At 44.8% G+C, this 135,055-nt stretch overlaps 1 protein-coding gene across 1 annotated transcript; it reads left to right on the forward strand.

The window, feature by feature from the left end:
- Positions 1–6,870: 6,870 nt before the first annotated feature.
- ETF1 (eukaryotic translation termination factor 1) lies at positions 6,871–93,236 on the forward strand. Its single transcript, XM_077473581.1, has 11 exons — positions 6,871–7,048; positions 7,145–7,263; positions 44,468–44,643; positions 48,006–48,145; positions 69,204–69,342; positions 77,309–77,499; positions 80,134–80,263; positions 84,920–85,075; positions 85,164–85,228; positions 86,971–87,118; positions 90,011–93,236. Exons 2-11 carry the CDS (start codon positions 7,178–7,180, stop codon positions 90,091–90,093), a joined length of 1,314 nt encoding a protein of 437 aa, XP_077329707.1. The 5' UTR covers positions 6,871–7,048; positions 7,145–7,177; the 3' UTR covers positions 90,094–93,236.
- Positions 93,237–135,055: the final 41,819 nt, after the last annotated feature.

Here is a 135,055-nt window from a genome sequence, read left to right on the forward strand (position 1 = left end):
CCTCCTCCAGATCTCTGCCCTTTAATTGTTCCAACAGAAATCCCTGAAGGTCTCTCTGGTGGAACCTGGCCCATTGTACGGCTGGAATGGCTGCCGTCATAAGACCTAAGACAGACATTACTTCCCTCACCATACATTTGGGGCTGCATTGAAGAAAAGATATTCTCTGCCACAGATTCAAAATCTTTTCTTCTGGCAGTATAATTTTCTGATCTACAGACTTGATCCAGTAACCCAGATACAGGATCTCCTGTGTTGGGGTTGTCTTGGATTTCTCCTGACTGACAATCCACCCTAATCGACTCAGGTTGAGTTGAGTCAATTCCAGATCCTGAGAAAGACTGAGTGTGCTGTTAGGAGCAGATCGTCTAGATAGGGGATAATTGAGACTGATTGAAGCCTCAGTGGAACTAAGGCCTCTCCGAGAACCTTGGTAAAGATTCTTGGGGAGGATGACAGACCGAAGGGGAGCGCTCTGCACTGAAAGTGGTAAACCTTTGTGTCTATCTGCACTGCCATCCGAAGGAATTTCTGGCATTCCTCCCTTATTGGAATATGCAGATAAGCATCCCTTAGATCCAGGGTCGCCATAAATATCTCTTTCTGCAGGAGATTCTTTATGGAATAAATGGACTCCATCCGGAATCTCTTGTAACGGATGGAGCGATTCAATGGTCGGAGGTTCATAATTAGCCTGAATCTCCCTGACGGCTTTTTTACCACAAAAATGTGCGAGTAAAAACCGTCTCCTTGTTCCTGAATAGGGACTGGTGTCAATACCTCTTGATCCACCATTTCCCCTATCAGTAAAGGTAAGGCCCTGGCCTTTTCTGAGTGACTTGGAAGCTTTGTCACCAGAAATTTGGAAGGAGGGCTGCTGTGGAATTCCAGCGCATGACCCCTTTTTATTATGTTTAAGACAAACTCGTTCGAGGTTGTCTCTTCCCATTGTGGAAGAAATTTGCTTAATCTTCCTCCCACAGGAACCCTGACGTCACTGGGGTTTGGGATCCTGATTGGGGCGGCTAAACAATATGCCCCCTTTTCCTTTCCCTTTATGTCCCGACCAATGTTTTTTGGGGGTTGAACTCTTCTCTGATTTAGAGGGTTCCTTAAAGGGACGAAAAATTTTTCTTTGAAAATTTTTCTTTTTTGCGGGAAAGGTTTTCTTTTTATCCGCCGTCCTTTCTAAGGCGGAGTCTAATTCAGGCCCAAAAACTAAGTCTCCTGTAAAAGGGACGCTGCACAGGCGGGTTTTAGACGCCGTGTCTCCCCCCCAAGTTTTCATCCATATTGACCTCCTAGCTGCCACTGAAAGTGCTGCTGACTTGGCCGTAAATTTTACGGAGTCCGTGGAGGCGTCAGAGATGAAACTGGTGGCCTTAAAAAGCATAGGGAAGGATTTCAGAAGCTCCCCCCTAGGAGTGCCTGCTTTTAAATGTTCCTGTAGTTGTGATAACCAGAACTCCAGGTTTCTAGCTACACAAGAAGTGGCTAGAGCTGGTTTTAAGCCTGCCATAGAGGCATCCCAGGCCCTCTTTAAGACAATGTCTGTTCTCCTGTCCATGGGATCTTTCAGATGGCCCATATCCTCAAAGGCCAGATCAGCTTGTTTTGAGATTTTGGACAGAGGGGCGTCTAGTTTAGGATTTTTATTCCAGACCGCCTCTGGGCTCTCATCAAAAGGGAACCTTCTCTTAAGGGATTTAGGAAAGAAAACCTTTTTATCTGGTTCTGACCACTCCTTAAGGACAAGGTCAGAAAGCACCTTATGTATAGGGAAAACCCTTGCTTTCTTTTTTCCCAGAGCCTCATACATCATATCATGTCTGGATAACTGAGTTTCTTCCTCCTCAATTTCCAGCGTGTCATAGATAGCCCCCATTAGCTCATCTACTTCCTCAAGAGACAATCTATACTTTGAGGCTTTGGATGTTGCTTGATCCTCTTCCTGATCGGAATCAGTGTCAGAGGAATCGGGGCTAATCAACGTGGGGCTAGGCTCCCTGAACATACGGGGCTCCCCTGAGCTGGGTGTTGTAAAGCATGGTGAGGAGGAGACTGCAGTTGTTTTACTCGTGGAGGCAGCCGCAGCTGACCCCACGTCAGTGATTAACTCTCGGAGGGACTTAAAGGTCGACGCCATTTCCTCTTTAAAGGAGCCCAAAAATTTTGCCAAAGGGGAATCTGTCTCAGATTTAAGCAGGTTTGTAATGCATTGCTTGCATAGGGCTTTGTTAGAGCCAGAGGACAACCTATTCCCACAATTAGGGCACTTTTTGCGGCCTGCCTTGTCTTCCTTTGGCATCTCTTTAACCTGAAAATAAGAAGACAAAGGATTTTTAGCGCCAGCCCCCTGTCCCTCCTTAGAATCACCACTAACTGCACACAACCTAGACTGAGTAACCACCACCGTGGGGCACTACAGAACCCATCCTACAAACACCACCGCTCCACCAGAGTAATAGCATGCCCGGCAGCCTACCTGGGATTGGCTGGTGCCTGTCTCCGCCAGAGTGTCCTGGGGAATAGTCTCCATAGTCCCCCTCTGGTGCTCCGGATCCCGCCGCTAGTCCGGTATTGCTGGACGCTGGTCGGGCTTTACAGGCACAGCGCTGGCTCTCCCTCTCCCCCTTGTACCCTAGAGACCCGGAACCGGAAGTCTCGGCACACAGAGATGACGCGGTTCCGCCGGAAGTGAACGCTCGGCGTCTCCGACCCCCTGCAACGAGGAGGGAAGATGGAAGGTTCCACTCACCACTCCTGGGGGAAACCGGCGTCATTCTGCCCCTGGCCACCTCGGCACTGGAAGGAGGAGGGTAACGGGTCTGCTCCGGTTCAGCTGGACGGTACCCGAGCCAAAGAAAAAAGGTATGGACCCAAACTGCAGCCATAAACCAGGACCCGGTCCCTTAGGCTTGCAGGTTCTCAGGCAGCCCCTGAGAGGGGCCTCCAGGTTCCTGGCAACATGTTCCTCCGACGGAGGAAACACAAATGACTGACCAGGGACCTGAGGGACCGCCTTTTGAACTGTGGCAATGTGTTTCCTGTGTCGATGGGAGGAGCTCCATCTCTCAAGGGCTGTCCTGGAAGAACACTTGGGAAATGGCCATTTTCGGCCGATATGTTTCGCTGGCCGAAATATTGCGCATCCCTAGTAAAAACCGGTTTCAACCTCCCCAGTTGATCAGCCCTGGCTCCCAGCGATGTCCCCCCATCAGAGGAAACATTGAAACTGAAGGCTCAGTGGGGCAGGAGAGACTTAAATCTTGAAGCTAAGGCAGTGTTTCCTGTGAAGGGAGGAGCCAAGGTCTCTCAAAGGTGGCTGTCCTGAAAGTTTAGGGAAAAATCTGTATACATACTAAAAAGGTCACGTGATCTCCCGTGTCTGCCAGAGCCGGCTGCAGGGGAGAGTAGAGAGAGCGCAACAATGGCTGGCAACATCACCCATAGGCTTACAATGGCCCATCCTTTGTTAGCGCTCCCTTCTCTTCCGAGGCTGCTGCTGGCTGACAGAGGGGAGCCGGATCATGCAACTGGATCATAGTGGCCTGAAAATAGGTAATACTCAACATAGGGCAGGGCTCGACAAAACCCGGGCGCCAGGTCGCATTGGCGACTAGAAATAGCGACCTCGCGCCTGGGGCAGCACAGCTGGGGGTATCCTGTCTCTGTGGACCCCCCCAGCGTGATCGCGTCGGGCCGTTCCGCCGGCGGCCGAAAATTTAGGCCGCGGCTTTGAGGCCTTCTGCGGTCCTATGATTCCTTATGGAATCTGGCGCCCTCTTGTGGTCGCCGTTGGTATGACAAACCAGCAATGCCTCTGCCTGTTTTATATTACCTGCCTCTTCTTCCCTTTATTTAGAACCCCCTAAACATTATATATATTTTTTATTCCAACACCCTAGAGAATAAAATGGTGGTTGTTGCAATACTGTCTGTCACACCGTATTTGTGCAGCGGATTTACAAGCGCACTTTTGTTGGGAAAAATAATTTAGTTAATAAAAAAATAAGACAACAGTAAAGTTAGCCCAATTATTTTTTATATTGTGAAAGATAATGTTAAGCCGAGTAAATTGATACCCAACATGTCACGCTTCAAAATTGCACCCGCTCATGGAATGGCGACAAACTTTTACCCTTTAAAATCTCCATAGGCGACGTTTAAAAAAATTCTACAGGTTGCATGTTTTGAGTTACAGAGGAGGTCTGGGGCTAGAATTATTGCTCTCGCTCTACCGATCACGGCGCTACCTCCTATGTGTGGTTCGAACACCGATTTTATATGCGGGCAGGACAGGGCGCGTTTAAAAATTATTATTTTTTCTGCTTATTTTAACTTTTTTTTTCCCACTGTTCTTTTAAAAAAAATGTTGTGTCACTTTTATTCTTATTACAAGGAATGTAAAAATCCCTTGTAATAGAAAAAGCATGACAGGTCCTCTTAAATATGAGATCTGGGGTCAGAGAGACCTCACATCTCATATTTACACTAAAATGCAATTGAAAAAAAAATTGTCATTTGAAAAAAATTAATAAAATGTCCCTCTAAGAGCTACGGCGGCGCTGCTATCTTCCCCTCACTCGTCTCCATGTCAGGCCAGGGACAGGTCCGGATCGCCGTCACGGACCTGGCTCCTAACTTTTTAAGCTGGCTCCTAGATTCCAAGCAAATTTGTCAACCCCTGACATAGGGGTTAATTTATTCAAGGCAAATAAAGTCTGCACTTTGGAAGTGCAATTGCACCCATTTTCCCCAGAGATTAGTGAATGTAGTGCAGCTCTGCCGATTTCCATCATCCAATCATGTGCATGCAATTGGGCATTCTTTACATAGTGAAGCTTCACCACATTCACCAAGCTCTGGGTAAAAATAATACAACTGAACTTTCAAAATGCATAGGTGTGGATGTACTAAAGGCAAGTAGACTGTGCTCTTTGCATGTGCAGTTGTGCCAGAACTTAGTAAATGAGGGGAAACTCTGCTGACTTCCTTTCTCCAATTCTATGCAAGCAAAATGCTGTTTTTTTTTCCTTGCATGTGATTGGGTAGTCTTTGCAAAGTGAAGCTTTATCTTATTTACCAAGATCTGGAGCAACTGCACTCGCAAAGTGAATTTTGTTTCACCACATGACATCTCAAAACTTGTTATAGGCAAACTTTTAAGTATAAAAAAAAAAAGAAGAAAAAAAACTGACTACCTCGCAAATAGTAGGGAGCAAATAACTAAGCTACCTCAATATAGATTCAGAGTACAATCTGTAGATAGAAAACAAAGTTTCTGTGACATTAAGTGTAGGTTATATATTTACATAGCTCCCAAGTGTTGCTCATTTAGAGGGACTTTACCTCTTTTGAGACCAAATCCCTCTGTCCCTGGTGCAGCTTCTGATCTCCATAAAAAAAATATACTATTTTAGGTGTAGATCTCTATAAAAAAAAAAATATACTACCAAAAGTGCACTAAACATTTTATGCAACCTCTCTAGCTCATGGTTTCTCAACTCCAGTTCTCAAGTACCCTCAACAGGTCATGTTTTTCAGGATTTCCCTCAGATGAAACCGCTGTGGTAATTACTAAGGAAACTGATCAGATCCCCTGTGCAAAATAATGGAAAACCTGAAAATATGACCTGTTGGGGATACTTGAGGACTGGAGTTAAGAAACATTGCTCTAGATGACTGTATTTGCTATTTTGAAAAGCCAATACTAGGCCTAGTTCACGCTAGTGAGTGTTGAGTTGCAGAGAATCACATTGTTTCAATGGTATCTGTTCACATCAATGCAACTCTGCATGGATCGATTTTGGAAACGTTTCCTGCGCAACATTGGCCTCATAGAATATACAACCCTTATCAAGGTTGCAACCAGGCAGGCATAGAACACTGAGCCGTGGTTCACATTGATGCAATTTCAAATGTGAATCGAATCGCACTAAAGAAAAATAACATTGGTTCCTATAGCCTGTTCACATTAATGCAACACAGCTGCAATCTGACTTTGGAAAAGGGTCTTGTGCTTCTTTGGTGTGATGTTACTGTCCATAGATTTCAATGAGAATGCTTTCAAATCATGAGGCTGTCCTATCATTCCAGCAGCTGTTGTTCCCCAGCACAAAAATCGGAGCTATATCTAATGCTCCTTTCACACTTGTAAGACTTGAAAGTCACGCATCTTGAAGCAATGCATGTTTATCCTTCAGATCTATGGACCTCAAGTCGCATCAAAGTCAGACTAAACTAGAGCAGAGACACAGGGGGGAAATCGCACAGATATGAACAGTACTGGAAATCGTGGGGTATGACTTGTCATGCGACTTTGTAATCCCAAAACATGTCACACAAGTGTGAAAGGAGCCCAAAACAAAATCGCATCAAGTTGCACTACAACGTGAAAATCAGATAAAAATTGCATTGCATCAGTGCACATGCCAAGTTGGATGGAAATCTTATTATAGCGGTGTAAACGTAGCCTAAAGGAAAAATAGAGGTCAAAAAGCGTTTATGTGGTTTATCCAATCATTTTCTGTCTCGCTGTAGCCAGGACGTGTCCTTTGCCTACATGCTGTGCGCAAAAATGAGTCCCTCAGAAAGTTGGGAGGTGTCTCTCTCTCTCTATAGATATATATCTCCCATATATCTAGGCAGCGGCTCTTTCCCTACAACAACCAAACACATCAAACCGGGTAAACCTCTTGAGCTCCGTAGGCATTACGCAGACACGGCGACATTCCCGGGGAACACCACACTTCCCACACCCCAAGCAGCCATGAGGCATTATAGGCGTGTCCGCTGCACCGACCAATGAAAGTTTGCCTTATTTCCAGCTGGCGGGCCAATGCGATGGTGAGGTGCTGGCGGCAGGAAGTGAGCTCATGGACCCATGTGAACAAGCTTGGATTGCAACACATGCACCAGCAGCCGCGGCGAAGAAAGAAGCCGGTTTCTACGTCACATCTGGGAGCTGGGGCTGCTTCCTTTGAAAGCGGGCGTTGAGCTCCACACGGAGGGCCGAGGATAAGGGGGGGGAAAAAAAATAAAGCAGGTGAGGGTCGCGTCTCGCGGTAAGGCTGACATAGAATGAAGAGGCGCCTGTGACTGGCGCCGTGTAAGCTAACCGTGTGGTTTTGTGTTGGAACAGCTCTCTCGGCTTTAGACAGCAGGAGGAGAGAAGATGGCGGACGATCCGAGTGCGGCAGACAGAAACGTGGAGATCTGGAAAATCAAGAAGCTGATTAAGAGCTTGGAAGCGGCCAGAGGGTGAGTGTGGCTCGCTGAGTGCAATGACGAGCGGAGACGTGGAGGAGGTGAGAGGGAGAGCAGGCCGCAGGAGGGCGAGCACGCCGCTGTCCAGCCATCTCCACTGCGCCGGCCTCACCCACCTGTGTACCTGAGGGTTCACCACAACCATGTACCTACCTGAGGGCTCATCGCCTTCTCCTCTACGGCACGACCACTCCGATCAGCTGTGGTGCCTATGGAGGAGGATGTCCACGTATTCCTCTCATCTAACCCACGATGGGCACACCTGTTGTAATCAGTTATGTTTTCATTTTCAAACCGGGGGGGAGAGAGGGTAGACTTACATTCCAAGTACACATCTAAGAAATGGGGAAAAAAATCTAGGAGGACCGAGTATATGGCTGGCCAGCATGCAGGAAGGACAAGCGTGTTTCTTTTCTCTAGTAGCATGTACACAGGTTTGGAAACAAAAGTCGGTATATGGTTGCTGTGAGCAACAAATCCATTTATTTATTTTTTCCTCATTAACATTGTTTGTTACGCTTGGTGAAGGCCCGTTCACAGTGGCAGCTGTGCTAGATCACAGATGCTAATGTGGGGAAAGAGGACAGTGGTTCAGATCCCGGTACATAGCACAGGTTTTTTGATAGAGCTATATAATTAATTTTTGTGTGTAGTAGTTTGGTATCGGAGTGTCATTAAAGGTTTTTTACTAGAGATATATAATTTTTTTTTTTTTTTTTGGTGTGTAGTAGTTTGGTATCTGAGTGTCATTAAAGTGGAGTTTCTTGCAAAAATGGAACTTGACCTTTTAAGGGGAGGTGACCCCCCTGGCATGCCACTTTTGGCATCAGTTTTTTTTGGGGGGGGGCATGGAAACCCTCTTTTTAGATGGTTCCAGCTCCCACTTCCTCTTGGGGTGCTGGAAGCAAGTTCACTTCTTAACCCCCCCCCCCACAGCAATAATCCTGGACAGGTCCCAGATAATTGCCCGGTCAGTCAAAGCGTGCAGAATGCCGCTTTTAAGGCCCCTTTCACACTTGTGTGACTTGGGACTGCTAAGTCGCATGACAAGTAATTCCTCATGATAACCATTCATACATGTGCAACTTCAACATAGTCCCTGTACTACTTTGGTCTGACTTTCATGCAAGTTGAGGTCCATAGACCTCAAGTTTATATAGGAATTCCCTGAAATTGCGTGACTTTTAAGTCGCGGCAGTGTGAAAGGGGCCTAAGGCCTCTTCTTTAAAGCATGGCACTTTTGAGGAGGGGGGGAGTGGGTACCTGATTTTGACAGGTACCCACTCCTACTTATATTCCGACCACCCAGGCCAGGGGTCTCCAAACTAAGGTCCTCCAGTTCAGGAACTATAATTCCCATCATGCCTAGTCACGTCTGTGAATGTCAGTTTTACAATGCCTCATGGGCTGTGTAGTTTGCGCAACAGCCGGGGGGCCATAGTTTAAACGTCCCTGGGATATGCAATTGAAACACAAGTCCCCCCCCCCCCACACTCCTTCCTTGCATTCTTCTGGGACACATCACAGGTCCCAGAAGACTGCTGGGCCAATCACAATGCCCGGCTCGCATGCCCTGTTGGCAACCAGCTGTGAAGCCACAAGCGGTCACAGCCCAATGTCCACAGTTGGGATTCCGGATCCAGGACCCCAAAGACTAGTGAAAAATTAGCCAGAGTGAGGACGACGCTGGATCATGGGACAGGCGAATGGCTGTTTATTGAAAGTCTGCAGCTACAGTTTTTGTAGCTGCTGATTTACTTTTTACACATGGAATTATCCCTGAATTACAATCCATACCTGGAAATCTGCATTATATTGCATAATGCAGCTTGTAAGTATACGTAGGCCATAGCTGTGTGTGCAGAGAATCGTTGATCGCCGTGGTCTTCTTGTTCCTCCAATAAGCAGCTGCCCTGCTACATGATGGACTCAAGGCTTGGCATTCATAGAATCGCTTTTAATTTTAATGCAAGGCATTCCATGATTAAATGAGGTGAAAAGGCAGGACAGCATTGTGCCTGGTGTGTTTGTTTTTTTTTGTTTTTTTTCTCTCATTTGGGGAACACGTTGGTGTTCATTGAGGGGAAAAATGGTGTTGTGAATGGTGCCCATGCAGCTGCTTGGCACAGGATCCTGAAGACAGCACTGGCTACTACAGTGATTGCGTTCTTCCACAGCGGTTTAACAAGTATTTCAAATGCATACTTGCATTTGGTCCAGGCTGGACCATTGTAACTATGCATTAAAACCCATATCTGGAATTCGGCTTTAAAGCTTAACCCTGGTTTTGATTTCGCTTTAAATGGTTTGTTTTTGAGTCATCTATTTTCATTACTGATACATGTGCCTACTGTCAGCACTGTATTAAAACGGAGCTCTATTTAATAAAAAAAAAAAGTCAGCAGCTACAAATCCTGCAGCTACTGACTTAATAATCACTCACATGTCCCAAGGTCCAGCGATGTGGGGGAACAAAGCTTCGCTAGTCTCCCCCCTCCTCTGTGGCGCCGGCATTGTTACTGTGTGTGCCCGGCTGTGGCTTCACAGCCAGCCACGCACTGCGCAAGCCGTGACTGGCCAGGCAATCATCTGGGATCTGTGACATGTCCCAGATTGCCGGGGGGGTGGGGGGGATTTGATCTTCACTTCTCTAAAAAGAGGGTAGAGGAGGGTATTATGGCGCTCGCTGGGGATCCCAAAAAATATATTGTAATATGATCACAAAATGTATTGGTCGTCTTTATATAGCCAAAGTATATCGATTTTTTTTTTTTTGTGTGAGTTTTGGGTATATCCACACACCAGTATCCTCAAAGAGAAGTTCAGGGTCTTTGTAGATCATCAAAGTGGTCCATAAGAGGAGGATCAGCAGTACAGGCTGTACCTTAAAGGGCTGCCAGTCTCTAAGCAAGAAGTAGCTCTAGGAAACAATGGAATAGAGAGAGACGGCGCCCTCTAAGTGCAGCAATAAAGTTGCTAAAATTTATTAAAAATGGTTAAAAAACACTCACATTAAATTAGTGGTGTACAGGCACATCAGGGATGTAATGTTTCATCCGTATGTCCATGGGGGCGACTCGCAGGGCTGTAAGGCAGGGTTTCAGGCATCTGACTTTATGACCGATGGTTGGTGTTTTGGTCTATTCCTTGTGTTTCCTCGGAATGGTCAGAGCAGACAGGGTAGTGCTGGTAGCTGTAGTGCCTTTAGTCCGATGTTCAAGGAGTCGGTGTCCTCAGGAGACGGGCTGGGCAAAGCGGCGCTTCGGAGCATGCATGCTCCTTCATCAGGCTTTAGGTGATGTGTGTGTGATGGAGGCGAATTTGAAGAATAAGTGGGAGGGGCAAAAAAAGGGCGGTTAGTAACAGAGCTAATATATATCGGATAAGTGGGATCATACAGAGAATCAGTGTAATAACAGTGTAATTTATAAAACAGCAGAGCGTGCAGGGAGGTATGCCAGACATGCCGAGATGCGGCGTGTCTATAGCAGTGGCGCGCCGAGTGAAGGGGGGTTGTCATGGTGACGCGTTGTGCGCACCGGCTGGCGGGGATTCCCTGTGCGGCGTGCGCGTCATTGGGTGACGTAGGAGAGAGGGTTGTCATGGGAGCGGAGCATGCGCAGTAGCGGGAGAACCAGTGAGACTGACAGAGAGGGGACGGGGAAAAGTCCGTCCGTGCGGGACATGCGCAGTAGCGGCGGAAGAGGTAGAAGATGTGACAGGGAAAAGAAAAATGGAGAAAAAGAAAAAAAGGGGGATAAATAAAAGATAAATGATGAACGGAACTAAAAGTAAAGATGGAAAAGTAATAAAACATAATAAATAATGAGGAATTAAATAATAAGCAAAATAATAGAAAAGAAGAATTAAAAATTATAAAAATATATAAAAGTATATAAACGTAATAAATAATAAAATATAATAAGATGATTAAACAATAAAAAAAAAAAAATATATATAATATATATATATATATATATATATATATATATATATATATATATATATATATATATATATATATATATATATATATATATATATATATATATATATATATATATATATATATATATATAGTGGTAGATAATAAATAAGTAACAAAAAATAATAAATAAGTGATAGAATAATGCGTAATAGGGGGGGAGGGGAAGAAAAGTAGGGGCATGAGGTATCGGGGTGAGAGTGCGCATGTGACGCCATAGAAAAGTGGGAGGAGATATCAATACAATGGACATTAAAAGGATACTGCTCAAAAAAAGAGAACACCTTATAACAACACCTTATAAAAATGCACTCGACCTCGTAAAATTACAAAGGTAAGACTCCATATTAGTATAAACATATGCATATCGGGATAATGAGTTGTATGTAAAAATATATGAAATATATATTCATATAAGAAGTATAAAGAGAATTTGAGGAAAAAATAATAAAAAAATAAAAATAATAATAAAAATAAAAATAACACATATATATGTATAATATAAACATATATAAAAAAAGATGCATATAAGAACAAAAGGAAGGCAATGAATATAGATAATTTAATTAGGTACATGATTTTCATAGGAGGATGTTGATTTCAATTCCTTCGTTAAGCCCCCCAGGGGTTAATGTGTCTAATTTATAAATCCAATAATTTTCTCTTTCGCATAAGCGTTTATATCGTTCAGCGGTTGGAAATGATGAGGGAATAGATTCTATTACCCAAACCCGTAGACCCATGGTGGATTGCTCATGATATTCTTTGAAGTGTCTGGGGACACTATGTTTATCTTTTCCTTTCTCAATTAAGTTGCGATGTTCACCGAATCTTCTCCGAAGTGCACGTATAGTGCGGCCTACGTATAGTAGGCCGCAGGGACAGGTGAGGCAATATATTACGTACTCAGAACCACAATTGAAGAAGTCGGGGATGGGGTATTGTTTCCCTTTATGAACAAAATGTTTTTGTTTATGGTTGACGTGGGCACAGGTAAGGCATAAGGGTTTTTTACATTGGTACATCCCTTTAATATCGAAGAAGGTAGTAAGGGTGTTAGCTGGGGGACCGGGATTTCTTATTTTACTGGGTGCTATTTGTGATTTGATGTCTTTGGCCCGTCTGTAGGTGATGATTGGTTTTTCACTTAAACTGTGTTTGAGATGGGGGTCTTCCTGTAGGATGGACCAATGTCTTTTGATGATTTTTTCCATGGTCTTAAATCTGTTATGGAATTTGGTGACGATTCTTGTCGACTGAACGGTGTTATTGTTTGGAGTATTAGCAGAGGGTAGTATATGAGGACTTGTCTCGGGGGTAAAACTGTCGAGATAGTATGAATAGGCATCATTGACTGTCTGGTCAGGGTAACCTTTATCTTTAAATTTTTTTTATCAGAGTTTGACTATGAGAAATGTAATCTTGTTTTAGTGTGCAGTTGTTTTTGAGGCGACAGAATTGGCTTTTAGGGATATTTTTTAGCCATCTTGGGTGGTGGCAACTGTCAAAATGTAGGTAGGGATTTCCAGAAGTGGGTTTCGTATAGTTTTGGGCACAAATAATGTTGCTTTTATGGAACAGTTCTAGATCTAAGTTACTGTGGGTGCCCGGCTGTGGCTTCACAGCCAGCCATGCACTGCGCAAGCCGTGACTGGCCAGGCAATCATCTGGGATCTGTGACATGTCCCAGATTGCCGGGGGGGGGGGGGGGGGGGATTTGATCTTCACTTCTCTAAAAAGAGGGTATCCGCTTCCCACCCCTCCAAATTTAAATGCCAAATGTGGCATGTCAGGGGTTCACCTTCCCTTAAAGCAGAAGTTCAATTTTTGGGTGGATCTCTGCATTGTATAATTGCATGTAGTATCTGCTTACAGGCTGTGTTCTGGTAGCGGGACAGGGATTTCCTGTCCCGTTCCTGGAACAAGGTTGAGTCAGGCTGAGTGCTGCACAGCCATTTATAGGCTGCTTTGTATTTTATAAATACAAGACTTCCTCTGGCGGAGGTGCAGGCAAATTACATCTTGATCCCCACCTCAGCCAATCTGTGGAAGCCTTTGTAGTCATAAAAAAATACAAAGCTTCCTGTTAATGGCTGAGCATCGCTCAGCTTGATTTTATTTGTTCTGGGGAAAAGGGTGGGATGTTCATGTACTGCAGCTGGAACACAGTTCTCTAAATTGTGTGTAGCTAATGCTTCATACAGTTTTTATACAGGACTGACAGCATACACATGTATTAGTAATGGTCCATACAAACTATTTCAAATAAGACCTGTAAGACAGTCATAGTGAGCTAGTATGCCGGCGACACTTCTCCCCAGAGTTACTTCCTGGTTTTGCTGCTCTGGTGCTGTGATTGGCTGGAGCCGTGATGGCGTTACTCATGCGCGCGGGAGCCGCCGGTAACGGCACACTGATGCACATGTGTGCCATTGCTTCAGTGCGCATGTGCCAATGACGTTGGCGCGTGCAGATACAGGGGATATGGTTTAGGGAATATCCGGGATAGCTACAGGTAAGCCTTAATCTAGCAAAAAGTGGATTGTAATAGTTTACAGACACTTTAAGTGAATCTCCACTAGAGATACACCCATATATTGGCATCCGAAAATGTCAGTTTTTTTTCCAAAAGAAAAGGATGCGCCACCGAAAAAGTGAGTAATTATTTTAGCTGCAATTTTAGAGTTTGCGGTGCATTTTTCATAGGTCGTGACTCAAGTGCAAAACAGGCACATTTTTGCCACATTTTCAATGCATTTCAATGGGGAGGTTAATTTTTTGGTGCATTTTTATTTTTTTCTGACAAAATATGCACCAAAAATGCAGCAGGCAGATTTTTAACACCACAAGGGACCAGTGTGAAGACATAAAAGGGATGCATTCTTGTGTGGTCTAATTGCTATACACAAATTTTTGTCCAGAGTTGTGCCAAATTTAGTTTTTTTTTTGGTTCACCGCTGATAGTTAAACTGCATAGTCTGTGTGGAGATGGCCATCTTGGCATAGTGAGATGGGGTTGTTAACTCGTGTTAGCGCCACCAGCAAGGATAATGGTGAGCCGCACAGTAGTGACAATCTCAAATCTCCCCACACCAGCAGCCAAAGGCAGCAGTGCCATAGATCTCAGACAGCACATATACAGCTATGAGACTAAAGACACAGGAGTTCATATTTACCCTCACATACCAGGAAGTTCACAGCTGGTTTTCAGGAGGAATTCCATGTAGTGAACGTGGAATGGGAAAGATTAAAAGTATGGGGATTTAAAAAAAAAAAAAAACACACTTTGCCTAGGTCGGTGCTGCCTCTGCAGTAAGAACTAAGTGATCAAACAATGTTGATCATTCAGTTCTTCGCTCTGAGCAGTGAGATGTGACTGTGAGTCACAGGCTTTATGCTGGGCTGTAGAGGAAGTGGCTGGCTGAGTGTCCTAGCTGCGCTGAGCCAGTTGCAGATCCAGGCATGTGGGTGGATCCAGACTGTAAAGTTGGGGTCTTTCCCCCCCAGCCAGGACCTGCTGAGTGACTTCAGCCAACCACAAGCTTTAGCCTCCTGCCAGCTGAAAACTGGTCACAGAACAAAGTGGACTCCTGTGATCCATAGAAATGATGTGGCCAATGACTATGTTGGCCATACTTCTCCTTTTAGGCCCCTTTCACATGGGTGCTCCGATCAGGTCTTCCTGTCAGTTTTTCAGTGGGACCTGATCGGATGCTCCACGCAACTCTATGAAGCGGCAGAGGTTAGCGGTGACATGTCTGCTGACATCCGCCGGGTATCCGATCCTGTCTGTGCAATCCAGATAGATGGAAAACAGGGTTTTCATCCATCTGGAGGATCGGATAAAAACAGACAGACGGTCCGTTTTCATCCGATCTCCCATAGAGGAGAGCGGGGCTCTGACAGGTCCATCTCCACACAGTGAGCGGAGACGGACTTGTCATCCATTTGCTCAGCAAACATCTCAATCCCCCCACTGAGCAAGCGGAATCCATATAAAGGACAAGCCCGTGTGAAAGGACCCTAAGGTTTGGGTGTAAGATGAGTGTAATTGGAAACCTAGCGAGGGGAATCTATACAAAGTTGAAGCTGCCACAATAACCTGGAGCAGTTGTGCATGTCAACCAATTGGCTTCAATCTTTCATTTTCACAGTTTTTAACTTAATCTGAATAAGGCTGGGTTCACACTGCTGCGGGGGGAGATCCGGATGTGATTCGCACCGCAAATCACATCCGATCTCCGTAGCGAGGCGAGTTCAGCCATACAGATAGTATGGCTGAATTCGCATCGCTCCCGCAGCAAACTCGCACGGGACCCTTTTTTTGGTCCGCAACAGAATCGGATCGCATGGCGGTTCACACCATGCGATCCGATTCCTGTGCGAGTCGGCAGATCGCACTGCGATATGCGGACGGATCTGGGGGTGTCATTAACATATCATTGACACTCCCAGCCGTCCGCATAGGGCAGTGTGAACTGCCGGCGGGAGTAATGCGATGCGGGAAAACGCTGCGGATTCGCGGCGTTCCCGCATCGCAGCGGTGTGAACCCGGCCTAAAGAAACTGGTTGCTATCCACAGCAATGTGCTTCAGTTTTGAGTAGTTTCTCCCAGTGTTTGAGGCTCTGCCTGTGCTTTCAGACTAGACCATTGGGTCCTCCTAGCAGATTGTTTTTCAGATAATTATTATTATTTTTTTAAATCAACAGTGTGGCAGATACATAAATGTTCGAAAAATGAATCTGTTACCTGTTAAAGCATTCATCTATGGTGTGAAGATGAGACCAATTTAATATCTTAAGCTGCCTATAAGCTGCAAATTTCACCCAGTTCCTGGTCAGCTGGCTGAAATTCACCATAGATCCAACTGACCCAGGATTTTTAGTGTTAAAGTGGGATACCGAAATGGACATACGTATTCACCTATATGGCTTGCATGATTGGTCCAATGCTGCAGCCGTCCCCCCACACCAAGAAATGAGCAATCATATGACCGCTGATTGTTAGTTCTCAGTCTTTAACCACTTAAGGACTGCTGCATGTAAAAATATGTCGGCAGAATGGCATGTACGGCCACAAGCACGTACCCGTACGCGCTTGCCTTCCAGCTGGTGGGGAGTCCGTTCGGACCCCCTCCTGCTGGCTGCGGCGGTCCGTTTCGCTTCAGGAGCGATCCGGGATGAGGGGATGGCTGTTGGTTTCTGGCCATCCCCTCTCGATCGCTCCTGGCGAATGAGAAGCTTCCCCTGCCTGTGTAGTGTAAGCACAGGCAGGGAGGAAGTGATGTCACTCTCCTTGGGCGGTCTTTTTGACCGGACTGCGAGGAGAGCAGAGATGGTAAGTGCACCAACACTACTGACACGTAGGTACACATAGGCACACAAATCCCCCGTCACACTGTCACTGATTGCAGTGATCATTTATTTACTGATCACTGCATTTCAGTTGTGACAGTATACAGTGTCAGGGCAGTTAGTGTTAGGTCCAGGGTAGCCCCCTACCCCCCCCCCCCATAAAGGTTTAACCCCCTGATTGCCCCTAGAGTTAACCCTTTCACCCCCTTTTGCCAGTGCCACTGAGCGATTGTTTTTCTGATTGCTGCATTAGTGTCACTGGTGCTGCTAGGTAGCTAGTTATTTTTTTTAGGTTCACCGCCAGGTTTTTATAGTGTTGGGTACCCCCATATATTACCCAATAAAGGTTTTAACCCCCTGATTGCCCCTAGAGTTAACCCTTTCACCAGAAATCACCGTATAAGTGTCACTGGTGATGCTGGATAGCCAGTTATTTAGGTTCCCCGTCAGGTTTTTATATAGCGTCAGGGACCCCCATATACTACCTAATAAAGATTTTAACCCCCTGATTGCCCCTAGTTAACCCTTTCACCAGTGATCACCGTATAAGTGTTACGGGTGACTCTGGTTAGTTTGCTTTTTATAGCATCAGGGCACCCACCATTTATTACCCAATAAAGGTTTAACCCCCTGATCATCCGTCGGGTGATATCAATTAGCTTTTAGGGTTTAGGTAAAGCATACACCTCCCGTAGTGGTATAGTATCTGAACAGATCAATATCTGATCTATACTAGCGTCCCCAGCAGTTTAGGGTTCCAGGAAACGCATTGTTAGCGGGATCAGCCCAGATACCTGCTAGCTCCTGCGTTTTGCCCCTCCGCCCAGCCCACCCAAGTGCAGTATCGATCGGTCGCTGTCACTTAAAAAACACTAAACGCATAACTGCAGCGTTCGCAGAGTCAGGCCTGATCCCTGCGATCGCTAACAGTTTTTTTGGTAGCGTTTTTATATTTAAATCCTGAAGGCGGTGCTTGGTTTTTGGGGTCCCGTACGCGGCTAGGCTCCCAAAAAGTCCCCCACATGTGGTATCACTTTACTCGGGAGAAGCAGAAGAATTTATTTTGGGGTGTAATTTCACTTATGCCCATAGGATGTGTGAGCAATATATCATTTAGTGACAACTTTGTGCAAAAAAAAAAAAAAAAAAGTTTGTAATATTCCCCCAACTTGTGGCAAAATATAAAATATTTCATGGACTCAACATGCCTCTCAGTAAATAGCTTGGGCTGTCTACTTTCCAAAATGTGGTCATTTAGGGGGGTTTTGTGTTATATTGACATTTTATGGCCTTCGAAACTGATGGGTAGTGAGGAGTGAAATCAAACATTTGCACCCTTAGAAATCCTGAAGGCAGTGATTGGTTTTCGGGGTGCCGTACACGGATAGGCTCCCAAAAAGTCCCACATATGTGGTATCCCCGTACTCAGGAGAAGCAGCAGAATATATTTTGGGGTGCAATTCCACATATAACTATGGCATGTGTGAGCAATATATCATTTAGTGACAAATTTTTGTAAACTTTTTTTTTTTTTTTTTTTTTTTTTTTGTAATTATTCAATCACATCAAAAAAAAAATATTCAATGGGCTCAACATGCCCCTCAGCAATTTCCTTAGGGTGTCTACTTTCCAAAATGGGATCATTTTGGGGGGGGGGGGGGGTTGTACTGCCCTGCCATTTTAGCACCTCAAGAAATGAGATAGGCAGTCATAAATTAAAAGCTGTGTAAATTCCAGAAAATGTACTCTAGTAAAAAAAAATGTCAATAAGCGTATATATTTATTGGTTTGCGCAAAAGTTATAGCGTTTTCAGTCTTTTTCCTTTTTATATTGTAAAAAATAAAAATCACAGAGGCAATCAAATACCATCAAAAGATTTGTGGGAAGAAAAGGACGCAAATTTCGTTTGGGTACAACATTGTATGACCGTGCAATTACCAGTTAAAGCAGTGCAGTGCGAAATTGTAAAAAGACCTCTGGTCCTTAGGCTGACAATTGGTCCGGGGCTCAAGTGGTTAAGCGACAGTCTTGGTCCCCACGTTTTTCAACACACTTTCTGAGCCCAGGTCATCCTGGACCCACTCCTGTCTGTGACTACATTGAAATTAGCAAAAAAAAAGTTCTGTGGGGGAAATCTGTGGATTAAAACTGAAAATTGCAATGGACTTTGCTTTTATTTATTTATTTATTTTTTTTTCTCCAATGGGCTATTTATATAATTTTGGTACTAACGCCTCTCTGCCTTTTTTTTTTTTTTTTATTTTTTTTTTTTCCCCTCCCATTTATTTATAGACATTAGATAATTTGGGCTACTTATGCTGAGTGGACACTGCTCTGAGCAGTTGGATGCAAACAGACCGAATGTATGTTTTATCCTAAACTGCCATCCAATCTGATTGGGTGGAGGGAAATGGATCCCCCTTGCGTTTTTTTGTTTTTGCCAGATTGGATTGGAGATGGGGCAGGTGCTTCCACAGTTCAGATTCTCTTTAACCAGCCAGTGAAGCAAAATAAAGTATTTCCTTATCAACCCCCTGCCCAGTCTAAGTTGTGTGTGTGTGTGTGTGTGTGTGTGTGTGTGTGTTTTTTTTTTTTTTTTTAACCTCCCCACCCCCTCATGAGTTTCCAGTTATGGAAAATACCATATGGAGAAGTTTTTTCCTGACCTTGCTCTATATCAGTTCTGTGTACTTCATGTTTTTTTGTTTTATAGCTTGTTTAAAAAAAGTGAATATTTCCCTGGGTTTCAAAAACAAAAAAAACTGCTGAACCCTCTTACTTTTAAGTTTATATAGTGCTCATAAAATCCAATTGTCGTTTCTCCATAATTGTATTTGAGTTTTTTTTTTTTTTTTGTTCAGTCCAAGCGGGAAACTCTCTTATGGCAGTTTGCAGATAAAGATCACTGTGCTCAGAAACAGCTGTGGTCTCTTTACAGTAGTCAGAAACATCTCTTGCCTTGTCACCACTACAGTTCTGCAATCAGCAAAGTTCCTTGCTGATTGCAGCACTGTAGTAGTGACAAGGCAGTGAACTGTCAGACTATGATATTAAGACGGTTGCCCTCACAGGGCATAGTGGTCTTTGGGTACATGTGGCTGCCCCAGCCATAGGAGTTTTCAGCTTTCTGCTGTGACACATTAAAGAAATTAAGAGGGTTTTTTTTTTTTTTTTTTACAAACTTTTATAGGTTTTAAAACACATTTGTCCTCCCTGGTAAACTACAGGGCAGTTGAACAAGCAAACATCCAACTACCTTTTGACATACAAACATGTTGTCAGATTTATGGAGTTAATAGGAGGTGGGGTGCTGTGGATGCAAGTTCTGTATGTGGAAGTGAAAACCGTGAATAATGGGCAAGGGTCCTGTCTCTGCAGCTTGAGTGCTTGTGTGTACTCTAGATATTGGATAAATTACCCATTTGAACTGTATTGTAACCTCTGTCGGTACCTAGAGAGAAAGTAGTAGTTCAGTTTTTTTTTTTGTTTTGTTTTTGTTTTTTTAATATAGATTATACAGGGGATAGTCAGTCTGTCTCTCAGTCGATGTGGTACGGGAGATGGCCAGAGACTGGGGACATGCAACAGGAGATCAATGCAACCTGCCTTAGTATGTCAGACAGGATCAGGACAGTGTTGGAGCACTTTCCTTGGTTTTGCCTTGCTATCTATGGAGAAAAGCTGTCAGCATACTGCATTAAGGAGCAGCTTGTTGGTATATTCGGCAGGAGGAGCATGTTAAGTGTGCAGGACATGTTTTTCTTTTAGTACATTGGATTGGACATAGGCAGGTGTAAACACACAAGTCCACCATAGAGCTGAATGAAGGGTCTGATTGGGTCCGCCTGAAAAATTAACAGGTGGACCCGATCGGACCGATCTGTTGAAATGGGCCTAAGGATGCTTTCACACTGGTGTACTGCATTTTACCTGCACCTCAAGTACAGCGTAGTGCATCTGTGGATTTCCTGCCTTTCTGAAAGTGCACCAAAACTCCTGCATTCAAGCATTATGATGCCCTTTCAGAAAATGCACCAAACCTGCAGATAACAGTAGTCTACGACTCAGTGCAGATAACCCACCGGTGCACTGCGATGCACCTGCAGATCAGTTTAATAGTAGCCCAAAGTAACCAGTGTAGCACTAGAACAGAGGTGGCCATTGCTTATGTGATTTTAATTAAAACAATGACCTTCAAACACAATTTCCCTTCAGGAATTGCCCTGCAGGTATCGCTGGCTGTTGCATTTGGTATCCCCGTGACAGAAACTGGCGATATACAGGAAGCACAGACTCTGCTCTCTACTGCAGCCTCATGCTTCCTCTTCCACCGGCTCTATTCTCAACACTGATGCTCTGGGATGGGGGGTTTGAAACTTGTATTCTGGGCTTGCTGACCTGCCATCCCAGAGCAGAAGGTTGTCAGAAACATCCCCTGCGTTGGAGCCACCTTTAGGTTGCAGTAGAGCTGCAAGATTAATTGTTAAAAAATTGCAATCTCGTGTTCTATCAAGAAATGCCCCATGTCGAAAATCTGCTAAGCGCTGAGGGAGAATGTAATTGTCAGATTCTTTCTTGCTATTATGGAGAGGGTTTTGTGTGTTTTAACCTGCCCTTATATACCGCCAAAACACGCCGTTTATCACACTGAACCCGCTGTGCAACAGACAGAAAACACGGCCTTCAATAGAGGCAAAACCCACCCCACAACAGCGAGGCAAAATCTTGACAAGTATGTTCTCCCTCCACTGTTTGCATAGTGTCTGATAGGGCCTCCTACGATCTGCACATGTGTCTTCACTCCGTCACATCAGCTGATGAGGAAATCGGCTGGAGTGCCGTTCTGTACTGCGGATGTGCAGAATGGCAGAGACATTTTTCGATGTAGGCCACTATTCGATAGAACACTGGCATTTCCTTGATTCAGTGTAGAGCCATTCTTTCCTCACAGCTGTCAAACGAAAAAAAAAACATTGCTCAACGCTGAGATAAAAAGAAACCCAGTATCATTTGGTTTTTTTACATCAAAGGGATGAACTTCGGTCTGCAAATGAGGGCAATTTAACCACTTAGGCTTCATTCACATCTGAGAGTAGCATTTGGGCATTTTTATGGGAGTTTATTTGTACTTTTTTTTTTTTTTTTTTTTATGCAGGGTTTTTGAGCTTTGGCATTCATTTTCTCTATTGGCTAATAAAAAAAAAATTCTGTTGTATCATTTGTTGCTAGGTATTTCAGCTTTTTTTTTTTTTTTTTTTTTTTTTTTTTGCTTTTCCTTAGCTCTTATTTCTTTTATGATCATTATTTATTTTTTCCGTTAAGGTTAGGAGTTGGAGTTCGGATTAGGGCTTGGGGTGTTGCCTATCTTGGTGGCCGAGTCAACGAGAGGGCTTCCCTTGCGGCTCTGGTCCGAGTACCCCTAAATGTGGTGACCAAGGTACTGCAAGAAGCAGGAGTGCCAGTAGCTTGATAGCAGGTGACTGCCGCAGTCAGACGTAGCCAAGGTGAGCTGGTGTCATACACAAGACAACAAGGTAGTCAGAGGGTGCCTACGTGTCAGTTCACACTGGGTATTAGCTTAAGCATTGCAGTAACTGCATGGGAATTGGTAGCTAAACTAGCTTCCTGACAGGGGGTTATTTTGTTTGATAATGCACACCTAAATAAAAATGAATTCAATAATTGAATGCTAAATAATAGTACCCCTTACCTTAACCCAAACACAAAATAAATTTGATAATAAAATAACAGAATAAAATGGCAATGGTTGAAATATTTTGTCGCACTATATTTGTGCAGTGGTCTTTCAGAAGCAGTTTTGGGGGGGAGGGGGGGGGGGGTTTCCTGTCTGTACATCCAAAACAACTTGTGTATAGCACTGATAACTTTACAGGGCCAGTAAAACTTAAGCCGGCCATAGACTGTTTGCCAAGTTGATCAACTTGGGTACAACCAGCCTACTGGATTTACTTCCGATTATCACTATTGGCTACTAGTCTTCTCCTGGTGGGGATGGCTTCCTCCATGGTTGCAGGAGCCTGTGGTTGCGGGAAAGAAATTCACATGATCTATGGCTTGCCTTGCAGAGCTGTTTCGGGCTTCTTGGCCAATAGAACAGGAACAGCCATAGATCAACATTTGGCTGGTCCCTTCTGAACTGGCCGATTTTCAATCGGTCTGTGGCCAGCTTAAGACAGTGTTCAAATGCAATATAACTGAGGAGATATCTGCCTCTGGACTGATTTATTTATGGTAAACATTTTTTAATCCCCTCCTGTTCTCAAAAAGAATGAAGTAGAATTTTTTTTTTTTTCAAATGCTTACCATAATTTTCTTTTCCTGATGCCAATACATAGCGGCATACATACAATATAGTTCTGCCCTTATATCCACCCACAAGACCTGTTTAGTTCTATAAAAGTCTGACTGAGAGCTACTTCCCCCATTCTCCATATAAAGCATAAAGATCAGAGGGCGTGTTTGTATGCTGCCATGTATTGGCGTCAGGAAAGGAAAATTTACGGTAAGCATTTGATGCACTTTTCCTGACGCCAACATGGCAGCATACATATGATGCATAATGAGCTTTTGAGAGGGAGGGTTTAATGTTGCAAACTTAGTCTTTGACAATAGGCACAGAAGCTTGGATAGTTTTTCTCTCACTCTACTGTAGTAAGTGCGGCTGGATCCACCCGGTAGTGTTTAAGAAAGTATGATGTAATGACCAGCTAGCTGCTTTACAGACTATCTCCAGAGACACTGATGCCCAAGACATCGCCCTGGTTGCGTGAGCTCTACCACCAGAGGATCCTTAACGGCCGCTCTATATGCCCAGTGAATAGTTTTTACTATGCAGGCTGAGATTGTTCTGACGGAGGCCGCTTTCCCTTTAAATTTTCCGGTAGGTATAAAAGTCTTGTCAGAACGTCTGAATGTAGAAGTAGCCTGCAGATAGGCTTTGAGGACTTTTAGAATGTCGGACACATGCATATCAGCATCTGATTCCACTGTGAAGGCTGGAGGCACCCATTTGGAGAGATGAAATTTCAACGCCACCTGTGGGACAAAGTGATCCAATGGTCTCGGCACAGCCCTGTTTGGGAAGAACATGGAATAAGGTTTGGCTGCCCTCAATTCTTGGCGTTCTGTAAATATTCCACCCGACGTTATGGCTATTAGGATAGTCCTTTTTAAAGCGGGAGTTCCGCCGGTCTTTGTTTTTAAAAGTCAGCAGCTTCAAATACTGCAGCTGATGACTTTTAAAATAAGGACACTTACCCGCATAGCGCGCCCGCGATGTCGGCACCCGAAGCCGATCTCTCGATCGGCTCTCAGGTGCTGCCGTCGCTATCTTCGGTATGGGAATCGGGAAGTGAAGCCTTGCGGCTTCATTTCCCAGTTCCCTACTGCGCGTGCACGCGTCACGCTGCGCAATAAGGATGGTCCCCGCTGTCTCTGGGATCCGTGTGTTTCCCAGCAGACAGCGGGGGACCCACAGGAAGTGGCGTAAATACCCGCAGAATCTGCGGCTATCTATGCCAGAAGTGGGTGCAAATACCTGTACTATACAGGTATCTGCACCCCCCTCCGCCCTGAAAAGTGCCAAATGTGGCACTGGAGGGGGGGAGGGTTCCAATGAGCGGAAGTTCCACTTTAGGGTGGAGCTCCGCTTTAAGGTGATATCCCATAATGAACAGTTTCTTGTCAGAGCACAAGGAGGGTTTCCTAGAAAATTGAGGACTACTGCCAAATCCTATTGAGGGAACCTATTTCTCTTGGGAGGGTGTAGTCGAAGTGCTCCACCAGCAAGTTTGCTGCCAATTTCTTTTGGGTAAAAGCCGAGATTGCTGAAATTTTTCATTTAAAGCAAACTTGGGCTGAACCCCAAATCCAATCTGGATTGCAGGAAAAACGGGATTTGAGATGCATTTGGGTCACTAGGGTCAAACTGACATCTGGCTGCAAAACTTATGAGCCTATCCCATATTCTGGAGTAGATGGCATTGGTTGACCCCCTTACTGGAACTCTGTAAAGTTCTAATAACCTCTGGAGAACATCCTAACTCTTGTAACCCCCTGCCTTACAATCTCCAGGACACTAAGGCCAGTCGTGATGGTTACGGCCGGATGTAGTTTATCTCCTATAAACAGTAGATGAGGAGTCGCTGGCAGAGTGATTAGTGGGCACACACTGAGATCTATTGCCAGGGAGAACCAATGTCTGCGAGGCTAGTAAAGTAATACTGCGATGACTGTCATATTCTCTTCAAGAATTTCTGGATTAAAGAAATTGGAGGGAAGGCATAGGCCAGTTGCTCAAACCAAGGATTCAGGTGCTTATTGCTGGAAAACTTCGTTTCCAGTGAGCCCAGGGGATCATCAGGATACATTAGTAACATATAGTAGGTGAAGTTGAAAAGACACAAGTCCATTAAGTCCAACTTGTGTGCGATTATATGTCAGTATTTGTATAGCCCTGTATGTTGTGGTCGTTCGGGGGCTTATTTAAAGCGGTTCTCCACCCAAAAGTGGAAGTTCCGCTCATCTGATCCCTCCCCCCTCCGGTGCCACAATCGGCACCTTTCAGGGGGGAGGGGGGGTGCCGTTACCTGGATAATCCAAGTATCGTCACCCACTTCTGGGACAGACCCCCCGCAGATGCCCCGCACCCCTGTTGTTGTGTTCTGGGAAACGCACAGTTCCCAGGACACAGTGGGGACCAGCAGAGACACGCAGTAGGGAACCGGGCAGTGAAGCCGCAGCGCTTTACTTCCCGATTCCCTGACAGAGGATGGCGGCGGGGGCAGCAGAGAGATGAGCGATCGCTCGTCATCTGCCGCCAACATCGCTGGACCCTGGGACAGGTAAGTGTGATTTTATAAAGTCAGCAGCTGCAATATTTGTAGCTGCTGGCTTTTAATGTTTTTTTTTTTTTTTTTTTTTTTAAAGGTGCAGAACCGCTTTAATAGTTACTCGAAACGATCAATGCCCCCCACTGAGACCACTGCCTGTGGAAGGGAGTTCCACATCCTTGCCGCTTTTACAGTAAAGAACCCTCTATGTAGTTTATGGTTAAACCTCTTTTCTTATTTTAATGAGTGATCACGAGTCTTGTTAAACTGCCTTCCGTGAAAAACGTTTACCCCTATTGTGGGGTCACCAGTACGGTATTTATAAACTGAAATCATATCCCCTCTCAAGCGTCTCTTCTCCAGAGAGAATAAGTTCAGTCCTTGCAACCTTTCCTCATAACTAATATCCTCCTGACCCTTTATTAGCTTTGTCCTTCTTTGTACTCACTCCATTTCCAGCACATCCTTCCTGGGGACTGGTGCCCAGTACTGGACAGCATACTATAGGTGTGGCTGGGCCAGATATTTTTTATTTTTTAGAGCGGGAGAATTGTTTTAGCTCTGGAATTCCCTTTTTTAATGCATGCCAATATTCTGTTTGCTATATTAGCAGCAGCTTGGCATTGCATGCCATTGCTGAGCCAATCATCTACTACAGGAATATGCAATTAGCGGACCTCCAGATGTTGGAAAAACTACAAGTCCCATCATGCCTCTACCTCTGGGTGTCATGCTTGTGGCTGTCATGGAGTCTTCCTATGCCTCATGGGAATAGTAGTTCTGCAACAGCTGGAGGTCCGCTAATTGCATATCTCTGATCTACTAGAACCCCCAGGTCCTTTTCCATCCTAGATTCCCCCAGAGGTTCTCCCTCCAGTGTATAGATTGCATTCATGAAATCATCGTCCCGAGAAGACTTGTGCACTAGGATACTGACATCACTGGTGCAGCCAATGCCTGATGGAACTACTCCCTGATTTTTGGGGGGTTTCTTAAAGGGGTTGTAAAGGTAAATGTTTTTTCACCTTAATGCATTCTATGCATTAAGGTGAAAAAACATCTGTGCCGGAGCCCCCCCCCCCGTTTTACTTACCTCACCCCTCGAAAGTCCCGCGCTCGCTCCCGACTTCCTCTTCACCACTCAGCCTGGCCGCTGATTGGCTGGAGTGGATGGCTTGAAGGCAGCGCAGCCATTGGCTCGTGCTGCTGTCAATCACATCCAATGACGCGGCGCGCCGGGGGCGGGGCCGTGTGATACAGCGAGCGGCTATAGCCGCCGGCTGTATCACGGGAGCGTGCCCGCAGGTGCTTCTCACCATGCGAGGGAGCTCGCGTGAACGTGGGAAGAAGCCGAGACAGCCACCGAGGGACCTCAGAAGACCAGGTTCGGGGCCACTCTGTGCAAAACGAGCTGCACAGTGGAGGTAAGTATAACATGTTTGTTATAAAAGAGAAAAAAAAATACCTTTTACAATCCCTTTAAGCAGCAAAGAAACTGTGGCTGCCTGAGTATTGAATTGGCCTCTAGGTTGATCATATTGTTTCTAGGCTCCAGCTGGCTCTGGTTAATGGGCCCCCCCCCCCCAAAAAAAAAATCTGAGTAACTACTGGTATGATGAAGGATCAAGACATGTTGGGCATCCTGCAAGTTGATTGAAATTGTCCAGTCTCCTGGATTATGGTATGGTGAGATTCCATCTCGAGTTTCTCTATCAGGATAAATTGATTTGGCCTCTTGAGGTTGTTCTGGATGCTGCCGTTTAAACAGCCAATAATGGCCTTGCACCACTGTGGACTGAATCCAATTATTTTGGCAGTGGTCTTGGCAGAACTGGGGCACTTTGAGCAGCATGGCTCTAACTGCCTCCTGGGAGGGCCTGGCGTTTAAAAGGGCTTCTGGGTATCTGAGGGAGCCGATGGGGCCTTTGCTTTCTGCGATCTTACGAAGGTTGACTGTGTACCCCTCCAACCCCTTATAGAGTCCTCTGGACGGTTGTCCCCACTGGCGTCTTGGCCTTCAGTCTTGGGGCAGAAGATCTGATTTTTCTCCTCTAAACCTGGCAGTCTCCAGTTTTTGGCCAAACAGCCCCTTCCCATCAAAAGTTTACAGCAATTCTGCTTTTGAAGATGGGTCAGCTACCCAGGGTTTTGGACAACGCTGAGCATTGGCTTTGACTGAGCTGAGCATGGATTTGGAAGACTATCGAATGATGTCTATAGCTACCTCACCTATGGAGTCCGCTGGGAAGTTTCTCATCAAGGTCTCATGCTTTCCTTTTTTCCTTTTCTTTGGTTTTTGATCGCTTACTCCAAGTTCTGTGCTCACACTTGCTACGGATGTTAAAGCAACGGTGGTCTTGCAAGCCCCACGTGCTGCTATGTAAGACTTTAAGTCCATGTCAATGTGTCTATCAAGGATATTGCAAAAGGAGGGAAGAGTCTTCCATCGGAAGTGTCACATGGCCAGTCTGGTGACTGGGTTAAAGGAGCCGCATGCTCTGAGTGGATACAACTTCTGCAACCTATTGTTTCAGGAGGAATGGGAGAAAATCCTCCTCAACCAAGGAGGCCTGTTTCTGTCATATAAAAAGAGGGTTGAATGGCTTGGTTTAGACCTGGTGCAGGGCCCACCCTCTGTTCATCCGCTGCTGTCCCTGGTTGTCCTATCTGAAGATTCTGCCAGGGAGTAGCGGACTACTTCCTTGAGCAAGGTTGACACCTGCACATGCTGACTCTTGTACTCCTGGTCTGTAGCAAGCTGCCTGCAGCAGTTGCTGCAAAGTAGCTTTCCTAGCATAGGGTCATCTCCACATGACCAACATTTGCCTTTTGGGCACGAGCCCTCAGAAGAAGCTATGCGCTTTCTCTTAAGAGTACGCGTGCACCCTGTTGCACTGGGGTCTGCCCCCCCCCCTCCTCTATCCCCATTGCTAGAATAGAAATACTTGCCTGTCATTGACTTCCTCAGAATGAGATTCTCTGGATGCCTGAATCACAAGGCATCAATTACCTGCCCATTTGTGCCCCTTTTAAATGGAGCACCTGAGAGAGGGCGAGATACTCGGCCCTCCCCCGCCTCTGTCCTAATAAAAAAATAAAATAAAAACATACAATTGGAGGGAAGCCAACGCCTATCTACAAAAGGACACTTTTAAGCTGGCTACACATCATACAATCCTCTGCAGATTTTTGTCCTTCATATTTACCAAAACCACACAATACGAGCCTCAATTTGTATGCAATCAGGCAGGCCCCTGTACTACATGGTCCTGGCAAATCTAAAGGAAATCTGACAAAAGCTGCTCAGCTGTGAATGGGGTCTTAAAGACATGAGAGCAGGAAAAATAATAAAAACGTTTTATATAAAACCGAAAGACCTGGAAAGAGTTCCATGGGAGAGAAGACATGCAGTCCCAGCTGCTGGATCCAGACCCCCACAGAAGGCATGCCACGAGTGGTATATCATCTGATTGGAGAACCTCACCCCCCAAAAAAACACCAGGAGGGGCTACCCACCTTGTTGGTGCATTTAGTAGTCTAAAATATGGGACTGCGTTCTGGGAGAGGCTTGAACCCAGACGGATGCCGACTTAGTCGACAGGTAAGGGCTTATCCTGGGTGTAACGGTCTGTAAATGTTGAGCTTTGAGGACAAAAGGGAGAATGTGGGAGCTAGCTTTGCCAGAGCTAAACAGGTCCTGTGGGTGGATATAGCGGTGGAGCTATAGCATAAGTATGCTGCCATGTTGGAGTCAGGAAAGGCAATTTTTGTGCAATGTGTAAACAATATTTTAAGCTCTGCTATGTCGAAGGAGAGATGTAGCTAATATAAAGTAGTTATTATTCCAGTTTGGCTGCAAAGTGGAACTACCCTTTAAATGCCTAGTTTACTTGGTACTGCTAAATGCAAATTTTTGATGCCAATATACAGGAACCTGAGCCCTACAGACCCAGGATTATGTGATGGAACAACCACTCAAGTTGTGAGTATGCCAACACAGAAACCCTGCACTTCATGGCTGGACTGGGGTGACTACTAGGACCTAGGATAGCCAGCCTGTCATCCCGTCTTGGGACTGAACTCTAGGTATGGTATGATCTTATTGGCTCCTGTCTAAATTGGCCCTAGTATGTATATGTCTGAATATTGAGTTAGAAACCTTAGATTATAAGCACATGGAGGTCAGGGACCATGTGTGTGTATATGTATAATAATTATATTTTTCTTGTAAATCACGGGACACAGGGCCATAGTTACTGTATGGGTTATATCGCACTTTCTGGGGATGGACACTGGCACACCCTAGACAGGAATTTTATTTCCCCATATAACCCCCTCCCCTTACTGGGAGTACCAGTTTTTTTTTTTTTTTTTTTTTTGCCATGGTCTTAGGTGTTGGTCATGAGTAAAGATGTGCTGTGCTGAGCTGGAATATTCCTTACTCGGGCAAGCCATGCAACTGGATCCATTCAAAATGTCTTTTCCAGACCGAATTGCATGGTACCCGGGCCTCGTGTTTGAAGAAACAAGGTGTTGCCTGTAATGCTTCTCTTATTAGAGAGCTGAACCATGGGATCCAGTATTGTTTTTTTTTTTCAGCCATATTCCTGGTGGGGTGCTTTACAGGCCCAGGGCTGTGTCTCCCCTGATAAAAAGGGGGCCCCAGTCCCTGATGGTTTAACAGCCCACCGTGAGAGGTGAAGATTGGGTCTGTTACCACAGAACCCTGCAGCTGGATAAGTTAAGGGAGATTCCTAAGGAATTTTCCTAATTCTTGTGGGTATTTATCTCCTTTTTTTTAAAGTAAATTTTGTTATGCCTATAGTAATCATCGGGGGGGGCTGTCAAGAGCACATACCTGATTGCATGCTTGTCAGTCTCGCCTCTGTGTCAAGCTGCATGCTTCCTCCAGCCCAAGCCCCAGGTAAGACTCGGGATGGTCCCCCCCCTTCCACCTGGACAGGACGAGGATGGCTTGCATCTGAATGTAGGTTGATGCAGGCATTCCCAGGGTGCATTTACTTTGCATCAGGCTGAGCTTAACCACTTGGGATCCGCGCTATTGCCAAATGACGGCATTAGCGCGGACCTACATTTCCGGGACGACGTCTATTGACGTCGTCCCGTGTACGAGCGGCCTGCGCGCCCCCTGAGGGGCGCGCGCGGCGCGCTCTGTGATCGGCGAGTCCATGAGACTCGCCTGATCACCGATCCGTGCAAGGGGTCGATCCCGACCCCTTATCACGTGATCAGCTGTCAGCCAATGACAGCTGATCATGTGATAGAACGGAGCCGGTAATCGGCTATTATTCCTCCTCGCGCTGACAGCGCGAGGAGAAAAAAAAAAAGCCGATCACCGGCGGCCGTGATCGGGACATCAGTCCCGATCACGGCCATCAATACAAGGGACCACCTGCCACCTGCCAGTGCCCACCTGCCTCCCGCAGTGCCATCCTGAAGTAAAATAAAAAGCAAAAGTCAGTGCCACCCCACAGTGCCACCCCATCTGCCTCAAAGGTGCTGCACCCCAGTGCCGCCCATCAGTGCACCCCAGTGCCGCCCATCAGTGCACAGCAGTGCCACCTATCAGAGCCACCTATCTGTGCCCATCAGTCCCATCTATCTGTGCCACCCATCCGTGCCATCTTATCTGTGCCCATCTTTGCCCATCAGTGCCGCCTTATCTGTGCCCATCGGTGCCGCCTTAACTATGCCCATCAGTGCCCACCAGTGCAGCCCATCAGTGCCCACCAGTGCAGCCCATCAGTGCCCACCAGTGCAGCCCATCAGTGCCGCCTAATCAGCGCACTTCAATGAAGGAGAAAAATGACCCGTTTGCAAAATTTTATAACAAACTATTAAAACATGATTTTATTTTTTTTATTTTTTGCATCTTTTTTTGTTTGTTTAGCAAAAAATAAAACTCCGAGCTGTAACTAAATACCACCAAAAGAAAGCTCTATTTGTGGGAAAAAAAATGATAAAAATTTCATTTGGGTACAGTGTTGTATGCCCGCGCAATTGTCATTCAAAGTGCATCAGTGCTGAAAGCTGAAAATTGGTCTGGGACTGAGGGGGGTTTAAGTGCCCAGTAAGCAAGTGGTTAATAGCAGTGCCAGTTGCTGGACTATTGCTGAGCAGTAGGTGCATTTTCTTGGCTGCACCTCTGCGTTTGTGCTCGGCACTAACCAGAGGGAATGGTACAAATACCGCAAAAAATGAGGGCACAAAAGGGTCACCCTTGGAGCCTAAGGACAGCCCCTCTACAAGACATTCTCTACGGAGGCTGGTCAGTGAGCCATTGGAGTCATCAGGGGCTGCAATTGCTTCCGACACTTCAGCATCTGCGTGTGTAACTGAGGTTTTTTTCCTTAACAGTGGATTAGAGGAAAGGTTAGTGACTTTAATCGCATCTTCAGAGTGGCAGAAAGCGCATTAGGTCCCCTTCTACCACCCAGGATCCTCAGGAACAGTGGGAGGGGGAAATGAATCCCCCCTCAGGGAAGCATGATGATACTGACTCCTCTTCTGAGGGATAAAGTGGGGAAAGGACCACCTTCACATGCTGAGAAGTTGCTGGTACATTCTCTTGGGCCCCTTTCACATGGGGTGAATCAGTAATGATCCGCCCCGTGATGATCCGCTCGCTCAGCGGGGATCGCTCCGTTGTCCCCGCTGAGCCGGCGGCGGACAGGGCGGTCTCCACACACTGTGCAGGGACCGCCCTGTCAGCTCTCCGCTCTCCTCTATGGGGATCGGACGAGCACGGACCGTCTGTCCGTGTTCATCCGATCCGCTCTGCAGACAGATAGAAAAATAGGATTTTCCTCCGTCTGCAGAATCGGACAGTAGCGGAGGCGGATGATATCGGGTGTCTGCGGATGTTCATCCGCAGACACCCGCTATCCCATAGGGATGAATGTATGCCCGTATTTCATCCGCAAACAGATGGATGAAATACAGACATATCGTCCGCATGTGTGAAAGGGGCCTTACTGAAATGGTCCGCTCCACATTTTAAGCTACCCAAAACTGTTTGGGTTCACTAAAGGCTCCTCAAGCTTTGTGTGCATTTCCTGTACTTTCATTGCTGGAAAAGCTTATATTATGCGTGGGGTCACCCAGATGAGCTCGCAAACAGTTTTAAACACTTTATCCTATGGAGGTAACCTTTCATTAAGATGTGAATATATATAATTTTTCCCCTTGGCAAGTTCAGTGGCTCAACCTGCAGGGGTTATGTCAATCCTTGAGAGACCATTTGATTATAGATACAGCCTAGAAGAGGGTGTTCTTACCCCAGGCAAAAATCGGCACCATAAAGGAGCTGGTTCAGGTGGTCAGGGCAGAGAAGGGTCCTTCTAATCCACCTTTTGAGGTTGTTGGGAAAGATAGTGGCTTCATTCAAATCAGTTCCCTATGCTCAGTTTCATTCGAGACTGCTGCAAAACAGTATCCTGTCGATTTGGAACAAGAAGATCCAAGCACTAGATTTTCCAATGTGTTTTGTTACCAAAAGTGCACCAGACTCCGTGGATACCCAAGAATTTGCAGAAGGGGAAATCCTCCTTACCAGTTACCTGGAAGGTGGTAACCAATGCCAGCCTTTCAGATTGGGAAGCAGTCCTGGAAGAGACATCGCTATCGCAGGGACCAGTGTTCCATCCTGCTTTACAAACGCTAAATTTAACAGTTAGGATATTGAAATCCACATTCTGAAGAATCGTGGGCTTTCAGGCTCAGTGATATCTACTTTGATTAATACAAGGAGGCCCGCTTCCAGAATCAGAGTCTGGAAGGCATATGTTTCTTGGTGTGGATCCAGGGGTTGGCATCCTAGAAAGTATGTCATGGATAGAATCCTTGCCTTTCTGCAGCTGGGGTAAGAGAGGAAACTGGCCTTGAGTACTATCAGAGCCAAGTCTCAGCCTTATTGGTATTGTTTCAATGTCTGTTTTATTCACAATGAATGAAATACTTGTATAGCGCACAATGCGAACTGAATCGCCTCTAGGCGCTGTGGCGAGATTTGATCTGCTAAAAGAGGAAGGTATTGAGTTTTTTCCTAAAAGCCAGGTGATTTTCTTCTAGGCGGATGTTGATTGGTAGAGCATTCCATAGCCGAGGCCCTTGGAGAGGGAATCTCCGATCCCCCTTGGATTTATACCGGGCTTTGGGCACGAGGAGGAGGTTTTTGTTGGCTGATCAAAGACTGTGGTTTGGTGTGTAATGATTTATTTTCTCAATTGGGTACTGCGGAGCTTCTCTATGCACACATTTGTGGGTGAGGCAAAGGGTCTTGAACGTGATCCTTTTTACGGTTAGCCAAGGTAAGCTCCTCAGCGAAGGAGAGATGGATTCCCAGGGTTTTTTCCTGTTATCAGCCCTGCCGCCGTGTTTTGGATCAGTTGTTATCACACAAGTTGATATTGTGGTCATCCTATGTAAAGCGAGTTTGCGTAGTCCAGTCGGGAATTAGTGATTGTTCCAACTGCCACTTCTTTGGTCCAAAGCTTTATACAGGGGGTAACGTGGCTTAATCCACCGGTTAGAGCACCTCTGAACCCTTGGGACTCGCATTTTTAGTTCTGTTACAGAAACAACCTTTGAGCCGATACGACATATTCCACGGCTCTAATCAGTATGCCTATTGGAGATGACAGCTCTAATCGGGGGCTTACAAAAACACCCCCGCCGCTGTAATTCAGATGCCCGGGGCCGGACATCTGTATAGGGGGTGGCAGTGGCGACAATAGATTCGTGCATTGCTTGAATCTACCTATCTATTGGTGATAGAGCGGACGGCGCTCCTGTGCTCTCCATATACGCACCTCCACTGGTCTTGAGCAACACTATATACAAGACGTCAAACTGCTTATTAAAGTGTTACTAAACCCAGAACCCTGTGTTCATTAAATCTGGTTTCCCACAGTACACAGGACATGGAAATGCAAACGTTTTAGTAAATCTAAACTTCTAAATACATTTTTCATCAGCAGTATATATATCAGTCTTGTGACTTCTATTAGTGCCTGTTTAACCACTTCCCGACCAGCGCACAACGATGTACGTCGACAGAATGGCACGGGCAGGCATATTGGCGTACATGTACGTCCAATATTCGATGCCGCCGCGCTGGTCGGGACCCCCGTGAGTCCGGTCGCGGGACCCGCGGACTCGATCGCTGCGGGCATCCCCGCGATCGTCTCACGGAGCGGCCGAATGGAGGAAATGCTGTGTAAACAACATTTTTCCATTCTGCCTAGCAACTAGTGACGCTGATCTCTGCTCCATGTGATTGGAGCAGAGATCAGTGTACACTAAATGAAAGCCCAACCCCCCCACAGTAACACACCCCTAGGAACACTTAACCCCTACACTGCCACCCACTGGTTAACCCTTTCACTGCCAGTGTCATTTACACAGGAATCACTGCATTTATATAGCAGTGATTACTGTATAAATGACAATGGTCCCAAAAATGTCCGATGGGTCCCCCACAATGTCGCAGTCACAATAAAAATCGCAGATCGCCGCCATTACTAGTAAAAAAAAAAAAATAATAAAAAATGATTAATAAAAATGCTATAAAACTATCCCTATTTTGTAAACGCTATAACTTTTGCGCAAACCAATCAATACTCGCTTATTGCGATTTTTTTTTTATTTTTTTTTTTTTACCAAAAATATGTAGAAGAATACGTATCGGCCTAAACTGAGGGAAAAAAATGTTTTTTTAGATATTTTTGGGGGATATTTATTACAAAAAGTAAAAAATAATGCGTTTTTTTTTTCAAAATTATCGCTCTATTTCTGTTTATAGCGCAAAAAATAAAACCGCAGGGGTGATCAAATACCACCAAAAGAAAGCTCTATTTGTGGGAAAAAAAGGACGTCAATTTTGTTTGGGAGCCACGTCGCACGACCGCGCAATTGTCAGTTAAAGCGACGCAGTGCCGAATCGCAAAAAGTGGTCTGGTCTTTGACCAGCAAATTGGTCCGGTCTGAAAGTGGTTAAAGCTTGTAGTTTTCATTCTGCTCGGATTGTCCTATCAGGCTTCAGGACCCCTGTCCCTCTCGATAGACCTGATTAGCCCTGTTAATCACATGCACTCTCCCAAGAAAAAAAAAAAAACACTCTAGCTATGCTCACCAGACTGAGCATGTGCAGCTGGTCCCCTATCCTATGTTCTATCAGATGGCTTAGAGACAGTAAACGGTGGGGAGGAACAGAGGAGACAGAATCAAACAGCCTTTTTACACAATGCAGATATTCACTGGAACTTAGGGGTTTAAACAAGCATGCTTAAAGAGGAAGTAAACCCTGATGAGTTTACTTCCTCTTTTTTTTTCCCTGCAAAGGTAAAGCATAATGGACTACTATGCATCGCATAGTAGCCCATTATGTGTCACTTACCTGACAAAGGAGCCAGCGAAGTCGCCGCTGTCCCCTGTAGTCCACCGCATCCATCTTGCTGGTGGCGTCTCGCAGCTCCGCCGCTGTCATTCGGCGAAGCCGCGATGACGTCACTCCCGCGCATGCGCACGGGAGTCGACAAATGCGGCAGCTCCATTCTAGGAACTGCCGCGCTAAGTGCGCCTGTGCGCCGCTGTCTACGGCGCATGCGCCATAGACAGCGGTGCCCGTTTTCGGGCAAATATCTCCTAAACCATATAGGTTTAGGAGATATTGCTTGGACCTACAGGTAAGCCTTAATCTAGGCTTACCTGTAGGTCAAAGTGGTTTGTAAGGGTTTACAACCACTTTAACATCTTATAAAGACTGATTTCATTGGTTTAGTAACACTTTAATGGAAACACAAATTATGGGTTCTAAAATGGTAATAGCCTGTTGTGCTACATCACACACTGCCATATTGCTGAGGAATGTTAGAGCAAAACTGGCAAATGAGATGCATATGTAATTTATAATCAACTGTAGTTAACTTGAAAATTAGGGGCTCCAGGTTGGAATAAGATTGAATACATTCCACATTATAGTATATTGAATGCTAGCCCCAGTAAACAGTTTTTATGTAATAAAGGTCATACAGTCCCACCTAGGTAATGGTGTATAGGGCAGCAGTTTGTGTTTGTATATAATTTTTAATTTGAGAACAAAATGGGGGATGTTCTAATTTTTTCGTGCCACGTTAGAATTTGCGCCTTGGTTTTGCTAACTCAATTTTGGTGCTCAGATACGATACGTGTGTGTGTGTGTGTGTGTAAGATGTTACACCGAGCAGACTCTCCTCCAAAACTGCTGCCCTCCATGTCCATTCACACACAGCTGTGGCTTAGCCCCCACCCCCTCTGTCCTTGTTGGCGTTGAGAGACAGCAGCGGGAGTCGATGGCTCCTGCTGCTGTCCCATCTAGTCAGGGGAGTCCCCGGAGAGCTGAGGTTCTCGTGCACATGGATGGTGCTCGGGTACGTGTTAGCGGTGGGGTTGGGTGGGACTAGTGCACTAGTCCCTTCGTGCATAGAATGTGCATAGACCATGAGCTTTTTATAACCAGTTTAACAAAAACCTGAAGATCAGTTTTAAAGTGATTCTGTAGCACTCTTTTAGATGTCTGGTTGTATTACAGCATTTCCTTTAGGAAGATTCATTCTTATACCAGAAGGTCCTGTGTTGGTAGCTTCCACTTCAATTTCAGAGTGGATTAATTGGCCTCTTGGTTACCGAACAGTTGGTACTAGCTGATGTGAGGGATCTGCAGCTGCTAGTAAAACTATTTTGTGGCTTAGCATTGACTGATTTTAAGCTAGTTTTGTTAATGAAGCTGACCCTTTCCTCGGTGGCCTCAGTAATGGCACTTGTCAATGTGTTCCTGCTTCCAGAGACTAGTGTGGTCAGTCATCCCTCATTCACAAATTCCTGGATAGCAGTATGGTAAAGGGTCACGCTTTCTGACTACTATGCCCAGCAGCATAGGATGGATCGGAATAGGACCAAGTGCTAGTGTTGTACCGAAATTAAAGTTCCAGTGCCGAAACCACCCCAATAATTCAGAATGCACTTTTGTGTTGCAGTCCATGGGACACAGCAAGCTATTAGCACCTCTTTTTTTTTTTTTTGTATTACATGCTGTTTATACCCAGATGCTGAGATATTTGTTTTCTGTAGTCTGCAAAAAAAGGTTGATCCTCCAGGGTGGATTTGATTTAAATCACAATTTTTAAAGGGCAACTGTCTGTCCTGTAGCGGCGACTCCTCTGACCCACTGTTGACTCGCCGACCATCCCATTCACTTTAATTGGATGGCTGGTGATGCAGCAAGGTGAGGGATGTGGCAGCAGGTGATTGGATGCCTAACAGGCCCTGCCATGATGGATCTAAAATGACAGGTGCTCTTTTAAATGTAAGCTCTTATTCTTGCTGGTAGTCAGAATCTTTAATATTTACAAACATTTAAGGTTCCTATTTAGAATAAGCTGTCGGGTTAGTAAAACAGCGATGTCAGAACAGATTCAATCAGTTTGTAGTGTACATAGATTTGCAAAATAAGATAAAGGAATAGTTACATAGTTGGGCTGAAAAAAGACACAAGTTCAACCACAAAATATATTCCTGAACTTTGTTTCATCTCCCGGTTATTGTGAAATTGTGTGAATGCATCAGTGCATGTTATCTCAGCTTGGATTCATTTAGTTTAACCAAAAATTTAAATATTGCAAACTATACAGCCTCATGCTCCATTTCATGTCTGAAAGAACTAATTGATGCATCTTAAATAGAAAACTTTTTTTTAGATAGTGTTTTTTTTTTACATTTTTTTAATGTGCGCCGCATACTAGCTCATTATGAAATACTTGCCTTAGAAAAAGGCGCCGGTATCTCGCCCGATCCCCGCCAAGGCAGCTGACGTTTTCATAGTTTGTAAGGTTGAATAAAGACACCAGTCCATCCAGTTCAACCTAAGTGAGTGTCTACAATTGTCCCTGTACATTACATACTCGCATTGGTCCCTACCCTCAAGGAGCCCACCATCCAAAGTCTCTATTCATATACTAGGGCCAATTTTGGACAGAAGCCAATTAACCTACCTACATGTCTTTGGAGTGTGGGAGGAAACCCCCACAGGCACCCGGAGGAAACCCACGCAGGCAACATGCAAACTCCAGGCAGGTAGTGTCATGGGGTTCGAACCAGCGACCCTTCTTACTGCTAGGCAAGAGTGCTAACCACTACACCACTGTGCCGCCACAGTGTCTTCTGGGTGTTGAGTGTTGTCACTCCCCCACATGCGCACGCGAGACCTCTTTCCGTCCTGGCGTCTGCTGGACTTCCGGCTGAGAATCCCCCGGAGCAGATGTGCCTCTGAAGTCAGCAGCTCACTGCGAGGGGAATATCTCCTAAACCAGGCATCACTAAATGGCGGACCGCGGGCCGAATCCGGACCCAGTAGCAGCCATATCTGCCCCGCAGCCTCACAAATAGTTGCCTGCATGTTTTCTCCCCTCTACCGGATTGCCAGCCTGCCGCTAAAATGCTTGATTTACATGGGAGGCGTGGCAGGTCTCTCACTTTCATCATCGCATCACTCCACCCTTCTCCCCCTCCCCACACTGCCCTACCTTATTCACCCAAGCCTGGAAACACTGCAGGTCCGGACAAAGGGTGGGACTTATCACATTACGAAGTGGGTGATTGATTGCTAGGCAGTGGGGCGGTCCCAGCAACCAATCACCTCCCTTTAACTTGAAAAGTCCCGCCCTTTGTCTGGACCTTCCCGGCTTGTGTGAATAAGGTAGGACAGTGGGGAGGGGGAGATAGGGGGAATGCTGTGATGATGAAAGGGACAGTCTGACTCTGTAATGTTGAGGGAGGACTGTAATGGAGGAAGTCTGTATTGGGGGTCCTGTGGTGGAGTGGGGAGGGATGTGAAGGGGGACTGAGGGCACTGATGTAAGGGCTTGTCCACACTTGTGCAGAGATCTGTTTTTCTGCCCTAGAAAAACCCAGGTATCTACAATGGCAATAGAAAACAATTGTGACGTGCACGGGAGGCTGTAATGTGAAGGATCTGAGTCATGACCAATATGACATTCGGACCTCCGCGGGAAGAAAATTTTACTGACCGGACCCCCGTGAATTTTAATTCAGTACCCCTGTCCTAAACTATACAGGCTTAGGAGGTATTCTTTTTACCTACAGGTAAGCCTTATAGGCTTACCTGTAGGGGAAAAAGTAAAAAAGTTGACTATACTATCGCTTCAAGAGTTCATGGCTTTTGAAAGGGAATCTGTTTTATTAAAGTGGTTGTAAACCCTTTACAATCACTTTCTACATCCCCTGTAACAGCATGTGCTAACATCATCTGCACTGAAGCAACGGGACATATGCGCCATTGCTTCAGTTAGTGTGCCGTTACTGGCTGCTCCTGCGTGCATGTGTGGGAGTGATATTGCTGCTCTGGCCAACCACAGCGCCGGAGCCTGTGATGCCCGGAAGTAACTCCAGGAGCGATGTCGCCGGCCAGAGCTGTGTACGAGGACCGCTGCGGGGGCTTCGATCTAAGGTAAGTAGTTCATAATGGGCTAGAATGCTATGCATACTAGCCCATTATGCCTTTTTTGTCTTGCAGGGTTTTTTTTTTTTTTTGTGGGTTTACAACCACTTTAATGCACTACAAATCTAAAACTTGCTACTTTTTTGCTTGTTTCATCAATTACCTGCACAAGTACCTTGTTGTGAGTGTTCAGTGCCAACATTTTGGTTGTAGAGGTTCCTTGTTATATTAATAGTGCATGGATCACAGGCTCCTGTGGTTTCATCCAAAGGTGAAAGTTGCACTTTTGGCCTTTATTCACACCAGACATTTTTACGCCCCCCCCCGCCTTTAAATGCTACTCAATGTTAACCTATGTGTCCATGCACACAAAGGCTTTTAGAGGCTGTTAAAGGCGGCAGGGGGGAAAAAAGTGTGTTCAAGAGCAGTAGAGCTTGAGCAGAAAAATGTTTGTTTGAACGGCTGTTAAACATTGGAGCTTGAGCGTTAATTCATTTAGATGACGAGAATAAATAATTTTTCTCTTTCGTTCATTGAAGGACACGGCTCCAGTAATCTTGACCATTGGGTTATTACGCCACCTTCAGGAGTGGACTAGGCAGAACATGTAATGCATGTGAAAATGGCAGAACTGTACAGTTCCACCCAGGGTGCTTCCTGCAGCTTAGGTTTTTTTTTTTTGCCTAGTGAAGAAGGACCTAGGCTCCCTGCGAGACCACCGGTCCTGGGGGTTTTTTCCGGAACATTTTACCTTTTGCGCAAGACTTTAAGATCCTGTGATCTGCTATTAACAGCCAGCTGGGTGACAGGCTGCATAATCTAGATCCTTGTAGTCTCCCCAGCCTGACCATTGTGCAGACCCTAGCTATGCGTTGGGTCAGCCACGACATGCCCCTCAGGCTCCGAGGGTGGCCGGTGAACGCAATGCTCAGGAGCACACATGACCGGACTACCAATGCCCTAGTCACAGTGTGAAGTGGCCAGCAGCCACCCCGTACTGCTCGGGAGTGGGTCGGTGATGGGATGTCCCCAGCTTGTCCGGATGGCAAGTACAGCCCTTCCTGCCTCGATGGGATTGAGCAGCTGGGTATTTGCCTGGGAGGTCAATTAGGGGGGTCCCTCTCTTCTCAGCTGCCATCTTGTTTGTAATGTCCCTTGTACAGGGTGGCCATTTTGTTGTAGCCCAGCATGGTTTTTATCCTCAGCGCTGGCACCTGCTGCTCAGAACGGCACTTTTTTTTTGCTCAGGACACCCGGGAGCTGATACTGGATGCAGACACCTGTGACTTAATGGCGCAACACTCGGTCGGGGTGGTGAGTCCTGCGGTGGGGGCCCCTCAGTCTGCAGCAGCAAGGAGGGTGGGATTGTGCACCTGTCCCAAGTCCCCAAGGGTGGCAGACAGGGTGGATCAGCAGTCCGACAGGTCAACCTCTGAGGGGAAAAAAGCGTCCCTGGACTTGCGAGCAAAAGTGCTACCGCATGAAGGTTTGCTCCCGCCCGTCTCTCAGTTGGGGGGGTCGTCTTCAGGAGTTTGCAGCCTGGTGGGCCTCTTGGCTGTCCGACAAATGGGTCTGTGAACTGACTTCCTCTGTCTACAAGATAATTTCTCTCTTGGCCACCAAACCGGTTCTTCCCCTTCAGCATACCCTTAATCCAAGCTCGCCGGGAGGCCCCATTGGGCGCAGTAAGGGACCTGCTAAGCCGCAGGGTGATAGTGCCTGTTCCGGGAATCGGAAAGGTTTCAGGGGTTCTACTTCAATCTGTAGTCCCCAAAAAGGAAGGGTTGCGTCCATTCTTGGACCTAAAAGCCCTCAATTGCTTTGTAAAAGTGCAGCGGTTCACAATAGAATCAGTTCGCTCAGTTGTTGCTGCACTCCATCAAGGGGACTCCCTGGCATCTTTGGACATCCAGAATGCGAACCTGCACATACCCATATGCATCAGAGGTTTCTGCGATTTGTAGTAGGGGAAGCCCACTACCAGTTTGTGGCTCTCCCTTTTTGGCTTGGCATCAGCACCCCGAGTCTTTACCAAGGTATTGGCTCCAATTTTGGCGGCGTTGCGACAACGTGGGATCGCAATCGTAGCTTACCTAGACAATCTCCTCCTGAGAGCAGCTTCCGCCCATCAGAATTAAAGGAGGATGTGGCGATCCCCACGCAAACCCTGCAGGAATTTGGATGGCTGTTGAACCTGTCGGTGCTTATACCGACTCAGCACTTGGAGTACCTAGGCTTACTGCTGGACTCTGTGGAAGGGAGAGTTTCTCCCTTCAGACAAACTGCAGACTCTGAGCTGCAGTAAAGCTATTAATGAACCGCAGGTGGTCGTCGCTGCGCATCTGCATGTAAGTCCTGGGCCTCATGGTGGCCTCCTTCAAGGTGGTACCGTACGCCCAGTTTCACACCAGAGTCTTGCAGAAGGAGACCAAATGGGACAAATCTCCGTTATCCCTGGATCGGCACATTTGGGTGAGCTAGTCAGTCAAAGGGACTCCCTGCTCTGGTGGCTGAGGTCCCCGGCACTTCGGTCTGGGAAGTAGTTCCTAAAGAACCGGGGCCTATCGGACTAAGTGATTTCAACTGTTGAGGGCAAAAATCTTCTTGGAAGATATACCATCGTACCTGGAAGGCCTACATCCCCATGTGTGAGAAGGGGCGGTGTCCACGCACCTATTCTGTTTCCAGGATCCTGCACCATTAAGGGACAAATATCAGCCTTGGCTGTCCCCCCCCCCAAATGGCCTCTGGCATCTCGCTCTCTAGTGAGCACTTTTATACAAGGGGTCCGGCATGTAGTCACTCCGGTGCGTCCACCCTTGCCCCTGTGAGATCTGTACATGGTGCTATCAGCGCTTCAGAAAACGCTGTTTCAGAACATCAGGGAAATTCCCTAGACTTTCTCTAGAAAGTGGTATTCCTAGTGGCCAGTACATTGGCTGGGAGGGTTTCGGAACTGGAGACCTTGTCTTGCAAGTCGCCCTATCTGGTTAGCCACAAGGATAAGGTGGTGTTGCGTCCGCAACCTTTTCTGCCGATGGTGTTTTGGGGGTTTCACATCAATGAAGACCTTGTGTTGCCATCTGTGTCCTAAACAGACACATCCTAAGGAGGTGGCCCTGTGCCCCCCCCCCCAACTCTCCTGTTAAGGAGCACCATTGCTTGTGGGTCAAGTTTTATTGCTGTTCCCACACCTCGTTATGACACTGGGGACATCCCTACGGTCAAGATTACTGGAACTGTCCGTCAACTAAAGAAAATAGGATTTTTGTACTCGCCGTAAAATCCTTTTATCTGAGGTTCATTGACAGACACAGCACCCTCCTATTGATTTACGTTGTACTGCTTGTTGACTTGCTGAGCTGCAGGAAGCAGGTTGAGGGGTTATTACCAGAGGGACCGCCCCCTGGGCGGAACTGTAAAGTTCTGTTATTTTCACATGTATTACATGTTCTGCCTTGTCCTCTCCTGAAGTTGGCAGTCAAGATTACTGGAGCTGTGTCCATCAATGAACCTCAGAGAAAAGAATTTTACGGCAAGTACAAAAATCCTATTCTGCCCAGTGAAATTAAGCCCAAGAATTTGATACCTGTAAAAGCTTAAGACACTTTAAAAAAAAATAAAATAAAATATTTCTGCAAAAATGCTGCTGCCTTCTTAGAGGTAAATGAACGTCCTGTGTGCATGAGGCCTAGGGCCTCGTGTTTCATTTTATTAACTTAAAGCGGAGTTCCACCCAAAAATGGAACGTCCGCTTTTTTGGTCCTCCCCTCCGGTGTCGCATTTGACACCTTTCAGGGGGGAGCAGATGCCTGTCTAATACAGGTATTTGCCCCCTCTTCCGGCGATAGATCGCCGCAGATTCCACGGTGATCTATGCCATGTGGCCTCCCTCTGCTTGCCCGTAGAGGACGAAGGCTTCACTTCCTGATTCCCTTACTGAAGATGCCTGCACCCAGGAGCAGTACTTGTAGCTGACTTTTTTTTTTTTTTTGTTGAACTCCGCTTTAAGTCAGAGGTGCCACATACAGCTGCCAATACCAGTGAATGGCGATGCATAGCCATACTCTTGTAAGCCTAATCACTTCTGCTGAAACACGATGGGGATGTTGCTTTGAGGCATTTTGAAGCCCTATAATATATTAAAGTACTCCTTAGACTGTGTCTCTTGGAGTAACAGAGGAAGATTACTACCTGCAGAGGCAATGGCAGTTTGACTACTTTGGGCTTTAAGCTAATAAACGTCTTGCAAATTTAGGCTTCACAAAATTCTTAGCTAGGAATGTTATTTTTTAGTGACATTTTGACTTGCACCTTAATGAATGTAAGTAAATGTCCCTTGTGCTGAAATTTCAGTTTGACTACTTGGGCTTTAAGCTAATAAACGTCTTGTGTGAATGCGGCCTAAAAGTAGATTTCACACAGTTATGTTGTAGTTAATATAGTTACTTGCCTGTCGTTTACAAACCCCTTCATTTTGATTCCTACAGGAATGGCACCAGTATGATCTCTTTGATCATTCCTCCAAAAGACCAAATTTCAAGGGTGGCCAAGATGTTGGCGGATGAGTTTGGTACAGCATCAAACATCAAGTCTCGTGTGAACCGCCTTTCAGTACTGGGAGCAATTACATCTGTCCAACAGAGGCTTAAACTCTATAACAAAGGTGGGTAATTTATGACATGCAGCCTCCGGTATATAGTTCAAGACGTGAAAATGTCTCGCATATGTTATCCCATAAGTAAATGTTCACTCGTTGCATGTTTTACCTTACAGAGGAGGTCTAGAGTTAGAATTATTGCTCTTGCTCTACCGCTCGCGGCAATACTTCACATGCGTGAAATGTGTTTTGCTTCTGCATGTGACCTCTTTGGGACGGGGTGTGTTTTTTATATTTTTTTTTTCACTGTTTTTGAAAAAAATAAAGGTCACTTTTATTCCTATTACAAGGAATGTAAACATGCCTTGTAATAGAAAAAAAAAAGCATGACAAGGTCTTAAATATGAGATCTGGGGTCAAAAAGTCCTTAGATCTCATTTGGACTAAAATGCAAAAAAAAAAGAAAACTCAAAAAAAATGTGCCTTTAAGGGGTATGGGCGGAAGTGACGTTTTGACGTTGTTTCTGCCCTCCTATGGTATCACTCGTCTCCATACACGGAAAGGTCCCAACCGCCTCTGCCACTACCGACTGCTCCGGTGAGCGGCGGGAGGGGGGGGTGGCATCTCTCCCGCCACCAATAGCTGATCTCGTGGCGAAGCCACCACAGACTGCCATTATCGGAAACGGAACTGCCAACTCTAAAGATGGATACCTCGGTTGTGGCTGCTGCTGTTGCCGAGATATCCATCTTCAAACTGCCGACGTAAATGTACATGAGCCAGTTGGTAAGTGATTAACATCGATGACGGCTTGATGTCTTTTGTGGTATTTGTGGATGAGGCGCTTTTTCTGATGGTAAAGCTGCCCATTCCTCTTGGCAAAAAGCCTCCAGTTCCTGTAAATTCTTGGACTCTCTTGCATGAACTGCAGAGTGGCTCAATGATATTGAGGTCAGGAAACTTAGATGGGCACTCCAGAACCTTCACTTTTATTCTGCTGTAGATAATGACAGGTAAACTTGGCCTTGTTTTCGATCATTGTCATGTTGGAATATCCAAATATGTCCCGTGTGCAGCTTTCTGGCCGATGAATGCAAATTTTCCTCCAGTATTTTTTGATGAGCTTTTTGGTGTTTTAGACCCTGTCTTGAAGCTCAAACTAATCTGAGGATGGCCTTTTGGTCATCGTTTTTTGTTCTGTTTTATTTTTTATTTTTTCCCCTCTTTAATTCGGTGATGGTTCTAGGTTGCACTGATGGGTCTCCTGTTCTGTTTCCATGAATGCCCAGGATAGGCAGAATGTGAGAGGGGGTTAATTTATTTATAATATATATGTTAAAACTAAATCGGCTGGTGCTGAAACTGCATGCCTGAGGCCTTGGCAATAGGAATTGCTCACACCTAGTGGCACCAGTGAATGGGCTGACCAGCGGTGTAGCGTGGGTTGTCGGTGACTGGGGCAAGGCAAGTAATTTGTGCCCCCTAACCCATGGACTTTTAGCACTCTGAGTTCATTGCACTAGGGTCATGGTTTAGGGGGAGGGGTTAGTGTCTAGGGTCACCATCTTTATCGTCTGCACTGCCTGGTCATGAGTTTTTGGGGGGGGGGGGGGTGTTATGTATTGGTAGATAAGGGTCTGTGCCTAGCAGTGTTAATTTTGTTGACTAAAGCGGCTAAAGCAACTGAAATTACTAAAATACGTCTAAGACTAAAATTGCATTTTAGTCAAATGACCAAGACTAAAACTAAATTGAAATTTGACTTCAAAATTAACATTGGTTTGTAGTGCATGTTCATACCTCAATGTAATATTAGATTTTTCAGTCCAGCAGTATAGAATGTTTGCAAATTGTAGAGAATTGTTAACTAATGCAGTACAATTGAATTGCACCCATTAGATTTTAGACAACTAAATCCTGTTATCTTGGATGGCCTTTATACTGAGCCCTCCAACTGTCTGGATTTCACTACCATGGGCTGACCAGGGAGTAGTAGACTGCCCAGATCCAAGTCCAGCTCTGGGCCATTGCGGAGCCTGTTCAGCGCCACAGGTTCCTGCTCCAAAGTGAGGCCAAGAGTCTCTCAGGCTAGCTCAGCCTGGACCTGAACCCAGTGATCCTGTAGGAGGAGCTCCAGGAGCTGGAGGCTTGCGTTCACAACTCCTATGGCAGTGATGGCGAACCTTGGCACCCCAGATGTTTTGGAACTACATTTCCCATGATCATGCATTCTGCAGTGTAGTTGAGCATCATGGGAAATGTAGTTCAGAAACATCTGGGGTGCCAAGGTTCGCCATCACTGTCCTATGGTGTCACCGAGAGCCATACAGGGGCTCCGCTCCACCCCTGTGAGCTTTGCTGACCTGCTTCACATCTCCCTAACTCACCCTCCACCAACCCACCCCACACACGTGTGGCACAATACACCTGCTGACCTCCTGGCAATGACAGCATGGAAGTCTGTTCCATGACACCTGGCGCTCCTCAAGAGGTTGTAGCATTGATTGCTTGGTCTGCATAGGACCCAGCACACTGGTGATGGTGCTGGCGGCAGGAATAATTTTTGTACCCCTCCTAAATCTTGCGCTAACATTACCACGCTACACCACTTGGGATTACAAAAGTGCTCAGGTACCAAACAGCAATTTCTAATCTCCATGGCGAACTAGCACCTGGTATTCAAGTCCTGGCAGAATACAAGGTATGATTTTGATGTCCAGAGCAGAGAAGAAAGGGATGGATGACGCAGCCAAAGATGAGGCAGTGCTTACAAATTACACAAGGAACTTGTAGAAAGAAAGTGACAGTGAGGGATAATTGACAATAATGGCATGAGTGAAGGAGTAAAATATCTCCTAAAGTTGTTTTTATATCGGGATTTTGTGGCAGGTATAGATGGGAGAATATTTTCACTTCTGACAAGTTCTCTGACACGTGAGATTACAGCAGCTGAAAATTTGTCTGGGAGAGGCGTTCTTCTGCCTATGTGGAGGACGATGTCCCTTTCCTCCAATTGGCTGTCACACAGTGTAAGTACAGACTCTCCCACCCACTGAAGGAGGAAGAAAGATTTCTCCCATGATCTGCACTTTTAAAGCATGTAGAAAGGGTAAGACAGGAGATATACAAATAAAACTTTTATGTAGGAGGACTTGTTTCATCGCTATCATATGAGTATATGTGAGGGTTTACAACCACTTTAATGTATTAAAGTAAAAAACCTGGGTGCTGCTCTTAAATCCTCCCGCGCCCCCCCCCCCCCCCCCCTTTAACTTACATACAATTATTTTCTTTTAATACAGAATGTTTTAGCGTTGTTGCTACCTTGCATGGTAACTGTTATCATGAATGGTTTCCACGTTCTAATCTACTTACAAAACACATGGACGGTGCATTTGATACATTTTTTGCATATTGTGTTTTTCAGTACCACCAAATGGCTTGGTTGTTTATTGTGGAACAATTGTAACAGAAGAAGGAAAAGAGAAGAAAGTAAACATTGATTTTGAGCCTTTCAAACCAATCAACACATCTTTGTACTTGTGTGACAACAAATTTCACACTGAGGTATTGTACTAAAATGTACTTTAAACTTAATTTTCGTTTATTGTTTTGGTATGTGTATCTAATTTTAGGACCTTGAGCCTTTTTCTAGCTTTTTATATCAGCAGAACCCTTAAAATTATTTCCAGGTCTTGGAGAACCACTGCTTAAAGAGGAACTGCAGTCTGCTCACATAATTTGTAATATCTTTGCCATTTTAAAGCTTCCCTCCAACCACTTTATATATTTATATACTGTGATTCTGTACTTGCTAAATATACTGCAGAAATCTCCCTCCACTGAGTCTGGCTGCAACCATTTTACTGTGGGCAGCTGAAGCTGCTGCCTGTTCACTTTCTGTATTTACACAAACTGAGGCACACCTCCAGCTCTCATTGTCCCTCTTATGACTCATCCCCCCCCTTCCTGGCACACTCACAAGAGTAAAAAAAAAAGCTGTTCATGATGTCATAAACTTGGGCTTTTCACCAGACAAACAAAGTGGGTTGTATAAGGTATTTACTGGCAAAAAAAGTTTTACTATCCAAAGTTAAAATAAGGGCAGAAGATTTAATAGATGTAAAGCGGTGGCGACACAGTGGTGTAGTGGTTAGCACTCTCACCTAGCAGTAAGAAGGGTCACTGGTTCAAATCCTAACCGTGACACTACCTGCCTGGAGTTTGCATGTTCTCCCTGTGCCTGCGTGGGTTTCCTCCGGGTACTCCGGTTTCCTCCCACAGTCCAAAGACATGCAGGTAGGTTAATTGGCTTCTGTCCAAAATTGGCCCTGGTATATGAATGGGGACCTTGGATTGTGGGCTCCTTGAGGGTAGGGACCAATGTGAGTGTGCAATGTACAGGGACAATTGTAGACACTCACTCAGGTTGAACTGGATGGACTGGTGTCTTTAGTCAACCTTACTAACTATGAAACTATAAAGCTGAAAAAATGATTGACGTTCCGCTTTAAGGAGCTCATTGGAGGTTAATGGGGGGGATGCCCTTTTTTGCATTGGTGGTCAGGTGGAAAAAATAAAATAAAAAATTTCCTTACAGTGGCAGGCCGATTTTCAATCCTTAGGCCAGGTTAATACTAGTGCATTGCGGTTTGGGTGCAGCATGATTTGTATTCGTGATTTACACATACTTTTTAAATGCACTCCTATTGACATTTTAGACTGCTTTTTCTGAAAGCGCATCAAAGATGCAGCATGCAAGACTCGTGAAAACACATGGTCTAATGGGAGAAACCCCTAAAATGTGCATAAATCGTGCTGCACCCAAACTGCTGAATATCGGTATGAATGTGACCTTGGGCAACTGAAAAGCTTTGATATTTGACTTTAGAACTATGCAGACACAATTTAATGAGTCATTCATCGACATATCCGAGAACCCCTAGCAACCATAACCCTGGTTGAGAATGTCTACTCTATTTGCTGTGATCATAATTGCCGTTGATGCCTGACCTGTTGGTATGTGTATGTATATGTGTGTATGTATGTATGTATGTATGTATGTATGTATGTATGTATGTGTGTGTGTATATGTGTATATATTTATACATGCTTTGGCCTAAACACTCAAGTGTAGACAACCTCAGAAGTCCCCCCTTGTGCTGAAACCACAAATCTCCATCTTGAGGCTCAGTCTTGGAATTTCTAATGGGACTTTTGTAGTTCCATAACTGGAGTGCTCTAGGGGGGACCTTAGACTTAAAGCTAGTCAAGCTTTGCCACATAGCAACCTATAGGGGGTGAATAGAGAATTTACCATCTTGATCCCTTTTAACAACTGGTAAGTGCTAGGACCATGTCTGCATTGGCTGCAAAGCTACGCAACCAGCATAAGTTTTGAAGTGCAGATTTACATTCTGTAGGGGGGTGACCTGATGTAGCATGGCGTAAAGAGTGCAGATTGAGAGCTGCACGTTCTCCTATAACTTGATCCTGCGGGACTAAATTGACCCTTAACTCAGTATGGACTACCAGTACAACTCAGAAAATACACTGTGCCAATGTCTCCACCGAAGAGAGCTCTGAGTGCGATCGCAAAACTTGGCAAAGATGACCAAGACCCAGCGGGGAGGGACGATTGGTGCCGACTCGCTCAGCGGAGACACCGTTCGCATCCTCGATGCTGTCTCCCTTTGCCAGATGACCCTCAAGTCCAAGATCGAAGAGGTTAAGATTGACATCTGCCAAGATATGCACAAACTGCCAGAAAGATCGGTCTAACCCCCCCCCCCCCCCCCCCACACGTTCCTTGAAGAACTAATTGCCAACTTTGATAGAGGCCTTCTCCTCCACGTTCTTGGTGGAGCTCCCCTATGGACTTTCATCGCAAAGCTACTCAACTATTGGGACAGAGATGCCATCCTACGCCTCACCAGTGAAAAGGGCAACATCCCATTTGGCAAGTCGCACATTGCAGTGTTTCCAGACTTCTCTGCAGAGGTCTGAAAAGGGTGCAATTTTCAGAACCCAAACATCAACTCTGCAACCACCATCTTGCCTACGTCGTGTTGTTCCCAGCACACCTTCGTGTTATCCGGGACGCCAGGGCTTATTTCTTTGAGGATCCTTCTGCAGTTATGCCATGGCGGGAGAATCGGAACACAGCCGCCCCTGCACAGTCATGGCTCGCAGAGCATATCCATCCACAGATGATCCTTACTGAACTGAGATCCACGTCAATGATGCCCATTCTAGAAACTGAGCAAGCTATGGCCTGTTTTTCCCCTTGTCCCTCCTGGCTGCATTTTGCAGTAATCCTGGAGACATTGACAAGTTACTCCTTGCTCAACTCCCCTGGCCCGCAGCATTGCTGATGCACTGCTGTTCTTGGTGCTCCGCCTGTGTACTGTCCCCAAAACAGAGCACTTTTCAGCCACTCTTGAACAATGTACCTGCACCCCCTCAACATCCAGATAATTGTTCTGCATTACTGCGCACTCCTGTTAACTTTTCTTCACCCGCTATGACGGCTACTTGTGCCCCTGGATTTCAATCCCAATTGCAGTCTCTGCGTTTATTTTCCCTCTGCCCATGGACAATGGTGCACCTCGCTGTCCACTTGATAGGTTTCCCTATCCTAGTTTTTATTTATTTTTTTCCCCCTACAGTGTCTGACATGCGCTGTATTGCATTTTATGCTGCTTTTTATTAATGATGCTACCAGTCTGCCCAGCTTTATGTGGCCCCCTGCATGTCTGCTACTGACGCTTTACCACTGTCTCCTGCAGGGCTCTGCTACGAGACGGGCAATGAGGCCTTTGCTTCAATGTATATATGCTGATTGCACCTCGTGTGAATGTGGACTCGAACCACCCTCTGTTAATCCGACTGAACAGCCAAACGCAACTGTTATGATGGCAACCTTCAAGTTAGTTGCATGCAATGTGAGAGGTCTGAGAGCTAAACATAAGGCTCGCCATTCTCTCCCACCTCAAACAAATGTGAGCAGACACATCTGTTCTCGTAGAGATCCATATTACAAGCCAAATGCAAATGTCACTGGAAAAAACCCTGGGTGGGCTGGATATACCAGGCCCCTTACACAAACAATTCCTCATTGCTAAAACGGTCTAGTTTCAACTTCATGGTTTCCGCCCCCCCACACACACACACACACCTGCATCTGGAGGTTGAATCTGTTCTGGCTTGCGGTCCTCACTGATTTAGAGGCTGTACAGTGTGAATGGATGCACTATTTTCACTCCAATACAAGTTCGGCCTTGACCAGGATGGTGTGGGAGGCGTTCAAACTGCATGCTCGCATGATCCTCTACACGCATAAATAGATACAAAGTCGCCTCCAAATTTATCCTGCAACAAGCCGAGGAAAAACTGCTCCTTTGAGCAGGTATTCCTTGCTTACCCGACAGCTTCTAACTGCCCAGCTACGCCTGCATTCCAGACTCGGACCATCTACATTTTGAGAAGGCCAAGAAGAGAATTTTTTTTTTTTTCAGCAAGCAAACATGGCGAAAGGACAGGGAAACTCCTGGCATACATGGCTCACCTAGATCATAGCCCCCCTGTAGTGGTCCAACTCCTATCTGAAGCTGGAACTACCCTCATGGACCCAACAGAGGTGGCCCAGGAGTTTAGATGTTTTTTATTATGACCTGTACACTTCAAGAGCTAGCTGCCCCGTATGAGCGTAGCTTACTTGGAACATACTTTCCCTCCCTCACAGCCCCTCAAGTGGGGCTCCTAGAAGCACCCATAACAGAGGAGTGTATCGCGGAGGCGTTAGCGTGCTTGCCGCCATCTAAGGCCCCTGGCTCTGATGGCCTTCCATTAGAATTTTACTCCCAGTTTCAAGAGGCTCTCCTTCCCAAGCTACAGGCACTGTATTCCCATATCTATGAATCTGGCATGCTCTTGCGTACCATGGGCGAGGCTCTAATTGTCCTCAACCCGAAGCCAGGAAAAGACCCTCTCTACCCCGAATCTTATCGCCCTATCTCCCTCCTGCAATTAGATGTTAAAATATTGGCCACAATTCTTGCCCTTTGACTCAACAAAGTAATACTCGGCCTTATTCATGCTGACCAAACAGGATTCACGCCCAACAAAATCACTGCGTTTAATCTTAAAAGATTGTGCATGAACCTCCAAGCTACACATAACGTTGGCTTGAGGGTGGTGGCTAGCCTAGATGCCGTCAAGGCATTTGATTCAGTGAAATGGGGCTACTTGTGGGAAGGTCTCTGTAGATTTGGTTTCGGTCCTAAATTTATCAAGTGGCTCCAACTCCTACCTTTTATCAAGCTCCCACCACCTAGCTCCAGGTAAATGGAAAGAAGTCTAGTCCCTTTTTTCTCTGTCCTGAGTGCCCCATCTTCTCTATGCTGAATGCGCTGGTCGTAGAACCACTGGCCATTGCCAGAAGGTGCATCCTGACATATGGGGCCTCCGCATTGGTAATTTGACCTGAGGTGCTCAGTCTCTATGTGGACGTTATGCTCCTCTACTTGGAAGATGTAGGCCCTTTGCTAACTGCAGCCCTGCACCTAATCCAATACTTTGCAGCTTTCTCTGGACTACAGATTAATTGGTTCAAATCCTTCCTATAGATCTCACTGCCCCTACCGCCGCACAGGAGGCTCTCCCCCTAGTGAGGACCAACCAATTCAAATATTTGGGCATGCAGTGCTCCTGCTCCCTCTCAGATTACACACATTTAAACTTGGAACCACTGTATGCTCTCCTTAACTAGTAGCTGACCGCCGGCCGTCAAATGACGGCCAGGCGGCGCAGCTATTGTGGTGGGAGGCCGTCATATGACGGCCTCCCGTTTTAAACAGGGATGCGCGCGATCGTGCGCGCGCATCCCTGTTTCTTCGGTGGCGGCGTGTCACGGAGACACCGCTCGCCACCGAAGGGGGTGAACAGCCATTCGTTATGGCTGTTTAACACGTGATCGGCCGTGATGAAGTCACGGCCGATCACAGATGGTCACACCCCGAACGTGCACGGCGCATGCGCGCTGCGTGTGCACGTCGGTGGCGGCGTGTTCCCCGGGAACACTGCTCGTCACCGACGCTGGTAAACGGCCATTGGCCGGCTGTTTACCCACGTGATCGGCTGTGATCCTTTCACAGCCGATCACTAAAATGTAAACAAACCGCGGTAACAGGATGTTACCGGGTTCTCCTCCTCACACACCGATCGTGTGTGAGGAGGAGATTGCGGTAACATCTCGTTACCGCATACAGTGTACACCAAACATACTGCTTTCCCCCCCCCCCCAATAAAGAGGACCTGTCACCACCCCTCATAGTACCTGTCAATCACAGTCCATCAGAGTACCTGTCCCGGCCCATCAGGGTACCCGGGTACCTGTCCCGGCCCATCAGGGTACCCGGGTACCTGTCCCGGCCCATCAGGGTACCCGGGTACCTGTCCCGGCCCATCAGGGTACCCGGGTACCTGTCCCGGCCCATCAGGGTACCCGGGTACCTGTCCCGGCCCATCAGGGTACCCGGGTACCTGTCACGGCCCATCAGGGTACCCGGGTACCTGTCCCGGCCCATCAGAGTACCCGGGTACCTGTCCCGGCCCATCAGAGTACCTGGGTACTTGTCCCGGGCCATCAGGGTACCTGAGTACCTATTTGCAGCCCATGTCTCATAGAATATACGTTGGGGTGTTTACTTTCCAAAATGGGGTAATTTTGTGGGTAATTTCACTGTCCTGTGGTCCAGGACCTTCAAAAGTGTGATGGGTAGGAATGAAATGAGATGTCATTTATGCTCCTAGAACGCCTGAACGTACTACTTCAATGTTCGGCCTCTCTATGTGGCCAGGCTGTGTAAAAGTCCTACACATGTGGTATCGCCATACTCGGGAGGAGTAGCAGAATGTATTTTGGGGTGTAATTTTTGCTATATACATGTTATGTGTTAGAAATATCTTATAAATTGACAATTTTGTGTAAAAAAAAAAAAAAAAATGCGTTTTAATTTTTTTCCACATATTCCAAAAACTTCTGGAAAAAAATGAACCGTTCAAAAGACTCATTATGCCTCACAGATTATACGTTGGGGTGTTTGCTTTCCAAAATGGGGTAATTTTATGGGAAATTCCATTGTGCTGGTACTCCAGGGCCTTCAAAAGTGTAATAGGTGGTTGAGAAATGAGATGCGTAATTTTTGCTCATAGAACGTCTGAAGGTACTACATCAATGTTAGTGCTCTGTATGTGGCCAGGCTGTGTAAAAGTCTCACACACGTGGTATCGCCGTACTCGGGAAGAGTAGCAGAATGTATTTTGGGGTATAATTTGTTGTATGCATATGCTGTGTGTGAGAAATAACCCGATAATATGACAATTTAGTAAAAATAAATAAAAAATCTTCATTTTGCAAAGAATTGTGGGAAAAAATGACAACTTAAAAAAACTCACCATGCTACTTACTTAATACCTTGGGATGTCTACTTTGTAAAAAGGGGTCATTTGGGGGGTATTTGTACTTTCCTGACTAGTTAGTCTCAATAAATTAGGTACACCTGATGTACTGAAGGCCTGATCAGAAGTGATCAATTTTCAGTGATTGGCACCATAGATTGTAGACTCTAACTTTCACAAAGACCAAATAATATATACCGTATATACTCGAGTATAAGCCGAGATTTTCAGCCTCTTTTTTGAGGCTGAAAGTGCCCCCCTCGGCTTATACTCGAGTCACCGCTGTCTGACTGCCCGAACAGCGTGTCGAGCAGACAGACAGCGGCCATTCTACCTTTCAAAAGCCGCGCCTCCGGCTCCGCCTCCGCCTGTGATAGGCGGAACACTGAATTTCCCAGCAGCCTGTGTTCCGCCTATCACGGACATCGTCTCATCCTCGTACTACGGACGAGGATGATACGATGTCCGTGATAGGCGGAACACAGGCTGCTGGGAAATTTAGTGTTCCGCCTATCACAGGCGGAGGCGGGAGGCGCGGCTTTTGAACAGGGGAATGGCCGCCAGGGCGCCGACGAAGAGCGGCGATCCTGGCATGGGACGACACGGAGGCTCGGGACGGGACGACACGGAGGCTCGGGACGGGACGACACGGAGGCTCGGGACGGGACGACACGGAGGCTCGGGACGGGACGACACGGAGGCTCGGGATGGGACCGGACGGAGGCTTGGGACACAGGTAGGCTGGACACACAAGGCTGCACGGACAGATGGCGTTCTTGGCAACACTAGAGCTAATGAATCCTCTGGCACGTTTAATATACTGGTGCACTGTTATAAAGAGCTAAGATTGTTATTGAGTGTCTAGAATTATGTGTTTAACTACATCGGAGCTGCAGAGTCTGGTAAAAGTGATGAATTCAGTGTTTCCAAAGCTAGAAAGGGTAGTAATTTAAATATTTGCATATAGCAGGGAACCTAGATGGCTAAGCCTTGAAAGCTTGAGCTCATTGATGATCAGCATGATTCTGTGTCTCTGGTAAGATAAATGGAAGTGTGTCACTGACTTCAGAGGATGACACATGATCTAACCAGCAGGTTTACCATGATAGCTCTCATAAACCCACATTTATGAATCTTGTAAAAATATGAATAGCTCTGAATGAGAAATTCTATTGTTTTATTAAGAAGATAATCTGTTGAGATGCCATATGTTTTAGACACAAGGAACACATTCTTTTTCCAAAGATATTATATTGTATATATATATATATGTATAGATATATATATGTACACACACACACACACACACACACACACACAGGGATGGATGGACACACACACACACACACACACACACACACACACACACACACACACACACACACACACACACACACACACACACACACACACACACACACACACACACACAGGGATGGATGGATGGATGGACGCACACACACACACACACACAGGGATGGATAGATGGACACACACACAGGGATGGACGGACACACAGGGATGGACGGACACACAGGGATGGACGGACACACAGGGATGGACGGACACACACAGGGATGGACAGGCATATCTCACCCTCGGCTTATACACGAGTCAATAGGTTTCCCAGTTTTTTGGGGGTAAATTGGGGGCCTCGGCTTATACTCGGGTCGGCCTATACTCGAGTATATACGGTACTAATGTGGGTTATTTTTACCAAAGATATGTAGGGGTATAAATTTTGGCCAAAATTTATGAAGAAAAATTACTAATTAGCAAAAATTTATGACCGAAGCGAAGAAAAAGGCATTTTTTTTCACAAAATTTACGTTTTATTTATAGCACAAAAAATAAAAAACCCACTAGTGATTAAATACCACTAAAAGAAAGCTCTATTTGTGTGGAAAAAAGGACGCAAGTTTCATATGGATACAGTGTTGGTTGACTGAGTAATTGTCATTCAAAGTGTGAGAGCGCTGAAAGCTGAAAATTGGTCTGGTCAGGAAGGGGGTGTAACTGCACTGTATTGAGGTGGTTAAACATAAAACACAGGTCTGGTCCACGCTCCCTCCGTCATGGGCCGCATCAACCTAGTAAAAATGATTCTCCCCAAACTAGTCTACCTCTTCTGGCATGCCCCAAAATACATCCCAGCTCACATGTCTAGAGCTATGGAATCCATCCTCAACACATTTGTCTGGGGCTCCTCCAGGCACAAGCTTTCATGGCAGACTTTGAAGCGCCCTATCCATTTGGGGGGCACCGCCCTTCCCGACCTAGCATAATATTACATAGCCTCCCAATTATCCCATCTTTATTACCTCAACCGACATGACCTATTACCTCAATATACATTTTATGCGTTATTGTACGTTGGTGCCTGTTTCACCCTACATGTTGTATTGGGTTAGCACTCTCGTCTGGCAGTAAAGGGTCACTGGTTCGAATTAGGGCTGCAACTAACGATTATTTTCATAATCGATTAGTTGGCCGATTATTGTTTCGATTAATCGGATAATAACCTTAAAAAAAAGTGGTGTATAATTTAGTTAATATGTAGTTTAAAAAGACAATTTATTCTTAAATATCTCAATGCAGTGGTAAATATAAATAACCAACTATATGGTTAGGGAGCAAAATATCTAATCCACTCTGAGAATGACAGAAGAGATATACTATATATATTAGAGGGGATATATACTGTATATACCAGTACTATTAGAAGAGATATACTGTATATACTATTAGAGGCTATATGCTATTAGAGGAGAGATATACTGTATATACTATTAGAGGAGAGATGTACTGTATATACTATTAGAGGGGAGATATACTGTATATACTATTGGGAGATATACTGTATATACTATTAAAGGGTCAATCTAGTAAATATCAGACTCATTCAATTTAACCCCATTTTGTTACTGGCTGATTAATCGATTATGAAAATAGTCATCGATTAGTTGTCGATTAATCGATTAGTTGTTTCAGCCCTAGTTCGAATCCCACAACACTACCTGCCTGGAGTTTGCATGTTATCCCTGTGCCTGTGTGGGTTTCCTCCTGGTACTCTGGTTTCCTCCCACACTCCAAAGACATCCTGGTAGGTTAATTGGCTTGCGTCCAAAATTGGCCCTAGTATATGAATGGGGACCTTGGATTGTGGGCTCCTTGAGGGTCGGGACCGATGTGAGTGTGCCATTTACAGGGATAGGAACAATTGTAAACACTCAGGTTGAACTGATGTCTTTATTCAACCTTGCTAACTATTTAATATCCTAAATTGACTTTTATGATCAAACTTATACTTTGATTAAAAAAAATATACATTCTGTAATTGTAACATGGTAAGCCTTAAAATTGCACGCCCCTGTAAAATTACAACAAACCTGATTCCCAAAATTGGCTATAGGTAATGCTTTAAATGCCTTAACAGATTAGTTTACAGTTAGCTGTATATGATGGCCCTAGAGTTATTTCTTACTCCATTGTGCATTGCAATACCTAAATATGTAAAACGGTTTCACCAGAAAGCTACTATTTGGCTTGACGAGTGTACATTCACAAGCCCTTGCTACCAGCCGCCATTTTATAAACAATTCTAGCGCTCCTGAGCTTGTTCATGTGACCCCAGATCGAAATTGCCTGCAGGCCTAATGAATTCTGTGCAGACATGATTGTCATCTGATCGATCTTGTCTCTGGCCCTTTTTTTTACATAATCTGTGGAAGAATTAGAACCTTTCCAGGTTGTTTCTGTATCTAAGATTTTTCTTCTCCATTGGGATGCAGGAATTTAGATACTGCTGCGTTACACTGCCGCCTACAGATGGTTTGGACACCAACACAACAAAAAAATAAAAATTCTGAAGGTTTTTTTTTTTTTTTTTTTTTTTAACACTTGTTCCTCCATTGACTCACTATATTGCTGCTTAGAGTTTTCAGAGATCACCTAAAGGCAGACAGAGTAGAGGTCCAGGACAATGACATGGGACAAGATGAGGGAGCTAGAGTGTAGGAGGTGACATTGCACAGCTAAAATGGACACTTGCCTTTTGGGCACTGGGTTTTAGCATGCTTATGCTGTAGGTGGAGGTCAGATATCTAGGAAGCATATTTATATCTAGCACATCAGTGGTTCCTGCGTGTTTTTTTTTTTTTTTTTTTGTTTTCCTTGTATGCAAGCAGCACTTTATTTGTGGCTTTTGCCTTTTTAGCCTGCCCACCATCCCTCGGCTCTTTTTATCAAGGTGATTTCTGGCACTGCTACACTCTTCAGGAAGCCACATTGTAATATCTGGAAAGCCTATTTTTTAATGATTCTGTCCCATCTTTGGCAGCCAAGGATTTAAAGGCTGGGTGTTTCTACTACAAATTTGCATGAAGCTATTGGACTACATTGTGGCCTCAATTGAGGCTGGGATGTTTGCCCAGCTTCCCTCCAGGCCTCTTGCACCTCAGAGTGCCGACTGCATTGAATAAGCTCCCTCCATCTCTGAATGGGCCCATGTGCTCTTGTCCCAAGACCAGGATATCTCTGACCAGGCCTGCAGTGGAAGCAGAATGTTTTTTTTTTTTTTGGATCTCGATGATTCTCATAATGTGTTCCAGATGATTTGGCTGGCGAGGTATCCTAGGGAAAAAAATGATGGCTTAAGGCCGGGTTCACACCGCTGCGATGCGGGAACGCCGCGAATCCGCGGCGTTTTCCCGCATCGCATTACTCCCGCCGGCAGTTCACACTGCCCTATGCGGACGGCTGGGAGTGTCAATGATATGTTAATGACACCCCCAGATCCGTCCGCATATCGCAGTGCGATCTGCCGACTCGCACAGGAATCGGATCGCATGGTGTGAACCCCCATGCGATCCGATTCTGTTGCGGACCAAAAAAAGGGTCCCGTGCGAGTTTGCTGCGGGAGCGATGCGAATTCAGCCATACTGAGATCGGATGTGATTTGCGGTGCGAATCACATCCGGATCTCCCCCCGCAGCAGTGTGAACCCAGCCTTAATCAGGGCAACACCAAAGGTGGTATTGCCCTTCAAGAAACGGACCCAAATCTGACTTTGGCTGAAAGGCACTTTCAGCCCTGTCTGCAGTCCACATTCTTGCACCTTTTATTTGTGTGTATGGTCTCTTCACCTCTGTGTTCAGGACCTGTGTCCAGTTACTGCTGGGTGACGCTAGATACAGTACCTTGAAAAAGTATTCACACCCTTTTGAAATTTTCCACATTTTGTAATGTTACAACCAAAAATGTAAATGTATCTTGTGTGATAGACCAATCCTTATTTTATTTTTTTTTTTTTTTTTTTTTAACAAATATCTGAAAAGTGTGGCGTGCATTTGTATTCAGCCCTCTGTACTCTGATACCCCTAACTAAAATCTAGTGCAACCAATTGCCTTCAGAAGTCATCTAATTAGTAAATTGAGCCCACCTGTCTAATTTAATCTTTATAAATACAGCTTTTATGTGAAGTCCCCAGAGGTTTCTTCAAGCAGAGTTCTTCCCAAAAGTGGAACTTCCACTTTAACCACTTCAGCCCCGGACCAATTAACAGCCTAAGGACCAGAGGTCTTTTTACAATTTTGCACTGCTTTAACTGGTAATTGCGCGGTCATGCAATGTTGTACCCAAACGAAATTTGCGTCCTTTTCTTCCCACAAATAGAGCTTTCTTTTGATGGTATTTGATGGTATTTGATTGCCTCTGCGATTTTTATTTTTTGCGATATAAATGGTAAAAGACTGAAAATTTTGAGAAATATTTTCTACTTTTTTGCTATAAGAAAAATCGAATAAACTCCATTTTAGTCATACATTTAGGGCAAAATTTATTCAGCCACATGTCTTTAGTAAAAATGTCAATAAGCGTATATTTATTGGTTTGCGCAAAAGTTATAGCGTCTACAAACTAGAGTACATTTTCTGGAATTTACACAGCTTTTAATTTATGACTGCCTATCTCATTTCTTGAGGTGCTAAAATGGCAGGGCAGTACAAACCCCCCCCCCCCCCCCAATGACCCCATTTTGGAAAGTAGACACCCCAAGGAAGTTGTGGCGAGGCATGTTGAGCCCATGGAATATCTTTTTTTTTTTTTTTTTTTTTTTTTTTTGTCCCAAGTGATTGAATAATGACACAAAATTTTTTTTTACAAAAAGTTGTCACTAAATGATATATTGCTCACACATGCCATAGTTATATGTGGAATTGCACCCCAAAATATATTCTGCTGCTTCTCCTGAGTACGAGGATACCACATATGTGGGACTTTTTGGGAGTCTAGCTGCGTACGGCACCCCGAAAACCAATCACTGCCTTCAGGATTTCTAAGGGTGCAAATTTTTGATTTCACTCCTCACTACCCATCACAGTTTCGAAGGCCATAAAATGCCAAAATAGCACAACCCCCCCCCCCCCCCCAAATGACCCCATTTTGGAAAGTAGACACCCCAAGCTATTTACTGAGGCATGTTGATTCCATGAAATATTTTATATTTTGCCAAAAGTTGCGGGAATATTACAATTTTTTTTTTTTTTTGCACAAAGTTGTCACTAAATGATATATTGCTCACACATGCTATGGGCAGAAGTCAAATTACACCCCAAAATAAATTCTGCTGCTTCTCCCGAGTACGGGGATACCACATGTGGGGGACTTTTTGGGAGCCTAGCAACGTACGGGACCCCGAAAACCAAGCACTGCCTTCCGGATTTAAATATAAAATGCTACCAAAAAAAACTGTTGGCGATCGCAGGGATCAGGCCTGACTCTGCGAACGCTGCAGTTATGTGTTTAGTGTTTTGTAAGTGACACTGATACTGCACTTGGGTGGGCTGGGCAGAGGGGCAAAATGCAGGTGCCAGCAGGTATCTGGGCTGATCCTGCTAACAATGCGTTTTTTTGGAACCCTAAACTGCTGGGGATTCTAGTATAGATCAGATCAGATATTGATCTGTTCAGATTCTATACCACTACGGGAGGTTTATGCTTTGCGTGTGGGTGTTAGCGGTACTGGCACTAACCTAGCGCTGCCTGGGGCGACGCAGACCCTGACCCTAAAACCTAATTGATATCATCCGCCGGGTGATCAGGGGGTTAAACCTTTATTGGGTAATAAATGGTGGGTGCCCTGATGCTATAAAAAGCAAACTAACCAGAGTCGCCCCTAACACTTATACGGTGATCACTGGTGAAAGGGTTAACTAGGGGCAATCAGGGGGTTAAAACCATTATTGGGTAGTATATCGGGGTACCTAGCGCTATAAAAACCTGGCGGTGAACCTACAAAAAAAACTAGCTGCCTAGCGACACTAATGCAGCGATCAGAAAAATGATCGCTTAGTGACACTGGCAAAAGGGGGTGAAAGGGTTAACTCTAGGGGCAATCAGGAAGTTGAACCTTTATTGGGGGGTGGTAGGGGGCGACCCTGGACCTAACACTAACTGCCCTGACACTTTTTGCTTTTACAACTGACACTGAATGCAGTGATCAGTAAATAAATGATCACTGCAATCAGTGACCCTGTGACTGGGGGGCGGGGGGGGGGGGGGTGGGTTTGTGTACCTATGTGTTAGTGTAGTGTTTGGTGCACTTACTTTTAGTCTTATCCTCGTAGTCCGGTCTAAAAGACCGCCCCGAGGAGAATGACATCACTTCCTCCCTGCCTGTGTATACAATACACAGTGGGAGGAAGCTTCTCATTCGCCAGGAGCGATCGAGAGGGGGTGGCCAGAAACCAACGGCCATCCCCTCATCCCGGATCGCTCCTGCAGCGAAACGGACCGCCGTATCCAGCGGGAGGGGGTCTGATCGGACCCCCCCACCCGCTGGAAGGCAGGCACGTACATGTACGTGCTTGTGCCTGCCGGTGCCATTGTAATGACGTACATTGGCAATATGGCGGTCCTTAAGTGGTTAAGTACTACTTACCCCCTGACATGCCACATTTTGGCATGTCATAAAAAATAAAAATAAAAATTTGAGTACCTGGTTTTGACAGGTACCCAGCTCCCACTTGCACTCCTGACCGCATAGGTGGAGACTCCTCTCCCCCTAGACAGCCCCTTCCTCTCTGCAATCTTCTGGGACACGTCACAGGTCCCAGAAGATTGCACAGCCATTCACGGCGTGCAGTGTGCACCCGGCTGTGAAGCTGCAAGCTGTCAGTCGGGTGCCCACAGTAGTAATGCCAGCGCTGTGGACAGGCAGGGGGACAGGAGCAAGGCTTTGAGTGCCTGGATTGTGGGACAGGTGAATGTTTGTTAAAAGCCAGCAGCTACACTCTTTGTAGCTGCTGACTTCTAATAAACACAGGGACTGGTGGAACTCTGCTTTAAGGCCCGTACACACAATTGGAAGTAAAAAAATTTCCTAACGATCTGACCGTTTTCTGATCGTTTAGTATGGTGCTTTCGACTGCTGATTACAAACACAATGTCCAATTTTCATTTAATTTAGTACAGTTTTCATCCGAAAAAAAATTGTAAGAGTAAGACTACACATGCTCAAACGAAAGAACACATTCAAAACAATTTAACACATTGCATCACTTCTCAAGTTGAATTCGGTCGTACAAGAATTTTCGTATGTTGAGTAACCTCTTCACTTGTGACATGAGGCTACCATGCAACAAAAAATGACAAATTTGTCTGATCTTTGTGCATGACGGCAAAGGAGCACACCAGACTGGTCAGGGATGAAGTTGTGGGGACTTTTAAACCAGGGTTAGGTTATAATAAAAAAAAAAAAAAAAATTCCCAAGCTTTGAGCATCTCATGGAGCACTATTCAATCCATCTGAATGGAAAGAGTGTGGCACAACTTCACCACCTAAACTGACAGGCAGACAGATTTTTTTTTTTTTTTTATTATTTCTCTTGACCTCTTCATCTATCCGAACCTTGAATTTTGTCCTGCCTGCATCTTGTTCCACTTCTAGGTGTATTGGACAGACAGGTCATCAAGAAGGCGTATGCCTTGAGGCTGTATTCACACAGCAACACAGATCTGCAGCAGCTCTCCAGTGCTGACTGTCATGGGGGAGCATAGTGCACAGTTCAGCATGTCACATGGCTCTTGTTTTGCACAAACTTTGTGATGTACAAAACATACACTTCATTCTTGACAATGTACAGCAGCTTGATGCTCCTTGCTGCCATACATTACCATGTGATTCGGCACAATGCTCTGTGATAAAATGCAGAATGTGTCTGCATTTTATCCCAGCACAGCCATATATTATGTTTCAGTGCAAATGGGTTAAATGAGAAACAGTAGCTTCCTTGTGTCCCTGCAGTAAGATGTTTTACATAGAAGTAAAACATCTGGCACCCTACACAATGTGAATTAGCCCTTTTTATAGGGGTTGTAAACCTTTTGCTTTTTTCACCTTAATGCATCCTGTGCATTAAGTTGAAAACTTCTGACAGTGACCGAACCCCCACCCCCATTTTACTCACCTGAGCCCTTCGTTCCCTCGCAGAGACACGCTGGACGTCTCTTCCTGGGGTTCTCTGCTCTTGATTGGATAGATAGCGCAGCTATTGTCTCCTGCTGCTGTCAATCAAATCCAGCGACTCGGGCACAGGGAGCTGGGCCAAGTCCGGCATTCTGGGTCTATGCATGCAAATGCTGGACCCAGGGAGCTTACCCGCAAGGTAACCTTCCTTGGGAGAGCACTTCTCCCAGTGGGTTTACCGATGCGGGGGACCCCAAATGACGAGGTTTGGGGCCACACTGCAAGACTAACTGCATAGTGGAAGTATGTATGATATTTAAAGTGGTTGCAAACCCACTTTGGAAAAAAAAACTAAAACCTGCAAGACAAAGGCATAATACATTATTTATAACTTTATATTTGTATTTATTTATAACTTCCCTTAGATCGAAGCCCCCCGCAGTGGTCCTCGTACACCGCCCGGCCGGTGACTTCGCTCACGGAGTTACTTCCAGGTATCGTGGGCTCTGGCGCTGTGATTGGCCAGAGCCGCAATGTCACTCCCGCACATGCGCACAGGAGCTTCCGGTAACGGAACAGTCTAACTAAAGCAATGGCACGTACTGCCATTGCTTCAGTGCTCATGTGCCAACTGTGCAGGTTTAGGAGATATCCTGGACAGCTACAGGTAAGCCTTATTATAGGCTTACCTGTAGCAAAAAGTGGTCTGTTAAGGCAGGGCTCGACAACCCGGGAGCCAGGTCACATTGGCGACCTGGGGCAGCACAGCTGGGGGTATCTTGTCTCCGTGGAACACCCCCCCCCCCGGCGTGATTGCGTCGGGCCGCTCCACCGGCGGCCGGTAATTGACCCCCAAGCTTTGAGGCCTTCTGCGATCCTATGGTTCCTTCTGAAATCTGGCGCCCTCTTGTGGTGGCCGTTGGAATGACAACCAGCAATGCTAATGGAGCTTCCCCTGCCTGCCAGCCTATCTCCTTCCCTTTACTTAGAATTCCTAAACATTATATATATTTTTTTATTCTAACACCCTAGAGAATAAAATGGTGGTCGTTGCAATACTGTTTGTCACACCGTATTTGCACAGCGGACTTGCAAGCGCACTTTTTTGGGGGAAAAATAATTTATTTGATTAAAAAAAAAAATTATTTTTTTTATATTGTGAAAGATAATGTTACGCCGAGCAAATCGATACCCAACATGTCATGCTTCAAAATTGCGCCTGCTCATGGAATGGCGACAAACTTTTACCCTTTAAAATCTCCATAGGCGATGTTTAAAAAATTCTACAGGTTGCACTTTTTAAGTTAGAGGACGTCTGGGGCTAGAATTATTGCTCTCACTCTACCGATCCCTCACGTGTGGTTTAAACACTGCTTTTATATGCGCTCGCTTCTGCACGCAAGCTTGGCGGGACAGGGCGCGTTTAAAAATTTATATATATATATAATTTTTTTTTTTTTTTTTTTTTTTCACTGTTCTTTAAAAAAAAAAAAAAAAAAATCTGTGTCACTTTTATTCCTATTACAAGGAATGTAAAAATCCCTTGTAATAGAAAAAAGCATGACAGGTCCTCTTATATATGAGATCTGGGTCAGAGACACCTCACATCTAATAATTACACTAAAATGCAATTTAAAAAAAATTCGTCATTTGAAAATAATAAAATAAATAAAATGTCCCTCTAAGAGCTATGGGCAATGATTTGGAGACAGGTGGGGGGCTATCTTCCCCTTACTCGTCTCCATGTCAGGCCAGGGACAGGTCCAGATCGCCTTCACGGACCTGGCTCCTAACTTTTTTTTTTTTTTTTTAGCTGGCTCCTAGATTCCAAGCAAATGTGTCAACCCCTGTTAAGGGTTTCCAACCACTTTTTTTTTTTTTTTTTTTTTTTTTAATTGGATCTTCTTCTTCTGGCCACTTCCAGTTTCCAGGCGGTGAAATGCACGAGCGAGACAGCTGCTGCACAAACCTACCTGGTGCTAATGATATGCAGATTCCTCCAGTGCTGAGGCAAGGCACCATCTCTGCTGTTAACTTTTTATATTTTAATAAACGGAATTGCACTATGGTCCTGTCCTTTTTCTTAATTTTCTAACTACAAGGAAGATTGCTCCCCAGGCCTGTCCTGTTGACTCCAGCATCCTAAATCAAACCAAGCTTCACCTGACCTGTCTTTTTAATTAAAGGGGGTCAAGGTGGTTTGGCAAGTAGGCTACTTGCCTATATCCACCTGGTGTGTTCAGCCATAAACCGTCCCCATTGTGATGGTGTAAAGATCTGAATCGCGTCGCATCTTTAATGGATGTTTTTTTGTCATACTATCGATCCAAATGGCTGCTTATAGTTAATGTTCAGCTTTATGATTATAAAGCATCAAAGTGCATATACATGGCACTTTATTATTGCACAGCACTATTGCACTTGGTTTATGCTATTTAACCATAGTATATTTACTTAGCGTCCCCTTATTCTATATACAACCCATAGTAATTTACATATTTATATATTATTTGATGTATGATTCTATTTTTATCAATTAGCTTGGGTGATTTTTGGTTTTCACTTGAGATTTAACGTAGTGCACAGTGATATCCCAACCCATGCAGTAATTGCATCCTAGATATATTCGGAAACGCACTGTTAAGGGTTGAAAAGAAGGTTCTGGGCAGCGATATGGACAACATTTGCAGATAGAAGATTCTTGGTAGCACATTCATTTTTAACACACTGACTCGGCCCATCCATCCTGTTCCATTTTTGCAGGTTCACCCTTATGGTATAGAGCAATGGAGTATAGTTAGAGGTATATAAGTGAGGGCAATGAAGTGGATGCCTAAGTATTTCAAGGAGGAATTGCGCCAGGAAAAAAATTGCAGCTGTATTTGTAAGTCCCCTGGAATATTCAAAGGCAGGATCTCAGATTTATTGTAATTTTTAAAAATTTAGATCTCATGAAAGTCTAGCAATTCGGCCATGATATTGGGAAGCAAAACCAGCGGGTCAGACCTAAAACGGTACATTATACGCATAAGCGGGCAATTTGTCCTCCAGACCCCACCTTCAGCCCCCTAACACAGGGATTTAGGTGTATGCTATTCAGCAGAGGTTCAAGGGTGAGTACAAATATCAGGGGGGAGAGTGGACATCCCTGCTGCCATCCGTTAAAAATGGGACAGGTCAGAGTGCACCATTCAGTTGGGGCTCTGACCTCATTTAGTCAGAACCGCCCACAGGAATGTCCAGTCCACCCTGTCAAATGCTTTTTCAGTGTCTGGTCTGTAGTCGGGCCCAATATATCAACAGGATGGCACGATTGGAATAGTCCCATGCTTCTCTTCCCATAATGAAACCTATCTGATTATAATGAACGTGTGTATTATGGGTTTGAGGCGATTAGCTAGAATCTTCGCTTATGTTTTAATATCGTTGTTCCAGCAGCGAAATTGGCCTGTAACTACAGGGAGCAGTAGGATCTTTCCCTTCCTTTAGGAATTGAGATGTGGGCGACTACCCTTTTAGGTATTAGTCCCTGTTGCCAGAGCATTAAATTGGGTACACATTGGGTTAGCTAGTAGCAAGTGAAGAGTGTGGTAATGGGTATTTGTCCTACTTGGCCCTCCACAAGGATAAGGGCGGTGCTGCGCCCACAGCCTTGGTTTTTTTCTGAAGGTTGATTTAACCTTTCATCTAAATGAGGACATTGTGTTTATGTCTTTGGCCGTCACATCCCAAAGAGGTTGCTTTGCATTCTTTGGAAGTGGTCCGAGCTCTGCGGGTGTATTTGTCTGCTACAGCTCCTTTTTTGGAGGTTTGACTCCCTATTCGTATCGGTGGCTGGTCCGGAGAAGGGCCTGGTGGATCAGACAGATTGTGGTTCAGGCTTATGCCAAAAGGGGGCGGACGCCCCCTTTCCTGTCATGGCACATTCCACCAGTGCAATTTGTGCCCCCTGGGCTTTCTGACATCAAGCATCCATTTCCCAGGTGTGTAAGGCGGCGACTTGGTTGTTCATTCATACTTTCACTAAATTTTACAAGGTTGATGTGAGCGCATTTGCGGATGCATGCTTCAGCCTCAGGGTTTTGCAGGCAGCCGTTTTAAGGTTGCAACTTCTTCTGTTGAGGGGTTCTTGTTATGGGTGGAGTTTATCTTTCTGTTCTCACCCCTCGTTTTTGACTCTGCTTGGGGAAGTCCCTAAGTTCAAGATTAAAGGTGCTGTGCATCAGTGAACGAAAGAGAAAATTTAGTATTTTTGTAATCAACGTAAAATCCTTTTCTCTGAAGTTCACTGACTGACACAGCCCCCACCCCTCCTATTTGTACTGCTTTTTGACTAACTCAGCTGCTGGAAGCAAAGTGAGGGGTTATAGCCAGTAGCACTGCCCCCTGGGCGGTACTGTGCAGTTTTGCTGTTTTCACATGTTCTGCCTAGTCCTCTTTTGAATGTGGCGATATAACCCTAAGATCAAGATTAAAGGTGCTGTGTCCATCAATGAACTTCAGAGAAAAGGATTTTACGGTGAGTACAAAAATCCTATTTTTACCTAAACATTTAATCTAGTAGTGTTTTGAAACTAAACTGGCCAAATACATATCGGGTGGGGGATATCCTCAGTTTTAGAAGAAGAAAAAAGTTCATAATTTGTGTTCTCCGTTGCTGGTACTCTGCAATTTTTTTTTTTTCTATTCTTTTACAGGCTCTCACAGCTCTACTTTCTGATGATAGCAAGTTTGGATTCATTGTAATAGATGGCAGTGGGGCACTTTTTGGAACGCTTCAAGGAAATACAAGAGAAGTGCTACACAAATTCACTGTGGATCTTCCAAAGAAGCATGGTAATTTTGAAAAAAAAAATTGGTCTAATAAACTATAGAGATACTTACTTTTTGTAGTCTTTCCCCTTTTTTGTTTCCCTGCGACAACATGCAGTGAATTTGGTTCACCATGACTTGACACTGGAGAAATATAGCCTCCCATAAAAAAAGTGCTGCAGGATTTTAGGGTGCGGGCATTTGATCCCCTGCTAATTCTGTACACTTTTTTTTTTTTTTTTTTTTTTTTTTTTTTTTTCACTGACAAATGATCAGTCTAATTTTTAATGGTAGTTTTACTTTAACAGTGAGATGGAATAAAAAAAAATCCAAAACGCGTTTCAAAAGTTTACAAATTGATTTGCATTTTAATGAATGACATAAGTGTTTGACCCTTTCGCAAAACATAACTTGGTACTTTGTTGCAAAACCCTTGCTGGCAATCTGAGGTCAGATGTTTCTTTAATTGGCCACCAGGTTTGCATACATCTCAAAGCGTAATGTTTTCCACCTCCATGTTTGACCGAGGGGTCATTGTTCTTGGAGTTATAGGCAGCATTCTTCCTCCAAACACGGCAAGTTGAGTTGATGCCAAAGAGCTCAATGTACTTTTTTTTTTTTTCTCATCTGACCACAACACTTTTACCCAGTTCTCCCCTGAATCATTCCAATGTTAATTATCAACCTTCAGATGGGCCTGTACAAATGCGCTTTCTTGAGCAGGCGGACCTTGCGGGTGCTGCAGGATTTCAGCGTTACCAATTTGTTTTTTTGGTGACTGGACCCAGCTGCCTTAAGATCATTGACATACACGATTCTCCCTTGTAGTTCTGGGCTGATTCCTCACCTTTCTCATGATCTTGCATGGAGCCCCAGACCGAGGGAGACTGAAAGTTTTGTGTTTCTGCCATTTGCAAATAATCGCACCAACTGTTGACGCCCTCTCACCAATGTGCTTAGCTATGGTCTTGTAGCCAGTTCCCGCCTTTTGTAGGTCTACAATCTTGTCCCCGACATCTTTAGATAGCTCTTTGGTTTTGCCCATGGTGGAGAGATTGATATCTGATTTGCTCCTGTGGACAGGTGTCTTTTATACAGGTAAGCTGAGATTAGGAGCACTCTCTTTTTGAGTGCTCCTAGTATATCCACTCGTTGCCTGTATAGAAGACACCCGGGAGCCAGAAATCTTGCTAATTTGATAGGGGATCAAATGCTTAGTTCACTCGTTAAAATGCAAATCATTTATGAATTTTTGAAATGTGCTTTTCTGAATATTTTTGTTCTGGCTCACTGTTGAAATAAACCTACCATTAAAATTTTAAACTGATCATTTCTTTGTCAATGTACAAAATCAGCAGAGGATCAATAAGATTATTCCCCCCCCCTCCTCACTATGCCTTATTGCAATTTGTTTTGGATCCTCTGCGAAGTCCTACAAATAACTATCAAGTCTCACCTAATGCAGCTTCCTTTTTAATAGTTTGGGAATGATGCTTAATCGCTCTTGTATTCAGAGCAAGGTTGCCACACTCATGTAGGCTGTGCTTGATTGCACAACAGTGCGATACAATCTTGCAGTGTTGTAGCTTGGCTTTCTAACTACTCCTTCACAAGGTTGTAGCTTAACCAGCACCTAGCCACACCTAATTCTGTCCACTGCTTTGTCAACACTGCCATTGTTGGTGAAACCCCGCCACTGTAAGCTCTAGTGTCTGGGACTGGAAGCACAAATGAGGTTTTGGCTCAGTCATGAAGGGGTAGAGGAAGTTTCTTCTTTGGACAATACAGTACAGGGCACTGGCAGATTCAGTTCCAACTTGATTATAGGCAGGTTCCTTTTTTGTGTGATTGTACTCTTAAAAATGTCAGGCCCTGTTTGGAGAACCAACATATGTCTGTAATGTTTGTTAGCGCTCTGCAGCTAGAGGAGAACCAAGGGATGGTGTAGTGCGAAAGAACAAACCCAAGATCCCTCCTAATTCAGTGCAGTGGAGTGATGGCTACTAACTCGGAAAAGTCATAAATGTCTGCCATGGTTTGATAAAAAGATTTACTGGAAATCAAAGGATTCCGAATGATGGAAAGGGTTAAAATATGTCTGACGATCTCACCCAAACCATCCACTAAATGAGATCGAGGTTCATAATTGAGCACGTTTAGCATTCGGTCAGCCATATTTTAACCCTCTCCATTCTTGGAATCCTTTGCTTTCACAATAAATCTTTTTACCACAAACTGTGTGGCATAGACATTTCTGACTTTTCTGAGGTATTCCTCAAGTGGTTTGTAGCAATCATGTGATTGATCACTGGCAAAAAATAGCCCTGTATAACCCATCCTATACCCAGCAGTTTTCAGTTGTTTGCTAGTGTATTTCAGTGTTGGATGTATCCTGAGTGTACCTTAGTTGTTGCACTTGCCAAATTCATCAACTTTCTTCTGCATTGTTGCCACAGCGGCATCTCATGCAGTTTCTAGATTCCGTACCTGGGCTCCACCAAAGAAGATGTGTGGCCAGCCTGTAAAGTCTCTTCGGGCTCTGAATCATGCATTAGGTGCCCACTAGGGTTGCACCAATACTAGTATTAGTGCCGATACCTAGTATTTGCAGAAGTATCGGTACTTGTGCAAATGCAGATACCTGAAAACCGATATTTTCAGGCTTGGATCTTTGGGTGGGTCTCCTTAGTGTTAAAGAAGTCTGGTAATTGGAGCTGTCCAAAAAAAAAAAACAGCGGCAATGTTAACTAGACATGTGCAGAGTAAAATATTTCGTTTCGGAATTTCGTTTTCGTCCGAAAACTTAATTTATTTAGTTACTCCCGAAATTCGTTTTTATTTCGTTTTTCGTTCAAAAATTGCATTCGTCCGAAAATCCACATGAATTACGGTCGAATTTTTTGAAGGCTTATGGTTTCTGTCGAATGTATAAAGAAGATTCGACGGAGCTAGTATATAGCATACTTTAGAACCCCTGTTAAAGTCTATAGGACTCCAACGTTCAAAATCTAAAGTGCTAATTTTAAAGACTAATTTGCAAGTTACTGTCCTAAAAAGTGTTTGGGGACCTGGGTCCTGCCCCAGGGGACATGTATCAATGCAAAAAAAAGTTTTAAAAACTGCCGTTTTTTCGGGAGCAGTGATTTTAATAATGATTAAAGTGAAACAATAAAAGTGTAATATTCCTTTAAATTTCGTGGGGGGGGGGGGATGTCTATAGTATGCCTGTGAAGGGGCGCATGTTTCTGGTGCTTAGAACTGTCCCTGCACAAAGTGTCATTTATGCAGGAAAAAAAGTCCTTTAAAATCACTCGCAGCTATTATGAATTGTCGGCTCCGTAATACAGAGAACACTCATTGAAAGTCATTGATAAAAAAAATAAAAAATAAATAAAAAACCTGACCCCGCCCCCTCTGACGCAAGGGGAAACCCGGGGTTCCCTGTGACGTATGGGTGACCCCGCCCCCTCTGATGTAACAGAAACCTGCCTGTGTTACATCAGAGGGGTGCGGGGTCACCCATACGTCACAGGGAACCCCGGGTTTCCCCTTGCGTCAGAGGGGGCGGGGTCAGGTGACGGGTGGCCCCGCCCTCCGTATATAAGAAACGTCAGGCCGCCGCAATCCCTGCAGTGTCTCCTCCGCGGAGACAGAAGAATGGATTCGCTGCGCTGGATGAGATGAGCCATCACTGGAGAGATGACCGTCCGTCGCTGGATAGCAAGAATGGATTACCACCGCTGGAATCTATATTTTTTTTTTTTTAGTAAAGGAATTTTTCAAAAGTGTTTGTCTTATTTAACTATTTTTTACACTTTCTTTGTGAAATGGTAGGGATACTTTTGTACCCCCTTACCATTTCAAACAGGGGGGGCCGGGATCTGGGGGTCCCCTTGTTAAAGGGGGCTTCCAGATTCTGATAAGCCCCCCGCCCGCAGACCTCCACAACCACCGGCCACGGTTGTGGGGATGAGGCCCTTGTCCTCATCAACATGGGGACAAGGTGCTTTGAGGGGTCGCAGACCCCCAAAGCATCCTCCCAATGTTAAGGGCATGTGGCCTGGTACGGTTCAGGAGGGAGGGGGGGCGCTCTCTCGTCCCCCCATCTTTTCCTGCGGCCTGCCAGGTTGCGTGCTCGGGTAAAGGGTCTGGTTATGGATTTTTAGGGGGACCCCACGTCAAATTTTTTCTTAAATTTGAGGCAGGGTTCCCCTTAATATCCATACCAGACCTGAAGGGCCTGGTAATTGAATTTGGGGGACCCCCACGCGCTTTTTTTTATTTTTATCAATGACTTTCAAGGAGTGTTCTCTGTATTAAGGAGCCGACAATTCATAATAGCTGCGAGTGATTTTAACCACTTGCTTACTGGGCACTTAAACCCCCCTCAGTCCCAGACCAATTTTCAGCTTTCAGCGCTGATGCACTTTGAATGACAATTGCGCGGGCATACAACACTGTACCCAAATGAAATTTTTATCATTTTTTTCCCACAAATAGAGCTTTCTTTTGGTGGTATTTAGTTACAGCTCGGAGTTTTATTTTTTGCTAAACAAACAAAAAAAGATGCAAAAAAATAAATAAATCATGTTTTAATAGTTTGTTATAAAATTTTGCAAACGGGTCATTTTTCTCCTTCATTGAAGTGCGCTGATTAGGCGGCACTGGTGGCTGCATTGGTGGGCACTGATGGCTGCATTGGTGGGCACTGATGGCTGCATTGGTGGGCACTGATGGCTGCATTGGTGGGCACTGATGGCTGCATTGGTGGGCACTGATGGGCTGCATTGGTGGGCACTGATGGGCTGCATTGGTGGGCACTGATGGGCTGCATTGGTGGGCACTGATGGGCTGCATTGGTGGGCACTGATGGGCTGCATTGGTGGGCACTGATGGGCTGCATTGGTGGGCACTGATGGGCTGCATTGGTGGGCACTGATGGGCTGCATTGGTGGGCACTGATGGGCTGCATTGGTGGGCACTGATGGGCTGCATTGGTGGGCACTGATGGGCTGCATTGGTGGGCACTGATGGGCTGCATTGGTGGGCACTGATGGGCTGCATTGGTGGGCACTGATGGGCTGCATTGGTGGGCACTGATGGGCTGCATTGGTGGGCACTGATGGGCTGCATTGGTGGGCACTGATGGGCTGCATTGGTGGGCACTGATGGGCTGCATTGGTGGGCACTGATGGGCTGCATTGGTGGGCACTGATGGGCTGCACTGGTGGGCACTGATGGGCTGCACTGGTGGGCACTGATGGGCTGCACTGGTGGGCACTGATGGGCTGCACTGGTGGGCACTGATGGGCTGCACTGGTGGGCACTGATGGGCTGCACTGGTGGGCACTGATGGGCTGCACTGGTGGGCACTGATGGGCTGCACTGGTGGGCACTGATGGGCTGCACTGGTGGGCACTGATGGGCTGCACTGGTGGGCACTGATGGGCTGCACTGGTGGGCACTGATGGGCTGCACTGGTGGGCACTGATAGGCATAGTTAAGGCGGCACTGATGGGCAAAGATGGGCACAGATAAGATGGCATGGATGGGTGGCACGGATGGGTGGCACGGATGGGCACTGATAGGTACCACTGATAGATGGGACTGCTGGGCACTGATGGGCGGCACTGCTGGGCACTGATGGGTGGCACTGCTGGGCACTGATGGGCGGCACTGGGTCGCAGCACCTTTGAGGCAGATTGTGGGCACTGTGGGTGGCACTGCTGGATGGCACTGTGGGTGGCACTGTAGGTGGCACTATGGGCGGCACTATGGGCACTGATGGGGGGCACTGATGGGGGGGGCACTTACTTTTATTCAGGATGGCACGGCGGTGGGCAGGTGGGCACTGGCAGGGGGCAGGTGGTCAGCTGTATTGCTGGCCGTGATCGGCTTTTTTCTTCTCTCCTCGCGCTGTCAGCGCGAGGAGGAATAATAGCCGATTACCGGCTCCGTTCTATCACATGATCAGCTGTCATTGGCTGACAGCTGATCACGTGATAAGGGGTCGGGATCGACCCCTTGCACGGATCGGTGATCAGGCGAGTCTCACGGACTCGCCGATGACAGAGCGCGCCGCGCGCGCCCCTCAGGGGGCGCGCAGGCCGCTCGTATCCGGGACGACGTCAATAGACGTAGTCCCGGAAATGTAGGTCCGCGCTGATGCCGTCATTTGGCAATAGCGCGGATCTGTAGTGGTTAAAGGACTTTTTTTCCTGCATAAATGACACTTTGTGCAGGGACAGTTCTAAGCACCAGAAACATGCGCCCCTTCACAGGCATACTATAGACAACCCCCCCCCCCACGAAATTTAAAGGAATATTACACTTTTTTATTGTTTCACTTTAATCATTATTAAAATCACTGCTCCTGAAAAAACAGCAGTTTTTAAAAAAAAATGTTTGCATTGATACATGTCCCCTGGGGCAGGATCCGGGTCCCCAAACATTTTTTAGGACAGTAACTTGCAGAATCTTTTCTCTCTGTCAAATCTTTTATCTCTGTCGAATATTTTCTCTATATAATCTTGGACTAATAGAGGTAAGGTTAGGCACATTCGACCACAGGTTCTATAGACAGCTTGTTATTGTCAGTCATGTCGAATCTCCTATTCTATATCGAACTGTTGTAACATTGAAAACGAAAATAAAGCATTTATTTATGTCGGATCTTTCGTTTTTCGGATCTGTGAAATTCGGACGAAAATGCATTCGGACGAAAACGAATGCACATGTCTAATGTTAACATTGCTCAGCCCTGAAACAAAAAAACATTTTTTTCTTTTTGTGTATTTTTTTGTTCATCTGCAGATCAAAGGGTTGAACAAATGTTCCTCTGTTTAACCCCTTAATAACCCTTACCTTGCACTAATCAGGCTTAATTAACTCCCTATTCTCATTTATTTTCCTGCTCTTCTTTTTTTTTTTTTTCCCCTTTTTGTTCTTGTCTATTTTATAAACAAACCTTTTTTTTTTTTTTGTTTGCTTTGTTGGTGAATATTTTTACACACTTTTTTTCACATTGAAAAAGTGCTAAATTTGAAAAAAATCTATTTAATGTATTTTTATTTAATTGTAAATAACTTTTCAGTGCTTTGTACCATTGCTGACCGCTGATGTTAAAACAAAACCGGTGTGGTAGGTATCGGTAATTGGTATCGGCGAGTACTAAAAAAGTCAAAAAAGTATCGGTACTTGTACTTATTTTATTTTTTTTAAATGGTATCGGTGCATCCCTAGTGCCCACCCTGGCATATAGTGTAGCGCTTTGGATAGCTACAGTGTACTATACAGGTCCGGACAGAGGCGATCTGCACCGGTATGACCCAGTCCCAAAGAGCCCCTCGCTGAGAGGGTATGCCCTCCCGAAGTGAGCAAGGGATGTTGGCTCCTATTTCCTGTGACAGGGGCTCTCCAGGATGGCATGGTACTTTATGCTTCCCTATAGAAATTCCCCTCATGTGAGACTTCATCCAGTTTGGCTCCTGCCCCCCCAACCCACCCACATTAATCCCCACCGTGCAGTCACTGCTGTGGGCAACCCATGGCAGTCCTGCTACCCTCGCTGGTGTTCTGAGCATCTCTGGCTACAGATGGAGCTAGCCACAGTTTTGATTAGTGGTCCCCCATTAATCTGCATTGGCTCCAATTAGATTTACCTTTTCTCTTCACCTCCTTGAGCTCAGCCACACACAGTAGAATCCCATTACATGTGGCACAGGCTACTGGCCCCATAGTTTTTTCTTTGGGATTCTACTGCACATGCACAGAGCTTAGGAAGATCCCAGTGTGCAAGAGCTAAATAAAGTATGTGGATGTTTTGTGATGGGAAAAAATGGGTCAAGTTGGGATCAGGAGAGGTTGGGTTAAAACAATAGCATGTGTGAAAAGATGGTGAACGAGTAATCCCATTTTTTTTTTTGTTTGTTTGTTTTTTTTTTTTTTTTCATTTTTTTTTTTTCTTTTTTTTTGTTCTTGTTTCTCACAGGTAGAGGAGGGCAATCTGCTTTGCGTTTTGCACGTCTAAGAATGGAGAAGCGCCACAATTATGTCAGAAAAGTAGCAGAAACAGCTGTTCAGCTCTTTATTTCTGGTGATAAAGTAAATGTAGCTGGACTTGTGTTGGCTGGGTCAGCTGATTTTAAAACGGAGCTTAGTCAGTCAGATATGTTTGATCAGGTGAGGTTTTTGCCTTAAAGTATTTGTAGTGTAATCATAATCATCTGATGTTGTAATGATGTACTATAGCCAAATCTGGAACAGGGCATATTGGCTTTTCAGCACTTTAAGGGCTGATGTAGATGCCTGCATTGGCGACCATCTGCACTAAGCCTGCATAGTTTTGCATAGTTTTGCCAGTTCAAAACTTTCAAACTTTATGCAGGTGGGATTCTTTACAGTGCGCTCTGCAAAAAACACGTGCACGCCACAGCACCACTCCTTGTAGATTTCCACATTGGGTATATTACCCATCCCTCAGCATGTTGCCCTGTGCTGAGTATTTGTTACAGAATAACTTTGCTTCAGTCCCCACTAAATATCAGGAACCAGTTAGTGGTGGTGATTACTGTCGGCTATAACCATGATCACATGTAAGTTGAATGCTTTGCTCAGCTTGCAAAGGCCCCTGCAGCCTATAGATGGCAGTGTCCCTCTGTTTAGTTGTATAAAAAAACAAAAACGTGTATATGCATGTGATAGAGCGCAAGAGAGAGAGAGAGTGTGTGTGTGTGTGTGTGTGTGTGTATCATATATATTATACATATAATATATACCATAAGCCATTCAGTGCAGTTGCAGTCAGAGCATAGGATGCCAGTCATAATGAAAAAATACAGCAAGCATATACATTCTCTATAGGACAGCATAGTAAGTAGCCCAAGAGGGGCACATGAGAAGTTTTGGAGGACCTGGCTTGATGCCTTACATCAAGCACAACCAGTGGGCATTGTAGTATTTGCATCTGAACGAGTTCTCCAGAACTCAAGCCCCAGTGTCCACAACTTCTGAATTTGCCCAGGCAGCCTCTGTGTTGATAAATCTACCATTTGGAAGAGGGCAACACCCTTATGGGAGACACAAGATTTGAGAGATAGCAGGTCAGGGGATTTCCACAATTGCAAAAGTAGTTTGCAAGCTTGAAAAAGGGCTTGTGTAAATGCCACTTATCTCCTCTGGGATCGTTTTGCTAAGAATGCCATGCAGACAGCACATGGGGTCAAGGGGTATGTTGGTTTGAAATGCACCACTGAGTGTTCAGAACACCCACCCAATATCAGTGCAGTTTCGGCATCGCCACAGTAGATGGATGAGGTCTCCCCTACAATTGCAACACAAGGGGTCAGAGCACCCCTATTTTGCAAGATTTTAGTGGGGGTTTGATATGGGAACTGGAAACTACAGATCGAAATGCCTCATCCCACCTATCCCCTGGAAAGCCTCTTTCCAACAAGTTATCACCTTAATGGAATGTTCTTTCAGGGAGGCATTCAATAATATTGAAAAATGTAACCCTTGGCAGACTCAACTGATTGAATCAGATTAAAAACTGGAGTTGGCGATTGAATGCAGCTGCCTGCATTCCCCTGAGCTCCAACACCATGCTTCAGTTATATGTAGCATGTAGGAGTTTAGGGCAAATTTTTCCTGTAAAGCAGAAAATTGGAGCAGAGTCCTATTTTTGAAAATGTATGATCAGTGAGTCATCCTAAAGCCTTTCCACCTGGCATGATTTTGTAGTTTCGCTAGCTCTTCATAAGTTATTGTACTGTATGGGACCATACTTGGTGAACCCCCCCCCCCTACCTGCTGCAACTGTTTCGACTTGTTCCTTGTTACAATTTTTCTTTAAATGAGGTTATATGTTTGACGTTGTTTTTGTAAGGCTTACTGAACCCCTGGGATTCAAGACACTTCAGAACAGAGTCCACTTGCATAAATGCTAACATAGCAGGGCAGTAGACTCAGGAGAGGGGTAGGCTATGGGTCGATGTGGAGGTATGGAGCTTATTAACCACTTCGATACCATGCTGTAGCCGAAAGATGTCTACAGCGCAGTTCTGTTCTGAGAGGGCATCCATAGAAATCCTTCTGGAACCATGCCCCATGGGGCGCATTTCCTTCAGACACAGCTGATCAGATTGCGCTAAGGGACTGATCACAATGTAAACAGATTTGCCGGTGATTGGCAGTACTTTCCTCATGTGCTGTCACAGCGTGAGTAAAGTGGAGCTGGTAACGGGCAAGTGTGATGACACATGTACACATGGGGGGCACCGATTAGTGCAGCTTCACCAGTGACCACCAGTGAAGGATTACATACCGCCAAAAATGTATTTCATATTGGTACACTGTTGCATGACCTTGCAATTGTCATTCAAAATGTGACAGCATTAAAAGCTGGCCGGGGGGGGGTGAAATTTGCTTGGTATTAAAGAGCCAGCTTGGTCAGTGTAATTAATGGACAATATAGCCTCGATCAAACAGCCAGTGCTTTAGCCAAAATTTGACATCACTTTGCAGTAAGGATCTATAGGACCCTGGGTCAACTGGTGGGTCCCTTACCCAGCTTAAGAGCTGAAAATGCATTAGCATGAGGCATTGGGCATCATAAGAGGTGTTAAACACTCCTAATGTAGCAGCAGTTCAGTTCCCCCAGAATGATTGATTATATACTAGGTCCAAATTAGACAATTCAAAAAACTCTTTGACGTGTGGGAGGAAGTGAATGTGTGTGAAATTTTATACTTTCAAGTTTTTTTTTTTTTTTTTTTTTTATAATTACAAGTTTATGACAATTTGTTTAATTTTTAGCGATTGCAATCTAAAGTCTTGAAATTAGTTGATATATCATATGGCGGAGAGAATGGCTTTAACCAAGCAATTGAATTATCAACGGAGGTCCTTTCAAATGTGAAATTTATCCAAGAGAAGAAGCTAATAGGTATGTTATGTTTTTTTATACTAAAGGATTTGTTTTAGTTCTTGAACTTGAATGCAGTTATTTTTTTTAATCAGATGGGGCTTTTTTTGTTTGTCACGTGTACTATTGATTTGCCTACATGTTTAAGGTAGATACAGAGCTTGAAAAATAAAAACCTTGTAAAAAAAGAACCTCGCCTTCAGAAAGCACCTACTGTATGTTGATCGTACTAGCTATTCAAAAAAAATAACACATTGCTTATGTAAAAAATTTGACTCGCACAGTAACTATCAACTAGAGAAAGCATTGTCGTTAGTTTTAACCTAAAAAAAAAAAAAAAAAAAAAAAAAAAAATCCTATTCCTTTTTAAAGCATGTTATACAGTACTTGTGCTGTGTAATTTGGCCCCCTATAACACCTGAAATACTCGGCTGATCTTGCCTCGCTATACCCTCCCCTCTGTAAACTGACCATGGTATATTATTGCTGCTGAGCCCTGACAAGGTGGTCAGTTTACGCGCATCTGTCATTCACTGCTATCTGCAAAGTCAATGTACAAATAGTGCAACGCTACCATTAAAGTGCTAGTTGCAACTTCCAACATGTACCCTCGCCTTAAAGGGACACAAGGTTCGGTTTTTTTCTGCATTAAACACTGTGTCCCCCATAAACTTGTGCCAAATCAACTCTCGCATAAACATCAGTCATAAACATGTTATACCAGTGGCTAGGATAGTCGCTTGCCGCCAGTCCTACAGTACTGACACTAAGACAAACGTTCGGGGCTCGTATGCTTTCCCGCACCTTTCATGATCCTGTCCCCGTCAGCCTCTCGGGTCCCTTCTAGATATTTCGTCACACACCTTGTGACTTCCTCAGGGAAATATGAAGATTTCGCTGAGGAAGTCGCGAGAGGTGACTAAACATGTAGGAGGGACCTGAGGGGCTGACGCAGATGGGATCACAAGAGGCATGGGATAGTGTACGAGCCACAGACATTTGTCTTTGTGTCGGTACTGGTGGCAAGTGACTATCCTAGCCACTGTTATGACTTGTGTGAGATTTATTTATTTTTCTTTCGATAAAGCACTATTGCATACCCTTGTTCTTTTGCATGATCATATTGAGCTATGCAGATTGAGGAGAGTGGGGCATGCTTAATAGTGACCCAGCAAGTATTGAGCTATAAGACTAAGGAAAACTCTTTAAGGCTTATCTGCTAGATTAAGGTGAGGTTAAATCTTAAACTGTGGAGGTGGCACGATATTGAGAGAGAAGGATTATTCACAGTGAAATGAAGTTGTGGTAGGCGAGTGAGGGTCAGCATGGCGTCAGAAGCTTCCCCAGACATCCCTGCTATTGCAACCGACTCATCTGCAAACAATGTGGTGCCTATGGACGCTTTGTCGGCGGTCCTGAAGACCTTTGTCGCCAGCTTGGAAACTGCGCAAGAGGGGTAAAAAATGCCCCCTGATTGCCACCCCCCGTCTTCTGGGGAGAGCTCTGGTCCTGCGGTGACTGGTGGCCCCTGTTCTGACGTGTCATAGGATGCGGGCCAGGACTGTTCGGCAAGTGAGAATGACTGTGTGTCAGGGTTAGCGCAGGAAAAAGCACTAATAGTAGCACTTATCACTATGGTGTGGGATACCCTGAAAATACAGGATGTAGCAGGAACCTCTACTGAGGAGGCTGTACCTTTTTGGGTCCCTTAAACTGGCCCGTTCGCCTAAGGTTTCCATATTTGACTTGATAAGTTCATCTACACGGTATGGGGAAGTCTGCAGCGGGCCTTTTCAGTCCCCAAAAGAACCCCTTTGAGGAGAGCCTCCTGAAAAAGGCAAGGGCCCTCTTTTTGTGCTCAGAAACTGCTTTAAAATGGCTTACCTGTAAAATCCTTTTCTTTGGTGTACATCAGGGGACACCGTGCCATAGTAGTTACTATGTGGGTTAATAGGTCACCAATAGGTGATGGACACTGGCACGCCCTAAGACAAGAAGTGCACTCCCTATATAACCCCTCCCATTACCGGGAGTACCTCAGTTTTGTAGCCAAGCAATACAAGTGTATACCAAGAAGGGAGGGACCTCTGTGTCCCCTGATGTGCATCAAAGAAAAGGATTTTATAGGTAAGCTGTTTTAAAAATCCTGTTTGTCTTATATTCACCGACCGACGCAGCTCCTTTCTGTAACTAAATGGGTTTTTTAGCCTGCCACTAGGAGAACTAAGCAAAATTGTAACACAATACACAGAATTGTCAGTACTGCCCAGGGGGCGGACCCTGTGCTAACAACCCTCCCTGCTGCCCCAAAAGCCGCCTCCTTCTTTTTTTTTTGCCTAGTGAAGGAGAATGACCTAGGAACCCTGCGGGCCCCTTGGTCCATTTTTTTTGATGCAGGATTTATACTTTTGCGCAAGATAGAAGATCACAGGATCTTTCATCAACTGCCGGCTGAGTGACAGGCTGGTTGTATCCTTGTAGTCCCCCCCCCCCCCCCAGTCCGGCCATCGAGCGTGTGCAGGTCGCAGCTAAGGCTCGGCAGGCCATGACATACCTTAGCTCCAGAGGTGGTCGGTGAGCTTCAATGCTCCGGTCTCTCACCTGTAGGGGGTCTGTGCGGCTAGCTATGGTCCTATGGCGCGTAAAAGGCCCCCGCCCCGTCCCCCCTGTCCTCTAGGGAGAGCTCTGATGCAGCCTCGGGCCCTGCTGCGGCTGGTGACCCCCTGCTCTGACCTATCAGACAAGGCTGACGGGACCATTCGGAGAGCGAGGATGATTCCCCGTCCGGGTGCGGCAAGGCGCTGGTTGGAGCACTTATCACAGCTGTGTGTAATACCCTGAAGATCCATGAGCCAGCGGATCCCTCTGCTTATGTTTTGGTCCCTTTTGGGTCCCACAAGCCAGCACGTTCACCTAAGGTGTTCCCTTATTTGACTTATTTTGACAAGTTCATCTACAGGGAATGGGGTCGGCCGCAAAGGACCTTTTCGGTCCCCAAAAACATGGTGTGCATTACCCCTTTGAGGAAAGCCTTCTCAAGAAATGGTCGGCTCCTCCGGTCGTGGACCCCCCAGTATCCAGGTTAAATAAAGTAACCACGATCCCGGTTGAGAGGACTCCTGCATTCAAGGATCCCACGGACAGGAAGGCCGAGGCGGTGGCTAGTTCCTTGTTTACGGTTGTGGGGTCAGCCGTGCGACCTGTACTGGCATCCACACTGGTGTCGCAGACACTGAGTGGGCAAAAGTTTTGCACCAGGAATTGGGAGAGCAACAGGCCTCCCCTGTCTGCGTGGAATTGGCAGACCAACTAATGCAAGGCCTTAAGTACGTTTGACGCAGCTCTGGATACTCTCCCTCTGTTATCCAGGGCTTCAGTGTCAGCTGTGGTGCTGAGGGGCCTGATTTGGCATCCAAGAAAGCCCTGACAGATCTTCCCTTCCTTGGCGACCGGCTCTTTGGAGCCTCGTTGGATAACATTAAAAATGCCACGGGTGGTAAGAGTACTCTACTCCCACAGGCCAGGAAGGCTAAGGAGCCACACCGCAGGCAAGGGCCCTCTTTTTCCACTCACAAATGGCTTTTTCGTCCACCAACGGGTGGGTGTGGGTCTGGAGGGAGGTGGAGAGGGTCAACACTGGAGTAATGTAACTAGTTTGTGTGTGTGGCCCATTTTCGGTCTTGTGTGTACTTTGTGTGTTTTAAAAGCAATAGATAAAACTTTTCAAAAAATAGTGAGAGCACAGAAAGCTGAAAATTGGTCTGGTTAGGGAGGGGGTTTAAGTGCCCAGTGGGTCAAGTGGTTTAAAACATGGAGAGGAAGCCAGCAGCAGGGGCCACCCCCTTGAACTTTTTAAGGCATACATTTTATAAACCTTAAAATATACAAGGTATACTAATGAAACGGTTAATACATATATACTGTATGTATCAAACCCAAAGCTCATAATTCAGGCACTGCTAGAGTCGAGCCGAGGTCAGTCTGTGAAGATTTGTAGCATACGTCCCGGCATGTTTCGGAAAGGTTTCCTTCATCGGGAGGTTTACATTTGGGTGACTCTTTATCTGCAACATGGATACAGTTACATAGTATTCATACTGTAGTGAATAAAGGTCAGATCGTTTTGCATGGTGAACTAAATGTGTTTTATTTTTTTTTGTTAGGCTTAAAGGTACTTGCATGCAGGGTTCATTGAAGGACATGGGAATATGGCAAAAAAATATGAAAATTCCACGTTGGCTGAGAGGGATCGCACGCACAGCATGGGAACCTGGGGCCGGCCACTGATTGCCCATGTCTTTCAATGAACCCTGTGTGCAAGTACCTTTTTTAAGCCTAAAAAAATAAAATAATTTAGTTCACGATGTAAACCTACCTGCCTTATTGTGTACTCGATAAAAGTGGCACTCTGCTGCTATTTACTTACTCCACTACTTCTATTTTTGCCTTAAAGTCCAAGGGGGATGGCCCCTGCTGCACTTGTTAGATTATATATATATATATATATATAGTGCATCTCTATCCTCTCTATCTTGTGTATTTGAAAACGCATGCAAAAGTGTTTTCTAGCACGGTGATGTGATTTGGTACCATATGTTCCTATTAACTTGTAATTCTGTTGGTACATTTAGTTTTCTGCATATAAATGTTTTCTCACCTTAATGTGTTTATTTACAGGGAGATACTTTGATGAAATTAGCCAGGACACAGGCAAGTACTGTTTCGGTGTTGAAGACACACTAAAAGCAATGGAAATGGGAGCTGTAGAAATTCTGATAGTTTATGAAAACTTGGACATCATGAGATACGTCTTGAGATGTAATGGTTCTGAAGGTTCGTTTTTTTGCTCTTGCTAGCCCCCTCTAATATACTAAAAATGGTATGTATAGGTTTGTATTTTTAAATATGTTTTTTTCTTTAGAAGAGAAGGTCCTCTTTTTAACACCGGAGCAAGAGAAGGACAAATCACACTTCACTGACAAAGAGGTATGTATTTTAAAATATTAATTTACCAAAGTTTAACCACTTGCCGACCAGGCTTTTTCTGGCACTTTTTTTGTTTAACAAGTCTAAATCAGTATTTTTTGCTAGAAAATGACTTGGAACGCCCAAACACCATATATTTTTTTTATTTTTTTTATAATTTTTGGAAATGACTGCTGCAATTTTTTTTAGGTCACATAGTATTTGCGCAGCGGTTTTTAAATGTAATTTTTTTGGTAAATACATTTTAATGAATTTAAAAAAACACTATATACCCCTTTTTCCAAAAAAAAAAAAGTGAAAAATTGTTTTATGCCGCGTAAATACCTAATATGCTTTAAAATTGTGCATGCTCATGGAATGGTGACACACTAAGGTACCAAAAAAAATCTCCATGGGTAACATTTTAAACTTTTACAGGTTACCTGTTTAGAGTTGGAGGAGATCTAGTGTTAGAATTATTGCTCTCGCTCTAACGTTCGCAGTGATACCTCACATCTGGTGCAAACACTGTTTACATATGCGTGCACGACTTTCGTATGCAGGCACAGAGGGATGGGGTTACTTTAGATTCTTCCCCCCCCCCCCCAATATGTTTGGGTCTTCCAACTGGGTCGGGCAGATCTTAAGCCCTTGCAATGCATGACTCGGCCTTAACCAGGGTAGCACAGTGGTGTAGTGGTTAGCACTCTCGCCTAGCAGTAAAAAGGGTCGCTGGTTCGTATCCCAACCACGACACTACCTGCCTTGAGTTTGCATGTTCTCCCTGTGCATGCGTGGGTTTCCTCCCAAACTCCAAAGACATGCTGGTAGGTTAATTGACTTTTGTCCAAAATTGGCCCTAGTATATGAATGGGGGCCTTGGGTTGTGGTCTCCTTGAGGGTAGGGATCGATGTGATTGCAATGTACAGGGATAGGGACAATTGTAGACACTCAGGTTGAACTAGATGGACTGTTGTCTTCAACCTTACTATGTAACCCCTCCCCTAAGGGAGCTCTTGACCTACAGGCATGACACTAATCCGTCCCTGACAATTTATTCTTTATAAAGGATCTGACTCTTCGTGTGTTTTTCATTAGTTCTGGACCCTGCTCATAATAGCACAGTGCCTTTTCCTGGCATCCCCATTGTAGTATACTCACTTTCCCTGACATTTTCATGGATTGTAGCAGTTCAAACACTGAGGGTCTGAGCTTTACCATGTTTTTAGCATTTGTACTCTTAGGTGGTCATTGGGTGAGGCTATTTAGCTCCAATCCTTGTCCTCTCCACTCCCTCGTACTCTTCTAGCATGCTCTTCCCTCCCTCTTTTGCCTAGAGTCTTCCGTTCTCAAACAATTTTTTTCCTTTTTGACTTCTGTCTCTGTTTTGGTAGTTGAGACCATGGCTGTGACACACACCTGAAGTTTTCACCTGTCTCTAACCACCCAGCCCCACCCTCAGTCACTCTACTGCCGCGTACACATGATCAAACAATCCGGTGAAAAAACAATCCCCCCGTGTGTAGGCTCCGGCGGACTTTTTTTACCCAAAAGTACGGCGGACTTGGAAAGTAGTTTTGCACTCCAATCTTTTCGCCGGACTCGCATTTCGGCGTACAATCCGGCAGTGTGTGTGCCGTACTTTTGAGATGAACCGACTTTTCCCGCCTGGAGAAAAGTCCGCTCACTAAGACTTATATGCTGTTCAACAAAAATTTGGCTATTAAATCCTAAATGTGAATTTGTCATGTTGTGTTTTTAGACTGGACAAGAACATGAGCTAATAGAGAGTATGCCTCTACTAGAGTGGTTTGCTAATAACTACAAAAAATTTGGCGCAACACTGGAGATTGTTACAGACAAGTCACAAGAAGGATCCCAATTTGTAAAAGGATTTGGTGGCATTGGAGGTAAATATGGAATACAATTATACTGGATATAGTGTTTAATCCATATCGAAATATGTATGTCTAAAGTAATTGGTTGTGTGATTACATCAACTGAACATCACCCAAAGAATTTAGCACTAAATTTAATAGGACCTCAGTTTCTGAAACTATTCATGACTTAAGCAGGCCATAGATAATTTGATTTTCTTTGCTTCCACCTTAGTTGGAAGGAAAGAAATTTGCTAGATTCCCCCATCAACACATTTAGTGTTGATGGGGTAATGCCTCCCGCAGTGCTATTGTACTCTGCAGGGGGAGGGAGTGCACACGGGGGAGCCTTCTCGTAGGGCAGAATATAAAGGTCACTGCTAGCAGCTATAGCCGCTTGCAATCGCTGTATGTAGAAAAATCGTCAGGCTGACTGTACCCAAGTTTATCGCTGGATCAACTAAGGTACTATCAGCCCTGCCCATACATGGTTTGAAATTTGGCTGGTCCCTGCTTAAATTCAATCCATGTATGGCCAGCTTTATTCTTGGCAGCTTTTTTTTATTATTATAAATCTTTTTAGTTTCTTAAACAAAACCCGACAAAACATCATACTCATTGAACCTGAAATATATTTGTAGAATATCAAGATCAAGAAGAGGATATTTTATCTAGACCATCCCATGTATCCATTCAAATGTCAAGCCTCACCCCATAGTCCCTTCTATCGCCAATAGCCCCAGGCATCCCCTATAAGGAAACTCCCAGATTACGATTCATTACCCCCATCTACATTAGATACCATGTACGATTTGTCCAACCACTTTGCCCAGACGTTATTGTACTTACTGGAGTATCCCCTATTCCTGTAGGTGTTTCTGTACAATAAGATTATTTATCAATTGTTTCCAATTTTAAAGCGCAGGAGAACAGGGTTTCTTCCAGTGCAAAGCAAATGACTTTTCTTGCATAGAATATTGTATTGAGTTGACCAGTGATTTTATTTTGAGTGTGCACTTTGAAACCCAGGATCTCTTCCAAGTTCTGTATGTTGGCATGACCACATTGTGCATACAACTGCCACCTCCCTAAATACTTAACAGCATCCACAATCAATCCAGTACTGTGCATGGCTGCTGCCTCTTCTCTCTACCTCTACTCGCAGAGACTGAGACAGCAGCGGGGGGCCTATGGCTCCTTCTGTCAATCAAGTGCTGTGAGGATAGGGGGTAGTTGTAGAGGAAGAGTCGTGCTGTGTGCGCCTATGGATAGCCAGCAGTTTGCGCTGGGGGGCAGACAGAAGGGGAGTGGACAGTACCAGTGGAGAGACCCCAGAAGAGAAGGTTTAGGGCCACTCTGCAATACCATTGCACAGATCAGGTAAGTAGAAGATGTTAATTTTATCATTTATATCTCACTACTTAAAGGAAGGAAAGATCATGCCTACCTATACTTTTTGTACAGAACGCAATCTGATGTCAAATGACATGTCAGCATTTATTAAAAAGCAAAAAATACCTGGTTTGTGGCACAGCTTCTAAGTAAATCAACTTTGCTGTTATATTGTATATGCTGAATAAAGTATTACATTCTGGCTACTTCAAATTTAATTTACTCAACTTTGATTCTAAACAATGTAACCACTGTTGTGATTGTCCAGAATTTTTTTTTACTTGTACCATTGTTTCACATAAAGCTATTGAAACTACAGGCTTTAAGAAGTGTACTCGTGTGGCGTTTCTGAATTATCCCACTAAAGCTGGCCATAGATGGATTGAAATTTGACTGGTTCAGCAGAGACCTGCTGAATTTTGATCCACTCAACAGAAATCAATGTAACCACCTCCTTTTGTCAAAAAGACTTATTGGAAATGTTTTTCTTGATCAGCTGATGCAGCCCCATGGCTGGGTGCTGATTAGTGTATTCTCACGGGAGTCCTTGCGATCAGTATACAATATCTCAGTGGGGAATATTCCTCAATCCACCTTCAATTGCGTGTATGGAGGTTTTCTCACTTATTTTGAGCAAACAAAAAAGATCCATTTAAAACCGTAACCCAATATAAGAAATACAATGAGTATGCTACCCATTCACCCGAAAAAGTGTCAAGATATAAACTCCACAGGTTTTTAACTGGACGCTTAAATCTCCCTCCTGCCCAGACCAGTTTTCAGCGCTCACTCTTTGAATGACAATTGCGTGGTCATGTAACACTGTACCCAAATACAACTCTGGGTTTTTCTATTTTTTGTTAAAAAATAAAAATAAAATTAAAGACTGCAACATTTTATAACAAAATATAAGTTTTGTTTTCAAAATGTTCAAACAGGTAATTTTTCTCCTTCATTGATGTACACGGATGAGGCGACTAGTTGGCACAGATGAGGCAGCTATGCGTGAGGAGAAAAAACGATTACCAAGCTTATGTTTTCATCACGTGATCAGCTGTCATTGGCTGATAGCTGATCACGTGGTAAGGGACCATGATCGGCCCCTTTTGTATCATCATGATCCGACTTCTGGTGCAACTTCTATTGCAATCAATGGGCTCCCATAGGGAACCATTGATTTTGAATAGAGGAAGAGAAACTCCTGATGAGGCTGTATGCAGTGTTAAGTGGCGTTTAGCAGATTTTACCAGCGTCGGGTGTTTTTACAACTCTAGCGTCGGTCATCAGAACGCCTATGCCACTTACAGCTCCTAAAAGCCTGTGTGTGCATTAGGGCATAGGCTAACATGGAGGGGTGTGTTTAACCTGTAAAAAAGTCACTCCCTTAGATGCAGCTGTAAAAACGCCCATGTGCATGAGGCTTTAACCTTCTTTTGTAGCTCCTGAATTAACGAATAGGTCATATATTTGTGTCAGTAAGTGTTCATTAGTTCTTGGGCCAATATTGCCTTATGAAAACGTTGTTTGTTGCAGGTATCTTGCGGTACAGAGTTGATTTCCAAGGAATGGACTACCAAGGTGGAGAAGATGAATTTTTTGACCTTGATGACTACTAGGTAGTCGACATGGGTCTGGCAATGTGTGCCTAACCCTCCAGCATCCAACCCAAGAAGAAATTTTGTGGTGAAAGACATACATGTCCCTGCCTTAGAATTTGAACATTTCCAGTACTTTGTCTAATAAGCATTGGATATAAGAAATAAAATTCTGTTTTGTCATAATGTAGAGTGAATGCATCTGCAAGGTTCATTCATGCCGCCTGGACATGTTTGACAAATCAGTTTTTACTTGAGAAATCAGTTGATCTTGTATTCTATTATTTTTTATCTTTATACACAGGCAGATACAATGCTTCAGATATCCATGCAAATTATCACCATGTTTTTATTTTATTTTTTATTCTGCATAATGGGAAAACATGTCAAATGTTATATTTTGTTTGGATCTTGGGATAAACAATGGGACTAAGCACACATTTTAAAGTTTAAAATTGTATAGCAGACATTTGCAAAATATATTGTAATCGATTTGTGCTACTTAATTTGGAGGGAAATACTATCCACTGACCTTGGAATAAAATAAAAATGCAATATGTCCCAAGTGCAAAATATCCCATTCTTTGCATGATGCTGTGCATTGCAAGAGGCAGCACAAAGCATGCAGAATGCACAGCATTCACTTCTGTTACTTAAAATAGAAAATATTCAAATTATCAAATGTCTGATAAAGAGCATGGAAAGTATGTATGGTAACCCTTTTACAACCACAACAATTAACAGGTGTAATTTAGAGACAAAAAAAATTAAATTTCCTGACATTAATGATTCTTTGAACTGGTTGCTCAGTTTTATTAATGTATTTTATTAAGTCATTTTTGTGACTTATTATTCCCAAGTATAACTATTTACTCTTCTAGGTCTGTAACTCCAGTTGTGTTGCATGATTTCTTTAAAGTTCATATTGTGCTTCCATAAGCAGCTAACACACAGGAAAGTGCGCAAGTTCTCTTGTAACGTGTAGTTGGGCGCGATTTGCTGTCCATTACTATATGAGCCTTAAAATGAAGAAAAATTCCAGTAGATGCATATGCACTGTGGGTGGGGATAGCCCATTTCTGAGTTTTTATTTGAGGGCATTCAAAATGCTGTAAAATCTTATGCTTAAAGCTGAACTACAATAATGTGACAGTCTTCCCCAGCAATGCAAAGGTCAAATGCTTGTTCAGTCTAGTGGGAGCTGGATATGCATTATTACTTTACTCCTCACTCTGGCACAGTTCTCTCCCCAAAGCTCCATACTGGATGGGGCATCTGCAACGTGTGCAGTGCAAGGCTGTTAACCCTGTATGGTACATGGTGAGGGGCGTGTGTACAATCACAACCGAAGAACCTAAGGAGGATGCAGGGGACCAGTCACATAGTTTGTCGCCTGCCAGAGCCATGAGTAATGTAAGTATTCTAATCTGTGACCCATAAGCCACATAAACAAGTGTTTAACGGGGGGGGGACGGGGGCACTGCAAGGGTTGTTTTGTCACATTCCTGGAGTTTAGCTTTAATTTAAGTAAATGTAGTTTAACTGAGATTTTGTTTATACAAGAGGTGTTTCTGTCCTGCTTCAATTTTACTTGAGAAATACAGAATTCAATCATTAAAGCAAATCTTTTAGGAGATATTTAAACAGCAGTCCTAGATGAGTGTTGACCTATGTTACTATACATAACTTTCCCACTGGTAGTTGTCATTCCACTTCTGCTTAAATACTCCAGCTGCAATGGAACTTTCTATTACATAAGACTGTGTGCGCATCTGCCCCATGCCACAATTCAGTGCCCAGGGCCTTGACATAGGCCTGCCGGAGTTCTCTAAACAGTGCTTGAGTGACAAATGCTAAGGGATTATGCCACCACGTACTGTTGGCTTACAGGTGCACTTGCAGATCAGACAAGTGTCAAACTGGCAATCAGTAGCACAAAATAGTCTATTGTACTGCACTCGTTGCTAAGGTTTAAAAGCTACAGGCACTTGTTTATATGTGGTACATATTGATGCCAACATTGTTCTTTTGAATTTAAAATGACATGTCTGTTCCTGTAAGCGGCATTAAAATAAAAGGCCCCAAACATTTTCTTAATGGCTGTAGAAGCCAACTTATGAATGTTGCAAGTGATCCATGTTTAGTGGAACCCTCTTCATAGTTCTGTATTCCTCAAGCAGAGATGCACCGGCATGGTTGACAACCTCTGGCATGCAAGTCCAACATGGTTTTTGCCCATGCCTGTACACATTGTTGTGATGTTTTGCGTTTCGTAACGCCTCCTGTGCCGTGGTCTCCAGTGTATAAAAAAAAGCCATGTTCCCTTTTGCAAAATATAGTTTAGGTGTTTGATTGCTGTAGGCCTGTGTGCCTGAATACAGTACACTATCTTTATACAAGCAATGCTTTGCCACTGGAGTGTGCATGCATGACTTAGGGGGGGAAAAAAGCAATGGGAGCCAGCATCTGACTTAACCAGATGCTACCAGGGAAAAGAGAATTTAAACAATATGGTAGTGTATATGTGAAGCTTGGGGGATGCCAGCACAGGTCTTTAGGTATGGCAAAACACTATTTTGCAAAACGGCACAGGGCATTTTTAACATGCTGCAGCCCCATGGCAGCATAAGCAGATTTAAGTAAACCTGGCCTCTAAGCAGGAGAAAAACCTTATATGAATTAAAACCACCTTGTACACAAAGCCTCGTTGTCCCCTAAGACCACTCTGTAATACTTATTTTGTATGTTTAATGATCTCTAAGAAAACAAATTTAAGAAAAAAAAAAAAAACTTCAGTGTCATCCTCTCCTCCAGGATTGACGAACTGCTTAATGCCATTGTATATGGGTATATTATAGAGATTTAGAAAAAAAATCAATTGGATGTAAATTTGCATTGGTTTGGAAAGATATTTTACTTATTCCACAACATTACTGTAATATTCAATGCATTAGCCTTTTTTCCTTTTTGCTATATTTGGAAATGATGCCAAAATTTTTATATTTCCTTAATGTGTTCTTTTCAGTGGCACATCATATACATATATGTACAAATAAAATGGGGTACAATTAACTTTATCCTCAGATTGAGTGTTCCCAAGCAGTAATAACTTGGTGTTGTGATGTACAGAAATGGAGAAAAGTATTAAACCATATTTAAGAATATTTGCTGTAGTCTTTTTCTTTTCGCTATATTGTCATTCCCCCCACCCTCCTGGTCCCCTCAGTTATCTTTGCGCTAGTAATAATTTGTTTTCCCTTCACAACAGGGGTGAGGGACTCTAGCCCCACTTGACTGGGACAGAAAACGGACAAAAGTCCCAACTCACCCTCCCCCTTTTTTCTTTTTTTCTTTTTTTTTCCTCCCCAGTGCTTGTCACGATAGAATGTAAAAATATTGTTTCTGTTGGCCCAGGTTTGTTTTTAATTCTGGGCTCCTTGTGAAGTCTCAGGGTTTCCCATTTAAAGCTTACCTAGTCAGAATGCTCTTTAGGTGAAGAACTGGTTTAAAGAGGTGGCCTTACAGTCTTTACTTGGGAAGATTCCTAAAACATAGGTCATTGATGTCAGCCTAATATGACTTGGGAACTGTCCTTTTAAAGCATCAGTGGATCACAGTAGAACAATGCTAGATTTACTAGTATACAAAGTATGCCATTTGAACTCAACCCAGTGAACAAGATAAGAGGGAGCTGAAAGTTGAATTAACACTGGGGTGGGGTTCAACTTCAACCATTTGACTTTCAGTGGTTCTCCTTTACAGTGCAGCAAAAGTGATCCCTTTGTACAAAAAGCCAGCTGCAGCAATGAGCTTGTTTTTACTCACTTCAGTTCATGCCTAATGAACAAGAAAGTAGTGAAGTTGTAACAAAAATATAGTACCACTAATGCTTTTTGCACCTCATATTATATTTGTGTTTCCCATATTGTCTGTTTGCCAGCATAGACCTCAGGTGTGCATATCTTAAAGCTTTTTTTTTTTTTTTTTTTTTTTTTTTTTTTATAAATCCACCAGCTGAAGGGACACTTGTAATTTGATGTAATCACTATCCCTTGTGCTGATTTTAAAAATAATTACCCTTTAAAGTACAACTATAGGCAAAAACTTTTGTTTTCATGTTGGATGGAGCAAGTGAGGGATTATAACCCTTGTTTAGATTTTTTTTATTTTTATTTTTTTTCACCTTAGGTTTCCTTGCAGAGATTTCCCTTCCTCTCCTAATAATCAAACAGTAAGTGTGAGAAAATTAAGGGAATACGCTGGACACCCCCAGGTTACTAGAACTAGTATAAAAATTGGAAAATTTCCCCTCTATTTTCTGGGGGACAACCCAAAATTATGGGATTTTCTTTACATTCACTTTCATTTGATGATGGTAAAAAGGACAAATTAAGAGGGTAAATCTCCAAACAGGGGCACAGATGGCAAAAAACACAGGTATCCTAATCCTCTCCACCCTATCCAAAATGAATAAAGTTTTGACTTTTAGGTATACTTTAAAGTGTATTGCAAGTGTTGTGATTTTTCACAGCTCTAACCTCAGCCTTGATGCAATATATGTGGTATCTCCTGTATATGTTCCATGAATTAAACATGTTACTAGGACCAATTCACTAAAGAACAAAATACTTTCTCTTTATATTCAGACACGGCTCCTCTCTTCGCCATTGGGTTGTTATGCCCACCACTAGAAGAATACTAGGCATTGTTATACAACACTTGGAACTCTTTAGTTCTGCCCAAGGGCGGTCCCGTGGGCAACAACCCTCCAGCCTACCATGCAGTCATCAGTTTTATTTTGCCTAGTGAAGAAGGACCTAGGAACCCTGCGGCCTCATTGGTCCCTGCTGTTTTTTTTTTTTTTTCTTCTGCAGAAGCGTGACTTTTTGTGCAAGATAGCTGATTTACAGGATCAGTCATCAACAGCCAGATGACTGATAGGCTGGATACTCTTATCCTTGTAGTCTCCCCAGTCCAGCCATTGAGCGTGTGCAGGCTGCAGCTATGCGCTAGGCAGGCCACAAGGAAACCTCAGCTCCAGAGGGGGTCGGTGAGCTTTTATGCTCCGAGGCATATATATATGACCGGGCTACTGATGTCTGCATTGCAGTATGCCCGGCCAGCAGCCACCCTGTACTGATCAGTGAGGGTGTCTTTGGAATGTCTCCCAGCTCTTCAGGACTGGTAATTGCAGCTCTCCCTGCAGCTGGGCATTCCCTGGGAGGTCGATTCTGGGGTCCCCTCACCTTCCTCTCTTCTCTCCCTGTCCTGCCTCTTCCCCCCCCCCCCCCCCCTCACATCTGGGGATGCTGCTGAGCAGTGTGTTGTCTATGCAGGGGCTCTCACCTGGGGGGGTTGCGCTGGCTAGCTGTTTCCTGTTCATGCCCCTGGGAGGTGTCTGTGAGGCCATATGGTGTCCTGCGCAGCGCTGTGCTCACCGCCATTGTTTTCTCCCTGTACGTCATGGAGCTGCTTTCGGTGGCCATTTTAGGTGTGGGCAAGAGCAGCATGCTCTCCTGGGCTTCAGTGGCCATTTTCCTGGTGATTGTTCCTATACAGGAAACCGGCAGCCATTTTCTTGAAGCCTGGACACGTTTTTAGTGTTCTCCAGCAGCAGAATGTGTTCCTATGCTCACAGCCATTTAGCCTGTGTTTTATGTCCTTGTGCTGGACAGCCATTTTCTTGAAGCCTGAGCACACTTCAGAGCCGTTTTAGCGCCATTTGCAGCTGCTTCCACCGACACAGCACTGTTTCCTCTGCACCTGGGAGCCAACGGGGACTACAGGCACTAGCTGGATAGCGCAGAACTCCTCAGGGTGGTGAGTTCGGCGGGAAAGAGCCCCTCAGCCAGCAGCAGTATGGAGGGTAGGACTGTCACTGTCCTAAGTCCCCTTCAGGTAGCAGACAGGGTAGGATCAGCATGGCTTCAGAAACTGGTGTTTCTTCCCCAGAAATCCAGGCAAATGCAACCGGGTCGCCTGCGGACTGCACAGTGCCCATGGACACCCTAGCGGCGGTCCTTAATTCGTTCATTGCCAAGATGGAGGCGGCACGCATGCTTTTGTACCCTTTGGGCGAAAGGGTACAAAGAAGCGGCCCCTGCCCCGTCCTCTGGGGAGAGCACTGACGCAGTCTCTGGTCCTGCTGAGGCTGGTGATCCCTGCTCTGCCTTGTCAGATGATGCTGACCAGGACCGTTGGGACAATGATGATGTGCGCGACAAAGTGCTTGTTGAAGCACTTACAGTGCCTTGCAAAAGTATTCGGCCCCCTTGAAAATCCATACAGTGCTGGAGAGAATGTAAATTACCCGGAACAACATTCCATATACAGTGCCTTGCAAAAGTATTCGGCCCCCTTGAACTTTTCAACCTTTTGCCACATTTCAGGCTTCAAACATAGATATAACATTTTAATTTTTTGTGAAGAATCACCAACAAGTGGGACAAAATTGTGAAGTGGAACGAAATCTATTCGATTTTTGAAACTTTAACTAATAAAAAAAATGAAAAGTGGGGCGTGCAAAATTATTCGGCCCCCTTGCGTTAATACTTTGTAGAGCCACCTTTTGCTGCGATTACAGCTGCAAGTCGCTTGGGGTATGTCTCTATCAGTTTTGCACATTGAGAGACTGAAATTCTTGCCCATTCTTCCTTGCAAAAAGGCTCGAGCTCAGTGAGGTTGGATGGAGAGCGTTTGTGAACAGCTCTTTCCACAGATTCTCGATTGGATTCAGGTCTTGGCCATTCTAACACCTGGATATGTTTATTTGTGAACCATTCCTTTGTAGATTTTGCTGTATGTTTGGGATCATTGTCTTGTTGGAAGATAAATCTCCGTCCTAGTTTCAGGTCTTTTGCAGACTCCAACAGGTTTTCATCCAAAATGGTCCTGTATTTGGCTGCATCCATCTTCCCCCTCAATTTTAACCATCTTCCCTGTCCCTGCTGAAGAAAAGCAGGCCCAAACCATGATGCTGCCACCACCATGTTTGACAGTGGGGATGGTGTGTTGAGCTGTGTTGCTTTTACGCCAAACCTATCGTTTTGCATTGTGGGCAAAAAGTTAAATTTTGGTTTCATCTGACCAGAGCACCTTTGTCCACGTGTTTGGTGTGTCTCCCAGGTGGCTTGTGGCAAACTTTAGACAAGACTTTTTATGGATATCTTTTGAGAAATGGCTTTCTTCTTGCCACTCTTCCATAAAGGCCAGATTTGTGCAGTGTACGACTGATTGTTGTCCTATGGACAAACTCTCCCACCTCAGCTTCAGTTCTCTGCAGTTCATCTAGAGTGATCATGGGCCTCTTGGCTGCATCTCTGATCAGTCTTCTCCTTGTCTGAGCTGAAAGTTTAGAGGGACGGCCAGGTCTTGGTAGATTTGCAGTGGTCTGATACTCCTTCCATTTCAAAATTATCGCTTGCACAGTGCTCCTTGGGATGTTTAAAGCTTGGGGAAATCTTTTTTGTATCCAAATCCGGCTTTAAACTTCTCCAACAGTATTACGGACCTGCCTGGTGTGTTCCTTGGTCTTCATGATGCTCTCTGCGCTTTCAACAGAACCCTGAGACTATCACAGAGCAGGTGCATTTATACAGAGACTTGATTACACACAGGTGGATTCTATTTATCACCATCAGTCATTTAGGACAACATTGGATCATTCAGAGATCCTCGCTGAACTTCTGGAGTGAGTTTGCTGCACTGAAAGTAAAGGGGCCGAATAATTTTGCACGCACCACTTTTCAGTTTATTTGCTAAAAAAGTTTAAAATATCCAATAGATTTCGTTCCACTTCACAATTGTCCCACTTGTTGGTGATTCTTCACAAAAAATTAAAATTTTATATCTTTGTTTGAAGCCTGAAATGTGGCAAAAGGTTGAAAAGTTCAAGGGGGCCGAATACTTTCGCAAGGCACTGTATCGCAGCTGTGCGTGATACCCTGAACATTCAGGAGCCAGCGGATCCCTCTGCTGATGTAGCGGTCCCCTTTGGGTCCCGCAAGCCAGCGTGTTCACCTAAGGTGTTCCCGTATCATCTGACCTTATTTTGACAAGTTCATTTACAAGAAACGGGGTCACCCGCAATGGACCTTTTTCGGTCACCCAAATCCATGGCGGTGCGTTGCCCCTTTTGAGGAGGGCTTCTCAAGAAGTGGTCGGCTCCTCCGGTCGTGTATCCACCAGTATTGAGGTTAAATAAAGTAACTACTGTTTTGGATCCCAGACAAATGTCTGACCAAGTTATCTGCACCTGGTCTAATTCAAATGTCCATGCATGCATGTTTAGAAGGAGTACGCTGACACACACTGTTCAGTGAAAAGCTTCCTTTATTGCTCTGGGCATATAGCCCCTTTTATAGTAAGAGGTGACTCATTGTTTGCAAAAGCATCATCTCAGGTGTATTCTGTGCTGTCAAGCAGAGATTGGAGGACCCTTATCTAAGGGGTCCTGGCCAGTTTCATTGTTAACGGTTGTGGGGTCAGCCGTGCGATCAGTACTGGCATCCGCACTTGTGTCACAGACACTGAGTGGGCAAAGCTGTTGCACCGTGAATTGGGAGAGTAACGGGCTTTTCCTGTCTGCGTGGTACTAGCAGACCAACTAGTGCAAGGCCTTAAAGTGGAAGTAAACTCCCCTATCATTTTCAGCCACGAAAGCTGCCATCTTTGCCTCTGTTTAATCTTCAACTGCTATGGTGCTGCACATGTGATTCGTTATGACACCAGCCATTGGATGGTTTGATAGTTTGGCTGAGAGCACAGCCAACGTGCAGTTGGCATGCCTTTTTTTTTTTTTTTAAACTGTTTAAATTGATGGGTTTACTTCCACTTTAAGTATGTTTTTTGTGATGCGGCCCTGGATACTCTCCCTCTGTTATCCAGGGTTTCAGTGTGGGCAGTGGTGCTGAGGTGCCTGATTTGGTTAAAATGCTGGTCTGCTGACCAGGCATCCAAAAAAGCCCTGAAGGATCTTCCCTTCCTTGGCGGCCTGCTCTTTGGATGACATTAAAAATGCCACTGCTTGTAAGAGTATCCTACTCCCACAGAAAAGGAATGCTAAGGAGCCATGCCGTAGGCAAGGGCCCTCTTTTCCCGCTCACAAACAGCTTTTTCGTCCACCCGGAGCTTCGGCTAAACGTCCCCAGCCCAAGACAGCCATGGAAGGACAAAAATGTCCCTGGAACCGCAAGCCTGCAAACAAAAGTGCTACCGCATGATGGTTTGCCCCCACCCATGTCTCGGGTCGGGGGTCGCCTTCGGGAGTTTGGAGCCCGGTAGTCCTCTCGGCTATCCGACCAATGGGTCTGCGATCTGATTTCCTCAGTCTGCCACGAGTGATCACGTGCAGGAGCCCAAACGGACACACTTCCTGACAAGAGTGACAAATCGTGTGTTCCCATTACCTAGGAACCACTCTCCGTGAACACAACCCCTCGAGTGCCCCCTAGTGTTAACCCGTTCACGGTCAGTGAAATTTTTTACAGTAATCAATGCATTGTCAAAAAAATGTGTCAATTGTCCAATATGTCTGCCATTAATGTCGCAGTCGTGATAAAAATCGCAGTTCGTTGCCATTAACCACTTTGCGCCTGTGCTATAGCTATAGACGGCTACAGCGTGGATGCTAACTGCTGGGGGGGCGTCCCTGGACATCCTCCTGTTTACTTCCCCTCTGCCGCCGTGGGCGCGCATCGGGGAAGTTCTGTGCTGGCCGTGTCCCTCGGACACAGCCAGTCACAGATCGCTGTAAATGGCCAATCGCAGCGGCCGTTTACAGCGCGATCGACGCTTCCAATGAGAGATGATGTCATATGTAAACATATGACATCATCTCGTTGCCGGCTCTCCCTCCTTACACAGACAGCATGTGAGGAGGGAGACATGAACTGCTGTGAGATGCAGCGGTTAGTGGGGAAAAAATAAATAAAAAAAAAAGAATATAAAATGCCCATCTGTCCCCAGTGCCATATCAGTGCTACGTGCCACGTATAAGTCATCAGTGCCATCTGTTGTCCTGGTGTTCCAGGGCCTTCAAAAGTGTAATGGGTAGTCAACAAGTTATATGTGTAATTTATGCTCCTAGAACACGTGATGGCGCTCCCTGCATGTTGGGCCTCTCTGAGTGGCCAGGCTGTGGAAAAGTCCCACACGTGATATTGTAATAGGAGTAGCAGAATTTATTTTGGGGCATATGTGGTATACACATGTCATGTGAGAGAAATAAGCTATTACAATGACAATTTTGTGGAAAAAAATTTAAATAAAAATCTTCATTTTGCAAAGAAATGTGGGGAAAAAAATTACAACCTCCAAAAAGCTCACCATTCCTCTTACTAAATACCTTGGAATGTCTACTTTCAAAAAAAAAGGGGTCATGGGGGGGGGGGGGGGGGGGGTTGTTGTTTGTACTTTCCTGGCTTGTTCGGGTCTCAAGAAATGAGATGGGCCACCAGTACAAGTTGGTACGGTTAAGTGCCCAGTGATCTGGGCAGGAGGGGGGTGTAAGTGCACTGTATTTAGGTGGTTAAAATACACTCCTGAATCAGTTGTATATAAGGCAATTATATCAACCCAAAGCTCACAATCCACTGCCTAAAATGAGTTGCAGTCAGTTACAGCATACATCCCAACATGTTTTGGAAATTCACCTTGATATATAATATTCCTTCAGCAGGGGATTTACAATTGGCTGAATTGATCCTTGTCTGTAATATAAATTTTAATCATATAGTAATATTGTTGATGCAGTAATATGGAAAGGTGCAATTAATTACACTGTATCAAGGCTTATAATACATAGATGGGATTCATTACAAATCATATTGAAATAACCAGGAAGGAACAGGCTGGCTGAGAGGTCCACAGAGCTATAGGATGGGCAGTCATGGATTAAAAGCCAATCACTGCAGCACATCTACAAGAGAAGCCTGATTGGAGTCTAACGTTCAAGATAAACTGTGCATAAAATTGTAAAGAGGACAAATTAAATTAGTCCTGTATATGGCATAAAGGAATGTAATAGCTTGCAGCGTAGAGGCTAGGGGGATGTGTATCCCCTGTTAGCCTGCCCCACTTTATCAGCTGTATGGGAAATAGCTGAGTGCGCAGCTCAGGCCATCTCCTAGACATGGAGGCGCGCTGCGTAACCACGTCCATGGGGGTGTGATGACGTCACCGGCGTTGAAAGTCCTAAGAGGGAACACTTCATGCACTAGTTGAATACTTTTTCCCATTCCATACCCTGGCAGAATTTATGATTTTCTGGCCATTTTTCAGAGAATATGAACGATGACACAAAAACGTTTCTTTCACTCATGGTTAGTGTTTAGCTGAAGCCATTTACTATCAGTCAACTGTTTTTAAAAAAAAAAAATATTTATAACAAGGGAGAAAACTGATCCACAGGGATCACAATACAAAAATAAGACAACAGATGTCACAGGTATACATTAAAACAGTCGCATGTAATGCTCCATTGCCCTTTCCATGGGACAGAAGTCACTCAAACATGGGAGTGCAATGTTGGCCCCTGGATTCAGCATCCCCCCTACTTTTTCATTGATCAAAGCAAGAGGCGTGATCCGGGACCACTATGGGAGAAGGAAGTAAAGAAAAAGGCAGATGGAGAAGTGGAGAGAAGGGGGGGGGGGGGTGCAGTGAACATGGATTCTGTGGTTCTTGCCCCTCAAGGCTAAGTCCTCTTGGCTGCCCCCATTAGGGGAAGGGAGTGTGGTCTTATCGGTTCTGGTCGTCTAGTCAGTCCTCCTCCTAAGTTTCTGTCCCTCGTCCGAGTATTTAAACGCATTCCATGCCTGCCAGGTCCTGGAGTAGCTCTCCTGTCCGTTGACTGGTGAGAACCAAATCCTCCATCCTGCTGACTTCATCTACTTTGTGAAGCCATTGTGTTATGGATGACGAGTGGGAGGATTTCCAGTTCAATGGAATACAGGCCTTGGCTGAGTCCAGGAGGTGGCGAACCACAGATTTTTTGTACTTTCGGGCCGGGATGCTTGTCGCACGAAGAAGGAAGAACGCTGGTTCGTCCGGTACTGGCCGGTCTGTAAATAGTTGGGTTATCCGACGGACTTCCGTCCAGTAGTGTTGCAAATCGGGTGCAGGACCAAAAAATTTGTAAAATGGTACCCTCTTTGGCTTGATATCTCCAACAGCGGTCGGAGGTCGCCGGGAAAAGTTTATGTAAGAGGGCGGGGGTTCTGTACCAGCGCGTAAGGATCTTATAGTTTGTTTCCTGGGTTTTAGTGCAGAGGTGGGATTTATGAGAGAAAGTAAGGATATGTTGCGATGTTTGGGTTGTAAAGTGGTTGCCTAAGTCTCTTTCCCATTTTAGAAGGCCTGGGGGTCGGTAATCCCCAGACATTTCTATCAGTAAGACGTAGGTCAGAGAAAGGGTATGTGAAATTACCCCAGTCTCTGTGCAAATCATCTCCAAAGTTGCAAGGTTGTGTATCATTTGGTCGGGGCGGCATACTGCTAAGAAAGTGGCTGAGTTTTGAAGCTCGCAGGAAGTCCAGTTTGTATTGGCCATCAGGATCAGACAGTTCCCTGTGTGACCTCCACCTTCCCGAGGCACTAAAGTGGGAAGCCTGAAACAGGCCTGAGGCCCGGAGGTCTATAAATTTCTTGTCCCACAGGCCTGGTTCGAAGAGGGGGTGTCCGATGACGGGCCTTAAGGGGAGTTGCACATGGAGAAGTCGGGTTTCGACAATATTTGTGAGCAGACTTTGGCCGTAGTACCTATTGGGGTGGCGTGTAAGAGCGGGCGGTAGTGCGGTGAAACACCAGGGTGTCCTATGGAGTGGTATGTCGAACTGGTCCTGCTTTAATTGCGTCCACGGTTTAACGTCTCTGTGTCGGCACCAATCAGTTAACCTGCTGAGGTGGGCGGCCTAATAGTGTGTTCTGACTGCTGGGAACGCCAAATCCCACCCATCCCCCCCAGATTTCGGGAGGGATAGTATTTTCCCGCTTAGTCTCGAGTGTTTCCCTGCCCAGAGAAAACGCACAAGAGAACTTGTTTAACGTAACTACTGGGTATATGAATCGGAAGCGCTTGAAGGAGATAAAGGAATTTAGGCAGTACTGTCATTTTGAGGATATTACAGCGGCCAAACCACGAGTGGAGGCCGCTGCTCCATCCATTTAGTAGTCCTTGTACGGTTTTCAGCAGTGGGGGGAAGTTAAGGTTATACAACTGAGATAGCGAAGCGGGAATAAAAGTGCCCAGGTATTTCAGGGCTACGCTAGTCCACTTGAGCTTAAAGCTCTCCTTGAGTAGCTGGAGTTGGTGCTGAGGTATTCCTATTCCCATGGCTTCCGATTTGGAGAAATTGATTAAGTTGGAAAGGTGGCCATAAATGTCGAACTCTCGTAGGAGGTTTGGCAGCGAGACCAGTAGGTTTGAGAGAGAAAACATGAGATCATCTGCATATGCGGAGACTTTATGCTGTGTTTCCTTGATTTCAATGCCAGTAATGTCCGGGTTAAGTCGGACGTCGCACAAGCACGGGTGAAAGGGGGCAACCCTGCCTTGTCCCATTCGTAATCGGGAAGGCCTCAGAGAGGAAGCCGTTCGCTCTCACCCTGGCCGAAGGGGCGGTGTAAGCTGCAGCAATCCAGTGCATCATCTTGTCTCCCAGGCCCACCCGCCGAAGGGTTTCAAACATGAACTTCCAGTTGATGCGATTAAACGCCTTCTCAGCATCTGTGCCCAAGAAGACACTTGGCGTTTACCTGCTAGTTGCCAGATGGATTAGGTTAAGGACTTTGGAGGTGTTGTCCCTGGCCTCCCTGGTTGAGACAAATCCCACCTGGTCTAGATGGATAAGATGGGGCAAGTGCTGCTGGAGTCTGGATGCTAAGATTTTGGTGAATATTTTTAAGTCAGTGTTCAGGAGGGAAACGGGGCGGTAGCTACTGCATTGGTTTGGGTCTTTGCCCTCCTTGGGAAGGACTGTAATCTGTGCCTGCAGTGATGTGTCATGGAGTTGTAGCCCAGTGCCAAGACTGTTGAACAAGGTCATCATATGTTGGCCCAGAGTGGGTAGTAGTATTTTGAAATAAGAGATTGTGAGACCGTCTGGACCTGGGGCCTTGCCCGGCTTCATAGCTTTCACAGCTTGCTGAATCTCGGGTAAAGTGATAGGCTCCTCCAGGGCTTCCTGGGTTTCCCTCGGGAGTGTCGGCATTTGGGCTAGATCAAGATAATTGACCATATCCAATTGTGAGTGCGGGGGTGAGGTTAAATTGTATAGGGAGCTGTAATAGGATCTGAACTCCTGTGTGATCTGTTGTGGCATAGAGAGCTTCTGTCCTGAGGCAGTTATGATGTGTGGGATGTAGGCCGCTGCCCGCTGGGTCTGTATAGACCGCGCCAACAACTTCCCACATTTATTCCCCCCTTCGTAAGTTTTTTTTTTTTTTTTTTTTTTAACAGCATACCTGTAACGCCGCTTTGGCCTTAAATTGTAAAAGGTCTGTAATTTGTGACCTAACCGTGTCAAGCTCAGCTCCTAGGTCCCTGGTCGGTGCCGACTTATGTGCTAGTTTTAGGTCTCAAAGTTTAGCGAGTAGCGAGTCTAGTTGGGCCGTCCGTGCTTGTTTCAGTCTGGAGCCATGTTTAATGAGACTTCCCCTGATAACTGCCTTGTGGGCTTCCTATACCACCCCCATATTACTGTCAGGGGTTGCGTTAGTAGCAAAGTAGTGATCTAGCTCCGTAACCACGTCGGCTAGGACCGTCGGATCCTGTAGTAGGCTCTCGTTAAGGCGCCATGGTGGGCGTTGTCACGATCTCGTATCCGATAGAGTGAAGGAGATGCTAATCGGGGCGTGGTCTGACCAAGTAATTGACCCGATGGAGGTACTCTTGATCACATGTAAGTGTTTGTGGGGTATCCAGAAATAATCAGTACGCAAATAATTTTGAAGGGGTGCAGAGTAGAAGGTGTAATCGCGTTCGCTAGGGTGGAAAAGACGCAACGCATCTACGAGTTGCGCATTGTGGAGTGCCTGACCGATACGTTTGCGCATCTCCCGCAAAGTAGATGACGTACCTAAGGAGGTGTCCTCCATGGGGTTAAGGGGTATGTTCAAGTCGTCTCCTAAAATAAGCTGGCCCTCTGAGAATCTCAAGAGTTGGGTCAGTCTCTTTTTTCAATGAAGGCATCCTGTCGGTCGTTTGTGGCATAGAGTTTGGCGAGCGTCACCTTTCGGTCACCTACAATCCCCCTCAAGTACAAATACCGGCCGTTTTTGTCTGTGAAACTATGAGAGTCCAGGGAACCCTAGCCGAGATAAGGATAGATACCCCTCTGGACTAAGCTTCAGTATAGTTTGAATGGTAGACAAGGGGCTAGAATCTATTCTTAAGCAGCGAGAGATTATTCTCCCTAAAGTGTGTCTCTTGTAGCATGACTATATCTGCCTTGGCCCGGTGCATATCGTGTAACAGCATCTGCCTTTTTTTGGATGTGTTTAGGCCCTTGGCATTTAACGATACTATGTGAAGTGAATCCATGTTCATAGGGAGGGGGTGTGGAGAGCGTAAACAAAGTAGAGAGGGTTATAGGAGAGTAGCAGGAAAAGTAAAGGAGAGATGTGACTAAGATAGCCTAAGTGGCTGAAGTACTCCCCAGGGGTTACCTGGATATGGAGCACAGTCCTAAGTGGGGGAGTAGGAGGACAGAACTGGGAGATGCACCCATGTCCATCACCACTCATCCTCGGCGTAACATGTTGGGTAGTTGTATCGATACCGGCGTAGGATAAATCCCACATCTAAACAGCGAAACAATCCTGAGAAAGTTAACGTTTGAATCAGAACCAGGCATTATACATAAAACATGTATCTATTAAACCTAGGCAGGAACAATAGAAAAAACAGGCAAACCTGACCGTAGGAAGCACTACTATGTGCAGCAACACTGGAGTTGTAAGCCTCATTCCTCCACGGTCCCCGCGGCCGTGGGGCATAGAGGTAGAATCCCGCATATCCCAGAGGGAGGTAGGACCCCCGACAGGTGCATGCCACGGGTATAGTAAAAAGGAAAAGGTGGGGGGGACAAGGACCGCCACTGGATTGTATGGTGGTCGTGTTGAGACCTCCGACAGGACTTCTGCTTAGCCCCTCAAGCTATAACACTCTGTAGCGTCCCACCCCCCCCCCCCCCCGCATCCCCCACTTAAATGATTCCACCCAGTAATCAGGGCAGTGGGAAACAGCCTTAAGTCAGGCAAAGCTTTTGTCCTGTTTGTGCCAGCAAGTCATTTATGGGGAGAACGCTCCCCAGTAAGGCCATGATGGGTATGTCCACCCTCCGTGGACGTGCGCGCTCTGCTGGCACTGATGTATAGCCAAGTCCATCCCTGGATGTCAGATGCGGTGGGCTCGATTGAGGCCATCTCCGCAGGGCATGGCGGTGTGTGGGCAGGGAAGAAAGAAAACAAAAAAGAAAGGGGGGGGAAACGGGAGCTCTCGTTCAGGGTGAGGGGCAAATCCGGAGGCATGTCAATGTTCCCTGGGAGTATCGGGCTGTGTTCTCGGTGCTGAGGGTCCAAAGCAGTCACGGGGAGGGCAGGCCAGGGGGCAAGTCACAAAGATGGCTCAAGGCCTACTCACACGGGGCATCTCTGGATCTCGATTGGCGTCTTCCCCTGCCGCGGGACTGACGGAGTGGTAGAGGTCCATGATTTGCTGTCGATCCCGATCTGCCTAGTTGCCGTGGGAGAAGCTGTAACCAATCAGGGATCTGAATCGGCTCTGTGCCTAGGAATTGGAACAGGGCTGTTAGATCTGCAGGCATTTGCAGGATAAAGGAGCCAGTTTCCCTGCAGAAGATCACAGACAGCGGGTAACCCCAGCGATACGTCAATCCATGCTGTTTGGCCAGATCTAAAACTGGTCGGATGAGAGCTCTGCGCTGGAGGGTAGCCCTGGATAGGTCCTGTAGTATTTTAATCGGTGATCCCTGGACCACCACGTCTCCTCTGTGTCGCCGACCTGCTCCACCTCAGATGTCTCAGGGACTCCCCGGAGCTGCAAGTTGTTACAGTGGCTCTGGTCTTCAATGTCCTCGAGGTGGAGCTGTAACGACATCGCTGTGTCCTGATGGTGGCCGCGGGCTTGCCCAAGTGGCGCCACACGTGCATCCAGGGTGGTTAGCGAGGACTCCCCGGTGGTGATCCGCTCCGCCAGAGAGGAAACCTCGCCCCTAACCTCCTAGATGACCCTCCTGTGCGTTTCCTCCAGCCGGAGGATCAGGGCCTCAATAGCGGACTGGGTGGGGAGAGCCTGAAGCATTTCCTGGATGTCCTGATCTAGTGGGGAGGCCTCTGGGGGCTGTGGGCAAGCCATCTCTACCTGTCGGGACATTGGTAAGTCCCCTGTAGAGTTTCCAGGTGGTGACCGGGTGATGGGCTCCAAGTCGTCTGGCTCTGTTGCAATGTCTCGCTGGGCCGTGCAGGATACGGACTCTCATGGCGCCGCTGTCCTTGTGTCAGGGGAGATTTCCTGTAGTCTCCTGAAATAGCGCTGAATCTCGCCCAAGTTTTTGCCTGAAGGGGTTCCCTGAGTGATCGCTCTGGTCCTGTAATGCTTTTGTGAGCTCATGCTGGTATACAAGGCTGATTTTTGCCGGGTGGTGAGGATTCAGGCCGGGAGCTCTCCGAAAGTGCAACCTCACTCGGCCATGTCCAGGCCACGACCCCCTCAACTGTGTTTTTAAATCATAATCACAACAGAAACTACCCAACTGACCCTGATCAAAAGTTTAAATACCTTGGTGATTCTGGCCTGTTAAAATGCACACAAGTTGACACAAAGGGGTTTGAATGGCTATTAAAGGTAATCATCCTCACCTGTGATCTGTTTGCTTGTAATTACATAGTAAGGTTGAATAAAGACACCAGTCCACCTTGAGTGAGTGTCTACTATTGTCCCCATCCCTGTACATCGCACACTCACATTGGTCCCTACCCTCAAGGAGTCCACAATCCATGGTCCCCATTCATATACTAGGGCCAAATTTGGACAGAAGCCAATTAACCTACCTGCATGTCTTTGGAGTCTGGAAGGAAACCAGAGTACCCGGAGGAAACCCACACAAGGAGAACATGCAAACTCCAGGCAGGTAGTGTCGTGGTTGGAATTCGCACCAGTGACCATTTTTACTGCTAGGTGAGAGTGCTAACCACTACACCACTGTGCTGCCCTTAGTGTGTGTGTATAAAAGGTCAATGAGTTTCTGGACTCCTGACAGACCCTTGCATCTTTCATCCAGTGCTGCACTGATGTTTCTGTATTCTGAGTCATAGGGAAAGGATTTTCAGGATCTGTGAGAAATGGTAGTTGAACTGTATAAAACAGGAAAGGGATATAAAAAGATATCCAAGGAATTCAGAATGACAATCAGCAGTGTTTAACCACTTGCTTACTGGGCACTTAAACCCCCCTCAGTCCCAGACCAATTTTCAGCTTTCAGCACTGATGCACTTTGAATGACAATTGCGTGGGCATACAACACTGTACCCAAATGAAATTTTTATCATTTTTTCCCACAAATAGAGCTTTCTTTTGGTGGTATTTAATTACAGCTGGGAGTTTTATTTTTTGCCAAACAAACAAAAAAAGATCATGTTTAATAGTTTGTTATAAAATTTTGCAAACAGGTAATTTTTCTCCTTCATTGAAGTGCGCTGAGGCGGCACTGATGGGCTGCACTGGTGGGCACTGATAGGCTGCATTGGTGGGCACTGATAGGCATAGTTAAGGCGGCACTAATAGGCACGGATAAGGCGGCACCGATGGGCACAGATAAGGCGGCACTGATGGGAAAAGATGGGCACAGATAAGATGGCATGGATGGGTGGCACTAAGGGGCACTGATAGGTACCACTGATAGATGGGACTGATGGGCACTGATAGGTGGCTCTGATAGGTGGCACTGATGGGCGGCACTGCTGGGCACGGATATGTGGCACTGGGGTGCAGCACCTTTGTTGGGGCAGATTGTGGGCACTGCTGGGTGGCACTGTGGGCACTTCTGGGTGGCACTATGGGCACTGCTGGGTGGCACTATCAGCACGAGGAGGAATAATAGCCGATTACCGGCTCCGTTATATCACATGATCAGCTGTCATTGGCTGACAGCTGATCACGTGATAAGGGGTCGGGATCGACCCCTTGCTCGGATCGGTGATCAGGCGAGTCTCATAGACTCGCCGTTCACAGAGCGCGCCGCGCGCGCCCCTCAGGGGGCGCGCAGGACGCTCGTGCACTGGACGACGTCAATAGACGTAGTCCCGGCAAAGGAGATCCGCGCTGTAGCCGTCATTCGGCTATAGCGTGGGTCTCAACTGGTTAAACTCTAATCAAGAAGTGCAAAATGAGGGGTTCTGTTGAAACCAAACCATGGTCAGGTAGATCAACAAAAAGTTCAGCCATAACTGCCACAAATATTGTTCGGGATGCAAAGAAAAACCCACAAATAACTTCAGGTGAAATACAGGACTCTCTGAAAACATGTGGTGTGGCTGTTTCAAGTTGCACAATAAGGAGGCATTTGAAGAAGGATGGGCTGGATGGTCGAGTCGCCAGAAGAAAGCCATTACTACGCAAATGCTACAAAGTATCCCGCTTACAATACGTCAAACAGCACATAGACAAGCCTCAAACCTTCTGGCACAGTCATTTGGAGTGATGAGACCAAAATGTAGCTTTTTGGCCACAACCATAAGCACTACATTTGGAGAGGAGTCAAGGCCTATGATGAAAGGTACACCATTCCTACTGTGAGACACAGAGGTAGATCACTGATGTTTTGGGGATGTGCGAGTTACAGAGGCACAGGAACTTTGGTCAAAATTGATGGCAAGATGAATGGAGTATGTTATCAAAAATTACTGGTGGAACATTTACATTCATCAGCCAGGAAGCTGCGCATGGGACGTACTTGGACATCCCAACATGACAATGATCCAAAACACAAGGCAAAGTCGACCTGTCATTGGCTACAATAGAATAAAATGAATGTTCTGGAGTGGCCATCTCAGTGTCATGAAAATCTCACAAAGAGATTGTCCTCCAGGTCTTCTGATGTACGATCGTCGCGGGTACGCACGATCGTACGAACGCCCTTACGTTCGTACACAGGTGCGCGGGCGTGCGTCCGTATTGGCGCCAAACGGCCTATTTAAACCAGCCTCTTGCCAACAGTCTTTGCTGTCTGCTCTACAGCGTTATATCTGTGAGACCTGATCCGTATTGTTTGTTCCTGTTTGACCCGGCCTGCCTGTGACCTATCTGCTATCCGCCTGCACCCGACCTCGGCTTGTTGTGACTATTCTCCTGCCTGTTCCCTTCTACTTCGTTCCTGTCTGGTATCCAATCCGGCTTGCTCTGACCATCCGTCTGCTAAAAGGGTAACCTGCTTATACTGAACTGTTCATCTGCTATAAGTGCCTGCTCATATTGAACTACCTATCTGCTGCAAATCACCTGCTTATACTGAACTGTGTCATCTGCTGCAAGTGATCTGTTAGTATTGAACTGTTCATCTGTTATAAGTGCCTGCTCATATTGAACTACCTATCTGCTGCAAGTCACCTGCTTATACTGAACTATGTCATCTGCTACAAGTGATCTGTTAGTATTGAACTGTTCATCTGCTATAAGTGCCTGCTCATATTGAACTACCTATCTGCTGCAAGTCACCTGCTTATACTGGACTGTGTCATCTGCTACAAGTAACCTGCTAGTATTGCACTGTCCATCTGCTCCTAGTGCCTGCTTATATTGACTGTTTATCTGCTGCAAGCACTTGTGTATATTATACTGTTCACCTGCTACAAGTGGCCTGCTTTCCTGCACTGCTTATCGCCAAGTTACCTGCTCCACTGAACCTCGCCTACCCATCCTACCCATCTGTTGATCCTGCCAGGCACCTGTACCCCTCCTTACTCCTGTGTTCCCTGTTACATTGCCAGGAAACCGGTAGTGGGAGTCGTAAAGGAGGCCTCTCTCCGCAATCCGGGCTCGCTACTAGAAGGTATGTGATAGTAGCAGACAGCCAGTGTCTGAGCCCGAGCGGGGAGCCTCCGCCATGGAAGAACTTTGTCAACACCTGGCAGGACTGTCTGAGGCAGTTAAGGGCCTTCAACAAGGCTACACTCGGCTGGAGGAACGGGTAATTGCTCTTTCCAACCCCTCCGGATCCTTGGGGGCCCCTCAACCATCAGTTTCTTCAGCTGAAGCAGGTCCAACACCTACAGTTGTGATGTTACCACCAGAACCTAAAGTTCCCACACCCGAGCGATTTTCTGTGAATCGCAGTGGCTTCAGGGCCTTCCGCATCTCCTGCGAATTATATTTTGCCCTCCAACCACGGACCTTCTCTTTAGAGGCTACCAAGGTGGGTTATGTGGTGTCTCTACTCTCTGGAGACCCCCAGACCTGGGCCCACCGCCTGTTAGAAAACAAGGACGCAGCATTGACTAATCTTTCTACCTTTTTTGATGCTATGGCTCAATTGTATGAAGATCCTCAACTTTCAGCAACTGCAGAAACCGCTTTGCGGACCCTCCAGCAGGGACGAAGGGCGGTGGAAGATTATGTGGCCGAGTTCAGGCGATGGGGTGCGGATACGAACTGGAATGATGCTGCCCTTCGCCATCAGTTCCGCATGGGACTCTCTGATTCTTTGAAGGATGAGCTTGCTAGAGTCGGTGTTCCACAGACATTAAACGCACTAATTGACTTGGCGATACAGATCGATCGTCGTCTGAGAGAAAGGAGAGCTGAGAGGGCCACTGGTTTCTCTCGTCCAACCTGGATGCTTCCAAAGGCCCCAAGCCATTTACATCCAGCACCTGCCACCCGATCCACGTCTGACACACCTGAGCCAATGCAACTTGGAGACTTGCGGCCATCTCTTACCCCCGAAGAACGTCAACGTCGGCGGAATAATAACTTATGTCTCTATTGTGGGGAATCTGGACATTACGTCAGGAACTGTCCAATAAAACTTCGTAAGTGTCCATCCATGCCTCCTGATCTCCCAGACTCTTTAATAAAATTTCCATCCCACCTTATCATTTCTGTCTCCTTTCAGTTCCCAGAAAAGACTTTACAGACACCCGCCATTATTGACTCCGGGGCATGCAGCTGTTTTATGGATTCATCCTTTGCTGCCCAACATCAGATTCCTCTCCTACCTAAGACCCGTGGACTCTCTATTCATTTGGCCGATGGCTCCGCTATTAAATCTGGTCCTGTAACTCGAGAAACTGCACCTCTACCTACTGTTATCTCTGGTTCTCATCGAGAACTTCTCCGGATGGACATTATCACCTCCCCTCTTTTTCCTGTAATCCTTGGGATGCCCTGGCTACAGGCTCACAATCCAACCATAAATTGGACTACAGGAGAAATTACCTTTTCTTCACCGTATTGCCAGAAGTTCTGTGGTTCATCCGGTTCTCTAAGACCAGCAACTTTATTATCTATTGACTCTGAGATCGATTTACGTCAAGCCATTCCCGAAGTCTACCATGAATTTTTGGACGTGTTCAGTAAACAAAAGGCAGAGGTGCTCCCGCCCCACCGGGCTTATGACTGCCCCATTGAGTTACTTCCTGGAGCCAAGATTCAGTTTGGAAGGGTTTTTCCCTTAACAGAAGTAGAGCAGGAGAAACTCAAAGAATACCTCGAAGAAAATTTAAAGAAGGGGTTCTTTCGCCCGTCTACGTCCCCAGCAGGTGCAGGTATTTTCTTTGTTGAGAAAAAGGACCACACTCTCCGACCCTGCGTAGACTACCGTGAATGAAACAACATCACTATAAAGAACCGGTACCCTCTCCCTCTCTTTCCAGAGTTATTCCAAAGACTGGGAATTGCTACGGTGTTCACTAAACTCGATCTCCGTGGGGCTTACAACTTGATCCGTATCAAGGCCGGAGATGAGTGGAAGACTGCTTTCCGTACCCAATTCGGACACTTCGAGTATTTGGTGATGCCCTTCGGTTTGTGTAATGCCCCCGCCACTTTCCAATACTTTATCAATGATGTGCTCCGGGACTTTCTGGACTTATTTGCTGTTGTTTATTTAGATGATATTTTGATTTTTTCTTCCTCACTTGAAGCCCATCGCAAGCACGTCAAAAGCGTGTTGGGTCGGCTCCGCCAACACGGACTATATGCAAAAGCAGACAAGTGTTTGTTCGAACAGGAAAGTATACCATTCCTGGGGTTGATCATCTCTAGTAAGGGTATAAAAATGGACCCCCAGAAGATTGCTGCGATTTTGGACTGGCCGACTCCTGTAGACAGGAAAGGAATCCAACGTTTTATTGGATTCGCTAACTTCTACCGTAAATTTATTAAAGGTTTCTCAGCTATTGTTGCACCCATCACACAACTAACTAGACAAGGAACCCGTTTTCATTGGACCTCTGAAGCTCAAAAAGCATTCGAGACTCTCAAGGGACTTTTCACCTCCGCTCCTATTTTAAGACATCCAGATTCCTCCCTGCCATTTGTTTTAGAAGTGGATGCATCCGAAATCGCCGTAGGAGCTATATTATCCCAAAGACAAGGAACTAAGGCCCTGCTTCATCCTGTGGCTTTCTTTTCACGTAAGTTATCTGCAGCCGAGAAAAATTACGATGTCGGAGACCGGGAGCTGTTGGCCATTAAATCCGCATTAGAAGAGTGGCGTTATTTGTTGGAAGGAGCTTCTCATCCAATTCTAATATTTACAGATCACAAAAACCTGGAGTACTTAAGATCTGCAAAAAGACTAAAACCAAGACAAGCCAGGTGGGCACTCTTCTTCTCCCGGTTCTCTTTCCATGTGACGTATCGCCCAGGGTCTAAGAATATAAAACCAGATGCCTTGTTACGGATGTTCCACAAGTCCCAGGAGAATTCTCCTCCGGATACCATTCTCGCTCCTGGGAATTTCCTTCTGCTTCAGGAAGATCTTCTCTCTCGGCTTAGACAAGCCTCCATGGGACAAAGACCCTTCTCAGGACCAGAACTACAAACCAGAGGTGGGTTACTGTGGTATAAAGACAAGATCTACATCCCCGAAACTCTGCGGGTATCTGTTCTAGAGCTGTGTCATGACCACGCACTCGCCGGACATTTTGGTATCACTAGAACCATTGATTTGGTACAGCGTACTTTTTGGTGGCCTCAGTTACGGGAAGATTGCAGGAAATACGTGAACACCTGCACTACGTGCATTAGGAGTAAGAACTGTAAAACCAAGGCCTGGGGCCTCCTTAAACCGTTGTCTGTTCCGGACAGGCCATGGAAAATGCTGTCTCTAGACTTCATTGTTGAATTGCCTCCGGCAGACGATCATACCACTATCTTGGTGGTGGTCGATCGTCTGTCAAAGATGGCACATTTTATTCCCATGAAGGGTACCCCTTCAGCCTCTGAAACTGCACAAGTGTTTATCAAAGAAATAATTAGGCTCCATGGGGTACCAGCCAATATAGTTTCGGATCGAGGAGTACAGTTCACCTCTCGATTCTGGAAGTCCCTCTGCAAGGCCTTGAATATTGAGCTATCTTTCTCATCCGCTTATCATCCTCAGTCCAATGGGCAGACTGAGAGGACAAACCAAACTCTCGAACAATATTTACGCTGTTTTTCCTCTTTTGCACAAGATGATTGGATCTCCCTACTTCCAGTAGCTGAATTTGCGTATAATAATTCTCTCCATTCCGCCATCAAACAGACACCCTTTTTTTGCCAATTATGGCTTCCACCCTTCATTTTTACCCAACTCCCTTCCTGAATGTTCAGTACCTGCGGTCCAGGAAAAGATTTACTTTTTTTCAACCAACAACAAACTTCTAGAAGAAACAATGACTAAAACTCAAGAGCACAACAAGGCAACCTTTGACAGGAAGAGACGAGGAGAGTTAGTACTGGTACCTGGTGATTTAGTGTGGCTATCCACGGTAAACTTGAAAATGGCGTGTCCTTCAAAGAAACTAGGTCCCAAGTTTTTAGGACCTTTCTCAGTCAAAAGGAAGATTAACGAAGTTGCTTTTGAACTAGAACTTCCAGACTCACTAAAGGTTCATCCGGTATTCCATGTATCCTTATTGAAACCTTTCACTCCCAATCCATTTCCTAACCGAAAAACCACTCCTCCTGATCCGATCTTGGTTGATGGTGAAGAAGAATTTGAAATTGAAGCCATCCTAAAATCTAGAAGAAGAGGAAACCAGAACCAGTTCTTAATCAAATGGAAAGGATATGGTCCTGAAGAGAACTCCTGGGAGCCTGAGGACAACATTCATGCGAAAAACTTGATTCGATCCTTTAAAAGGGCCCATCCGGAAAAGTTTGCCTGAAAGGGCATCCGGAGGCTGCCCCTTGGGAGGGGACAATGTCATGAAAATCTCACGAAGAGATTGTCCTCCAGGTCTTCTGATGTACGATCGTCGCGGGTACGCACGATCGTACGAACGCCCTTACGTTCGTACACAGGTGCGCGGGCACGCGCACGGTCGCGTGCGTGCGTCCGTATTGGCGCCAAACGGCCTATTTAAACCAGCCTCTTGCCAACAGTCTTTGCTGTCTGCTCTACAGCGTTATATCTGTGAGACCTGATCCGTATTGTTTGTTCCTGTTTGACCCGGCCTGCCTGTGACCTATCTGCTATCCGCCTGCACCCGACCTCGGCTTGTTGTGACTATTCTCCTGCCTGTTCCCTTGTATTTCGTTCCTGTCTGGTATCCGATCCGGCTTGCTCTGACCATCCGTCTGCTAAAAGGGTAACCTGCTTATACTGAACTGTTCATCTGCTATAAGTGCCTGCTCATATTGAACTACCTATCTGCTGCAAGTCACCTGCTTATACTGAACTGTGTCATCTGCTGCAAGTGATCTGTTAGTATTGAACTGTTCATCTGCTATAAGTGCCTGCTCATATTGAACTACCTATCTGCTGCAAGTCACCTGCTTATACTGAACTATGTCATCTGCTACAAGTGATCTGTTAGTATTGAACTGTTCATATGCTATAAGTGCCTGCTCATATTGAACTACCTATCTGCTGCAAGTCACCTGCTTATACTGGACTGTGTCATCTGCTACAAGTAACCTGCTAGTATTGCACTGTCCATCTGCTCCTAGTGCCTGCTTATATTGACTGTTTATCTGCTGCAAGCACTTGTGTATATTATACTGTTCACCTGCTACAAGTGGCCTGCTTTCCTGCACTGCTTATCGCCAAGTTACCTGCTCCACTGAACCTCGCCTACCCATCCTACCCATCTGTTGATCCTGCCAGGCACCTGTACCCCTCCTTACTCCTGTGTTCCCTGTTACATTGCCAGGAAACCGGTAGTGGGAGTCGTAAAGGAGGCCTCTCTCCGCAATCCGGGCTCGCTACTAGAAGGTACGTGATACTCAGTCTCCTGACCTCAATATCATTGACCCACTCTGGGGAGATCTCAAACGTGCAGTTCATGCAAGACAGCCCAAGATTTTACAGGAACTGGAGGCTTTTTGCAAAGAGGAATGGGCAGCTTTACCATCTGAGAAAATAAAGAGCCTCATCCACAAATACCACAAAATACTTCAAGCTGTCATTGATGTTAAAGGGGGCAATACATGGTATTAAGAACTGGGGTATGTAAACTTTTGATCAGGGTCATTTGGGTAGTTTGATGTGATTATGATTTAAAAAGAGTAAACAGTTGATTGATAATAGCTTTAGCCAAACCCTAACCATGAGTGAAAGAGGTTTTTGTGTTATTCGTATTCTCTGAAAAATGGCCAAGAAACCATAAATTCTGCCAGGGTATGCAAACTTATGACTGTATATGGCATTTTTTAATGAGGGATTACCGCATAAATTGTTTTGTATAGTGATTTATTTAGTGGGTTGGTGTTAGTCTTGACTAGCTCTCAGACTACTGACACTGCTTTTGTGTAGCTGGGTAATATATATGGAACACTTCGTGTACAGTTCAGGCTGCATGCTTAAAACTTTGTAACTATAGAAATAATGCTCTTATTTTCTATTAAGCTTCAGACAAAGAATTGTTGCCTAGCTTTTTAGCTTGCTATGAAAGGTATGTAGAAACAGCAAATGGTGCATTGTATGCCATATGAAGGGTTGGTTTTATTATTCAAAAAGCATGCTTGGGAATACTTGGTACAGTACTGCTTGAGTACTGAATTACTGAATGCCTATTCTTGTAAGATCAGGACAACCTAATGGTAGATTCTGAAGCAGACAAAATGCTGTCAGGTATCCAAACAGACCATTTTTGAATAATTTGGGTATTCTGAAAAACTGCAGTAAATTAGCCAGAGGCCATATTAACACACTATTTCCACTTAAAGTGGTTGTAAACCTGAAAGAAAAAAATGGATCCTTTTCTTTTAAAGTATGGATAACAGCACAGTGTCATTCGGCCCCTTTTATCATAAAATACCTGGCTTATCCTGCCTGGTTTTGCCCTCCCCTCTGTAAACTGACCACAGTTTATCATGGCTGCTGAGCCTTGACACTGGTCAGTTTATGTGCTGGCGTCATCTGCAGCTCTCTTCTGTCCTCCCTGCCCTCCCCACCTGCTGCTCTTATAACTGAGTAGTCTTGCTGCAATCTCCTCTGTTATGTTAAAGTATGTGCCCTAGTGTATGGTGTTTTTTTTTTTTTTTATCAGCCGCTATATACCTTATTTTAGGTGCTCACGTGACTGCCCGTCCGCTCCCTTCCTCTTCCTGACTGATGTCATCAGTGGATTCTCAGCCCCTTCCACTAAAGAGGATGGGATGGATCGCTAGCAGGAACCACTTTAAAATGAAATAAGTAAAAGGTAGATAAACAATATTGGTGCTAATAGCCGGTAACTTTATGGTAAGGAGGGTTTTGGATCCATTTTTCCTTTTTAAAGTCCAAACATGTATTTTAAAAGTTGTGGTAGGGGTAAATAAGCTGCAGCCGGCTTGGAAGAGCAGAAGCAACTCTGAGGCATGAGGAAAAAAAAAGAGACAGAGAGCAGCGCTGCTCTAAGAGTATTAACTTAAGCCCCATACACATCAGATTTTCTGCTGATTTTTGTCTTCAGATTTACCAAAACCATGTAGTGCAAGGGCCTGCCTGATTGCATACAAATTGAAACTCCTAAGGGTTAACATCATATTATATGGTTTTGGTAAATTTGAAGGAAAAGAATCAGCAGAAAATCTGAGTGTGTATGGGGCTTAAGTAACAACAGCTTTAATTTGCTTTACAATGCACTCATATTACGTCAATAGTCAGGCGTAGGGTTGTCAGGCCCGATGAAGGAGTATGCATACTCAGGGCACTATAGCTACGCCCACTCTCAGCATCTGACGTGCTTTGTTGAAGCTGCCTGTTGACAAGCCGGCCAGGACACCATCCAGCTTCGGAGCTATGAATGCCACTGGAACGACTGGGTACTGAAGCAATACCGCTGCCCAGCTTGTAAGGCCAGAAGGACTACCCAGCACAGCTGAGGGAACCCCCCTACCATATTACAAACCTACGTCTGACTCTATTGACATAATGTGAGTGCATTGGAAAGCAAATTAAAGCTGCTGTTACAAAGTTGATATACTTAGAGCGGCACTGCTCTCTTTTTTTTTTTTCTCAGCCCCTCTCACTGTAGCTGTCAGATCAATAGAGGAAAAAGGTGGGCGGTCACATGAGTGGCACTATAAAATGAGGTATACATCAGCTTATTTTAAAAAAAAAATTATAATTAGGCACATCATTTAATATAACGGAGGAGATTGTGGCAAGAAAACTTAGTGGCTTGACAACCACTTTAAAGATTGGAACACTCAAATCACGAGGGCTGTGAGCACCTGTGTGTTGTCCTGTTGAGAACATGTGTATTGTTTGAATATTAGTGTCAGGAAGCTAGTTCTTAATTTGGACAAAGTATAACCACCAATCCCTATTAAATTAGTGGGTACGATGCCTGGCAGGTGTGGAGATGCGACTCCACACCTGTGTGTGTACATCTTGCGGGGGTGTATGCATTCCTTGATCATCTGATCGAGGCAGTGGAGATAAAGAGGGGCGAGCACCAAAGCAGAGTAGATGGGTGACAGGAAGGATAGAGGAGAAAGAGTCAAGGAGGTCGATCCTGGGCTGGTACATCCCAATAAATATGCCCCGTTGAGTGACATTGGTGAAACCAGTCAGGGACCAGCACTGCTGGAGCTGAGTGACTCCCCTATCTGCCAGGGGAATAATTCCTCCAGTGAGGGTGGGAGTAAAGTCAAGGGAAAGGAAATACAGATTCTGGTTGTAGGGGACTCAATTTTTAGGACAGAGAGGGCAATCTGTCACAAAGACCTGAAGCGCCAAACTGCATGTTGTCAGGCGCTTGGTTTTGGCACATCACGGATCTGGTGGACAGATTACTGGGAGTGGCTGGGGAAGACCTGGCTTTCATGGTGCACGTTGGCACCAATGACAAAGTCACAGGAAGATGAAGTGTCCTAAAAAACTATTTTAGGGACTTGGGAGCTAAATTGAGGAAAAGGACCTCCAAGGTAGTTTTCGCAGAAATACTACCGGTACTCCGAGCCATAGCAGAAAGGCAGAGGGAGATTAGGGAAGTAAAAAAGTGGCTGGGGAGCTGGTGTAGAAAGGTGGGGTTTGGGTTCCTGGAGAACTGGGGCAATTTCTCAGTCGTTTACCAACTCTACAGAAGGGGCGGACTGCACCTAAATGAGGAAGGTGCAGATCTGCTCCTGAGTGAAGATGGCTGAAAAGTTTGAGGGACTTTTAAACTAGGTGATTGGTAGAGATAGTGCGGAACATATTCCAGAGAGTAGTATTGGCATTAGTGGTAGGTTGAGTGAAGCACCTAAACCCAAGGTAAGTATAGTAACAAGTCATATTTGCAACCCCAGAGCCCTCAATAAGGAGATAGTATGAGACCGGTTTAAACTACGTGGAATGTTCACCATTACTCTGGCGGACAAGATGGGAGAACTAGAGCTACTGTTGTACGAGGAGGATTTCGATTTTGTAGGAATTACAGAGACTTGGTTTGACAGCTCTCATGATTGGCTAGCAACCATTCAAGGGTATCCCCTATATCGCAGGGATAGAGAGGGTAATAAAGGAGGTGGGTTTGCCTGTATATCAAAAAGGATGTACAAGTGAATGTGAGACATGACATCATGAAAGGAGTGAGGAAAGTGGTGGAATCCTTATGGGTAGCGCTATAAAGGGAGGAAACTAAGGGGAAAGTAATACTGGAAGTATGCTATAGGCCCACTAACCAGAGGGAGGAGGCAGACCTCCTCTCACAATTTGGATTAGCGGCAAGAATGGGAAGTGTCATTATAATTGAGTTTTTCATTATCTAGACATACATTCATCTAAGGCTCACCAGTCCCCAATTGTCTTGCAGGACAAGTTCATGGGTCAGATGGTAAATGCACCAACTAGAAACAAAGCGTTACTAGACCTATTGATTACCAACAATACAGACCTGATCACAGATGTGGAAATATGGGGCAATTTAGGAAACATCGATCACAGGTCAATTAGTTTTAGTATAAATCTCACAAATAGGAAACTTAAAGGGGAATACAAAGACACTGAATTTCAAAAGAGCTAACTCCCCTAAATTGGGATCCTTGCTCAAAGCTAATAATTGGGATAAAATCTTAGGAACAAAGAATAGAGAGCAACATGGGTATGCTATAAGTACATTAGCCAGTGCATCCCAATGGGAAATACATTTTTCAAAGAGCTAATAAAAGTCCTGGATGGCTTAACTCCTACGTAAAAATGTATATAAAATCAAAGGAGAATGCCTTCAAAAAAATGCAAGGCGGAGGCATCATAATCATTCCAACTTTACAAAGAATGCAACAAGAAATGTAAGGGTGCAATCAGGGTGGCAAAGATAGAACACAAAAGGCACATAGCAGAGGTGAGTTAAAAAAAAAAAAAAATCCCAAGAAATTCTTTAAGTACATAAATAGTAAGAAAGGGAGGTCAGATCATTTTGGTCCCTTAAAGAATGTTAAATGGAATCTGGTTACTAAGGATGGAGTGATGGCAAAGTTATTGAATTTATTCTTCTCCTCGGTCTTCACAAGAGAACCAGGGGGCTTCGGTAACCAAAACTGCAATGTTTATCCTCATGACATGTCATGGGAAGCACCCTCATGGCTAACTGTACAGAAGTAGAAATAAACTTGAAAAACGTAACATTAATAAGTCACCGGGACCAGATGGCATGCACCTGATGGTCCTTAAGGAGCTTAGTAAAGTAAATGGCAGACCATTATTCCTAATTTTTATGAATAGTCTACTGACTGGAATGGTACCATCTGATTGGTGAAAAGCGAATCTAGCAACAATATTTAAAAAAGGTTTTTTTCTTACTAGGCTATAAGGTATAGTCTTGACTGTCCATGTCACCTTTTTGGATTTTCCCTGCACAGGGGTGAAATGGGATAGGGCCGGCCCTTAAATACTGTGTATTTGTCTCTGTTTTAACCTAGGTTAAATCACAGGAGAAGACTGAGGTGGTGGACCCCAAGGGGTAATGTGCTGTTTGTGTGGCTAGGCTAAGCTCTGCGTGGGAAAAGGATAAATCCGTAATCGCATGTCCCAAATTCTTTAATCAGTCAAGGATGAGATGGCTTCAACCTTTAAATCATTTAAATGTTTGAACGAAAAGATGCAGGGTCCTGCGGTACCTGTTATACCATTCCCCTCCAAATGGGTGGGGGGGGGGAGGATCCAGAGAAGGATACAAAATCCCAAGCCTCTTCACAGGCCGATTCGGCTTCAGAGGATGATTTATGAGGTGAGGGTGACTCCTCCAGAAGCTCAAGATACAAATTTTCCCTTAAAAGTATGGTAAGGGAAGGGGTAGGAAAAAGATGAGGGGGGGGGGGAGAAAGAGTAAACGAAACAATAGAGAGAAAGGTAGCCCAAAGTAAGAAAAAATAGGTAAAGGAAAAAGAATAAGTGAATAGCAATTAAAGATAGAATGTGTCGTGTACTGGTAACCACTCTTTCAATCCAGCATAAACAGTAGGTATGGATGTAGAGTATAAGTAATCAAACAAGATTATGACAAGCAATAATCAAAGTAAAAATAGAAACATAAAAGAATTGTACGGACGTCAAGGTTGAGTCCTGGACGGATGCTATGTAGCACCTATATTTGGGTTGTGGTCCCTTTAAGAGAATCCTGGTAGGCCTCAGGGGGTCACCCAAAAATGGGTGACAAATTCCCGGGATAGTGTTTAGGAGAGGACTGACTCGCGGTCCTCTCTATATTAAGAGAGATAGTTGGGACCCGGAATTTGGGGGGCTCTGAAGTGACATTTGGGTGGGAAAGAGCCTCCCTCCCTGACCACAGAGATTCGGCACACATGGGGTTAAAGGCCTCCAAGAAGACAGCTCATAAGACAGGAAGTAGTAGAGAGGTGGTGGTGAGGAGGACAAGGAGATTATCACCTGTCTGAGGAGCTGTGTTGCTGTCTTGCTGTTTTGCAGGCTGCAAAAGATCTCTGTAAGGACTCTGAAAACTTTGGGGTGAAGACCCGACTACATAACTGTAGGTGCTTTCTTTTCTTATTATTTGTGCTGAAGATAAGCGGACTTTAATTTACGTTTTGTATGCTGAAAAAAAAGCCTTATTTTTTATTTAATCATAAATAAAAGTATTTTTGGTTTCACCGTTTACCGGTTTATGCACTTGGTCCCTCAGAGCTAGTATCCCCAAACTTTACAGGATGCATATCATAACAATTATCAACATGTGCAGTGCATGATTAGTGATAATCCAGCAATAACTAATCATGCACCGCACATGCTGATAATATTGAACAATATACCATTGAAATAATAAACAAGAAAAAATTTTTTTTCACAGGACCAGTCAGCTCATGATATGGGTTTCGCTTATAAGTGGAACCAATCATCTCAGAATCAACAAAGACGTCGAACTAAATATAATAACCATATAATAACCATATGCAATCAAATCCTGCTAATCATATGTCTGATGCTTGTCCTATTTCTCCAACTTCATCTAGCCAATCTATGGTATATGAGGACATTGTTCATGAAAGATCTTCGAAGAAGTGTAAGGGAAACTCAAATGTCTAATTTTCGGAAACTCAAAAGTCCACACCGGCATCTGCGCACGAGTGGTCCCTCCAAAAAAACTCACAGCAACGTCTTAACACTATTCACTCGCCTATGAGAAACTCCCAAAGTACCAAAAGGTGAAAACCAGCCGTACAACGGGTAGTCTTTCTATTCCTATTTCCTCGTCTTCAACGTTAGCACCAATCATAGCACCTACGAAGGTAAGCGAGTCTTCTTCGTCTCTTTATATGAAAGCTGATCCTAAGGTGGCATCTATTTTTTTTTTACCCCTAGGAACACTAGAACATTAAACTCCGGTAAATCTGTATATTTCTGTGAGACAATATCCAAACAAGGGAAACAACTTACTATTTTGAATCTATCTTCTCACTGCCTGAGGATGAATTCAAGGTCCAGTTGGGCCTCACATTTTGTCTAGATTCTAATGTTGATCATTTCAATCTTATCAAAGATATTCATCTTTTTTCTCGATGTTTAAAACAATTTATCAGAAACCTGCACAAATTGCTCACCTTACTTCCTCTAAGGGTGATAAAAATTTAGCAATTATAGAAATTAAAGCTATACAGGATTTCATAGAGCTGTGGGAGGAAAATGGCGACTTGTTCGACTTGCCATTTGGCCCCCCGGCAGTATCCAAGGAGACTTCCTTACCAAGACATTTTCCCCCTCCACAGCTTTTCAAGCCCAAACTAGGAGTTTCCCTACTCTGGGAAACAAACCAAACATTTGGGCTTTTTTTCCAACAGATAACGAAAGAAGTGGAGGAGATGTTTTGTTTGACCTCTGACAACATATCTCCTCAACTGAGGAAAGTCCTAACAGCTCTGCAAACTAACAAGTAATTAACAATCAAAATAGCCGATAAAGGCGGTAATCTTGTAGTCATGGACTGCAAAAATTATGAACAAATGTGTTTAAATAATCTTCAAAATCGTGATTGGTACAAACCCATTTCACAAACAGTTGTTGAGTCATATTGCAGAGAGTATAGAAATATTATTGCTAGAAATCTAATTGACAAACAGACTTGAAATTTTCTTAATACACAGGAACCAAAGGTTCCAACATTCTATGCCTTAAAAAATATCTGGACCAATTGATCACTTTCCATTGCTACATAGACAATATATTGCTAATATGGTCGGGTACCCATCAAGAATTGATGGAATTCATGTCCATTATTGGCGACAACACTTATAATCTTAAGTTCACCCTGTCTTGGGATAAAGAATCTATTAGTTTTCTTAATTTTCAAATTTTTGTCAAACCTGATGGCTCCCTGGGTACTATATTATTCAGGAAGCCATCAGCCAGCAATGCCGTTTTACATGCATCCAACTCTCATCCCACGTCTCTGATTAATAGCTTTCCTTATAGTCAGTATCTGAAACTGCAACGTAATTGCAGTAGAGATGATGACTTCCAAAATGAGACAAACTTGTTGCATTCTCATCTACGGGAGAGAGGTTATTCGCACAATATCCTCAAAAAAAAACTTTCAATAGAGCAAAAACTCATGTTAGAGATAAGTTGATCCATAAGAATAAAATCAAGGATACCTCTCAGACAGTCAGAATAATTACCACCTATACTAGGCAGCATAAACAAGTATGTCAAACCATTGAGAAACATTGGCCACTATTATTAGCAGATCCCATTGTCAACAAATATGTAGAAAAACAACCACAAATTACATACAGAAGAGCCAAATCTCTAAAAGACCAATTAACTAAAATCCACTATAGTGTTCCTCTAACACCTAGCCAATCCCCTGGCACCTTTTCATGTGGAGAGTGTGAGAATTGCCGATATATGCTCAATAATGATGAATTTAAGCTACCAAATGGATGTGTTCATAGGATTAGACATAGAGTGACATGCCAGACTCCTGGAATTGTATACATCATGCAGTGTACATGTAAATGTTTTTATATTGGAAAAACCAAAGGCCCCTTCCATGTGAGGATGAATGACCATGTTTTCCTTATAAAAAAACGGAAAATGGAGACACCAATAAGCCACCATGTGGGGCTTTTTCATGGTTTTAGCCTGAACACCATCAAGTTTATGACCCTTGAACACATTCCTTCTGACATTAGAGGAAGTAGTAACGATCAAAGGCTCTTACAATTAGAATCACGTTGGATATACCTATTGAAGGCTACAACCTATCCTGGGTTAAATGAAATGCTCAGCTATAAACCGTTTCTATAATATCTTGGTTATATTATATGATTGTTTTTCCTTGTTGGTTTTTTTGTTCCCTCTCTGTGTTTCGTTTGTTGTTATTGTTTGTTTTCTCCTGTATCTTTGTTTCTTTTTCCTTCCCCCCCCCCCCCTTTTTTTCACTGTTTTATTTTTATTTTGGTCATGAGTCCTGAGAATATTAACAATATATTATTTTCCCCCCACCTTAAACTTCCCCCCTCTCCCTTTCCCCTCCCCTCCCCCACCTCCCCTTTTTTCCTCCCCCACTTTTGTAATATCCTTTCTCCCCCATTGGCCATAACAATTACTTAAATATAGTGCATATTACATGTAAACGTACAAATAGTTTATATACAAAATATTGTTTTTATTGGCCTTTTATGATTTATTTTGTACTTGAATGATTTGAATTTAGTACCTCTTTATGAATTGTTATCAATATATTTTGTTTAAGTATATTAAGTTTTGGTTTTTGAAAATGTACTTCTAATATTACCTTTATTAAAAAACAATAATTCAAAACCAATTATGTGATTTGTAAATGCATCTGCGTCTCCCTGCTTTTAGGCGATATATTGTCACCCAATATCTTTTTTTTTCCTTGTTTTACATCAGTTAGATCGTTTCTGCCACTGTGGGTTGTTTTGGTGCGCTAACGCTCCCCAAATGCCCGTTTTGATGACCATATGGACGCCCAGGGTGTTCCTGCGCATACACAGGACATCCCATTCACTGTGATTCAACTGGCTGTTGCGTGTTTTTCTTCCAGTTCCCAAAACCCTTGTTTGTCATGGACATGCGAGGAGTTCCCCTCCAGTCCATTGGAGGGAGCCTGGGGTTCACCACTCTCTTACGGGCCTTAGGACCTGGCGGCAGCAAGTGCGACTTTGGAACGGCAGGTGCACGCGCGGCACAGTTATTACGTCCGCATCCGGTCATCCGACCGGATGGATGGTATATATAGCCTTTTTATGCATCAAAGTGACGCTTCGGGAACCGACACTGCAGGAACTGAAGGACACAAGCACGCTGCTATATCTCCTCCAGGTAATTGCAAGGAAATTTTATAAATGTTTCTTTCTTTACTCCACCAGCAACAAGTGCAATTACAAAGCCGCTGCTGGAGGATCAACCTATATACAGTGGTGTGAAAAAGTGTTTGCCCCCTTCCTCATTTCCTGTTCCTTTGCATGTTTGTCACACTTAAGTGTTTCGGAACATCAAACCAATTTAAACAATAGTCAAGGACAACACAAGTAAACACAAAATGCAATTTGTAAATGAAGGTGTTTATTATTAAAGGTGAAAAAAAATCCAAACCATCATGGCCCTGTGTGAAAAAGTGATTGCCCCCCTTTTTAAAACATACTATAACTGTGGTTGTCCACACCTGAGTTCAATTTCTCTAGCCACACCCAGGCCTGATTATTGCCACACCTGTTCACAATCAAGGCATCACTTAAATAGGAGCTGCTTGACACAGTAAGGTCCACCAGAAGATCCTTAAAAGCTACACATCATGCCGAGACCCAAAGAAATTCAGGAACAATTGAGAAAGAAAGTAATTGAGATCTATCAGTCTGGAAAGGGTTATAAAGCCATTTCCAAAGCTTTGGGAATCCAGCGAACCACAGTGAGAGCCATTATCCACAAATGGCGAAGACATGGAACAGTGGTGAACCTTCCCAGGAGTGGCCGGCCGGCCGCCCAAAATTACCCCAAGAGCGCAGCGACGACTCATCCAAGAGGTCACAAAAGACCCCACAACAACGTCCAAGGAACTGCAGGCCTCACTTGCCTCAGTTAAGGTCAGCGTTCATGCCTCCACCATCAGGAAAAGACTGGGCAAAAATGGCCTGCATGGCAGAGTTCCAAGGAGAAAACCACTGCTGAGCAAAAAGAACATCAAAGCTCGTCTCAATTTCTCCACAACACATCTTGATGATCCCCAAGACTTTTGGGACAACATTCTGTGGACCGATGAGACAAAAGTGGAACTCTTTGGAAGGTGTGTGTCCAAGTACATCTGGCGTAGAAGGAACACTGCATTTCATAAAAAGAACATTATACCAACAGTAAAATATGGTGGTGGTAGTGTGATGGTCTGGGGCTGTTTTGCTGCTTCAGGACCTGGAAGACTTGCCGTGATAAAAGGAACTATGAATTCTGCTGTCTACCAAGAGATCCTGAAGGAGAATGTCCAACCATCTGTTCGTGTACTCAAGCTGAAACGAACTTGGGTTCTGCAGCAGGACAATGATCCTAAACACACCAGCAAGTCCACCACCGAATGGCTGAAGAAAAACAAAATGAAGACTTTGGAGTGGCCTAGCCAAAGTCCTGACCTGAATCCTATTGAGATGTTGTGGTATGACCTTAAAAAGGCCGTTCATGCTCGAAAACCCTCTAATGTAACTGAATTAGGACAATTCTGCAAAGATGAGTGGGCCAAAATTCCTCCAGGACCCTGTAAAAGCCTCATTGCACGTTATCGCAAACGCTTGGTTGCAGTTGTTGCTGCTAAGGGTGGCCCAACCAGTTATTAGGTTTAGGGGTCAATCACTTTTTCACACAGGGCCATGATGGTTTGGATTTTTTTTCACCTTTAATAATAAACACCTTCATTTACAAATTGCATTTTGTGTTTACTTGTGTTGTCCTTGACTATTGTTTAAATTGGTTTGATGTTCCGAAACACTTAAGTGTGACAAACATGCAAAGGAATAGGAAATGAGGAAGGGGGCAAACACTTTTTCACACCACTGTACATACTGCCTTTTTACTGATGTATTTGGGCAAGTTATAATTATTAATTACCCACTAGATAGTTTCAAAGCAAACCTCAGCAGAAGGAGGTGTGTGGTCCTTGGTATCAAATCAGCTGCAAAACCCAATCAAGTAAGTTTAGTACATTTAACTTCTTGCCTTTGTTTGCTGGGAAGGATAATCCATCACTCCACCCAGCATTCATGGGACAACTATTATTTCTCTTCTTCTCTTCTTTTTTAGATGGGCATTATTTGCCATCTGTGGCCACCTTTGCAGCCCTGTCCATCATTTGTAGCCTTGTCAGTGTCATATGCAGCTTTGCCATGCAGCCTTGTCCATCATTTGCAGCCTTGTCAGTGTCATTTGCAGCTTTGTCCATAATTTGCAGCCTTGTAGTTTTGTTTTTTTTGCAGCTTTTCCTTTTAAAAATGGCGCCTTTAAAGTCCCTATCTACCAGTGCCCTAATTTACTACAAGTACAAAAATTCTCGTATGTAAGTAAGTGATGTAGTATATTTGTATTGTATTTTCGGATGAAAACTGTACTGAAAATGGTATCGTATGAGAAAAATGTCTGTGTTTATCCCTTCAGAAATTTTCGGACAATAGCTGTGTACTAATGATCAGATTATCATGCTATCAATTCGAATGCAGTATTTTGATATTCTGATCGTGTGTATGGGGCTTGCTGTTGTGTGCATTCAGGCTCGTTTTGACATCCTGTGATTAAGAGGTAATTTCAGAGGTGAGCGGATGTATATCATGGCACAGTGTGGCGGTATTAAAGGTCACTGGTCCTTTTTTTTTCTGGATTTTTTTTCTTTGGAGACCTTCTTTTAACAAGGCCATCCCAGTCTGGCCAATGAACGCACACGGATCCTTAGCCATTTGCTGGGGCAGCTGCTACTCGCTCCATCCTGGACTGGAGTGGCCTACAAGTTAAACCTCCCATGTAGACACAAATGACTAGGCGCCAGAGTTCATAGCACAGTTTTTCCTTTGACCGAAAGCCCCACTTACATGAAGAGAATGATCTACCATGGGAGCTTGACCCATACGCTGTGCTGGATCGGTAAATAGATGTCCCACTACCTGCTCCCCCTTCCACCTGCTGGTTCAGCGTCAACGCCACTTGTGTCATCCCTGGGCGGAAGGGGGGTGTCAGGTCACCTTGAGGCGAGGTGACAGATGCACACCGCAGGGATCAGGAGTGCACCGCAAGGTTGTGGACCCTAAGGCTGACTGCTGCGGATGGGAGACAGATCCCACCAAGGTTAGAGCGTAAGATTCCCTGGGGCACGGAGTCTAAGAGCCAGCAGGTGTTCACCAGAGCCTCTAGTGGTGAGGATGGACTTGGCTGCAACTGGCTCAGGGTTGTGACCCCCAGGGTCCCCCAGCTCGCACCCACAGTAGGCAACAGGAGGATAGGGACAGTGAGGGATAAAGCCAAGGTTGGGGCCACAAGCAGACAGGAATAGTCAGGGACACGCCAATAGGTCAGGATCACAGGCAAACAGGGATAGTCAAGGACGACACGCCAAAGTCAGTAACGGAACAACAGAAGAGCACACGGCAGGTAACAGGAAGCTAAACACACAAAGGAATACACAATGGTTGATCAGCAGGGTTGGCCTGCAGTGCACAGGTTAATATAGAGTTCTCTGATAGGAGCTAGGGTGGAGTCATGCCAGAGGATGGATTAAGAAAGCAGTCAGGTGAGGGTTGGCTGGTCTCTAGAGATGAACATATGGAAACAGGTAAGAAGATTAACTCTATTACATAACCATGACAGGGGGGCTGGTCACCACTTAGTGGGGCTCTGTGGGCATCGTTCTCCCTCTGTTTTTGGAGCTGAAATGGCAATTTTATCAGTGTTTTCTGCAGCCATTTTTCTGGTAGTAGGTGAAGCAGCCATTTTGTGAGTGACCATTCCCATAGGTTTACTATGGGAGACAGCTGGACAGGCTTGGTTGACCGTTTTTGTGAAGTCTATGGCGGTGGCCATTTGGCTTTACTTTAACCATGGGTATCTTGGGTGGGAGGTCTCCAGGGCTCTGGTGTGCTGGATCTGCAGTGAGACTCAGCAGCAGCATGTGGATCTGCTCCCTGGGATGTCTCTTCCTCTGTAGGCTGCTCTGGCAGTGTCTCTCTACCTCCTTTCTTTTGGGGGTTTCCTCATTGCCTGACTGGGTGTGGCTATCCCCATGTAATCACCGTAGTATTTTTCCCCTCCTATTGAAGGTAAGTCCCTTGGTACCTTTTGGACATGCGGACGTTAGTCCTGGAGTTGTTTGTCTCCTTGGTTCTGGCAGAATTGGGCCGCAAGGCGAGCAAGAAGCACCCTCCTCTACCCTCATCCTCGGACCTCTGCCCTCACACAGGAGAAGGTGTTGGTTGCCGCCATCATAATTTTTGTGCAAGAGATACTAAAAATTGAAGACCCCATACGTATGTTGAACTGGGGCTAAAATATGTTTGTGATGCAACCCTGCAGCTCCACTCCTCTCTAAACTGTTTCAGCAGTGGTACTTCGAGTGCTTTAACTCAAGTGCTGATCAGACCTCAAAGCCCTGGCTGCTTTACCTTTCCGGGGTGGGCACTTATTTGTGGCTACATTGGCCGATGACATTAAGGACTTTATGGGTGGCAAAAGTACGTTTCTCTTTCAGGCAAAAAAGGGAAAGAGCCGCGTTGAAAGTCTGGGCCTGACTTCATGGCATAAGCAGCATTTTCATTCCCCTGGTTCCGCAGACAAGGGCTTTAAGCCTTTCAGGAGTTCCATGGGCAGTGCCAAGCACACTTGGTCCCAGAAAATTTTCACTCCCATGAAAAACTCCTCTTCAGCATGAAGGTTTGCTTTGACCTGACTCCAGGGTGGGGCTCGCTTTCGATGGTTGCTGGTCCGTGGACCTCCTTTCTTCCTGATGGATCCATGATCTCATCTTCTTAGGGTACAAGATAGAATTTTATTCCTTTCCACTGAAAAGTTTCTTTCCCTCCAATCTTCGGCTCTTGCTGGAGTGTCTTCAGGCCCTGTACAGGGCCATACAGGACCTTCTTTGTTGGGGAGTGATTGTCCAAGTACCTGAGGTGAACTGATTTCAGGGATTTTATTCACTGTTCCCAAGAAGGGCAGGGTTCGCCCAATCCTGAATCTCAAAGCCTTGAATGCCTTTTGTGAGGGTTTAAAAGTTCAAGATATAATTTTCATCCGAGTGATCCACTATGTGACTATCCTTTGTAGACCTTTTGTCTTCATTTGTTTTGTATGCTGAGTCAAGTGGACCGCACCAAATGCAACTACAGTTTATAAACGTCATTGATCAGGTGATGTGGTTGACACAGCTGAGATAAGCTTTCTATTGCTTGTTATACTAATTCCTCCACTCAGTGTGAGGATTCAGGGGCTTTTTATCCTTTTTGTTATTTATTCTAGGTCTAATGGTGGCTACCTTCTAAGTCGTCCCAGATGCTCAGTTCCACACAAGGACTTGCAGAAAGAAATCCTGTTCCAGTGGGACGGGTCGCTTGCTTCTCTAAGTACAACCATTTTTTTTAAATTACAGAGGAAGTCCTTTGCTAGAATTATTGCTCTCCCTCTAATGATTGCGGCGATACCTCACATGCGTGATTTAAACACCATTTTCATGTGTGGGCGCAACGTGCGTTTGCTTCTGCACACGAGCCTGGAGGGACGGAGCGTTTAAAAAAAACAATTGTTTGTTATATTCTTAATATTCAAAATTTTAATTTTGGTTTTAAAAAATATATTTCTGCAGAGTTCTCCCTTATTTGGTGTGAATGTGAGTTTTTGAGCTAATGGTTTACAGATGTAACATGTGAACTAAGTTCTCAAAATTCTAGACATTTAATAGATATTTGATGGACATTTAAAATGTTATATATGTTTTTTAAAGGTATTTCTATGTAACTGATATTTTGTTTGAAAGATGCAGACTGGTCGCCCCTTACCCGTTTCCTGTCTGATGAATAGCCATCCTGTGTAGATGGAATTTCACCTATTTCCTGTGTTTAAAAGTTAAACCAGATGTTGAGTTTCATATGTCTCATATTCTATTCTCTTGTTCCCCACCGTTGGATGGGAGGAGTAGGGAGAGAAAAGGGAGTGTGTATTTTTCGGCGCAAAATTAGGAAAATTAAGTTCATAAAAAGTAAGAGCCTTATGAAGAAAGCTCTCTTTCTCCTTTCATCCATCTTTAGAAGCACACAGACTTTCTTCAGCTGCTCTTTAGCATACGTATGGTTAATCAGCCATCTTTGAATTTTCAGAAGCACATGGTCACATGTAACCTCCGGGTACTCCGGTTTCCTCCCACACTCCAAAGACATGCAGGTAGGTTAATTGGCTTCTGAGCAAAATTGACCCTAGTATATGAATGGGTACCTTGGATTGTGGGCTCCTTAAAGGTAGGGACTGATGTGAGTGTGCAATGTACAGGGATAGGGACAATTGTAGACACTCAGGTTGAACTGGATGGACTGGTGTCTTTACTCAACCTTACTAACTATGTTAATATGTAACCTTTAAGAACTCTTTTCATATTTTTTAAACCAACGAACTGTACTTGAAACCTTTTTGATCATATATGAAGCAACGCTAATTATGAATATGAATGTACTATTTTTGTAAGTATGAAAAACCAAAAAGTAAATGTATCCTAAACAACAGAGTGGTACTGTGGATACATAAAGAATAACAATGTGCCAAGTCCTACAATACTATGGAAAAGAGGAACAAACGGGACTATGGACTTTTTAGGCACCATAAACAAGGAGACATCATTTATATATAAGGTAATTTTATTTCTAAAAAAATTATTTTCTTTATATAAAGCTTTAAAACCGCATTTTGCACCAATAGTCACATCAATATACAACATCTAGTATGATTACCGCTACTGTACCCTGACCAATTTTCAAATGGAAACTGTAGACATATAAAGTTGTAGACAATTCATTATTAAATCGACATGCCAGCAGAAAAAGGGAGATACAGAATTTGCGGTATAGTAATTATATTTCAAGAAGAATGGCTCGACATGTTTCGCGTGCAAACACGCTTCTTCTGGAGCTTGTATTTTATGACTAACAGGAGATAGAGTCAAAATCAAATAAATACATACATATTTATATACATATAAATATAGAAACGTGTAATGATTCATTAAGAAAATGTAAAACCAATATATAGTGAAGGTGTCCTGGGTATTGAAGAGCATTGGGCACTCCTATGGCAAAGAGGGGAACAAAGGAACCATGGGGGCGTGTATAACATAGTATATATTATAATGTAATGTATAAAATTATTATAGAATTAATATAGATTTGTTCCCCTCTTTGCCATAGGAGTGCCCAATGCTCTTCAATACCCAGGACACCTTCATTATATATTGGTTGTACATTTTCTTAATGAATCATTACACGTTTCTATATTTATATGTAAATAAATATGTATGTATTGATTTGATTTTGTCTCTATCACCCGATTTTGTCTCTGTCTCATAAAATACAAGCTTTTTCTGAAATGTTTTGTTTGCAAACAAGAGGGTCACATAGCCAGATTCTGTTTGATGGCTAATAATGATATGCAAAAGAGGTTGTATTATCCAAAAACTAGACCAAGGAGTTGAAGTGTATTCTGTGTCATGGTGTAGTAATTTGAAGTATAGAGGCCATAATAATCAAACTTATTTCCCTTTTAAGACCCAAATGCAGAGATTACAAATTTAAAATAGTCCATTAAGACAGAAAAGGTATCATTATGTAGAATAAAGCACTGTGAAAAACAATGTTAGCAGTGCTTAAATTAACTGCATGGATGGTAAGAATCTTCTGGTTAATATTTTTTTGATATGAATAAGGTTATGATGTGAGGTTCAGAGATTTGTTTTTTATGTTTGGAATATTATAGAGGACTTTGATATATTGTTAGTATTTTCAAGGATAATCCTCTGGATTATTGGACTTTGATATATTTTTAGTATTTTCAAGGATAATCCTCTGGATTATTAATTTTCTATTTTATAAATTTTTCCTTGTTATGATTACTATGTTTTTATTTTTGTTTTGTTCAGGTTGAACATTGATAGGTTTAGTTCACCTGAAAAGGGGGGTAATTAACAGCTTTGTACTCAATTAGCTACCGAATACATTTTGTTTAAGACAATAGTGAGTTAGCTGTAGGCAATAGAACAGCAGACACATTATCTATGGAAGTAGCTTTGTATGGAGAATCAGTGATTCAACCTGAATATGGTTCAATTAATGTTGTGAAGAAAACAGACACACAGAATCCATAATTTGCAGAGGAACATGAAGGGGTGATTTCTTTTGTGATTCTTCTCTGAGTGTCATAAGATCTTTCTTTGTTTGTGAAAACGGGATCTTGTGTCATGATTTAAATGTGTTTTTGCATCCTCTTATACCATAGCATCTACAGGTGGGATTCACTAATTATGATGTTCTGATAACTGCTAGGATGTTGATTAATCATGTTTTTCCAGTTTGAGATAGTGACAGAGGATCCCATTTTACAGGTAAAATCATGCAGGTAATGTGTAAAATTTTGGGAATAGAACAGAGATTTCATGTATCATATCATTCTGCAGGTAAAGTTTTTTTAGTTACAAAGTATTCTTCTTTTGAATTAATGACAGGAAGGAATGTGATGTTTCTCATTGTATTGTACTGCAATGCTTGTGAACATGCATTATATCTTTTTAGTGTTTTGTGCTTCTTTTGCACAACAGTGTCTCTACAGCTTGGTATAGTGCTGTCTGCACAGTTTTTATAGGATGATTGTGT

Source organism: Lithobates pipiens, unplaced genomic scaffold (genome assembly GCF_037356315.1).
Source record: "Lithobates pipiens isolate NorthernLeopardFrog02 unplaced genomic scaffold, aLitPip1_a1.2 Scaffold_8, whole genome shotgun sequence".
In the NCBI taxonomy this organism is placed as follows: domain Eukaryota; kingdom Metazoa; phylum Chordata; class Amphibia; order Anura; family Ranidae; genus Lithobates; species Lithobates pipiens.

Bases quoted from the DNA above. Each gene is read 5' to 3' on its own strand.
- ETF1 (XM_077473581.1), top strand. From the start codon at position 7,178: ATGGCGGACGATCCGAGTGCGGCAGACAGAAACGTGGAGATCTGGAAA. The intron at 85,229-86,970 runs GTATGTATTTTA...TTGTGTTTTTAG, and splicing joins CACACTTCACTGACAAAGAG to ACTGGACAAGAACATGAGCT. The intron at 87,119-90,010 runs GTAAATATGGAA...TGTTTGTTGCAG, and splicing joins AGGATTTGGTGGCATTGGAG to GTATCTTGCGGTACAGAGTT.